Source organism: Apostichopus japonicus, chromosome 19 (genome assembly GCF_037975245.1).
Source record: "Apostichopus japonicus isolate 1M-3 chromosome 19, ASM3797524v1, whole genome shotgun sequence".
NCBI lineage: Eukaryota > Metazoa > Echinodermata > Holothuroidea > Aspidochirotida > Stichopodidae > Apostichopus > Apostichopus japonicus.
Window position 1 is genome coordinate 16,076,417 of NC_092579.1, and position 123,795 is coordinate 16,200,211.

Genomic DNA, 123,795 nt, shown 5'->3' on the forward strand with positions numbered 1-123,795 from the left:
CTTACAAGGCCTGGGAAATGCCATTTCCAGCGATCTGGGAGGCATTTTCAGCCAACATTTTCTTGTACGCGTAGCGCCAACTTATGGTGGCGCTACGCTTAGATAGTTTTCAATGCAGTTCAATGTAGTTTGCCTACAGGTTCGCCCCTCCCTTGGCAAATTCCTGGCTACACGTCAGTATACCCTTCAAACCAGTCAAGGCAAAGGCTGGAATGATTTCAACCAAATGACTGACTAAACAAAACCAAAAACTATAACGACAGTTTTGAAGAGAATAAAAATACAAGTAGGTAATGAACACTTGAAAAAAAAAAACTGTTCGTGTGGTTGGTACCCTTTAACCATAGTACCCTTGCATACCGTGTGGCCATGCTTGAATCACCTAGCTCTAGTTTAATTTGATACAATCACGACAGTGGCAGGCGAGATATTTCATGAAAAATTCTAAACTTTCAGGATCTGAATTATGTTTAAGGAAATAGTAAAGCGAAACCTGACTTGACCTTTTTTTCATCCACAAGTTATGAAAGAGCAGAAACCACAGGCTGTATAACTTTCTGTCCTATTCACTCTTTGCTTTCGCTTTCTTTTATCGCTTTCTTTTTTCGCTTTCTGTTATTTATAATAACGGTATACCTGAAGGAAAATGGATTTCCATGAACAAAAGAACGCATACATCATCATTCACAAACAAGTAGTATTTGCTATTGACATTTGTGAGCGCAGATGTTGATAATCGGGTTGGCTAGAATGGGACTCGGAACCTTGACTTTGGTATTAGCAGTCTTGTGTTGACTGACTGAGGGTGGATAGCTCAGTTTATAGAGATCATTGGACATGCAGTCATGAGACCACTGATTCAAATCCCATTTATAGCCTTTTTATTTATTTACTCGAAGGAAAATAACGTCAACAACTGCATAATCTATTTTATCTGTCATTAAACGTAATGGTCTGTCATAAAATTTATCATAATGGAAGTAAAAGAATACCCAAACATTGTCAAAAAAATGTTTTTACTGGATAAGCAAGCAATGATATTTTAAAGTGGGGAGGTGGTATCCAGTATTTTTTGGAAGAGAAGTGCCCGGGAGACATGTATTGGTAGATACCGAAACTGCTACCAAATAGCGGTGCTTAAGATAAAATCGATATAAGTGTGGTTTCCGCGAAGGGTGCTAGCATTTTCCTGCATGTGTACATTGTTTTGAGTAAAACAATTGGTTGTAGCTAACGGTTAGTGCCAAAACTTTGAGATGAGGGTCTTGCTTTTGCTGTAGTAAGTTTCCCGCAGTATGCTTAATGAATGCATGCATACCATAGCCATTGTAATCTTCACTGGCCACTCTGCAATATCAGTTCCAATAGTAGGCCTACCATGCTTTGGAGTTGTATAGTGTTACTTGACGTGATCTGTTTAGTGTCTAATTTGTGATGAATATGCATGAGTTCCTTTCTAACTTTACCCAGTTGGGACAATTATTTCTATACTGTAGTGTCATGCCCCGCTTTCAGAGCACTCGTATTGTCAGTACGAGCAGTATGAATATCATGTTTCTATGAGATCAAAGTAAGAAACTGTTTGTACTGTCAATACCAGTGTTTTGAAGCATGATATTGGAGTACATTTTAGAGCGGTTTTAGCATTAGGAAATTGTCCCAACTGGCTGCTAACATTTATGATGTAACATATTTGTGATTACAGTGAATAAATTGAAATGAATGACATTGCAAGCAGTCTTATATGGTTCATTTCGTTACTACGGAAGCGTAGAAGGGACATGGTGATGAAAGAGAAACAAACTCGTCAAAATGACAAAATTCAGAAAAATTACGTTTTGCCGAGTTTAACAACTCGTCAAAACGACAAAATTATTTAATTTGCCGAGATGCAACAAGTCGTCAAAATGACAAAATTCTGAAAATTGACGTATTGCCGAGACACAATAACTCATCAAAATGACAAAAATCTGAAAATTGACGTTTTGCCGAGATACAACAAGTCGTCAAAATGACAACAATTTTAATCTCAACGTTTTGCCGAGATACAACAAGTCGTCAAACTGACAAAAATCTGAAAATTGACGTTTTGCCGAGATACAGAAAGTCGTCAAAATGACAAAATATTGAAAATTGACGTTTTGCTGAGATAAAACAACTCGTCAAAATGACAAAATTTGGAAAATTGACGTTTTGCCGAGATACGACAAGTCGTCAAAATGAAAAAGATCTGAAAACGACAACTTTCAGATTTTTGTCATTTTGATGAGTTATTGTATCTCGGCAAAACGTTAATTTTCAGAATTTTGTCATTTTGACGACTTGTTGTATCTCGGCGAAACGTCAATTTTCAGAATTTTGTCATTTTGATGAGTTATTGTATCTCGGCAAAACGTCAATTTTCAGAATTTTGTCATTTTGACGACTTGTTGCATCTCGGCGAAACGTTAATTTTCAGAATTTTGTCATTTTGACGACTTGTTGTATCTCGGCGAAACGTCAATTTTCAGAATTTTGCCATTTTGACGACTTGTTGTAGCTCGGCGAAACGTCAATTTTCAGAATTTTGTCATTTTGATGAGTTATTGTATCTCGGCAAAACGTCAATTTTCAGAATTTTGTCATTTGACGACTTGTTGTATCTCGGCAAAAACGTCAATTTTCAGATTTTTGTCATTTTGACGACTTGTTGTATCTCGGCAAAACGTTAATTTTCAGAATTTTGTCATTTTGACGACTTGTTGTATCTCGGCGAAACGTCAATTTTCAGAATTTTGTCATTTTTGATGAGTTATTGTATCTCGGCAAAACGTCAATTTTCAGAATTTTGTCATTTTGACGACTTGTTGCATCTCGGCAAATTGAATTTTGTCGTTTTGACGAGTTGTTAAACTCGGCAAAACGTAATTTTTCTGAATTTTGTCATTTTGACGAGTTTGTTACTCTTTCATCACCATGTCCCTTCTACGCTTCGTACGTTACTGATGGATTAGAGAAGAAGAGGGTTTCGCAGAAGTCACAAATTTTCCTTCCCTTATATAACTTTCGACCTCTGAAAGTGAAAGGCATCCAGACATCGCTTACATTAAGATATTTCAGATACAGAAGGCAAAGCTATATAATTTCTCAAAGTTTTTCAAAGCGGAGTGCAGCTGAATCTGATAATATATAATTTTGTCATGAAGTAAGATCATCCTTCAGCCACGATCATGAGGCCCGATTTTGGAAGTAGCCTATAGGCTTAAACAATTTAATGCTGTGGCCTTACGTGATATTAATATCTGCCGTCTTTCTCCCCCCTCTATTTCTATGGGTACGACAGTCACCCTTGTCAGGGTATACACTGCAGCAGTATGTTTTGTTCTCTCAGTAATGTCAGAATCAAGTTCTGTGGGTGTGACGTATATACGTTCATGTCAACCCTGACTATATATGAGGGGATTTACATCCGGTCGGTCCCATGTTTTCTATCTGTGTATCTATCTTTGCAATTTATACTGTACTGTACGTGTAGAAACTGAGGTCCAAAATCCGATGAAATATTTTTTCTTGGCCGGTGCAAACCTACAACTTACGGAACGCACTAGCCTACCATTGTAGTCACATGAACTCGTTTCAAGTAACAGAATGAGTATTGTAAGCCTTATTTTGATCTCACTAAATTTTGAAGCTTAATTAACAGGCTCGGCCTATATGTTATTCTTACTTAGTCTACTCTTAGTACTCTTACTCCTAACTTGGCAAAAAAGCCCATGCTAGTCTAACTGTTATGTTAGGCCAGGCTTAACTACAGAAGGACTAGCCTAGCAAAGCCATAGGCTTCTTAATCTGTATCTAGACTTGTAACAATCTAGCCTGCCAACATTCTAGACCTAGGGCTAGATTACACTAATCTTTATTCTATAAGCCCCTCCCTTGACCAGATGATATGTTCTACTACTAATAGGCCAAGCCTAAGCATGAGCCATGTTTCACTTTCAAAGCTTGTTAGATTGAAGGCCGTGGCTATTCTTACGACTAGTCGTAACAATTATTTATTAACTACTCTTACGACACCGGCGAATTCATGCGCGGTAAAGTAAAAAAAGCAACTTCGCATGTAGTAGGGTTAATCCTAACCCCAACCCTAACCTTAAACCCTAACCCTAACCCTAACTCTTACCCTAACCGGAAATTATTGTTACTCCTAGTCGTAAAAATAGTACTCTTGGTTGTAAAAATAGCACTTGCGCATGCGTAATCGGAAAATATTGTTACGACTAGTCGTAAGAATAGCCACTTTGTAGATTGAACCCAAAAGTTTAAACACATTCAACAATGTTGATGTCTATACTGCTACAAGTCTATATCCCAAGCCTACCTGAAAATGTGCATAATCAATACGTAGCCTGGCTAGCCTATTTTATGAATGTTGATTGTAATAACATTCTTCTTGTACATTCAGTTGTTAATGCATAGGCTATGTACAGTACGTGCAGAAGCCAGTACTGTACTACAACTTACAAGCATATAAGTTTTAACAGCATAACTGTAGGATGCTTTAAATATCTAAGTTATTATTCTAAGATTGATTATCTAGTATTTCTTCAAATATGTTATTAGTTATACCATATATATATATATATACATATGCACATACACCCATACACATTGTATACATACACTGATACAGTGAGAGGAGTGATGCTGGATGGAGGACAGGCACAGATTGCTAGACTGTCTGCCATTAGGCTAAACATACTGTACCTCTGGTCACCCTATTTGGAAATATCACTGGTTGAATGTTAGAAAGTTTGTGCATATTTTCTTCTTGAATTTGTCATCTTAACGTTAAAACTATTGAGGGCTGGGCCTAGTCTGTAATGAACTTCTGTCTGCAGTTTATTGTAAACGGCTCCCATGTTATGAACCAGCTGATTGATTGCTGCTGTTACTAGTTTGAAATTTTCCAGACGCTATATATTTAATTCCAGCAGTGCAAAATACAATAACGGCAGAATTGGTGACTTTTCATTTTGTGTTATGTGGTCTACGAGTGTGTTGAATTAAAAAACTGTAGTTAACTTCACCCATTCTCTCAGATAGACCAATTGACTGAAAATTACAGCTCGTTACAGGTAAACCTTCTCATGTATTTCTTCCTTAATATTTGGTGTATTGTTTTTTTGCAGTTCATCTCATTATTGCAGCCAACCCACCTTACAGCCTGAGGCAATATTCCATGTTCTAGTAGCTACCACAGTAATTTCCCTCTGGAGCATGGATTCAGTGCGGATTGAGACCGATGATCCCGTCACAGATCTCAAATGCCAAGACAAGATAAGAGTTCTCACTCAAAATGGAGAGTGTTCCATTGAATATTACCTTGGAGACATCTGCTGCTTGAAGCCAGAAAATAAAGTAGATGTTTTGCTGGTGTCAGCATTCAGAGGTAACGTTGTTCAGGTACTGTACATATGAGGATAAACTGAAAAGTTTAAAATTTTGTTGCTGTGATTTTTTTTTTTGGTTATAAAATTATTCACTCCAGAGCTAGATGACTTTACATTTTGATTTGCTCATCCTTACTTCTTAACCAGAATTTAAACCAGATGCAAGTAACTACATAGTCAACCTTTGATATAAAATTTCATTTGTTGCCGGAATGACATTAAAAAAAGACTGGGAATTGAAAAGGACTGCCTTGCTAAGAATGGCCCTTAGTCAAATTATCCTGTCACTATACTGAAAAGTTAAAAGTTTAAGATTGTATGAAAACCATCACACACTTTCTGTGTAAATTCATTTGCATGACAAGGCGTTTAGCATGGCATAGTTCGTGCTATATCACCATTTTGCATTTTATATAAGTTTTAATCTGAAGTATTCAAAATGTCTTTTTGACAAAATAATTCAACAATATACAGTAGATTGTTGGATTAAAAAGGAAGGGAAACAGAGATGCTTATCAGTAAATGTTTATATTACTGAAATAAATGATTATTATTATGATTATTATCAATATTTTAAATTTTATAGAGAATTATGATCCAATTAAGGGAACTTTGATTGGAGCTTTGAGATATCAACTGAAATTGAACGTTGCTGAGTATGCACTCAATAAAGCTGAAGACCTGAGAGAATACTACTCCTGTTGGGTGTCTCATCCGTTGCCAGAACATCTTCCCTTCAAAAGACTCCTGTGTTTCGAACCAAAGAGGTAAGGCAGGTCCAGATCCAAAGGGGGGGGGGGGGGTTGTATGTGGTGTACACAGCCCTAACTTTCAGTTTCCACACATATCGATCTAAGGTTCTAACTGAGTTACTAGTTTGTAAATTTCTGTATTTTGTTTCTTTTAATCTTTTCATTTTGTAATTTAACTTTGTCTTTTTGTAAATTTTTTTCAAAAGATTAAGAACTGTTCACCCCAAGGAAGTGGTTGGAGATGTGTTCAGGTGTCTTGTACCTATACTCCAGGATGAGGTTGGAACTGTGATCACCCCAATACTGTCTACAGGCAAAGTGGTAAGTGTATGCTACAATTTCTCAGGTGTTGTATTGTTACCAAAATGAATTGGGCCAGCATTTAAAGGCATTGAAGACTCGCCCCAAACCGCGTGCGGCCATCTGGAAAAGTTAACTTTCTGTTGCTTGCAAGTGACGTTTTGTTTGTGTCGCTAAAAAATGCAGACAGTACAGTAATGAAACGTGATACCTTGTTATCTTTAGCTGGACCTGAGATGTCCATCGCTGTATCGTTTGTACACTGTGCTGTGGGTATTGACTGCAGCTGTATGTATACTGACTGTACAATAGTATCTAATTACCGAATGTAGCAAGCAAGCTGTATGCGTATTTTCTGGGATCGATGGTGGTGTCTAACTCTTCTGTTACACCTCATTCGAAACTAGGTCATATAACCGGCATTAGACATTTCTTTTTGCGCGAGTCTTCACACCCTTTAACAATGAAATCACAGCTCCCATGGTCATAAAAAAAATAAACTAAAACATAGAATATTTTATATCCATAATACAGCCATAGAATAGTTGCAGAGAGGAGTAAAAAGTTGAAAAGGTTTGGAAAAAGAAATGGTTTCTAACTTTCTTTTTCTCTGGATACTTGTCCAAAATCAATCCTATTTAGTATTACAAAGATGATGGAACTTCTAGTTTCCCACATGGAAGAACCACAGAAATGTTCATAACATTGTATTTTCAAGAAAGTATGGGGAACCTGTTAAATTTTGCAACCATATTGTTCATTTCCCACCAGATTCACTGGTTTCTCTGTATAGTGACAAGGGTAGTAATCTGTATGAACACCACTACACTACATAATAATCTCATCTTAGTTACTTGTTAACAATAAACACTTTCAGCCCAGAGGTTTATATGCAAATGTGGTCTACGCTTTTGTCAATAAGACAACAGCAACAAATTTGTAGAGATGTTAAAGTTCTCCAGTTATCTCAAATCTGTCTCCAAGGGTTTCAGAGAGACTGACTTAATGCAGAGCATGGTGGAAGCAGCGGTCAATTGGATGAAGGCTGGCCTTCCTCTCAAGCAGTTGAAGATCGTGCAATATGCCGTGTTCACGGAGGAGGGTGAGGTAGCCCAGTCACAGAGGAGGGACTACGAAGGCATCAGAAAACTCTTTGGTGAGCTGAAGGAGAGGTACGACATGCAGTATCTTATGCCAAAGGTAAAAACAGATGTGTTACAGTATTTGTATTTATGAAGATATTTATCGACAGATATCGTATAGTCCGCTTTCAATGTCAGGGTCATATATATCGCATCTCATTAAAATGTATAATCAAATGCAACATGCTAGGGTCACATTGATCGATGGACTATTTGACAAGGGCTAACGGGTGGTGGGTGGTGGGTTGTGGGTAAGAACTTTAGTGTGCTAACTAACATATTTGTTAACAAATAATTTCCATGTTAGCTCCTTGGGTTATGTCCCTCTTGAAATATGCAGTGGTATTGAGCAGTGTCAAAGTAGACGATAAAATGTCTTTAAATTGGTTGATAATTGAGGGTGATGGAAAATGGTTGTTGACCATCAAAGTGAGCTTTACCTTCCTGCCTATGTAGTTGGTGGCAATAATGATGAAACTTAAGGAAGAGGCTTTTATAAACACCATTGATCAAAATAGTGAAGTGCAAGAGAAAGCGGTTCTTCTAATACTAATCAGTAATAAGACACTTATCATTTATGCAAATATGACAGTAATAAATATGCATACTTTCAAGTAGTTTTTTTTTTGTATTTGAGCTGCAATTTTACCAAATTTGCCTAGTAATTGCCATTAATTCTGGAATAAGATGGCAACTTCATCAGATTAAGACACCCTCTTAGGGGATTTTCACCAATCAAAAGATAATAAAGGAACTATCCAATTCTCAACATAAATTTGGTCTTCTAGACAATTTTCATTCCAGTTTTAATCACTTGCCATAGCAAGACAGTAAACTCTTTTAATTTTTTTATTATGATGAATTTGACTTAATTATTTTGTAGTGAAACTTGACTAGCTAAGTTATGTTATGTAAGTTAGTATAATATATAGCATTGAAACATTCATCAACTCATAAAGGGTCTTTAATATCTAAGTGCATTTCAGCCTTGTGGAGAAGATCACTTCATTGTAGCATTATTTCTCATCAGTTAGTTTTGCACATTTATCCACCAAGCACACAGGAACATTGATTACCTAGGGACATCTTGCCCCTTTTAGTACAAGGAGATTTGTAGTGAGTAATATGAGTAATGAGTAGATGAGTAATGAGTATTGTACCTCCCAGGGCAGTGTGCTGATGTCTACTGCTTCCCCCAGGAAAATTGTTTGAGAGATAATCACTATTTCTAACCTACAGGAAACACCCATAGAGTATGACATATACCTATCATGTTGCAAGGAAGACAGAGATGTAAGCAAAGCACTACTGGACAGTTTGAAGCAAGCCAAACCGGATATCAGGGTAGTGGTAGGGAGTGACCAGAAGATGATGAAAGACGAATCCTGGCAAGAAGAAATGTATGAAACCATGATGAAATCTGCTAGAGTGGTCACAGGTAAAATTAAAACATTATTACTGTTTCATTCTAAAGGTGCAAGGAAAGTTTGAGATTTCAAGAAATAGAAATATATATCTATCAAGATCCGGCTTAGGAATCACAAATGATTTTGAGTTGGTTAGCATCATGTTTGATCTCTAGAGTAATTAAGGCAAGTATGTCACCAAAACAGAACTAGTACTGTTCGACACAGGTGACAAACGCCTACAGTGGAATCACGACCTTCCTTACTGGTTTCTAACCTCTGGACATACAATCAGCGTCCATAGCCTAGTGGCAGGCACGTAGTCAAAGGGGGGGGGCGAAGGGGGCAACTGCCCCCCCTTGAGCATATTTTTTTGTATGTTTTATGATATCGCTAGTAATTTCAAAGAGGAAATGCTAATATGCAACTTACAAGGCCTGGGAAGTGCCATTCCCAGCGATCTTGGAGGCATTTTCATCCAAAATTTTCTTGTACGCTTCGCGCCAACCCATCGGCGCTACGCTTAGATAGTTTGCAATGCCATTTCTACGACTCTGAAAGTTTGCCTACAGTTTCGCCCACCCTTGGCAAATTCCTCGCTACGCGCCTGCCTAGTGGTTAGGGTGTCCGCATACAAAGCGGGAGGCCCATGTTTTTTTAAGTGGCTGTAATTACCAATGAGTGAACATTATCATTCAGGTCAAGCATCTTCAAAATTTTGAAAAGATGTACAATGTAAAAAAATTTCTAACGTTGCATGGTTTAGAAAGTGTGTGCTGTATGTATTTGTGTTCCACATTTTGTTGTGTTTTTTATTTTAGTTAATAACCTTTTTTTTATTATTAAAAGGGTTAAACCATTAAACCTGTTTACTTTGATCTATTGTGATTTTTTTCTCTTTTTTTTCAGTTCTTAGTCCAAGGTATTTGCAGAGTGCAGCCTGTATAGAACAGTACAATATTGCCCTCTGCTGTAACAGGAAAGTTCACAAGGACCTCCTCGCCCCCTTTTACGTCGAAGCTGTTCCAGAGTTGCCTTCGTATATGCAACTTGTCCAATACGTTGATTGTTTGTGAGTATGGACCAGTAAGGCTTAAAGTAGTTTGTGTAAAATATTTTCTCCTATTTGAAAAGTGGCATTAAATTCACTTACTGTTAAGTTGATAATTTACGAGTAAGTTTATTAAGGGTATGTGTAAGGGTTTTACATTTTTTTAACTAAAAATATCTTAACATAGAAAGACAGCTGCCTGTTCCTGCATGGAATCACATTTGTGAACAAGTGCCGCAGCTTGTGATGTTCCTCTCTGCATGTTGTTTTGGAAAAATACCTGTTCTTTTGTGAAAAGTGGTTTTGAAATCACTTTTCAGATCAGTAGATTATGAGTAAGTTTATCAATGGTATCAAAAAAAGTATACATGTAACTTAAAGGGTGTGAAGACTCGCGCAAAAAGAAACTTCTAATGCCGGTAATTTGACCTAGTTTCGAATGAGGTGTAACAGAAGTGTTAAACACCACCATCGATCCCAGAAAATACACACACAGCTTGCTACCGTCGGTAATTAGACACTAGTGTACAGTCAGTACATACAGCTGCGGTCAATACCATCAGCACAGTATACAAACGATACAGTGATGGACATCTCAGGTCCAGCTAAAGATAACAATTAAGGTATCACGTTTCATTACTGTCTGCATTTTGTAGCAACACGAACAAAACGTCACTTGCAAGCACAGAAAGTTAACTTTTTCAGTTGGCCGCACACGGTTTGGGGCGAGTCTTCAATGCCTTTAAATTGTATGGCACAGTAAGATATTATCATATGTTAGAAGAGCGAGCAAGTATAGTTCTGAATTTGGTGAACAACATTCTTGAATAATTAATGATCTCATCAAGTCTTACGTTGCGATCTCTTCCGTAATTGAATCAGGTCTCGTGATGCGTCAAAGATCTCAGCTGGATGTCAGCAGTTGGTGCGCATGTTGTCATCGAGCTCCGCAAACATCTACTCCGATGGGTACATGGTAGAAGTCAACCCGGTGAGATACGATGTATTCCTGTCTTACTCCCATAGCGATGCCGCTAAAGCAAACCAAATTGTTGAATGCCTGCAGGAGAAAGCACCCGACCTGAGAATTTTCTTTGATGTTCAAGAAATTAAACAAGGTAATGTAGAGTTTTTGAAAATGGGAGGGATTTTTCTCTCAAGATGAAAGAACTACCTCATAATGTTATTTGGATGACTTTGAGGAGAGCTTTAGTTTTGATAAAATCTCATATATTTCACTGGCCATGGACAATGTAAATGTGTTATTTTTTTGCCAAATCTTTTCCTATTTGACTTTTGTGTTGACTCGGAGGAGCTTACCTAGTGATTTCTGAGGTGGACTTGGTGCCCCAGCCCTTAATTCTTTGCCAAAGATATGCTGCAATGCATAACATCTGTTCCCCAATGCATTGATGCTGTATGTTACCTGCATATGCGTCTGTACTTCAATGCATAGCGTCTATACTTCATTGCGTAGATGCCATGCTGACATGCATAACATCTATACATCAGTGCATAGATCCCATGCTTATACACGTAGTGTCGATACACACTAATGTATGGCATCTATGCATTGAAGCATAGTTGATATGCATGTAAGCATAGCATCTGTGCAGCAATGCATAGATCCCATGCTAACATGTATCACAGCTTCTATATATATTTCAATGCATACCAAGTGCTATTCTTTTAATGGCATCAACATTAATTCTGTTTTATTTCCTTGGACAATCAATTGTAGGTAAAGCATGGCAAAGGCTCTTATACCATTCCATTGATGGTTCAACCATTTTCATTGCAATGGTTTCAGAGAGGTACTTAAAGTCAGCAGTGTGCAATGAAGAGTACAGTCTAGCTTTGGCAAAGTTCTGTACAAAGGTGAGGAAAACTTAAATGCATTAGCACAAGAGTACCGTTTTAGCCCTCCCAAACACCCTGCAAATCCACCCCTGGTCAAGATGAATAACTTGGTGTGACTGGGAATTGACCCTGAAATGAATAACTCTTGGCTCATTGTCTTTGACCTATGATATCATTGTGTACATATCCTTTAATCTGCACTACAGCACAGTAATACAACACAGACAAAAATTGGCAAGATACATCTATTAAAAAGACTTCATTAAAAGGTATTGTGACAGAATATCTGTTGGCTGAGAAACAAATCTTCTTTAAACATGCCTATTGGGAACCCTGTACAACTACATTCAACTGTGTAATTATTGCTGTTGTTACCTTCCAATTGTTCCAAAATAAATACCAAACCGAACTTTACACTTTGCAGTTCTGAAAGATATGAGCACATGAATAGTACAGGCGTGTAGGCTTCTGAAGGCTGCTGTTTCTCATTTGTCAGAATTGTCCAATTTCAGGGGGAAAAAAATTGTTATATACTGTAAGATTAGTGTTCATGTAAATATGTTACACATTACTATGTTTGTTTGAACGTTGTGTGTTTTGTTGTTAAAAAAAGTCTTACATTCTTGGAAAACAGCACAAAAAAAATGACAATTGTCATAATTAAAACAGGTTTACCCTACAAAATCTAAATCATGAAGGGTTTTGGTTTTCAAACCAGATATGTATTTTTTGTTTCAGAACAGCAGATATATGTTCAAACTCAGACAAACTTTCCAATATGCGGAATGAACTGTGTTTTAGTGAAAGTAATTTTATAATGAGTCATACAGTTAGATTTGTGACTTTGTCTGTAACCATATTGTAGGGTGATCCTCTACAACTGTGCGTGCTGAAGACTGAAGATGCCTTGTCCCTACCCCCAGAGTACCAGGGAGTCACCACTGTCAGTGCAGGAACAGACTTTACCGATAAAATTGAGACATTTTGCAGTGACCTCGTTGATTGGTCGAAGACAAAGGAAGACTCACAAGCCAACGAATCTTTGCTGAGAAAAACACAAGCTGATGCACTCGTTTTGAAGGTAACCAGTGGTTTGAAGTAACTCAGACTAATCTTTGATCTATTTAATGCTTTTCGACACATTTTATCGGTGTTAGCATTACAGCAACACTTGACACACAGTTGGTGGTTTTGACTGGTTTTTGTCCATAGACAGGTTAGATTTTTTATTTTTTTTATTTATTTTTTACTTCAATTTTTAGGTCATGCACAATCACAGGAATATATATATTTTTTTTAAATTTAATTTAATTTTTTTTTTATGATCATTCCATCAAGTATCCAAACAATGTGCAGTTCATAATAACATATACTTTATGACCATTAGTCAATATTATCCACAACAACCAATAAATCATTAAATTAGACAGGTTAGAATGATTTGTTGAATGGTTTGAATAATTCCCATCATTCTATCAAAAATAACTGTAAATGTTTTAATTTTGGATTTGGCTCAGTTCCCTGTCATTCTTTTCTCTCTGTCTCAACAGGATTATTTTGTCAACTTCGACGAGGAATCTTCTAAACACCGAAGATTATGTTTCCATGATAGGTTTCCAAACTTTTTGCAATGGCTCAAAGAAGGTCCTAAGGTGGCAGACAAGAAAATGGGTAAAAACAAATCCAATATCGCTATAAGTTTCCACAAATCCGACCAAAAATATGCCGACTATATCTCTGCTGGGATTTCGCGTTTGGCACCTCACTTAAATGTGGAAAGCCATTGGGAAGACAACAAGGCCCGTCTGGCTACCATGGAGACCGTAGATAGGATTGTCGCCCTCTTGTCCCCGAGCTATTTGGAATCCCCAGAACAAGTGGAGGAGTTCCACATTGCCATTTGGCGACAAAGGATGGCAGACCCTTCCCTCCCTGTCCTCTACCCTGTTCAAATCCATGTTTTACCCGTGCGGCCGACCTACTTCCATATTATTCCTTACTTGGTCAGTTTAGAAGACCAGTTGTGGTTGGAATTTGAAAATACTTACAAGAATGACCTTCCGGGGAAGTTTGCCAAGTTGTCTGTGTCGAGACTGAAGATGGAGGAGCAATACGCTCTCGACTTAGTGAATGCAGATCTGATCGACTTGGTTTACAAACAAAGGTAAATAATACCAACAATTTGTCATTTCCAAGCATCTCTCTGGTGCACTCGATTATCTCCATTCAGCAGTGGGCGGTTGGGAGGAGGAGGAGGAAGAGCATGAAAGAGGGCAGGGAATTATTTCTTACTCATTGTATTGAAATTAAAGTAATAATGAATTGTACTTTTTCTGTTTTGACGAGTCTCTTCAGAATTGGTTGTTTTCATTTTTTTTATTTTATTGAATTAATCTCAGCAATTTTTGGATATTCCAAAGTAAGTAAATCCACTTGGCTTAACTGTTGTAAATGATAATTGCCATTCTTTGAGTGAAGATTATGTTAAATTCTGTTGTAGTTTGAACAACAAGGTATTGGAATAATGAGTTATTTTGTATGGCACAAGCTTGTGGCAATGTACTTTGAAAAATTGTTAGGCATTGTTTCAAAATTAAGGCTGAATCAATCATCAAACAATAGAGATTTACCAAGGCAGACCTGGAGTGCCTATTGTCTGAAACTGCACAGTACAAAGGATGACATCATATGATACCCTGGTATTCAGCCCTTAAACGTCCTACTTTTGACAGTGCCTTATCAAGCTATTGCAGAATTGCAAGAATGCATATTTAAACATACTGTAATTTTTAGTTAGCAATGCAATAAATCTTTATGATACTTTTCCCAAAAAATATTTTGGGTAATTAATTTGATACAGATTTTGAAAAGATCATATCCTTGGTCTGCATATTTAAGTTATCAATTGATCTCTTTTGTGACATCATCTTTAGGTGTCTTCTTCTTTTCATTGGTCATTTTCACAAAAACTGCTCCATTTGTCATTTTATTATCATTTTCATTTTTTTGGTTTCAGTAATACACCACTCAATAAGTCAGAGATACCCTGTTCATCTTTGGTCAACATCTTTACCCTGAGAGATCGGATTAAAGAACTGCAGAAGTAACCTCCGATATGCACGGAATGAATCTCAGTTAAAGTTTAATAACACCGTATTGACTTTTAACTGTGACTTGCCTAGGCCTTGCATTGTTCACATACCACTCAACAAATCCCAGATACCTTGCACATCCTAAGCCAACAGATCTCCCCTGAGAATTCAGATAAAGTAACAGTGCAGAAGAGCCCACTGGTTTACAAGAGAGGATCAAAAATCATTTTTATTTTGGTCGGATTGTAACTTTGTTTTACTTGCAGAAGACTTACGTATGTTTACAAGAAGTTACGCAACATTGGCCCTTTGAACAAACATGTTTTTTTCCCTCTATAATATTAAGTGGTAGTTTCATTAGTTTTAATTTAACATTTCATCAATAATTACGACGCATGAAGTTAGATAAGAGAAACAAATCAGGAGAAATCTGAACATGTTTTAAGGACCCCTGTGCTGAAGCCTTCAGCTCAAAGTGGTAATGATCTTCATAAGAGTAATATCCCAGAATTTGAACAACTATTCCTACGTTTAACCTTCCAAATTATTTTGCATGTTATTAAATTTTGCCTATATTTTCTTTCTTTTTCTATCTCAGCAAACAACCATATGACAAGTTTTTAAATGTGTGAATAAAATGATCATCTCTTTGATAGATGTTGTTTGGCCCCAGAATGTATTAGTCGGATAATGCCAATCATGCTAATGCGAATCATACCAAATAACACATTTTGTTTAACTTGATTGTAACACAACACAGTATTCACTATTCTTAAAGCTCAACTAATGGTGTTCTATGGAGGTTTTGTATTCGTTAATGTCACCTCAAGTCACAGCTGACAAAAAATTGTGATCTTTCATTGTTCCACAGACAAATCATCTTTTTTTTTGTTTTTTTTGTGTGCCCTTTTTATGAAATATCTTCTGCATGGTCTGTGTACTCCTCTTACCATCTCAAAGTATCTGAATTTATTGTGCAAAGATTCTGGAATTATCCAAAACTCAGGTTTTTTCTGTTTGTACAACTTGACTATCTTCTAGTCTGGAAGGATTTGACTCGTTTGAAAATGTCACAAAATTACTGATCTTTATTTCGCTCCATATGAAGAGCTGTTTCTTTTATACATTTTGTAGTAACTCAAGAGGTCTTCCAATGCCTCATTTGACGAGCAATTGCCCCTATTTTCAATGTCCAAAAAGAATAATAAAATGTAACAAAAGCATATGCACTCTGCAATGCTACACTTTTGAACTAAATATGTCTCAGAATGCAGCATTTAATGTGTAAAAATGTTTTTGTTGTTGTTGCGGGTGGGGGAGGGGAGGGGGAAGTCCCTTGATCAGCAGACCAGTACTTGTAGACTTGGCTTCAATGGCCCTTGGGCCAACCCACTCCTTAATGAAACCCTGGATCTGCCCTGGATTGCATTTGTAAACAAACACCTCCAGGGCCTTATGGCTCATTGGTGATCCCATTGGTGAGCTCTTCTAACCTATCGGGATCATATATTAGGGATTGCTGATTAACAGCGATGATATTGCATTTGTGAAGTATGTGCATGTTGCTATACAAATTCTGCGATGCAATCGGACTCAATTATGTAATCATTGCTTTATAATATTGGGACCAATGAAAATGAAAGGAAGGCGTATAGGATGATTTCACACTGAAATCCTAGTGTTCATTCTTGATGGGAATTATTGTTTCTTACCGTAGATGGCTTGATGTACACCGTAAATGACCAATTGTATTTATGTTAAAGATATGCTTTATTTGCCGAAAAATTTGGACGAGCAGGCAATAGAAGACTAAACATTTACCATACATATATAGATATTTTATCAATTTATCCCACAGTATACATGATATAGAGTTGTACTTCCAGCAATCTGTACAAAATATATAGGATAAAATGCAACTGATGAAATTCCAATGAGCTCTCTTACAGTAATATTATTGTTCATAAGATATTCAAATAAATATTTATATAAATTACACGACATTATCGTAAAAGTGAATTATCTTTCCTCTGACCAGCAGAGGACACCCAACATAATCTGCTATAAATATATGACTATAAATAAAAAATATTTGAAATAAAAATATTAGATCGGTGTTTCGAACAATGGAATCACTATATATATGTAAACTAAAATACCATCCATGTGCTGCTGTACAGAGACTTACACACAAGTTCATTTGTGCTTCTCTTCTGATTGCCACTTCACAATAATTTTTTCACAACAACGTAAAAGTGTTCAAAGTGCATTGCTACCAATTTTCTGAATTTAAGAAAATGAGTTACTTTTTCTTAAATGAACAAGTCAAGATGTAACAGAGATCTGCTAGTTGTTACATTAATTTCTTATTCTTAATATATGACATTTAACATACCTCAACCCCCAACCCCCCCCCCCCAATTGAAAAATGTAGGGCAGTCATCCAATAGCCTCCAGATAAGAAACCAGACTTGTCGATGTTTCGTTTCTTATTAAAAGTGAGTTTACAATTCTCCTACATTTGAAGAGATTCAAAGAAATTTTGCAGCAGCTACAACTATGCATCAATTAAACTGTTTGAATTTAACTTTACAGTAAAACAAATCTTGTGACTGCTGCTTTGATATTCTTTGAAATAAGCTTAGTCAAACAGTACAGAAAGTAATGAGGACACTTTTCCTTCAAAACCCACTTATAACCATCCTCTGAGTGTTTACAAACTTCTGAAAATGTCACAATGCACAGATGCCAAAACTTCCATGAAGTAACAAATTTTAATGGCAAGCAAAAAGTCCCCTGACTACAACTAGCATTCTCCCTCCTTTCAAACAGTTTTGTAAAATAAATATCTTCCTTTCTAAACCCCATATTGTCTCTAACCCCTTCCCACCCCTTATACTCCCAAAGAAGAGTAGGGGATAAGATTGGAAGGCAATCTACCATACGAAAATAGAGTTATGATGCTATACAGCACTTTCAAAAAAGCTTAAAAGTTACTTCAAATGCCAAATAGATACAGTACCTGCTTAGTGAATTCCAAACAATTGTACACTGTGCAGTAATAGAAGTTGATCATTTGGCTACAATGGTAGTCATAGGATCAAAAAGTGTATACATATTTGAAAAAATTTAACTTAGTGGTGGAAGTAGAAAACACACCCATTGATGCAATAGATTACCAAGAACATAGCTCAGCGATTGGGGCCCATGTCTAGTCGTAGCCCTGGGTTTTCCTGTATCTCCAAGCTGGGATATAGCTCGTGGATTGTCCTTTTGACTTGCTCGTTTAAATTAGCGCAGCATAGGACCTTGAGCTTGTGACAGTGCCGGAGGAAACGAAGTAAGCTATCGTGTCTATCAGGCGGCAGTAAAATAGCTATGTCCTCCAGTGTACCCTGGTAGGTTGATGAAAGAAATCGCAGTGACTGACTAATGTAGGAATCAGATGCGATCAGACTAACGTTTAGGTTCACCAGGGGGATCTCCTGACTGAGCACCCACGATAGAGGCATACCTTGAAGTGGAAAGATTGATATGAAGGTCACGCTGACCTTGAGGTGAGGGAGTCTGCGGGTCAAATGTTCCCATCCGCTCCCTGTCGCTCGTTTTCTCATCCCTCTGACGACGAGTGACAGGTGCTGAAGCGGGGCTCGGTCATCATCTGCTAGAGCTGTCAACAAAGCCGGGGTAACCCAATCATCCAGGATCTCCAAGGATACCAATTTACGGCACTTGTGAACCAAGTTGACCACATCCTGTCGACTGACGACCCTAGAGAGGTTGTCATTCTGAAGATTGATATGATGTATGTTTGAATGCATGTTGGCGAGCAAGTTTACTAGACTATTGCTATTTGCCACTGGTAAGCCACTGAAGTCGACCTCCCTTAGACCTCCGTCTAAACAGGGATTAGCTAGGAATCTGTGCATGAGTTCCCAGCATTTCGTGGCTCTCGCTTGGGCGAGACTATTGCCTTTGTTCCTCCCATAGAGGAAACGATAATCAGCACATATGGCAAATTTCTCTAGCTTCAACGATTCCATTTGTGATAATACTGTCAATAACTTGCATACATTTTTAACGTTTGTCGTGAGATATTCCTTCTTGTCAAAATATATCGTGATCGATTTCAAATGTTTTGCATACTGGGGGAAGCCATTGAGTTGGTCTCCTGCATGCTGTCCATGATAGAACCAAAAACTGGCATCCAACTCCCAAAGAGAAGGATTTGCAAAACATTCTGCCCAACGCTTGCAAGTCACGGCAGCTGCATGTCTGTCCCTATGGTCAAGATATGAAAGAATTCTAACGATAATATGATGTGGCAGATTATTCCAGTGGTGAGTTTGATGTTGTCCCATCGTCGTAGCATGCAAACTTGGTGATCTGTGACAAAAAAAAACACGCAATTAAATTCATCAGATTTAATGGTTACAATTACTTTGAACTTGAGATGATCTCATCAGAGTTTTCTGTGGACTACGTACCTGTAAATAGTCCAAAAAGATCATATTTCTTGAGCAAAAATATTTGGGAATCGCTAAATAGTAGTCACAAATTAGTGCAGAATCATTACACGACTGAACTGGCATGCAGTACTGTTTTATTACGTCAATGGGTGCACCATACTAGTAAAGCTGCAGGAATTATCAAATGTTGTGTAAATGGGAAAAGGCTTTGAAAGATTAGAGAGTGGTATACTATCAAGAATTTAGCCTAGCTTGTATGCTGCCTAACCTGAAAACACTACCAAATGTTAGAAGAGTATCATTTAGTGTGGCGATATATTTTATCTGCCCATTTAGCCAACTTATTGAAATTGCAACCCAGATAAATATATATTACTTTGTGATATATGGTATTTTGGATATAATTTTTTTTTTAAAGTAGCAAGACGATAGTAAGACTGGAGACAAATTGTTTTAAGCAACCATTTTACAGTTGAATGCTTCCTGTTTTTCAGAGAAATTTCATTGTACATGTTGGATATCAACCACAACAACTTTGGTCTTGTTTTTTTTCTAACAGAAAAATGATATTTCACTATGAGGAAAAGTATGTTAATTTATATATTGTTCTGGTCTGATTCTTCAATTTAATTTTTACATTCCTTTTTTAGTGTAATGAAGTGATTTTGTTGTTCTGAAATTATTATGAGAATGATAGATCACATGCCATACATATAATTAATGAAATTAATGTTTAAGAAATTCTTACACTTCTATAACAGTCAGGTCATTTGTCCTTCTCATATTGGCAAAGGCTAAATTTAGTTAGCCTATGCCTAGCTACTGTATCTATATTGAGAGAGAGCTTTCACAAGGCTACCCTTGGCCTTAGCCAAAATAAACAAAAACTAACAATGATGAATCTGGTCGGCACAAAATGGAGCTTGATCAGACTTTCCTACCAAACACTGAGGAAAATTTCATTGAGATTAAGGACATGGAAGTTTTTGGTTGTCTTTTCTTGTTTTGCTAGAACCATCCTGTTACTTATTAACTGTTGTTAGGCCAAGCCCTACTGTGTTCTTATTAGCCTAACGTGAGGCCTAGGCTAAGTTGATAAACATGGAACACAAAGAAAGATTAATTTGAAATCTTGATATTTCGCATGCACAACACATTGGGTCTTAAACAATACACATTCATTTTGTAACTTATTTTAAATAGACGATCATTTTTGCCAAAACAAGCTTGATTGTCGGTTGGATTACAGTACTCGCGGAACCAGACCCTGCTAACCGTTTAACGTGAATCCTCACGTTACCCACTCCCAAAGTGTTGGCTAGGCCTACCATTCCAAAACGCGTAGAGACAATGTTAAGCGTCAAAGGAAATGTAAGGCTAGGCGAAAACGATTTCGCAGTTATATGATATGGCAACAGAATTTTGACCAAAAGCACAAAACCAAAAATACGTTATAATAAATAATAATAAATAAATCAGGAAACACAATACCCAACAGCACTTGCCTTACTTGAATGATGAAAACCTGAACTTTAGGACGAACTATGGGTAGGACGTACACTGGAATTGCTGTTGGACGTGTAGCATGTCTATCCTGAAAACTACGGTACTTTAGAGAATAACAAGAAGAACGATTCTCGTCTAGTCTAGTAGTAGTCTAGTCATACAGAATGGCAATTCAATATCCTTTCTGATTCCAAATTGATAGAGCGCCATCTAATTTCGAAAGTAAACCCAGAACAGCCGCAATTGATCCATTGCAGCTTTCTAATTTTCATAAGAATAGGTCTGTGGCAAACATTCGCCCAACTTCGAACACAAACAAGTGACAAAATACATAAGAAGGAAAATTCGATCTAGATCTGTTTATACTAGACATTTTTTTGTAAACGAAAACTTATGTGGCGTTTTCCGTTCTTTAGTACAAATGTAACATGACGGTGGCTCATATAAGGGAAAATAACATATTTGAGCTGTGGGTGGGGGTGGCGGTGGGGGAAGGAATCCTGTTCCCCGGCCTGGCTACGGGATTATCTGGGGTATTAATTCACGATACAACTGCATATAGTACTGTTTCGAAATCAAGTGCAAACATTTGAAAAGTATCAGGCGTCAAGGGTAATTTTCAACAAGAAGATCATAAAAGAAACTTTCAAACACAATTGCCGTTATGACATCACAAACCACCTACTTAAATTTATTTATTTATTTAACATTAAAGGGTACATTCGGTTAGCGCAAAGCTGATCTCCCCTGAGGCCCTCAAATAGTAAAAGTAGAATGAAAATAAGATAATAAGAACAATAAGAATACAAACGTGAACAATAAGATGGCAATGGAAAAGGAAAAAAATACATTTAAAATTGACAACAATCAATGAAATGAAATTATGAGCATAAGAAATTAGAAAAAAAAGTCCTGGATTAAAAACTTTTAAGGTATTTCAAGAGCTGGCATTCTACTGTACAGTATATTATCTACTCCCTGGAAGAATCATGAGTTTAGCCTGTCAAAATGGATTCCAGTCAACCAACCATATCTTGAGTATATATAGGGACAAGAAATTGAAATGGTGTTTTGAACTAAATGTGTGGAATAGTTTTCTCTTCCAAATACTTTTAAAGACTTTTCTAGTGCATTCAACACAATTGTCCCACACTGACTTACAGCTAAATCAATCGCATGCGGTGTTTCTCCCCGAATTACCCTATGGATTCATGACTTCCTTAGAAATAGACCTCAGAGGGTGAAGGTATAGGCGATGTCTACTCATGGGAATTTATTTTAAGTGTAGGTGCGCCTCACGGCTGTGTCCTCTCCCCCTGGCTTTTTTCCATGTATACCAGCGACTGTCAGAGTATGACCAGTGATTGTAGCGTCATCAAATATGCGGATGATACTGTCATTACTGGTTATACCTGTCATATGACATTGACTCATACGCCACAACGATTGCAAAGCTTGTCCAGGGGTGCGATGATCATTATTTTGTTACAACTTAATGTGACCAAAACTAAGGAGCTGATTATAGATTTCCGTCGCAAGCCAGTAACTCACGCTCCCTGCATCTATGTTCATGGGGAACAAGTAGAGCAAGTAGATAAATATAGGTACTTAGGAACCACGCTGAGTAACAACATTGATTGGTCTAGTAATGCCACAATTGTACATAAGAAAGCAAATCAGACGCTGTATTTCTTGGGAAAGACTGAAGAACATCAGAGTGGTTAAAACAACCATGAAAGCTTGTTCTATAAATCCCTCATTCAAAGTGTTTTGAATTATAACATAATTTGTTACTTTGCCAATGTTACAAGAATCGATGTGAAGAGGCTCGAGCAATCTAGGAAAGTTGCTCAGTGGGTAATCGGTGTTCAAGTTACCTTCCTTTGCAGAAGATCCTGCTAGGATCGCAACGTCAGGCCAACTTACTTTTACAAATTCTCTTACACAGGCTCTCTAGTGGATAAAAGCAGTTTGCTAACAGTTTTATTTTCTTTCACTTACCTTCGTTAGAGTGCTTGTATCATGAGAGGGTCTGCAATGAAATGAAACAAATCATGCAAACCCAACACACCCTTTGTTTGAGCACTACAATTACAACCGCTCTGGACTGCGTTTATGCCCACCATGTACACTTAGAGCCCGCTACAGATACTCATTTGTGCCTAATTCTATCCATATATTTAATTCACAAGTGAGAAGATAAGTTTCTTATTTTTAGGACTTTATGTATATATGTTTGTATTACTCTATGTATATCGCAGTCTATTGATACTTATACTATTGCCTTTTCCGATTACGACCTGTGTAAGCGGAATTTCCGATTGTGGACAATAAATTCAATTCAATATGTGTCACACGCCCGTCTGTCAACGGAATTTCACTCCAAATCACGGGTGTCAATATTTCCCAGAAATATAATTTCTAAGCCTTAATGGAATCCATAAACTAACACACAATATAGTACGACTGATAATTGATACAAATACGATATTTAACTATCTAATAAAACTTAAGAAAAGTTGTATAGTAGGATAAACATGCTGTGATAAATTGTAGTCAAAGTTCTCACTATAGCTAAACCCTACCTGGCCATCATTGGATATAGCTGACATGTACGTTGGCCATTCATGAAACCTTCAGATTTTCTGTACCGCCATGATCATGCAGATTTCTTTGCTATGCCGGAGCCTGAGCCTAAAGTTTTCGTCACTTGTAATAAAACAACTCTTTACTCAGTTGTCAAATTTTTGCGTACACTGCTCCTGGGAGGCCGAAGGTGTCAAAATCTCAGAGTCATATATTGGTCTAATATTTAGACCACCAGTAGTCTTGTCTTGTTCAAGACCCCGTTGGCATTCTGCTGTCTGTTACTTCGCCTGTTAAGATTAATATGAGTGCGCCCTCACCTACTCTTTCGAAAATCGGTGGGCGTACAGTAGGCCTACTTTATGGTATAGAGATATGCGGCTCCGGATACCGTGTATGGCAAGCCATGTGGGACAAACACTGCATAATATATCCGCGTATTAATTGGAATTTATACGCGTATTAATTGGAATATATACGCGTATATATTATTAGCCAATCATATGGCTTAAATATATCCGCGTATTAATTCGAATATATACACGTATTAATCCGAATATATACACGTATTAAACAAAATACATATGGGGGTTAAATCCAATATATGCACGGATTAATTAGAATATACACGAAAAACATTTCCGCTCTTGCTGTGTACATATACCAACGATAAATGTTTTGGCGGGCTCGCGAGATCGCTTCAAAAAGCGAAACTTTACACATGTAGGCTACAACACATGTATATTCGAATTAATACGCGTATATATTGGAATTAATACGCGGATATATTATGCAGTGTTTGTCCCACATGGCTTGCCATAACCGTGTCACATTAAATAGAGGGCACACTTTCAGTGCAGGTTTTTATTTCAGATATCGATTGCAATGACAGTTACACTCCAGCGGTTGTCGTCTGCAAAAGCTATTAGTGCTGCAGGAGAGTGAACACACATTAGTGATGTACGTTGCATGGCCATCCAAACAGGGATGCATACATTTCGGATTTTACGTGAATATTGTTAACTTTAAAACTAACAGGCGATAGAAGGGAAATTTATCATTTTCAATGTTAAATCATACAAAGAGACAAGAACCGAAACCTGCCAGCCTCGCCGCATGATGGCATTTACATTTCGAGAATTGTTTTTAATGACTGTTGTGTTTACCCTCGTGTTTATTGGACTGTTGGATCTTACGGAATTAAAGGAGAACAGAGTTAAAGAGACGAAGAGAGAGCCTCAACATATACATAACTTCAATACTCGTGAATCGTGGCCATTGAAATCCATTACTGGTGAGTTGAATTTCGGCCAATATCTGACCTGTTTTTCTTTCTTACGGGTAAGACGCAAGTTTCGAAAAGTCATTAGTGAAATACTACTCACTACGAAATGACATGTTTGTTATTACAGTATGATAAGGTGACCATATTTGCCTGACTGGAATCAGGGACATTTATTGCGTGACAGATATGGGGGAGGGGTTTAAGGGGAGGGAGTGTCCCCCTCCCCTTTGGAAAATTTTCAAGTGCCTAAGTGCCTAGATGTAAAATGGTGATAATTAGAAGCACGTGTTATATCAATTTTATTTTCAAAAATGTAGCTTTTTCTTAGATGAATTTTAATTACTTTACGAAAGAGTGCTAGGCTAGATCGATCTAGCATATTCCACTTTACACTGGCCCATCTGAACTATTGGTTAGTTCCGTTCTACGACTGCACACTTGACTAATTTTTTTTTTACAATTATTTTACTAATAATGTGGGATATTTTCGAAATTCCTGAACATTTTGACGAATCGGCGACATTTTCGGGGACACTTGTTCATCGGGGACAGAACACTGTAATCGGGGACTGTCCCCGAAAATCGGGGACGTCTGGTCACCTTACATTATGACGTGTCCACTCAGTGCATGAACCATTTAGCCTTTCACAGCATTTTTTTCCAGTTCAAAAGAACAATAAAACAACCTCATAAGAGTAGTGTACGTCCGCCTGAAAGTGTAACCCTAGTACAATAGTACAAAATTGACCCTTCTGAAATGTAAGGTACCTGTAACAACAGTTCAAGTTGAAACAATGAAAGGTTCATTTGCATAAGGATGCCTATGACATTGCTGAGATTCTGTTGACGACTATAGGGTACCTAAGAAGCCAATCAAATAACCGCCTGGTCCCAAAACACAAAACAGCTTATCAGGCTCAAACGCAGTCTAAGTATGCACTGAGACCCACATGTAATCCTATATATGTTGTAACGCTACAGTTACAGTATAATATATAAGTTGTAACGCTACAGTTACAGTATAAATATAAATGTAATGTGTGTATAGTCAAGCGTGTTGGCAAAGAAAAGGAAAAGTTACTAGACATGGCGAGAAGGCAAAGATCACGTGATCATATGTGTGAACAGTACACAGTATAGATCCGACCACCGACCTTTAATATTAATATATCATTATTGGGCATTTTGCTTGACAAAGGTGTCACATCGTCGTGATCATACGGCGACAGATTCCAAAGGTGGGAATCAGAGTGGATCAGTAGTGTGGTTGTTTGGTTTTCGTGCTCTGGCTATATACCTTTTTTTTGGAAGTAACAGAGACTTAAGCTTCGCACACATATGGCTATATACGCCTTGCGGTTATCATGAACTCCTACAGACAACTACTATAATGGTTTATATCACAGTATAGGTTACATGTAATAATATGTTAACGATTATTTCGGTAAATTATAATAATAATAATCATATCGTGTTTTTTTATTATAGAAAATGAAAACGAGCCGACGCCCACTAAAACAGAACCATTTGATTGTTCTAAGAAAGTGCTTGGAGGAACGGTAAGTAGCTGTGAACTGAGTAAAGCGGGTTGTTGATTGACCACGTGTAACGTATCCGACCAAATGAAGGTGAATAACCACCATTAATTGTTCCATTAACGTACACATGTCATTCGTCATTTTCCGGCCCGCCATACGATAGCCGTGCATCAGTGTCATAACTCTTACAAATTACAACCTAACTTGTAGACTTTGAGCTGTAAGAGGTGATAATTAAAGCTTAGTACGCCTACTCATGCATGCATGTGGTCGTTAGCCCACGTTGCGGAACCTTCACTGACAAATGCACTGCTAAACTGTGCTCAAATCACCATCAGTTATCATGATTTTGAGACAATTAGTTTAATTCTTCTTGAATATTCACGCAATTACAATGATGGTGATACACGGGGATACACAAATGTACTTTGGACTTTGTGCAACTGAATTTAAGACACGTTACAACAACCTTAATAGCCTCATTCACACACCAACACAAAAAGTACGAAACTGAAATTAGCAAACATATCTGGCCGCTTAATGACAGGCAAATCAAGTTCGATATTAATTGGAAAATATTGAAACACGCCAAACCATGCAGCAACACCACAAACGTTGCAATCTATGCCTATACAGGAAAGGTATCTATTGACCCTTTGAATCAACGCTTAACAAACGCTCTGATGTCGTATTGCAGACATTCAAGAAAATACTTGCTGCATACCAAACGCACTTGACAAACACAAAATTTCAAATGACACACTTTAACACAATCGCATATTAGCACTTGACGAGTGAGAAACAATGAAACAAGCTTGTCGTGCACTATTCAAGCAATGCGATTCTATTCTAAGTACACACACACACGCTTGCACACGTATATATATATATATAAATATATATATTTATATATATATATATATATATATATATATATATATATATATATATATATATATATATATATATATATATATATATATATATATATATATATATATATATATATATATGTGTGTGTGTGTGTGTGTGTGACATATATTATCTATTGTAAGGCCAGCTGGATTTCACCGTAATTTGAGTAAACCAAACAACTTCAAACTATATTGCTATATTGGTTAGATTCATATCAAGTTACTTATGCAGTAAAGTAATAATATATATTTGGTTCCATTCATTTGCTGGGTGGGAGCAGTGTCAATATCATAACCATAACGTGATAAATTCCTGTACTGTAATACAGTCATGCAAGATAATTTACTTATGAGTGGAATATATACTTCCTGTAATGGCAGGCTATTGACGTTTATACTGTACGCTAGTATATACGTTGCTGTATAGGGCCTACTCTATAACTCCTACTATACCCACCAACCCACACACCTGTCTGTTGGGGTGGGGGGGGGGAGGGGCGGGGGCGTCATGTGGTCCATAGAAATATAATGTACTTATTTGCATTGTTTTCTGTGAATGCTTTATACGTAGCTCTAAGAGTGATGGACCTTCGGTCCTTCCTGACGGACCTTTCAATGTTTTCTGTAAATGAGAATTTTGGTCTTGGAAAGAAACAATATTTTCTCTTCTCAAAATACTGAATAGCTGCATGGGTATATGTTTTCCGGGAAATAAAGTCAGTTTTCAGTCACATCTTGCTCGTTGCAAACGTTGACGCAAAAAAGGCGGTGTTTCATTTTTCGGTTCGTCATTCGTGAAAAAATCACTTAGCTGATATTACAAAACTAGGTTAATACTTATTACTATATGTTTAATTTCGTTCAACCCTACTAAAATATAAAGGTATGTATATATGTTTATACCAGTAGTATTTTGCTCGTCCGGCATTACAAATTTAATTCACTGTGTAATTTCTTTTAGTACACAAATGTTTTTACCATGCTAGAGCAGGAAGAGTTTCCGTGGTGAATCAAATCATATTCATTAATAAAACAAAAGACATGTTAATAATAACAATCATCATCATCATCATCGTCATCGTCATCGTCTTCGTCATCGTCATCGTCATCGTCGTCGTCATCGTCATGCATGCGTTATCACTGTAAAAAGTAAGCCGTGAAATACCGAGCTGCTTGCTTTGCATGCAAGTCCTATTTATTTATCACTTATCAATTAGAATACTATATTGTTTTTTCCTGTATAGGATTATACGATAATTTACAACGTGATGCCGAAAACCGGAAGTCGTACCTTCACAACCTTGAGCAATCAGTTAACGCTGAGAAATGGTATCGGTAAACACAAGGAAGGAAGAAGTCCCGTAATACTTACACCAAAGGTGATGAGCAGCTAGCTCAGTTTTAATAAAGTATCTAAAGGAATTTTTACTTGAAATAAAATGGCTAGATGAACTAAAAAATAATATTTAAAAAAAAAATATATGAAAAGGATCAAAAGAGGTCAAAGTCTGAATAACTTGTAAATGCGATAGATCCTAAAGTCATTCTTACGGTTAAACTTGATTAATGGTATGTAGGCTTTGTCTTATAGGGAGTACGAAAATTCCCAGGTGTGTTTTTATAGGGTGAACAGGTCGAAGTATGACAACATTGAAAGTTAGAAAGTAAACCTTCTTTAATCTTCATATTTGGTCTGCAAGTCTGACATAGCCAGAGAACATGGTTAAGTAGGTCCTACTTTATAACTTTGCTTAACGGATCACTTGCAGTGGTGGGCATACTTTAGTGAAATCATCATTTCCATTTTTCAAGGGGGTCAACGGTTATTTGGGGTAAACAGGTCAAAGTATGGAAACCATGAAAATTGGAAAATTAAACCTTTAAACTTCACATGTAGCTTGCAAGGCTGGCATAGCCAGAGCAAATAACCGGATGCTTTTCAGGAGGTTCCACTTAATAACTTAACCAAACCATCAGTTATTGCAGGCCAAGTACTTTAGTAAACTCATAGTTTTAATTTTTACATTTTCGTCCTCTATTGGACGTAATGATTGAAAATTCACTGAACCGTCTATAAATGGATAAGTTTTCATTTGGTTTTAAATACGATATTTTAGCGGAATTTGTTCTTATTTGTTTCTTTGTAGAGTCAAACTTTAAGGCAAAATTCCTCTCTACTGAAGAGCTTCTACCAAGAATCTAGTAAAGATGCTGTTTTAATAAGAGGACATAATGTTTTCGTTCTACCTTGGGAAAGGTAAGAATTACAACGTAACATTAGAACAACATTCACGTGAGTCTATTGAATTTTTAGGCATTTCACATATGTTTTCTCTTTAACACTACTTTATTGGTTTCATTATTACGTATAAACACAGAGCTCCTAAAAACTTCTGACGGTGTTGATCCCTTTATAGCATCCTTGACATTTTATTGAGCCAAAATTCGTCTCGAGTTAGATCCATTATAATTAAGAAGCTTTCCTTTAAATAAGAACCTTTGTAAGGAATGCCATATATTTCAAAATGTCCAAAACAATATAGGCATGTCCAAAGTAATATGAGCATGTCCAAATTTATATAAACATGTCGAAACTAACATAAGTATGTCCAACAATAATATGAATATGTCCAAACTAACATAAGAGTGTCGAAAGATGGTATGAGCATGTCCAAAATATTTAAAAGAGAGCCGAAAAGTAATACAAGAGGGTTGAATTTTAACTGCAAACTTCAATTTTGTAGTGACCAGTTTGGCACTTTCAGTTACACCATATATGCTGCAAAATATCCAAAATAATTTGAGCATGTCCAGATTACTATGAGCATGTCCAAATTTATATAGACATGTCCAAACTATATGAGCTTGTCCAAAATAATATGAGCATGTCCACAAAAATAAAAGCATGTCCAGATTACCACCGGCGGAGTGTATAGCCTAGTGGTTAACGCCGGCGTCTCCCAGTCATGAGATCCCCGGTTCGATTCCCCGCCGACAGCAATGTGTGTCGTCTGGCAAGGGTGTTGTTCAATAACAACTTCCCAACATGGACGTTAAATGGATGTGTGCCGAGAGATTGGCTTCGGTCAGCTTGCGAGTCTACAAGCCTCCATGGCTTCTTTCGAGAGTTCCTGCTTGCGGGAAGATCACATATACATACATACACACATACACACATACATACACACATACATACATACATACATACATACACACATACATACACACATACACACATACACACATACACACATACACACATACACACATACACACATACACACATACACACATACACACATACACACATACACACATACACACATACACACATACACACATACACACATACATACATACATACATACATACATACATACATACATACATACATACATACATACATACATACATACATACATACATACATACATACATACATACGCACCCAATGAGTAAAGTCGGGACATGCTTTTTCATCCCATTTTCTCCACATAACCCGGGACCTGTAGGAAACTTGTGTGTAAGGTGGGGACATGTCTGTAAAATATACTATTTACCATTTAAGGGCAAAATAACCCTTTGAGCTAAATAAAATACTATAAAAGATGTACAGAAATGAAAGAAATGGCTAGTTTGTAAATGCACAATCCCCCAAAACACAGGACATGATTAGGCACCACATGCAATGCCAGGACATAGAGTGAATGTACCAATAAACCCAAGACATCAAAAATAACTCAGATAATGTGCATGCATTTAACCAGTTTAGGGCAAAACTAACTGTTTGACTTATTAAAATAATACAAAACATGTAAATAAATGAAGGAAATGGCTAGTATGGAAAAATGACACAATCCCCCAAAACACAGGACATGATTAGGCACCATGTGCAATGCCAGGACATAGAGTGAACGTACCAATAAACCCAAGACATCAAAAATAACTCAAATAATGTGCATGTATTTATCCAGGTTAGGGCAAAACTTGCTGTTTGACTTATTAAAATACTGCAAAACATGTAAATAAATGAAGGAAATGGCTAGTCTGAAAAAAAATGACACAATCCCCCAAAACACAGGACATGATTAGGCACCACATGCAATGTCAGGACATAGTGTGCATGTACCAATAAACCCAAGACATCAAAAATAACTCAAATAATGTGCATGCATTTATCCAGGTTAGGGCAAAACTTGCTGTTTGACTTATTAAATACTACAAAACATGTAAATAAATGAAGGAAATGGCTAGTCTGAAAAAAATGCGCTTAAATTTCAGGGGGCTTCTTTCCCTGGACCCTCCAATAACGCGGGTCACTTGACACCACACCAGGTACCTACAACATACAATTTAATCGTTGGCACTTGGGCCCATCCGGTTTGACTAAAAAACTGGCGAGAACCCTGACACATGATAAGTTCAGTCAAATAAGGTATTTCTCAGATTTTTTTTTTAATGCAAGCAAGATTTAAATAATGCAGCCAGGGCTTAGATCATTTGTTTATGCCGGGTGTGATGTTCATGCTTAACAATTATGCATTAGGATACAATAACTTCAACAGTAATGAGAATCCACTCTCAAACACAGGTCATGTAAGGCAGGAAATGATGACAACAAGGCTCGGTGGTAGATTTTCTAATTTATTTATAAAATAAAGCAAAACCCTGCAAGAGGAATAATAGTTAAGAAAATGTTAGAATGTTCTGATATATTAGCGTGTTCACAAATTTTGCTATTATAACATATCCGACTGACATAGTGTTACATTCATACAGTATGTTAACTTAATATTCCCTCATTCCTATATGTGCGAGAATTTCATCAGAGTCCACTTAAAATAAATTAAGCAACTCTTTGAACAAGAAATATGGTATTAAATCAATTGGATTATGAAGTAAATGTTATGACAATAAGTATACAATAACTTATGCTACCATTGTTTAAATAACTCCTGGTTCTGCAGTTGGCAGCGAAACGTGTGAGAACACAAAGTTACCCTGGGCTATAACACATTTTTCGGAACATCAAGTTACCCTGTGGACACATGAGGGAACACTCATTACCACTACTTTAAATACGGAAAAGTAGGCAGGAACACACTGTATACCTTTTACTAAATTCTGGCAGGAACACAGTACACCTGGTCCGTACAGAGTGCGTCATCACTCTCGCAACGACATAATAATAATAGCCACGCCACAATTGCCTCTACTGCTTTTTTATGTTAACCCTCAGACCATGTAAGAAAATAATTAGGGGCGAGTACTACATCTTGTCTGCAACATGAGCACATGAATTCATATCACTTTATTTTACTCTTTTGAGGGCTGATTTGTTTTGTTTTACCAATATGTCAGTTGACGCTAACTCTCATACATGCAGAAGAAAATGTTGTAAGATTTACTCTCAAACATATAAGGACTTACAACATCTTCTTTTGCAACATAATGGGCTAAATCCTCACATAAAAACCATTTATATTTTAAATGGAATATATACTTGAAGAATAGAGGCCATATGGTTCATTGTTCCTGTTTGCCTGAAGGTAATGCCATTACAAATACTCTAGCCCAGGGCTATTAAAAGGTATATCCCTGATAAAGTCGGAGGACATTGCTAAAAATTAAGGTAATACAGATATCCATCCTCACACACATGTCCATGCATACTTGATAAAGTTGGGTATAATATAAATATTTAATGCATGGCTGAACTATAAACTCCAGCAGGACAATTTGAATCTATACTTAAGCTCATATAACCATTTGGACTATATTTAATATAGTAGGAGACCATGGCCATTAACTAAAGATAACTTCATTAGGCATAACTTACGTATATAAACAACAAAAAGGACAATGTAACAGGCATATGGCCTATATAAATGTCTGTGATAGTACTACAGCAAACTTCACCAGGAAGATAGAAAGCAACCATACCCAAAATACTTTAATCAAAAGTGAATTCTTGTTAAACTAGGTTGTTGTAAAAAAAAGTATGGTAATCCATTCTCAAATGCAGGACAATGTAACAGGCATATAGCCAATATGGGAGTCAATGACGATTTTACAGGTAATTTCAACAGAATGATTGAATGACAACTTTAACCATAAGCCCTTGTTGAAAGGTATGCTCTTGATGAAAGCGGTAGAAGAACATTAATGGAGAAAATGTCAGGAAATATGGAAATCCATGAAACATGTTAATAGCGATAGGGCCTTTACAAATGTCAATGACTTTAACGCAAGACATTTCATCATGAAGATTGAAAGCTATCCAAAATCACAGGCCCCTATTGAAAGGTACAACTGTTTTTGATAGAATAGCTAGAACATTAAAACAGTCAGGAAATATTTAGATCCATCCTAAACACAGGACAATTGTATCTAACATAGGGCCTATATAAGAGTCCAGGATAATACTACAGTAAACTTCACCATGCAAGATGATTGAAAGCCATCCTAAACCACAGGCACTTGTTAATTGGTGATTCCATGATAAAATAGGAGAACATAAATAAAAAATCAAATGTCATACCATAACTTAATCCATCCCCAAACACAGGATAAAGTTACATGCATAAATCCTCTTTGTATGGGAGTCAACGACTATAACACAAAAAACAATCATCAGGAAGATTAAAGGCTATCCTAAATCATAGGCCTAGGTTCAAAGCTTTTTACATGATAAAATAGGAAAATAGAAATAAAAAATCAAAGGTCATAAAATTAGTTAACCATCCCCAAACACAGGACAAATTTACATGCAAATATCCCCTATGTATGGGAGTCAATGACTATAACACAAAAACTTCACCAAAATGTATGAAAGCCGCCAAAATCACAGGCCTTTGTTGAAAGGTACAAATGTTCTGATAGAACAGGAGAACATTAAAAAATAGAAGGAAATTTATCTGGCATAGGGCCTATATTAGAGCTCAGGATAATACTACAGTAAACTTCACGATACAAGATGATTGAAAGCCGTCCTAAATCACAGGCACTTGTTAATTGGTATGCTCTTGATGACATAGAAGACAAAGGCATACAAGGCGGGGGGCATACTGACCCCCAAATTTACAGAGGACAAATTCTGGCAAAAGTCCTGAAAAATTCAGACAGTCTAAGTAAATATATATATATATATATATATATATATATATATATATATGCAATAGCTTGCCCGAATCTTTTTCAAATATATGCCCGACAATGCCATGATTTTCTTTCTTTAGCATCATGATGCCAAATATTTCTGTGTAACACCCCGTAAGCGCAGCTCATCTGGGCTACTAGCTTTTTGAACGATCAATTTTTTTTCTAACTAGTCAACTGTATACCTGGACATTCCTGACATGAGTGTATATCAGACACATTTTTTTCATAGATGGGGGGGGGGGGATGCGTACAAGCCTAAAAGTACAGGTTTATCATATTCTTTGTTATATTTTATTTTTTCTGTGAGACAAATTGCAGTCTTACCCGACACAGCGACATTATCCCACCTATGTGTCGTTGAACAATATATGTTTTTCTGGAGGTAGCTGAGTACTGTGTTTGAATAATAAATATGGTAACTAAATAGGAGCTTAAGAAATATACTGTCCTATTTTTTCCCTTCAAAATGATGTTCCAATTTTTCTTCTTGTAATTTACCAATATTTTAGGGAAGTGTAAATTTCTAAACTGTGAGGTTATAAAATAAAGAATGTTTAGATGCAATTTGCAAGGCCTCAGAAGTGCCGTTTACGGCAATCTGAGAGGCACCTTTCGCCCAAAATTTTCTTGTACGCTATGCCCCAACCGATGGTGGCGCTCCGCTTAGATAGTGTCACGGGAACTTTCAAGCAAAACAATTTCTGCCCCCCAAACTTAAATGGTCCCCTATGCCTATGATAGAAGAACAATAATATCAGAAAAGGTCAGGAAATATTTAAATCTATCCTCAAAAACAGGACAATGTAACAGGCAGAGGGCCTCTATGGGAGTCAATGACTTTGACAAAACAAAATTCATCAGAAAAATTGAAAGCCATCCTAAATCAAAGGCCTAAGTTCAAAGGTATTTCCATGATAAAATAGGAAAATAGAAATAAAAAATCAAAGGTCATAAAATTAGTTAACCATCCTCAAACACAGGACGATATTACATGCATAAATCCGCTATGTATGGGAGTCAATAACTATAACACAAAAACTTCAAAAAAATGACTGAAAGCCGTCCAAAATCACAGGCCCTTGTTGAAAGGTACAAATGTTCTGTTAGAATAGGAGAACATTAAAAAGAGAAGGAGATATTTAGATCCATCCCAAGACAAGACAAGTTTATCTGGCATAGGGCCTATATTAGAGTCTAGGATAATACTACAGTTAAACTCACAATGCAAGATGACTAAAAGCCGTCCTAAGTCACAGGCACTTTTTGATTGGTATGTTCTTGATGACATAGAAGAACAGTAATAACAGAAAAGGTCAGGAAATATTTAAATCTATCCTAAAACACAGGGCAAAGTTACATGCATAAATCCTCTATGTATGGAAGTCAATGATTATAACACAAAAAAAAAATATCAGGAAGGTTGAAGGCTATCCAAAATCATAGGCCTAGGTTCAAAGGTATTTTCATGATAAAATAGGAAAATAGAAATAAAAAATCAAAGGTCATAAAATTAGTTAACCATTTTCAAACACAGGACGATATTACATGCAAAAATCCTCTACGTATGGGAGTCAATGACTATAGAATAGAAGAATATTAAAAAAGTCAGGAAATATTTGCACCCAGTCTCAAGCACAGGACAATTTTATCTGGCATAGAGCCTATATTAGAGTCCAGGATAATACTACAGTTAACTTCACCGTGCAAGATGATTGAAGCCATCCTAAATCACAGTCACTTCTTAATTGGTATGTTCTTGATGACATAGAATAACATCTATATCAGAAAAGGTCAGGAAATATTTAAATCTATCCTCAAAAACAGAACAATGTAGCAGGCAGAGGGCCTCTATGGGAGTCAATGACTTTAACAAAACAAAATTCATCAGAAAAATTGAATGCTATCCTAAATCATAGGCCTAGGTTCAAAGGTATTACCATGATAAAATAGGAAAATAGAAATAAAAAATCAAATGTCATAAAATTAGTTAACCATCCTCAAACACAGGACAAATTTACACGAATGAAAGCTTTTCAAAATCACAGGCCCTTGTTGAAAGGTACAAATGTTCTGTTAGAATAGGAGAACATTAAAAAAAGGAAATATTTAGATCCATCCCAAGACACGTAAAGTTAATCTGGCATAGGGCCTATATTAGGGTCTAGGATACTACTACAGTTAACTTCACAATGCAAGATGACTAAAAGCTGTCCTAAATCACAGGCACTTGTTAATTGGTATGTTCTTGATGACATAGAAGAACAATTATATCAGTAAAGGTCAGGAAATATTTAAATCTATCCTCAAAAACAGAACAATGTAACAGGCAGAGGGCCTCTATGGGAGTCAATGACTTTAACAAAACAAAATTCATCAGAAAAATTGAAGGCTATCCTAAATCATAGGCCTAGGTTCAAAGGTATTTCCATGATAAAATAGGAAAATAGAAATAAAAAATCAACGGTCATAAAATTAGCAAACCATCCCCAAACACAGGACAAAATTACATGCATAAATCTTCTATGTATGGGAGTCAATGACTAAAGAATAGGAGAATATTAAAAAAGTCAGGAAATATTTGTACCCAATCTCAAGCACAGGGCAATTTTATCTGGCATAGGGCCTATATTAGAGTCCAGGATAATACTACAGTTAACTTCACCGTGCAAGATGATTGAAAGCCGTCCTAAATCACAGGCACTTGTTAATTGGTATGTTCTTGATGACATAGAAGAACATCTATATCAGAAAAGGTCAGGAAATATTTAAATCTATCCTCAAAAACAGAACAATGTAACAGGCAGAGGTCCTCTATGGGAGTCAATGACTTTAACAAAACAAAATTCATCAAAAAGATTGAAGGTTATCCTAAATCATATGCCTAGGTTCAAAGGTATTTCCATGATAAAATAGGAAAATAGAAATAAAAAATCAAATGTCATACCATTACTTAATCCATCTTCAAACACAGGACAAAGTTACATGCATAAATCCTCTTTGTATGGGAGTCAATGACAATAACACAAAAAACGATCATCAGGAAGATGAAAGGCTTTCCTAAATCATTGGCCCCTTTTCAAAGTTATTTACATTATAAAATAGGGAAATAGAAATAAAAAATCAAATGTCATAAAATTAGTTAACCATCCTCAAACACAGGACAAATTTACACGAATGAAAGCTTTTCAAAATCACAGGCCCTTGTTGAAAGGTACAAATGTTCTGTTAGAATAGGAGAACATTAAAAAAAGGAAATATTTAGATCCATCCCAAGACAAGACAAGTTTATCTGGCATAGGGCCTATATTAGAGTCCAGGATAATACTACAGTTAACTTCACCGTGCAAGATGATTGAAAGTCATCCTAAATCACAGGCACTTGTAAATTGGTTTGTTCTTGATGACATAGAAGAACATCTATATCAGAAAAGGTCAGGAAATATTTAAATCTATCCTAAAAAACAGGACAAAGTTACATGCATAAATCCTCTATGTATTGAAGTCAATGATTATAACACAAAAAAAAAAATATCAGGAAGATTAAAGGCTATCCTAAATCATAGGCCTAAGTTCAAAGGTAATTCCATGATAACATAGTAAAATAGAAATAAAAAATCAAAGGTCATGAAATTAGCAAACCATCCCCAAACACAGGACAAAATTACATGCATAAATCCCCTATGTATGGGAGTCAATGACTATAACACAAAAACTTCACCAAAATGAATGAAAGAGCTGTCTAAAATGACAGGCCCTTGTTGAAAGGTACAAATGTTCTGTTAGAATAGGAGAACATTAAAAAAAGGAAATATTTAGATCCATCCCAAGACACGTAAAGTTAATCTGGCATAGGGCCTATATTAGAGTCTAGGATACTACTACAGTTAACTTCACAATGCAAGATGACTAAAAGCTGTCCTAAATCACAGGCACTTGTTGATTGGTATGTTCTTGATGACATAGAAGAACATCTATATCAGAAAAGGTCAGGAAATATTTAAATCTATCCTCAAAAACAGAACAATGTAACAGGCAGACGGCCTCTATGGGAGTCAATGACTTTAATAAAACAAACTTCATCAGAAAAATTGAATGCTATCCTAAATCATAGGCCTAGGTTCAAAGGTATCTCTATGATAAAATAGGAAAATAGAAATAAAAAATCAAAGGTCATGAAATTAGTTAACCATCCTCAAACACAGGACGATATTACATGCATAAATCCCCTATGTATGGGTGTCAATGACTATAACACGAAAAACAATCATCAGGAAGATTAAAGGCTATCCTAAATCATAGGCCTAGGTTCAAAGGTATCTCCATGATAAAATAGGAAAATAGAAATAAAAAATCAAAGGTCATGAAATTAGTTAACTATCCTCAAACACAGTACGATATTACATGCATAAGTCCCCTATGTATGGGAGTCAATGACTACAACACAAAAACTTTACCAAAATGAGTGAAAGCTGTCCAAAATCACAGGCCCTTGTTGTAAGGTACAAATGTTCTGATTGAACAGGGGAACATTAAAAAATAGAAGGAAATATTTAGATCCATCCTCAAGCACAGGACAATTTCATCTGGCATAGGGCCTATATTAGAGTCCAGGATTATACTACAGTTATCTTAACTGTGCAAGATGACTGAAAGCCATCCTAAATCACAGGCACTTGTTAATTGGTATGTTCTTGATGACATAGAAGAACAATTATATCAGTAAAGGTCAGGAAATATTTAAATCTATCCTCAAAAACCGAACAATGTAACAGGCAGACGGCCTCTATGGGAGTCAATGACTTTAACAAAACAATATTCATCAGAAAAATTGAAGGCTATCCTAAATCATAGGCCTAGGTTCAAAGGTATTTCCATGATAAAATAGGAAAATAGAAATAAAAAATCAACGGTCATAAAATTAGCAAACCATCCCCAAACACAGGACAAAATTACATGCATAAATCCTCTATGTATGGGAGTCAATGACTAAAGAATAGGAGAATATTAAAAAAGTCAGGAAATATTTGTACCCAATCTCAAGCACAGGGCAATTTTATCTGGCATAGGGCCTATATTAATGTCCAGGATAATACTACAGTTAACTTCACCGTGCAAGATGATTGAAAGCCGTCCTAAATCACAGGCACTTGTAAAGTGGTATGTTCTTGATGACATAAAAGAACAGTAATAACAGAAAAGGTCAGGAAATATTTAAATCTATCCTAAAAAACAGAACAATGTAACAGGCAGAGGTCCTCTATGGGAGTCAATGACTTTAACAAAACAAAATTCATCAAAAAGATTGAAGGTTATCCTAAATCATATGCCTAGGTACAAAGGTATTTCCATGATAAAATAGGAAAATAGAAATAAAAAATCAAATGTCATACCATTACTTAATCCATCTTCAAACACAGGACAAAGTTACATGCATAAATCCTCTTTGTAAGGGAGTCAATGACAATAACACAAAAAACAATCATCAGGAAGATGAAAGGCTTTCCTAAATCATTGGCCCCTTTTCAAAGTTATTTACATTATAAAATAAGGAAATAGAAATAAAAAATCAAATGTCATAAAATTAGTTAACCATCCTCAAACACAGGACAAATTTACACGAATGAAAGCTTTTCAAAATCACAGGCCCTTGTTGAAAGGTACAAATGTTCTGATAGAACAGGAGAACATTAAAAAAAAGGAAATATTTAGATCCATCCCAAGACAAGACAAGTTTATCTGGCATAGGGCCTATATTAGAGTCCAGGATAATACTACAGTTAACTTCACCGTGCAAGATGATTGAAAGCCATCCTAAATCACAGGCACTTGTAAAGTGGTATGTTCTTGATGACATAAAAGAACAGTAATAACAGAAAAGGTCAGGAAATATTTAAATCTATCCTAAAAAACAGGACAAAGTTACATGCATAAATTCTCTATGTATGGGAGTCAATGACTATAGAATAGGAGAATATTAAAAAAAAGTCAGGAAATATTTGTATCCAATCTCAAGCACAGGACAATTTTATTTGGCATAGGGCCTATATTAGAGTCCAGGATTATACTACAGTTAACTTCACCGTGCAAGATGATTGAAAGCCATCCAAAATCACAGTCCAATGTTAAAAGGTATATTATTGATAAAACTTAAAGGGAACTGCTGGAATAAATAAGGAAAACCCATTCTCAACACACAAAGGTATGTACTTGAGCAAATGGGAGGCAATAACTCATACTATGTACCAGGTGAGAAGGCATATATGGAGGTCAAGCCTTATATTAAAGGATTCATCATAAAAATGGAATCGTCCCTCAAAACATAGGCTCATGTAGAAATATAAACTGATGAAGTCCATTGCTATAATAAAAAAAAACTCAAAGATAGACCCTCTTTGAAAGACTTAAACTTAATATCAAACGAAATAAAGCCATATATGAAAACTTTAACTCTATGGCTACAACATGTGCTGGGTTTTCAACATTGCTTCTGAAGTTTTAATTTTTCTAATCTGTTGGTATTATGGACTTTGTTCTTCAAGTCCAGCCAAGTCTTCCCATCTAGGAGGCCTTTACTTCGTTGCTTTATTAGCAAGCAAATCGATTTTCCAGGAGCTCTTCTTGTAGCCATGAGGGTCTTTATTTCCTTCTGCCTAAAGAGGAATTTCTCTTCCACACCACTCCACCGTGTGTATTTTGGACGACATGTGGCTTTAGAATTTCTGGCTTTCTTGTCATCAGCTTCAACATCATCATCAGCACCATCATCCTCATCAGCACTATCATCATCATCCTCCTCATCATCATCATCATCATGTTTACCATCATCATCATTATCATCTTTGGTGTCCTCTTCATCACCATCATTATCGTCATCATCATCATCATCATCATCATCATCATCATCATCACTCTGAGAGGCTGTTACCAATTGCTCATCTGGATGCACAATGATTTCATCAAGCGACTTCCCTTGATATTGATGTATTTTTCCTTCTTGTGACAATGTGAGCATCTTGCTTACTTTTGCAAGGATGAGTGCCTCCATTGGCAGGCGGTAATAATCACGATGAACGTTAATATCGTGCCCCATGTGGTTAGCAAGTTGTTCTAACTCGCTATCATTCAAATTGAGAAGTTGGGACATTGTCGCTAGGTGTTTTCTCAATTTAGTGCACCTGATATTATTAGGCTGCTTCAACTTTGGTTTGGCAGCACTGGCTAATTCAGCCATTGCCACATAGCCACGGAGAGGTGTTAATGACTTGTCAGTCACACGGGAAAACAAGAACTCCCTGTCCTTGTTATGTTCTGCTAGCATATCAAGGCTCTGCTTTAGGGATGAAGTCAGTAGGATAGGAACTCCTCGTCCACGCTTTCCCCTCACCGTCAGCATCGTGAGTCTTTTCAGGCTTATCTTCTCTGAGAATGTCAAGGATTGCTGAATTTCATCATGAACGGGCATAGTACTGGAGATTTGATTGATGTAGTCCTTAACAGTGAGCTGTTCCACTTCCCGGGGACGTCGGCGATTGAAGAAGATGACCTGCGCCAAAGTAACAGAGGCAAACTGTTTGTATGCTTCAGGAGATGTAAATCCCTTTGAAGAGGCCTTCTTCAGCTCTGCTTCCTCACTCTGTAGGAATGTGTTGAAAGCAACACAGTCTTCTGTCAATGGCAGCAATTTTGGGGCTTTCCATTTGTTTTCCTGACTCTGCCTGTGTGCTGAAGCCGTTACTCGCACTCTCCACTCTGTTGCCCTCAAGTAGATAAAGTCATCAACTGCAGTAATACTTTCTCTCATCTGCAGCTTGATGTACTCATTTTTAACCACCGAAGCCAAGTCTGTCATGGCATGACCTACTCTTAAAACAGTTGAGTAACTTGTGTGGAGTTGCTTCTGTTCGTCATATCCGGACAGCTTTTTCGCGCACTTCACGACCAAATCAAACTTAAATGGATGGACAAGGTCTCTTGCTGTCTGAATTGTTCTGTCCAGATCACGGGCATGTTTAACAACTTTGGCAATACTCCGCATTTTTTCTCTTGCCTTATCTTTCTTTCTTGAGGAGTTACTCGCATCAAGAATATTCTGCCCAACTTGCAATATATCTCTGTCATTCCTGACGATCAGTGAGAGGTGGTCCATTGCCATGCTATGCAAGCACTCAGACAAATCTCCTGAAATGTTGTCCTTGAATGCAATCATCTTTCTGCCTTCTTTTACATGATTGCTATGAGCAGAACTACAACTGGGTTCTCTTACTTTGCACGTTTTCTTATGTATCCACAGAGAATCCTTGTGGTAGTAACCTAGGCAATCGCCACATGGAACATAAGAAAAAATTTTGTGGCGCTTATCTTGGTTATCTGTGGGTCTCTTTTGGACAACTAGGTCACTGGCTTCTCCTTGGAAAACAAGAGTGTTATGTTTATGGTTCCCCATGTTACGGATTTTCCGCCATTCCTCTCTTATGTCCTGCACATGATCTTTGGAAATGCTGCTGGCTTTGGCCACAAGTACCTCCTCAGCATGTAGCATTTTACAGTGCCTTGGCAGCTTTTGTTGGGATTTGTCACAGAACGGGCAGTAGCAGTATTTGCTATCAGTTTCACTAGTGACTACAAAAGGTGCAGGGTTAGTAACCTCTCTGTCAGGATTGTCCCTCACTGCAGCCTGAGCAGTTAAATGTTGTTGTTTTCCTGAAATATGAAAAAAATATTACAATGCACTGAATGTTGACTTAAGGCTAAAAATTGATACACTTTGCAGATCATTACATGAAGTTTTCCCAAAGAAGTTTTTTTCTCTGCTGGTATGATTTTGTATCGATAAAGTTTTAAACATTAACAGTCACCAATGTAATTGAGAATTGGAACAAATTACTAGTAAACAGCACTGTCATGGTCTTAAAAAACATTACAATAACATTCCATGACAAACATTATCAGATCTTGCACCTTTAAAATTAGGTGCAATACTTTGGTACACAAATACCATCAATGCATTCACTAGGGTTACAATGGCTTTATACAATAACAATTGCTTGATCTGGTGGAGCTGGTGTAATAATTGATTTGTTTCAAGGAAGCAGTAAACTGGGGATAAATGTCAAATTGGTCATGGAAATAACACCTTCCTTCATACTGCTGCAACATTTTTGAGTTAGCACACTTATTCAATATACAACTTGACAGCATTTTTATGTAACACTAAATACAGTTTGTGATGCAATCATGAGTGTGTTTTTATGAATCTTTAATGCTTTAAAAAATCTTAACAGTTCCTCAGCATTAACTTTTTTTTTCAATGCTTACCAGATGCACCAACATCACATAGTTCAGCGAGTTCATTCTGATCTACTTCAGCTTCCTCATTACTGCTAGAATCTTCACAATTAGAGTCATGTTCTGGGATGTACTCATCTGAAGATTCATCTGAGAGTTCTTGGTCGTTTTCTAGGAATCAGAAATAATAAATTGAGGATTCATCTCTTAATGCTTAACTGATAATTATTGCTATATTTCATCAAAAAGTTTGTTGTTTGAGACAAATTATCATGACATGGATGACACTTTAATATGAGCTTTGGAAATACTGTTCAATATGTTGTCTGGTAAAACTGCTGAGTTATTGATATGAAAAAGTTCATATGCTACCGGTGTACAGATTAGCCAATGTATATGCAGGCTTTTCTGTTCAGGGATCATCCTGTAACATGGTCATTGCAGGAAGGGAAGGCAATTTGACATCAGTTATTCCTAGGCTGTACAAAACTGTTCATTTTCAAAATGCTCAATGACTGAGCATTTGAGCATGAGTGCATACATGCGAACACATAGGGAAAAGATCTTGAACCCTAACTTGGGGTGAATCTAGGATTTTAGGTGCCTTCTAGTGCAATATGAGTTGTTTTGGGGACAACCTGGGGGAAATTTTAGAATTACTTGGTGGATATTGGTATGTTTTCACTTATTCAGATTGCATTTAGATTATTCAGATAGATTTAGATCTAATAAAAGCCTATCCTTCCATTTTCTACCTATGAACATTAATGCATGAAATTAGCAACCCATTGCATCAAACAGTTTACTTTAAAAATTTCAGTTATTACTAACTTTAATGAATGGATTAAACAATTGAGACAATTGGTTAAGGAAATGTACTTTTCCTTAGGCCAACAAGAGCTGCTTTTATTATTTGATACACACAAAGCGGAAATGAATGAATTAAGCACAAAGGTTGCAATGCAAAGCACTTGATCAGTTTCAAAACTCAAATCTCAAGTATATTTAGTAATCAAAACTGGGTTGAGTACAGTTTTATATTGAAATGATGGTGCATAAAGAGATGGCACACAAAAGTCTGCAGAATCACAGATTTAGTGATCTTGCAAATTGATGAAGAAAAAAAGATGATGTACTTACTGTTGCTTAGGTGTTCATAATTCCCCAGTGGCTGTATTTCATGTTTGCAGATGGTGTCCAAAAGCCATTCAACTGCAACAACTGGCCTGCCATCATACTCTTCCGACATTGTCCTTCTCCATAATTCTGTCAAAGCAAAGACACGCAGAGGTTTCTTTACCCTTTGACCATATAAGGATGCGAAATTTCACCAAGCAGTGACCAATTATTTGAAACAATAGTCATACATATTACTTGCCAATACAGAATGAGAATAAACAAATATCATAAATTATGTTTTAGTGAGGTTGTCATTAAAAATTTAAAGAAGGAACACAACAATGATCGATTGACGCATGTACTTTATTTTATGTTTGTTATTCTCTGTTAATGTTACACCCAATTTTGCAATAGCAACTTGCACCATTGGCAACATCAATGAACATCCTTGCACATTCCTTTGTAGAAATTCATCATGAATGTGAATGACTATAATTGAAGGAGAGATAAAACCTGTAACAGTATGACCATCAAATTTATCATACACTTTAGTGTTATATAACCACAAAAAAGACATGTGCCAATTAAGCTAGGCCACATGAGTTAGTATTTACACTGCTACAGGTAGAATACAGTTTCTACATTTGCAAAAATCATTTTGTGGTACTATTGTAAAATACTTCTTATTACATACCATCTAATATCTTGCTGCCTTCTTCATTAAATACTGCTATTGATATGCATGCATCTGGACCATTTGCTCCAGATAGCTTCAAAAGGTTTTCAAACTCATCTGAAAAGAAAAATGTTGGGAATTAAAAGTTTGTTGATTACAATTGTACAATAGTAACAAACATTAAACAAACATCATAACTCAAGAAATTGCAAATAAAATAAAGGCTACAATTAATAACATGCAGTGCAAGGAAAGGCACTAAAAACCATATGCAACCTACAGGTGTGGAATACCGATGTTGTGACAGTGGATTAAAACATTTTCTCAAATACATGATAGTGGCTAGACAGAGATTAACATCTGTAATTTTAGCAGATTGGACTACTTGGTAATGAAAAGTCCTTTGCCATTTGTTATGTTGAATGTGAAACATATATTTGTGTTTCTGTCAATCTCAAGTTGAAACCAATGTACACCCCATGCATAAACTTTATGCTACATGTCAACTGGATTGCGGCTTTGAAAATTAATACAAACTTGTAGAACATGTAAAAAGTATTTAAACTCTTGCAGGAACCTCTTTGAACAACAAATTAGTTTTCTGTTAACCATGGTTGCTGCCATAGATCACTGCCAGTGAAAAATAAATTTGTGTCATCTTCAACATAACCAATGAGAAATTTTCAGAAATAAGTACATCGTTAACATAACTTTTAAAAAGCAGAGACCCAAAGATAGACCAGGGGGACACCACAAATGAGGTCTAATGGATCAGAACTGCCTATTTAAAACATGTGAATTTTCTTTTTGTAATTGTCTTAAGAGTTTCTGATCCAGTGTAACCAATTTGCCATGGAAACCATATGCATATTTTTGTAAGAAATATATTATGGTCATTTGCATCAGACGCCTTTGTAGTGGTCTAAAGGCATGTGATAGAAATAAAAATGTTACTAGTATCATCACCACATGATTTCACATGCTTAGACATTTTAAACTTCACAATTGGCTCTCTTTCCCTACAATGTACTAACAAAATGATTTCCCAATGATGCCGCAAAAAGTAAAAGTAAATTGGTTTCCCCCAAAACAGAATTTGTAATGAGAAATGAACAACTCTCATGTAAATCACCTTCAGGACCACTACTTGATTCCCCAAGCAGGGAGATGGAGTATTTGGATAAGAGAGGCTTTCCTTCTCTTCTGGTCCTTGCCCTCATAGGGCCATAATGGACACCCAAAGAGTCACCTATAATTTCGAAGTCTGCTTCTGCAAGAAGCCTGCCAGCTTTGAGGGAAGATTGTACCCCTATATTACAAAGGGATGAGAATAGACAAAACATGAAGTACCATTATCTACAGTACATTACATTTGTAATGGCTGATTTTCAGAACTTCTTAAAATCTCAAGTGCTGTACTTCTTAAATATTATAGAAATTTCCAAAACTACCGTCAGCAAAGAAATAAAATTGGAAGCTTAATATCTACCATTAAGAACTGCTTTCAACATATATTCAATGAAGTAATAGCAAGAGATCATTCTCAATATATGCACATTTGCTGAGCTGAAAGACATTTGTCTATTTATGATCATTATCACTTTAAACTTTCCCTGTAAAATACAAGAAGTTCAGGAACCAAAATGGCTCAGCAAAATTTCAAAAACTCATTCAAATGAGTGGCATGCAAAGAAGCACCCCTAATGCAAACAGGTGGACAGAACAAAATTGTTTCTTAATTTGCACGCATTAACATATCATCATTAGCTGCTGCCATACCACACATGCTCCAAGCATAAAGGAGTGAAACCTACACATGTAGTCAGTATATTTCAAATTCCAATAACACACAAATGTTTTGAAACTGTATGCCCAATGCAACTTCCATTTAACTGTCTAATCACTCTCAATATGTCAAGTGACTGTGTTGTACCATATGTTACTTCCATTTACAAAATGACCTGTTTCAAACAAGGATGATTATAAGTGCTTAGCAGAGAGACATATAATTGGAAACAATTCCATATTTAAAAGTCGTAACTGCAAAAAGTTTTTTAAAGATAGTTCTATATGAGTTCTGCTATCGCTAAAGCAACTGATGGGTGTTGCTTATTTTGGTGAACATTTTGTCCAAAGGCCAAAGCCATTCTTGAACTTTAATCTGTCGTCACCCTTTGATGTTCTACAGTTTTGACTTCTTTATCCTTTTCTGCCCTGACACTGCCTTACTGAGTGACCAACATCTACATACTGAATGACTTTTGTCCTACTGTATAGGGCATAGTCCTATATCAGAAACAGAATCTTTGTACAACACTGCAGGTAAGGACTGATCAAGCATATGTGCAGGTGATAAGAACAGATTATAAACATATATAGTCACATGGACAGACAAATTCATTTAAACTTACATGAGTAGCTCACTATCCACAATCCAGCAGCAATGCCTGTAATATACTTCATAGTTCTGGGACATTTCCCCTTTTCTGCAAAAAAGATTTAAAACACAAAGTGATTTTGCTTCCTTTATTGTTTGTGAAATGACCTAATTAGTCCTTGATAAAATGTATGTACACAACCTGCACTAGTTAATAAAGTTTATGAATGACATTCAAGAAGGTCAGCCTAAGGTCAGAATTTTGACAATGTCAACAAGTGCACACTTCTCAGGGTATTAAAGAACTCCTTATCACACCCAGCAATTAAACTCAAACATGAAGATTTTGAAAGAATACTGAAATCCATGAGTTTAGATATTTTATTCACATGTGCTGTTGGTTAATGATTTCTTAAAAGATTTTGAAGTTACCAATAACATGAAGCGAGTTAACTAACTGATAAAAGAATGAGAAGACATTAAAATAGAGTTACAACAATACTCACCAGCAATGAGAATAACATGGGTTGTGGTACTCTCTATCATTGCAGTATATCTACAACCATGGAGGTCTGCCAGCTTCTGTATATGATTCTGTATAGCAAAATCAGATAGGTTAAAAAAAAATTGAAGTGAGTATATGTCACTTATAAATGTGAATATAAACCACATTTATGCTCTTAATTGAAGAGTTTATTTAGGATCTTACTTTTGATCGATTTTCAAAGTCTGAAGCACAATCATGTAAATTCTAACACTAGAAATAACAGATAGTGAACAAATTTCTTTACAAGTCAGTAATATTCATATCCATGCATGCACAAAAGAGAATGTTTCACATAAATGTCAAATAACCTCTTAAAGGAGTTTACAAGAGCACCAATGGTACAGTAACTCATACCATAATGACAAGTATGAATTAGAGCAGCTAATAAGAATCCAATTAAAAACCCTTTGTCACAGCGTGAGCTGAATTTCAACCAAAGCTATTAGTATTCTTGATAATCACAAGTCTTTGACCAAAAAGTCCTTAAGATTAAAGATAAGGGCACAATAATGGACAGCCTGCACCGAATAATACAACTCACCCTGCAATGAATGAATAGGCCTAACCTATATGCATATTGCATTAGCAAAGTTAAGTTTGGTATGGAGAGCAAAAATGTTTACAGTATGTTGTTTTCACTTGCCTTCAAGTTTTGAAAAGATCCCTAAATCTGCCTGTTGTTGTCAAAAATGGCTGTTGATAACCCAAACTCTGACAAAATATTCCCCAACACACGCATAAACAAAAAAATGTACAGCAATAGGAAGGATATATTTATCTCCCTTTTCATACACATAGCTATCGGCTGTGTGTGTCCTGACATATGCTCTTGATAACAGAAGTTTCTTAAGTTAACACACATGTCGATCGACAGAATACCACTCACCTGCTGGGACCGATGCTTTAAGCCACTTGACACAAATGAGAACGCACTTAGGACAGTCTCTGCATCCATCTGGTCTGGCAAAGGATCACTTTGATTTTTGGTGTCTGCAGATCCACTAGGGACAGTCTCTGCATCCATCTGGTCTGGCAAAGGATCACTTTGATTTTTGGTGTCTGCAGATCCACTAAAGACAGTCTCTGCATCCATCTGGTCTGGCAAAGGATCACTTTGATTTTTGGTGTCTGCAGATCCACTAGGGACAGTCTCTGCATCCATCTGGTCTGGCAAAGGATCACTTTGATTTTTGGTGTCTGCAGATCCACTAGGGACAGTCTCTGCATCCATCTGGTCTGGCAAAGGATCACTTTGATTGTTGGTGTCTGTAGATCCACTAGGGACAGTCTCTGCATCCATCTGGTCTGGAAAAGGATCACTTTGATTTTTGGTGTCTGCAGATCCACTAGGGACAGTCTCTGTATCCATTTGGTCTGGCAAAGGATCACTTTGATTTTTGGTGTCTGCAGATCCACTAAAGACAGTCTCTGCATCCAACTGGTCTGGCAAAGGATCACTTTGATTGTTGGATCCACTAGGGACAGTCTCTGCATCCATTTGGTCTGGCAAAGGATCACTTTGATTTTTGGTGTCTGCAGATCCACTAGGGACAGTCTCTGCATCCATCTGGTCTGGCAAAGGATCACTTTGATTTTTGGTGTCTGCAGATCCACTAGGGACAGTCTCTGCATCCATCTGGTCTGGCAAAGGATCACTTTGATTTTTGGTGTCTGCAGATCCACTAGGGACAGTCTCTGCATCCATCTGGTCTGGCAAAGGATCACTTTGATTTTTGGTGTCTGCAGATCCACTAGGGACAGTCTCTGCATCCATCTGGTCTGGCAAAGGATCACTTTGATTTTTGGTGTCTGCACAATATTGTATGGTGCAACTATCAGGATTGAGATGATTTTCTAAAAAAGGAAAAATAATTGAATATGATAACAACATAAAGATCAGAGTGATTTTCGACATAGCTGAAGTGGCCAATGGTTCATATAAACAGGCCATATTTTGGCAGACTTGATGCCCCAAAACAGTGAACAATTAAACAGATATATGCCTGCTTATGCAAACATTTTGTAAAATCAACTTTTAATCAAACTTGTCCTTGAATTGCAATATATATATATATATATATATATATATTTATGTATGCCTCTTGATCATTCAACTTAATTAGTATTCAACTGATGAATTCCAAAGACAGTAGAATCCTACAATCCAGCTGCATAGTCACTTGCAAAATTAATAAAGACTTTCAAATTAATTGAAGCCCCACCATTGCATTGATATATAAATGTAATAACAAGAATTTACAAATATCCCAAGCTGAGAACAATTGGGAATTGTGCATTTTAATTGTAAGGAAATGCTCCAGCATTACTGCACTGTTACTTGTCTTTGACTGTGTTCTTGGTACATATTTGTAAGTATATATGCTATATTTGTGGGTTGGTTATCCAACAATCTATTTAATGACGCAACTTTTGTGGCCTTACTATATGCTCTGTAAGAACTAAAAGCTTGTGAAACAAGAAATGTAGGTGAGCTCAAAAACAATATTTACATTCAAAACAAACAATACATGAAAACTCTGACTTACACACTCTACTCTACTTACACACTATCGTTATGTTAGGCTAGCTCAAAGTTACGAATACGTCACAGCGAACTCTGGAATAAAAAACAGTCTCACATTCGAATGCGATCACAAATACCGACTTTCATATGCGTATCCCTTAGATTTCCGCCGCTCACAAATATCACAAGCGTTAATTCCGAAACTTATATCCAGCACCAGCAGTTACGAAGATATTAACTAGCAGTTCAATCAACGTGAATGAGGAAAGGTTTTTCAACGACAGAAATGAGCTATGGCTACTTGAAGTTCGCACGTACGCAACGATGTTCACATGGCACAATGTTGTACAGTGCAATGCGACGTGTGAATGGTACTTTGGTTGATCGATGAGTAAAAATTTGAAGTTAGCTTGCTGCAACGGGCCAGGCATTTTGCCGCGTTGGGTCTTTGATATTCGTACGGAACTTTATTGGAATTCAAAAAAAAAACCGGATTTCCGTAAAAATACGGAAGACTTACTGTACATCCCTGTAACCAACCCTAAATCAAGCAGTGTTGAAGGTTTTACTCAGTCAATGCTGAGGCATAGAAGTTTTAGCCTAATAACTTACCCTCATAAAATGCTATGCAATCCTCAATAGTGGGCCTCAGTTTTTCATCCCTGTTAAGCATGTTTTCCAATAGTGGCTGAAAAGTGTCATGGGTTCCAAGATGTTTTAGGCTATATTGACCCTTTTTCATGTTTGTCACCACACCTTCTGGCTGATCAGTGTAAGGCACTGTGGTTTCGAATGGGACATGTCCATCACTCAAAATATAATACATGAGGCATGCCAACATCTGAAAGAAGGAAAAATACTTACAAAATAATTAAAATTGATCATAACTTTCAAATGTATTGTTTAAATTGTTTGTTAATTAATTTCAAAAAGTGAGATTGAAGATTTCCTTTTTTTTCAAGACCGTCTCCTTAGTAGTGGATCCATAACTAACGTACCGCTGAAAATCATTTTGAAAATTGACTGTTTAATGATTTATGGCATAAAAAAAGTAAAAATATTGTATAATAATCTTGTCAGATTGCTGCCAGTTTCCTGTACAGTAGAGATGTTTGTGGCATTTGTCTTCACAGAAATAACTAAATAGATAGTGGTGCAGTAGTTGTGTGGAGACAGGTTAGTGAGAAGTGAAGTCAATTTTGAAGATTTCCACCATCCAGTGAATAACAAATTTTGCATTGCTTATGGGGAAAAAATCACAGCAAACCAGTTGTTTAGGTATCATGCACTCAACTTTTACAAAATGTTATGGTTATGATCGCATGGATAGTTATACAATTGGTTTTGAAGGACAGAAACCTGTTAAAGTTTTAAGTGTACATTATACAGTCAGTGCAATCATGATATTTTGGAATGTTGGGCCAAATTATCTGTGTATCAGATAGTAATTAGAATGCAAGGCAAGCACATGTGGAGGTAATACAATGCAACACAATTACATTTTCAATTGAAAATTTGTTTGGGAAGTGTTTTATTATACAAATAATTTATTTTAGCATAAAAGAGTCATTTGATAACATGGTGTTTATAATCTAAGAAGAAAAGAGAGGTTGTTGCATGGATGAGTAGTTAGATCTATGTAGATTGGACAAGGTGTTTTCATAACAGTTATTAAGATTGATTATTTGTAATCTCTTTAACACTAAGTAGGAGTAAAGTGGAGAAGAGTTTTTCTCCTTACCCAATTCCATGCTTTATCACTGATCAGAAGTAGTCTTGAAAATAACATGGAGTTAACAATATTCAAGAATGAGGCATATGAATAATAGATTCCACAATCACATTACCAGAGGTGACCGTCCACCGAACAGTGACCCTTCTTAATTTGCAAGTAAGCTTACAGGGCTACATAAACCTTCCATGGCAAAAAGTATTACTGTCATGGCAAATGAAGTTATCCCATGACTTATGGAGTGCATGGCAAAACAAAGTGAAATCACCCACAGTTGTCTCATTTCCAATTTTCAATTGTGGCTTATAATCATTGTACAAATGTACTGAAAGTCCTTTAGTGTAAAACAAGAACTTGTATTGTTTTCTCTCGTCATCTTTCTTTACCAGGAAAACTGTCTGTCTCTACGGGAAAATCCTACTGTTCCAAAATCAAGAGCTTGTCCATTCTATTGATTTTTTTGTGACAAAATATATCATAGTCAACTCTTCAAACAGGGCTTCACTGTTCATATATTATTGACCTAACAGTAATTGTATGAAAGCAATAGCAGGATCATTGCAAAAGCTATCACATTTTATTTTGATATCTTGAAAATGAAATATATATACTTATAATGTACTTAACATGTCTAATCTCAAGGAAGTGGTATGTAAGTGCAACCAACATAATGACATAAAGAACAGACTGGATAAAGTGGTATATACTTCACTATTCCCTCGTTAAACAAACGCTCGCTGAAGCAGACAGTTTAAATCAATTAGTGAGTAATTTTGGGCTGCCAAGATATATTTTAGTAGCTTGACAGTGGCTCAAATACAGCAGTAATCCTGTTAATCAAAGCAAATAGTTGTTATGTCTCACCTGGATATCAGATGACTTCTTGTATCGGCAACGATTGTTGCTGGTGTTTTCAGGACTTGTCCAGCAGAGAGTTCCCATTGCTTTTGTAAGAAGGGTAGTGCCATGGGTAATTTGTCTAGAAATACCAAAATCTCCCAGAAGTATCTTTTCATTGTGATCTATGAATAAACAAAAGCAATTAATGTGCAATTAGTATAGGCAATAAATCCATAAAAGACAATTTGATTTCTGCACAGAAAGGTGACTATTGTTACTTTTACATTACTAATAAAATAAAATTATACATTTATATATGATTTTCTGTTTTAATTGAAGCTGTAAAGATATTAAATTAAAATTTTCTTCTACATGATTTTAAAACCACTACAATGTTTGTAAATGATATAGTAAAATGGACATTTACAAATTTAATGCTACCTCATTTGCTCGGTGGTACTTTTTCTCACTGAGACTTTAAATAATACATATTGCTTATTTTGGCGAATAAGAAAGAACCACTGTGAGGTATTCCTTTATATAATTCCCATTATGCATTTGATGTAAACAAACTGAAAGAATATGAATTGCCTATTTCTTTGCCTGTGTGGATCCTGCAATCACACCTTTATCTTTATCTCTGTTTACAAGGAAGCAGATTGTTTTGATATTCAATTTACTAGTTGGCTGTTGGGCAGCCCTGAATGACACTCACATAGCAAATTGTAATGTAAACAAAAGTTATCATTCTTAATGTTTAAATGAAAATTTCAAATTTTCTCGCACTATGTGTATTAACCAAAAATTTGGAGTGAAGAACATCATTCAAAAGATTTGACTGTAAAATATAAATCAATACTGAGAGTGATAACTTGAAGGCAAACTGGGACTAACAGTTTTAGCATGCTTAAAATTGAGGGCAATTCTCATTGACCTGTGACCAAAATTGCAATCATGCATGATGGCTCTTCTGCTGTTGGTTTTTGTAATGCTGTGCAAAAGTTGTGTTGAATTTGATACAAACAAGTTAATGACCAGCACCATGGAATGTAAATCTCTAATACTCAATACAACATTCTGAAATGACTCAAACTAGCACTGTGACTGCTTACCTAAGAGAACATTACTTGGTTTCAAGTCCCGGTGGAGAATGTTCAGTTGATGCAATTCTGCAATGCCGAGCATAAGTTGATAAGTTAGAGATGCTCTTTTGTTTGCTGTGAGCTGAGGTCTTAATGGGTTCCCCTTGTTTTCAATTATTTCCTCTAAGTTATATTCACAAAGGGGTGAAGCTAAATAGAGAAAGTCATCATCTTCTTCCGAAAGTGTGTTTCTTAACAAATGCTTTGATCCTTGCATGCCCTCATTAAGCACTTTATTCACATTTTGTTCCATAGAGTGGGTGCCCTGGTTCAGTCTTTTGATTGCTACAGGCCATTGCTCATCTACCAGTCCAATGAAAATTTGTGCGCCATTGCTACCATCAGCAATTTTGTACTGCCTGCTGAAAGAAAGTCGCCCAATTGACTTGACACAAACTCCAGAGTCTTTGTTTTGGAGCTGCTCTAACTGATGAGCCCATCGCTGATGGTTTTAATAAAGAACAAAAATCAATTGCATTAAATCAATTTCTAACAAAACACTGACTTGAGAGAAAGAACATCCAACAGTTATTTTAACATAACTTCTTCCAAGAGACCTGTATATGCTAATTAGGTAAACACTTTACACTCAGGTGGCCATGATTTTAAAACAAAAACTGTAACAGACAGGTTAGAATCCACCCTCAAACACAGGACCATAGTAAGGGTCATTAGGTATACACTGTACATTCAGTAGCCATGAAAAAGTAACTGTTACAGACAGGCTAGAATCCACCCTCAAACACAGGACCATAGTAAGGGTCATTAGGTATACACTGTACATTCAGTAGCCATGAAAAAGTAACTGTAACAGACAGGTTAGAATCCACCCTTAAACACAGGACCATAGTAAGGGTCATTAGGTATACACTGTACATTCAGTAGCCATATAAAAGTAACTGTGACAGACAGGTTAGAATCCACCCTCAAACACAGGACCATAGTAAGGGTCATTAGGTATACACTGTACATTCAGTAGCCATATAAAAGTAACTGTGACAGACAGGTTAGAATCCACCCTCAAACACAGGACCATAGTAAGGGTCATTAGGTATACACTGTACATTCAGTAGCCATATAAAAGTAACTGTGACAGACAGGTTAGAATCCACCCTCAAACACAGGACCATAGTAAGGGTCATTAGGTATACACTGTACATTCAGTAGCCATATAAAAGTAACTGCAACAGACAGGTTAGAATCCACCCTCAAGCACAGGACCATAGTAAGGGTCATTGGGTATACACTGTACATTCAGTAGCCATGAAAAAGTAACTGTAACAGACAGGTTAGAATCCACCCTCAAACACAGGACCATAGTAAGGGTCATTAGGTATGTACACTGTACATTCAGTAGCCATGAAAAAGTAACTGTAACAGACAGGTTAGAATCCACCCTCAAACACAGGACCATAGTAAGGGTCATTAGGTATACACTGTACATTCAGTACCCATAAAAAGTAACTGTAACAGACAGGTTAAAATCCACCCTCAAACACAGGACCATAGTCATTAGGTATACACTGTACATTCAGTAGCCATAAAAAGTAACTGTAACAGACAGGTTAGAATCCACCCTCAAGCACAGGACCATAGTAAGGGTCATTAGGTTTACACTATACATTCAGTAGCCATAAAAAGTAACTGTAACAGACAGGTTAGAATCCACCCTCAAGCACAGGACCATAGTAAGGGTCATTAGGTTTACACTATACATGCAGTAGCCATATAAAAGTAACTGTGACAGACAGGTTAGAATCCACCCTCAAACACAGGACCATAGTAAGGGACATTAGGTTTACACTATACATTCAGTAGCCATATAAAAGTAACTGTAACAGACAGGCTAGAATCCACCCTCAAACACAGGATCATAGTAAGGGTCATTAGGTATACACTGTACATTCAGTAGCCATAAAAAGTAACTGTAACAGCGAGGTTAGAATCCACCCTCAAACACAGGACCATGGTAAGGGTCATTAGGTATACACTGTACATTCAGTACCCATAAAAAGTAACTGTAACAGACAGGCTAAAATCTACCCTCAAACACAGGACCATGATTAGTGTCATTAGGTATACACTGTACATTCAGTAGCCATGAAAAAGTAACTGTAACAGACAGGTTAAAATCCACCCTTAAACACAGGACCATAGTCATTAGGTATACACTGTACATTCAGTAGCCATATAAAAGTAACTGTGACAGACAGGTTAGAATCCACCCTCAAACACAGGACCATAGTCATTAGGTATACACTGTACATTCAGTAGCCATAAAAAGTAACTGTAACAGACAGGTTAGAATCCACCCTCAAACACAGGACTACTTAAGGGTCATTAGGTATACACTGTACATTCAGTAGCCATAAAAAGTAACTGTAACAGACAGGTTAGAATCCACCCTCAAACACAGGACCATGGTAAGGGTCATTAGGTATACACTGTACATTCAGTAGCCATATAAAAGTAACTGTAACAGACAGGTTATAATCCACCCTCAAACACAGGACCATAGTAAGGGTCATTAGGTATACACTGTACATTCAGTAGCCATAAAAAGTAACTGTAACAGACAGGTTAGAATCCACCCTCAAACACAGGACCATAGTAAGGGTCATTAGGTATACACTGTACATTCAGTAGCCATGAAAAAGTAACTGTAACAGACAGGTTAAAATCCACCCTTAAACACAGGACCATAGTCATTAGGTATACACTGTACATTCAGTAGCCATAAAAAGTAACTGTAACAGACAGGTTAGAATCCACCCTCAAACACAGGACCATAGTAAGGGTCATTAGGTATACACTGTACATTCAGTAGCCATGAAAAAGTAACTGTAACAGACAGGTTAGAATCCACCATCAAACACAGGACCATAGTAAGGGTCATTGGGTATACACTGTACATTCAGTAGCCATATAAAAGTAACTGTAACAGACAGGTTAGAATCCACCCTCAAACACAGGACCATGGTAAGGGTCATTAGGTATACACTATACATTCAGTAGCCATAAAAAGTAACTGTAACAGACAGGTTAGAATCCACCCTCAAACACAGGACCATAGTAAGGGTCATTAGGTTTACACTGTACATTCAGGTGATCATGAAAAAGTAACTGTAACAGACATGTTAGAATCCACCCTCAAACACAGGACCATATGTCACCATGGTAAGGGTCATTAGGTATACACTATACATTCAGTAGCCATATAAAAGTAACTGTAACAGACAGGTTAGAATCCACCCTCAAACACAGGACCATAGTAAGGGTCATAAGGTATACACTGTACGTTCAGGTGGATATGATTTGACAAAGTCAATGTAACAGCGAGGTTAGAATCCACTCTCAAACACTAGACCATCATTAAAGGTTTTTGTTTTCTAACTACCACAGATATCCTGAATTAATCAGTCATATTTAAGTCCACAGTCTACAAACCAAGGACCATCTTGAAGGTGTATGCTTGAAAATATAGGAGGCTAATGAATAAACTTAACACATTGGAATCTATGCTCAACAATGTCTTCATTCAAATAAAGTTTGCTAGACAAACACAGGCAGAAGTATGTACACTTGTAAGATAGTCTTAACACTTCTATTTACAGATCCTTGCATGAATTGTCTCTACGAAGCTTTTACTACAATGTTATGTTAGCAGTATTTTGAAGATTGCTATTTCCAGTAGAAAAACATTTGTTACTCACCTGAAATGGTTTAATATTATCTGCATGATCTCTTTCATCCATTGTTTCATCTCCATTCCCTGATTCTTTGTCACTCTCTGTTTCTTTTCTATTCTTGGCTGCATTGATGGAAACCTTAATTAAAGTAATTAAAACCATTAAGCGACATGATTGAGACCAAGAGCCGCATGGCATCATGATTGGGACAGTCAATCAAGAAAAGGCAAGGATTTTGTGTACTAGGCTAAAAGAAAGCAATCTTTTGCAATCCCAAAATTCATACAACATGTCAGCAATTACGAATAAGAGAAGAACCCCCTTGTCATAAACATTTCATGGTTAGGGTATTGGGCCATTCAGTGCAATATTTAAGATAATCATGTCACACTTCGAGGGACTATAGATACATACTAGTTCCTTGTTTGGAAGTTTGTTAAAATACAGATGATGCACCTTTGCTGTGCACATATAATATATGTGCAACATTAAAACAACACAAACTACCTTTAAATATGTTTATTACAGCTAGATAACAACTTGAACATGTTTGTATACATCCAATTTTAACAGATAAGTGTAAATAAGAATTTTCACATCCATCCATAACTTTGCCCAAGACTGATCTCTTTTCATTTAAGAAAAACTACTCAAACTGTAGTTTTGCTTGGTACAGTATATGACATTGAAGGAGTGAGTACTACGCACCTTAGACTGTTGCTGCAGCCATGGTAGTTGTTTGACTCCATAGTTGTATAGCAGCTCTTCCCCTTCTTGAATATCACGAAGTGCAAATAAACACAATGCAGGAGTGCCTTCAATGTCAACTACAGTTAGCTTAACGTTCAATTCATCTTTTTGGCCATGGTTCACCAAGCGCCCAAATGTTGGTCCAATACTTGGTTCTTCTGAAGCATCAATACTATGAAAACGACGAAAGCATATTAAGCCAACATAAAAAAAATTCTTACCAGAAAAAATAACAGAAAAAAGGCAGCAGTATAACCTGCCACCACTTTGCTATTGAACAAGCTACAAATATATTTACAGGAATCAATAAATGTTTTACTCACCAGAATTCCTGTCCTTTGGATTTGAAGAAAAATCGGAATCCAGTAGAAATGTTTTGCTCTAGTATATCTCCTTCTTCCCCTGTGAGCAGTTTCCCACAGTACTCGAGCAGAAAGTCTCCCTTTTCAAACTTTTGACTTGCAAATACGCCTCTTCCTAAACCGCAAAGCAAAGTGCAAATATTTACAAGTTTTCATTGAAAGTGTAAATAAATAAATAAATAAATAAATAAATAAATAAATAAATAAATATATATATAAATAAATAAATAAATATATATATATATAAATATATATATATATATATATAAATATATATATATTTATATATATATATATATATATATATATATTTATACTTATATATTATATTAATATATATATTTATATTTATATATATAAATATATATATAAATATATATATATTTATATATATTTATACTTATATATATATTATATTTATATATATATATTTATATTTATATATATATATATATATATATATAGATATATATATTTATATATATTTATATGTATATATATATTTTATAAATATATATGATATTTATGATATTTATTATATTTAGAAAATATATTGGAATCATTGGCCCCTTTCGTCTACACACTTGGCAGTCGAATGAAAAGTACAAAGTGTAACACAATGAAAGTATGACACTAGGTAAGTGTAAATTGCATTGATGGGATTAGAACCAAATAACCCATGACTATACAGGAAGCGGATTAAGGAGCAAAGACTGGATTACATATGTTTGTAGAACTGATAGTTGTTAAGGGGTCCTAAGTCTTTGCTGAGGCCGGTGATGTCAGACTTTATACGAAAGATTCAAATGATTTCTTTACTATTGGTTCAGGCTTTCACAGTTTATTGGTGATATCATGGCAATAAAACTCCTTTCATTCCTCAACTGAAAACGTGTATTTTATTTTCAGACTGAAAAGTTGTCGGACTGAAAACTTGTCGGACTGAGGGTTGTACCCCACCTGTACAACAGTCCAATGACCATGGCACTGTATTGATATCTTACCACTTCCTTTTGAGAACTTGGAGAAATGGCATGGCAGAGAAAAGGGATGCAGATTGCAAAGGCTAATGAAGGCAAAGTAAAGTGGACAAGATCCATACCTAGCTATATTAGACTACAGGAATACACCAAGAGATAATATTCTCGAACCACCTGTACAACGACTGTTTGGACGAAGGACAAAGACCCTACTTCCAACAACTGAACATTTACTCGAGCCAAAAATACTGAAGCCAGAGACAGTACACAAAAGACTAGTAGAGAAGAAACAAACACAAAAAGAAAACTTATTTTGACAGACAGACAAAGATATTACCAGAACTTCAACCAGGAGATAACGTTCGCATATAGACTGACAAAGGCTGGTAACCAGCCACTATTGTATCTAAGGCTGACCAGCCCAGATCATACTATGTAGAGACAGCTGAAGGTGTACAGTATAGACGCAACCGCAAACATTTACTTAAAACTGGTGAAACATTTAGTTATGACAGACATGACGACAATGACATAGTTAATTCTGACAATGAACAAACCTCTTAAGAGGACCAAACCACGAACACTGATTTATGAAGAAGTATTAGAGCAAAGACAAAACCACCTTGGCACAGTGACTATGAAATGTGACCAAAGGAATTTAATTATTTCTGATAGTGAAGCGATAGTCATTTGGTAACCTAGAACCAGTTGTCAAATCTTTGCTAGAAATTGATTTTATAGTTATGCAGTGTTAGGTAAAAGTATATTTTTTCTCATCGGAGTCCTTAAATTTATTTTAACTGAAAAGGGGAGATGTAACATGTTGTACTCATTCTACAGTATTGTATTTTACACCAACCTTTAGCAACCACAATATGTCCTGTTGTAACCACCAACCTACCTTAAGAAGCATGGGGCTGTGGTCACTCTTAGGAATGTTTGTATATGACATATATATGATGCATGTTAGTAGAAGTAGTTAAGAACAATGAATCTGCTATAATGAGACACTCTGAATTCAGTAGTCAAAGCATTAACAATTCCTCTTTAAATCATCTCTTGTATCTCTATCATGAAGAATATTACAAAATGCTGATAGTGAAAATACAGCATTAAAGTGTATTGCAACAACTACTATGGGCCATGCTCGATCACGTCTGACCAAAAAACTGGAAATTCTCTACTAACGCTATCACTAAATAGCTACATTTAGCCTAGATAGAAAACCTTAGATAGCTGTTAGTACTAACATACACTCTTGAAGGCCCTTAGAAATAGTATAGTTGAGCTGTCATTAGAACATTAAGATGCTGACTGAGATCACACAAAGGTCAGTCACTTGTGTTACTCGAAATAAAGCTGATCATGGCATTTTGTAATAAAAACAATTGCATTATATCTGAGTAACTCACAGGATTGAAGAAACCTAATAACCTAATATGTATCTTTCAAAAAGCACATTCCATGTAAAAATTTCACCACTCCTCTTAAAATCTGCTAGTTGCATGTTGCATATAATGATATGCTGTATTGGCCCCAAATATGTCAGATTTTCAAATATGGTTACCTTTGGTAACAATTCTTAAAATATTTTTATTAACACCCTGGAGGCTGGAGGGAATTAATTACTTCAATGAGACATACAGCCATCATGTACATTCACTTAGGATGTCAGAGAACAATTTAGAGAGTAAACACCCCAGGAACGTATTTTTATTTTAAAACTCCTATATTTATATCATGCTATAATTTGGGACATATAGTCATATAGATACAGACTGCCTTTAACTTAAACCAGTCACTTGTCCAGCATTGTTTGGTCACATATGTGACATTGTATCCATGCACATACAGAGTGTTCATTGTAAATGTTGCCTTGTTTAAATCTGAATGTGTCCAGGAGCATGGGGGTGCATGGTTGGACATGTGGCATCAGCAAATCAGTGAATGCCACCATTCTCAACCAAATTAGGCAAACTTAAAATTGTTTGTGACATAACATGTGCTTCACAACACACCATTTGATCAATATTAATAATATTGGAGGAGAAAGGGAGAGGGAAGGGGTGTCGGTATTAAAATTCCCATTTTTCTCTTTCTTTAACTAAGCAGTAGCGTGCTCAAGGAGAGTTGTATAACATTAGCTGAACCTCAATACTGTACCAAGATACTGTACTGGGACATAGCATTCAGGTTATTCCATACTCAGAGTACTTTGGCCTTGACTGCAATTTAGCTAAGAATGTATGAAGGGCTGGAGTCTTCATGCTACATGGTGAAGTAGATTGTAGGCTTTTGAGTGCAGGCATATGTAGAGTAAATCACACTCTGCTACATTACATTTGAAACAATAGTAAGATGATTGAAACTTTAGTGATAAAAGATGTGTATTCTTCTTTATCTGTGAAGAATTGGCAGTAGTGAAACTATTGTGTGGTTCATTCAATTCCATTGGCTCGGGATGGTGATGGATTCCAATCTTAAGTGTATTGGGAACTGTAGTGTTTCACTGTCAAATAATAGTGGACACTTAGTATGTCATAAGCAACAAGCACATTTGGCTTCGGAGGTTGCTTGCACAGTTTAGCTGTGGCTCTGCTGTACACATGATCACCAAGCTTTAACATGTTACTTTATTTAATCCTTGTTAAAAAGTTTAGTTAATGACAGCAAATTAAAATTTAATTGAAGAATTTTCAACAACCAATGTCAATGAAATCAAGATTGCATTATATCTAAAACAGGTTTCCAATGTTTGCATTGTAATAGTACTTAGTATGTGGCAACTGCTGGTATGCAATTTATGTGAATACACGTCACCTATTAGTGACACTTAAACCAAGTAACCTAAAAAAAAATTCTTATCCACACCCTGAAATAATCAGGGGATTCAACGGAGTGTAACACGCTTTTAACCCAGACCAATTAGAATTATATTACTAGATTAAATTGCCTGAAATGGTTTGTTAACCCATACTGACAACATGATAATTGTACTGCAAGCCAAGTTGCAAACTGTGCCATTGCTATTTATGTCATCTGTGCAACAGACTAATAACCATGGCATTGGAAATTTCCAGTTTTCTTTGACAATTTGATATGCTGAATCTCAAATTCAAGTAGTTATGTTTATTGTCAAAAAGTTACTGACCAGGCTAGTGAAAGTTAAATTCAGGGATCAGTTTGGGTCATTTTATAACAAAAATGTCAATGTTTCCAAAGGTTTACCTTCCCTGAAATAGCAATGGATTTGGTTGAACATATCCATAATTCATGACGATGCAGGGAAACTTCAGATCAGGGCAGATGAGGGTGTAAGAGGGATATGGTAAATAGCTGATCATCTCAGCTTAGGATCAAGTATCCTTAGTGTGCATGAATGAAAATTGACTAATTGCATGGTGCTCCTGATTTTTTACTTTTGAATGTAACTGTATCTATTGTCTGTAAAGGCCAGTTGGAGATTATATTTAAAGGACCTTCAAATACACTCTTTGCTACTTCATGCATGTTCTTTTAGTTAATATGATTTACAGTTAAAATTAATTGTATTTAATTTCCTTAATTCTTACAAACTGATCCCTTGTTTAAAGCTATAAACATCCAATATCTGTGTTTTGAAACATCAAGGTAATTTTAGGTAACTGTATGCCTCTTAACAATTCCCTTTAAATGGGTTGGTTTATACATGGAGGTAAAACCATAGCAGGGTATGGTTACCTGAACCTACAAATAGCTTGAGGCTCCATTGCTTGTTAAGTTGTAGATAGTACAGATTACATTTTGTTGACCTGAATTCAGGTCACTCTATGGTATACCAATGGACTTAGACATAATTAAATTAAAAGGTTTTATTAATGTTTTTTTCTAAATCTTTTGTGCAATCAGTGTCAAATATAGTATGCTAGAGCTTTGTGCTTGAGGATCATGAATCAGCTAAAAATGAAATTGTGAAAAAAAGGACTGGAGCAAGCTGGTAGCACTTCTGGATATAGATAATTATCAGTCGGTAAGGTTCCAGAGAACCTGTACAAGCACTAATAATTTCACAAATTTCAAGTTAATAGTGTGACCAACCCACCCCCACCCCTGCCAAGATAATGAACCATGTAGATTATAAGCTTGACTATTTTCATAAAGATCCTCTTATTATGCCTTTGGCTTTTTCTTAGAATTATTATTAATAAAAATATTCTTAATTTTTTTTTTCAGGATGTGTCAGGGTCAGTTTTCTAGCTGCAGTAAATTGCATTAGAATTAGAACTTAATCCAATCTCAGAGATAGGCTTTTTTAAAGACTCCTTCTCTTTCCTTGTTTAACAAATTGGAGCAGGAAATGTGTCACAACAATTCATCAACCGTGTGAACTGTACCTTCCACATTAATTAACACTTAAGGCCCACATCACGATTAGGGCAGGTGGGATTAATAGCAGTGCAAAAGAGGCAAATTGCAAGTTAAGTTGAATCAGTCATGTACATAAATAGTATATCAAAAAATAATTGCAGGACATTACCTTTAAGGGGAACTTGCTGTACGAGAAAGCCATCTCTGTCTTTTTTTGTTTTTACATATGACCGTGCTACTTCCTCCGGCTTTTCTCGCTTTCTTCTCATAATTATGACTGAAAAGCAATGATAATTCATATTTAGCATAACATATCAATCATATTACAAAAAGGCTTAACCCATTTTCAAGATTCATTATGTTAAATATTCATATAACAATATACCCAATGTTATATTTCACATTACTATAGTCTTTGAATTTTAATACAACAATGAGGAAATTAATATGAGTATATATTGAGTGATTTCATGTGATATGCATTGTTATGTTAATGAGGCAAAGTCTCACTGGGAAGAGGCTGGTCTATTGCAAGAACTACATTAACTTTGAATACCTGCTGTAGATCCAATCCTATCTAATTTTACAAGCTCAAGGTAGTTATCAGCTCACAGCAGTCACAAGAAATAAAGTGTAGCCTAGCTACTTGACTATTGTTGCAATTTCAGATGAATTCATTCCAACCACTGTGCCCTGATTTGACCTATAGACTATAGTGTTCTTCAATAAGTGTGCAGCTATCTGGTTTTCTATTACAATAGTCAGTTATCTCCCTAACATGAGGTCCTCCTTCCATCTACATCATACATGTATGTAATTCACAGCCTTTTCCCTGTGACCACATTGCTAAATCAACCTTGAGACTGCAAGATTAGGCGTGTAATGCCCAAACTGTACCCACGTAGCCTTAGTTACCTTAAAGCTACATAGTAATTAGTACTAGGCCTACTACTAGTATTTAGTTAACAAGAGTCAAGACCCCCTTGGCCACGCCATGGCTAGTCATTGCCAAACTTAAGCCTTAAAAATCCACATTTAAAGCACCAAAAATGATTAAAAAAGACTTAAATGTTACTCAAATGCTTCTTAAGAAAACATGAAACAAACAATTACAATTAGTTGTCTTCTAATTATACCTTGGAAATCCGTAACAGCCGATGTGGTTAGGCCACTGGCAAATACAAACACAGTGTGTAAAGATATCTTTTCTGAAATGTTTTGGAAATTTTGATATTTAAAATTTCTTCATTTTAAACACATGTGGTGGTCGAGAACATACATTAATTTACTATAGACTTTCTAACATCAGATTGATTGGTTGCTTTAAATACAATAGGCTATGTCAGTTTTAGGATGACGATGAAGAAACGGTCGATCGTAGGTGTAAAGGTCTTTTAGTCTTAGACGTCCTAGACCTAGGTGATATATTTACCAACGCTTATAATATATATATATTTATTTCTTAAGCTAATGAGTAGCTACACATAAGGGGTAAAATAAAAAAAGGCAAATGGAACTTACCTCTTGAGCAGCAATGTAATATTAAATCGAAAAACGGTTAGATACGAATATAATTTGGCTTCAGATTGCGAACGTCCAGACTTTGCCTCATTTGGTTATCGGCCGGTCCGAAAACTTTCAGTAAAGAGGCCTTTGCGGTTGTCTCAGGGATCATACAATCAGATATGATGAAGAAATCACAGACAGTCAACGTCATAACCCAGTGAGTAGTGACTCAGTATATGGCAATAACCACTACTTTTCCCGCCTTTGAACAGATCCAGCTTTTTTCCCGCCTTTGGAAAGATCCAGCTTGAAACTATGTAATCATTGTTCGTACTGTACAAGTTAACCTGAATGTCGATCTATTAATAAATTAACACACTTTAGAGCGTCCAGGGCTTGCCCCTGATATAAACACCAGGCTGACAACAGCTCAAGGTTGTATCTGGACATTCCTCCCTTAACTTAAATTTATGTGCTGTTAATTAAGTGTCTTGCTTGATACAGTGAGATTTCTGGATTTATTAATCACTTGAAGCAGTTCCCTGATCATAGAGAACGTATATGGTTGGCCACAGTGGACAAAATTAGGAAATTTATGCCGACATATATTCGATTTAATGCTCACATAAATTTGGTTTAATACTGACATTAATTCTGAATCAAATACATTTTTATATCTACATAACTTTGATTTCATGTAGACATGAATTCGAATTAATGCTGGCATATATTCAAATAAATGCTGGCATATATTCATATAAATGCTGGCATAAAATCAATTCTAAGAGGGCATAGCCTGTAATTGATTTTATGTTGGCATATTTTCGATTTATTGTCAGCATATAGTCGATTTATAGTCAGCATATATTTAATTTAATGCAGACATATATACATATTCGATTTATTGCTGACAAATATTTGACCAATTGTATTGCGGGAATATATTTCTGCATATTTTCACTTCCGACAACAATTCAGCCACATCCGACTATGGTATAGGCCATACTGGAAATAATTGCTGATTTAATGTCCATACGAATTAAACTTATTACCGGTTCGGATTCTATTTAATAACGGCATTCATTCTCAGCCGATCACCATGCAGCTTCATGATATGATATAAATAATATAAATGAAATGAAACAATATAAATACTCCTAAAAAAATAGTCTACAGTCCCGCTCGCGTTAATTACTGGATATGTGTACGCGCACATGATCGTATAAAAGTCGTATTAAAAAGTACAACCGCGTATAAACCCGTTGACAAACAAATTGCCGCGTAGACGCCGCGTAGACACGTCGTATAATCCCTGTACGAGTTTATACCAAGGAAATGCTATTGTTCTAAATGAATATGAATTAAAGTCGCCGAAAGAATTAGTGAGATGTTTGAACCAGCCGTTTCTTAAATCGTAGTTTAAGACGTGATATTCACCAACAGCGAAGAGATCGTAGGTAAAGTGTTTGCCGGCATAACACTTAAATTTTATATACAAATATATGTATACAGTATAAACAAATAACCTACATGCAAACTGCACACATATGGTACACCGCGCCGTGTATAGGAACAAGTCACGCCCATAGGCGTACGAGGCGGGGGGGGCAGGGGGCAGACTGCCCCCCCCATTTCCAGAGGACAAGAAATTCGGGCAAAAGTCCTGACAAATTCGGGCAGCCTAAGGGGAGAAAAAAATATGTAGTAGCTTGCCCGAATCTTTTCATATTTTTGCCCGAAAATTCCGTGGAGAGCGTTCTGTGTTATTTGTTTTGTGACATTAATATTGATATAACTTTATAAGCCTAATGATTTTCTTTATTTAGCATCATGATGCCCGAATATTTTCTCGTAAGAGCAGCTCATCTGGGCTACCACGCTTTTTGCACTATCGCCCAAAATTATTAAGAAGAAACACTGCTCCCCCACAAACCGAAATGGTCCCGTATGCCTATGGTCAAACCCTGTGTATATTAAACTGAGTGCATCATGACATATGCACAGAGCACGCCGTACTACCAGGGACGTCGCTAGAGGGGGCGGTGTGGGGTCACACTCCCCCAATCTTGGTAAAACTGACGATATTTGGAAAATTTTAGTGCAAAAGTCAAAATTTTCGACTGTCGCACTCTTATTTTCCGACTGACGCACACTAATTTACATATATTCTTGTAATTTGTGAATGACCTAAAATTTTCGGTCCAGTCGTTTTCCTTGTTGTATTATCAATATTTGTTCATTTTTCTTTTCTTTTCTCCCAGGGAGTCTCCTACCTTGTTAAGTCTTTTATGACTTTTTAGGAGACTTCCTTTCCCTTTGTACACAATTGGCGATAAATAAATGAATGAATACGAACTTTTGTATGGTGGAGTATAAGGATCGCGAGAAACAATTTCTCAATGTAGAATATACGTAAGGATTAAATATACAGTAATAATATTATACAGTAATACAGTAATAAAATATTACTAGTACGAGTTAATAAATTCCTTTTTCAAATGTCTGGTGAATGTGGGTTTTGAAGTTATGAACTTCACATTTTTTGATAGATCATTCCAGATTTGTATTGCTCTGTTACGATGACCGAATTTCCCTATGTTACTATGGTAAAAATTGCAATGAGCGTTGTTGGCTTGTCTTTTGTGATGGTTATGTAAGACTCTGTTACTACAAATAAAGTCATTAAAAGTGACTGGCAGTAATCCATTCCATGCTTTGTAAGCAAAGGCAGCAACCTTGACTGTTATAATATCACCGAGTTTTAATAAATTTAGGGACTTGAATATTCCACTAGTATGTTCAAGTGGTGGGGCATTAGCAATGTGACGTATAGTCTCTTTTGGAGAATATTTAGGCGGTCAATGTTTACATTGTATGTACCAGACCAAATAGTTGTACAATAGGATAAGTGTGGCAGAACTGGTGTTTGATACAGCATTCTAAGGACATGCTGTGGGAGGAAAAATTTCAGTTTAGATAATATACCAGTATTTATTGCTACAGTGTTACATACTGACGAAATATGGTTATTCCAAGAGAGTTTACTATCAATATTAATACCAAGAAACCAAGAAACGTATGATTTTGATAAAATAATAATGCCTAATAGAACTACTGCACAACGTTTGCCAGCTTCAATTTGGATAATTTATGCATTAATTTTACTATTGGATGTGTTGGCCATGTTCGTTAGCTTCAAGTAAGTTCGGGATATACGTTAATATTTAATAGTATACAATTAAAACGCGCAATGCTAATCTACGGAATCTTAAAAGTGCCATCAAAATAAGAAAAACTTTGCCCCATAAGGTGACATTTTTCAGTAAATTGTTTAGATAACAAGATAAAATCTTATCGAAAATCATAAAAATGTTGGATTGCACAGTTGCTTTAACTGAGCAATTGAACAATTTTCTGCAAAATGTTTAATTGACAACTTATCATATCTCATCAATTGTACATTTTGCTGCAATATGTTCAATTGATACCTTCATTCTGTCTGACCAATTGAAACATTTTCTGCAAAATGTTAATCGACAATTTATCTTGTCTCGTCAACTCAACATTTTTCTTTAAAATGTTTAATTGTTCACTTCATTCCAAATGCTCAGTTGAAATGAAGTGAACGATTGATTTTTTTTTCATTTGAGTGATAAATAGCCCCAACCCCCCTCCCCCCCCCCCCCGAAAACATTTTTTGAAATATTTAAAGTACCCAATACACCTCCAATGAAGAACAGAACTTATTCTGTTTGATTTCTTGACTTAAAGACCATTAGGGGAAAACTAGAAACACTCACTAGGAGGAAACATACCTGCAAACCAAAGACAATTTTGGTAATTTCACCTACAGACACGGGACATGTACTAAAACACATTCAATAAAGGTTAAAACCCACTCTTAAATAGCGATTCGATGACCTAAACATTATTTTCGATAATCAGTATAATTTAGCTGTATTTTTTTTTTAACTCTGCACAAAATATATGCACTCGATCGGACCGCTCGGCACCCCGTGTGTCCGCAATTGGTATCTGCTTGCGTAGTTGAATGTGAAAACATTAACAGCTTGTAAATACAATATCTCAAGAGTTGAAAGTTGGCTGTACCTCCAACCTGCTGAATTTTCAGTATCAACATGAAGAAGCCTGTCTTCAAAATTAGACACTATCGAAATGTGCTACAATTCTTGTCGCAATTGGAATATACTTGTCCCAATTTGTAACAACTTGAGTTGTTGCAATTTGTAATGAAGTCTTTCACAATATGAATGATAATAAACTGCGAGCGAAACCAAAGAGAATATTTTCATTTTACAGTATTCCAGTTGAACGTCTTTGAGGCAAACCTATTAACATGTGAAATATGTTTTCAGGTTGATGACTGTTCAAGGCTCAGACTCTGAACCGTCTTACGCTTATGGTGACACGGATCGCGATCTAGTTCCAGCTTGAACTGGTCATTTTTTGAAATAATTCAATTACCCAATACCCCTCCAATGAAGAAGAGAACTTATTCTGTTTGATTTCTTGACTTTAAGACCACAAGGGGAAAACTAGAAACACTCACTAGGAGGAAACATACCTGCAAACCAAAAACAATTTTGGTATTAATTTGACCTACAGACACGGGACATGTGGAAAATTTTAGTTCAACAGTCGAAATTTTCGTCTTTCGCACTCTTATTTTCCGACTGTCGCACTCTAATTTACATATATTCTTGTAATTTGTGAATGACCTAAAATTTTCGGTCAAAATTGACCTATAATCAGTCATATTTACCACGTTTTCCTTGTCACATTGAGAAATTGTTTCTCGCGATCCTTATACTCCACCATACAAAACTTCGTATGATTTTGAAAAAATAATAATGCCTAATAGAACTACTGTACAACGTTTGCCAGCTTCAATTTGGATAATTTATGCATTAATTTTACTATTGGATGGGTTGACTATGTTCGTTAGCTTCAAGTAAGTTCAGGATATACGTTTATTATTTTTAGAGTATACAAGTAAAACGCGCAATGCTAATCTACGGAAGCATAAAAGTGCCATCAACATAAGAAAAACTTTGCCCCATAAGGTGACATTTTTCAGTAAATTGTTTAGATAACAAGATAAAATCTTATCAAATATCAGAAAAATGTTGGATTGCTCAGTTGCTTTAACTGAGCAATTGAACAATTTTCGGCAAAATGTTTAATTGACAGCTTATCATATCTCGTCAATTGTACATTTTGCTGCATTATGTTCAATTGTTACCTTCATTCTCAGACAGCAATTGAAACATTTTCTGCAAAATGTTTATCGACAATTTATCTTGTCTCGTCAACTCAACATTTTTCTGCAAAATGTTTAATTGTTCACTTCATTCCAAATGCTCAGTTGAAATGAAGTGAATGATTGATTTTTTTCATTTGAGTGATAAATAGCCCCAACCCCACCCCCCCCCCCCCCGAAAATATTTTTTGAAATATTTAAAGTACCCAATACACCTCCAGTGAAGTAGAGAACTTATTCTGTTTGATTTCTTGACTTTAAGACCATAAGGGGAAAACTAGAAACACTCACTAGGAGGAAACATACCTGCAAACCAAAGACAATTTTGGTAATTTCACCTACAGACACGGGACATGTACTAAAACACATTCAATAAAGGTTAAAATCCACTCTTCAATGGCGATACGATGACCTAAATATTATTTTCGATAATCATTGTAATTTAGCTGTATTTTTTTTAAACTCTGCACAAAATATATACGCACTCGATCGGACCGCTCGGCACCCCGTGTGTCCGCAATTGGTATCTGCTTGCGTAGTTGAATGTGAAAACATTGACAGCTTGTAAATACAATATCTCAAGAGTTGAAAGTTGGCTGTACCTCCAACCTGCTGCATTTTCAGTATCAACATGAAGAAGCCTGTCTTCAAAATTAGACACTATCGAAATGTGCTACAATTCTTGTCGCAATTGGAATATACTTGTCCCAATTTGTAACAACTTGAGTTGTTGCAATTTTTAATGAAGTCTGTCACAATATGAGTGATAATAAACTGCGAGCGAAACCAAAGAGAATATTTTCATTTTACAGTATTCCAGTTGAACGTCTTTGAGGCAAACCTATTAACATGTGATATATGTTTTCAGGTTGATGACTGTTCAAGGCTCAGACTCTGAACCGTCTTACGCTTATGGTGACACGGATCGCGATCTAGTCCCAGCTTGATCTGGTCATTTTTTATGAAATAATTAAATTACCCAATACCCCTCCAATGAAGAAGAGAACTTATTCTGTTTGATTTCTTGACTTTAAGACCATAAGGGGAAAACTAGAAACACTCACTAGGAGGAAACATACCTGCAAACCAAAGACAATTTTGGTAATTTCACCTACAGACACGGGACATGTACTAAAATACATTCAATAAAGGTTAAAACCCACTCTTCAATGGCGATTCGATGACCTAAATATTATCTTCGATAATCAGTATAATTTAGCTGTATTTTTTTTTTAACTCTGCACAAAATATATGCACTCGATCGGACCGTTCGGCACCCCGTGTGTCCGCAATTGGTATCTGCTTGCGTAGTTGAATGTGAAAACATTGACAGCTTGTAAATACAATATCTCAAGAGTTGAAAGTTGGCTGTACCTCCAACCTGCTGAATTTTCAGTATCAACATGAAGAAGCCTGTCTTCAAAAGTAGATTCTATCGAAATGTGTTACAATTCTTGTCGCAATTGGAATATACTTGTCCCAATTTGTAACAACTTTAGCTGTTGCAATTTGTAATGAAGTCTGTCACAATATGAGTGATAATGAATTGCGAAATAGACCAAAGAGAATATTTTCATTTTACAATATTCCAGTTGAACGTCTTTGAGGCAAACCTATTTACATGTGATATATGTTTTCAGTTGATGACTGTTCAAGGCTCAGACTCTGAACCGTTTTACGCTTATGGTGACACGGATCGCGATCTAGTTCCAGCTTGATCTGGTCATTTTTTATGAAATAATTAAATTACCCAATACCCCTCCAATGAAGAAGAGAACTTATTCTGTTTGATTTCTTGACTTTAAGACCATAAGGGGAAAACTAGAAACACTCACTAGGAGGAAACATACCTGCAAACCAAAGACAATTTTGGTATTAATTTGACCTACAGACACGGGACATGTGGAAAATTTTAGTTCAACAGTCGAAATTTTCGACTTTCGCACTCTTATTTTCCGACTGGTGCACTCTAATTTACATATATTCTTGTAATTTGTGATTGACCTAAAATTTTCGGTCAAAATTGACCTATAATCAGTCATATTTACCACGTTTTCCTTGTCATATTGAGAAATTGTTTATCGCGATCCTTATACTCCACCATACAAAACTTCGTATGACTTTGAAAAATAATAATGCCTAATAGAACTACTGTACAACGTTTGCCAGCTTCAATTTGGATAATTTATGCATTAATTTTACTATTGGATGGGTTGACCATGTTCGTTAGCTTCAAGTAAGTTCAGGATATACGTTTAATATTTAATAGTATACAAGTAAAACGTGCAATGCTAATCTACGGAAGCATAAAAGTGCCATCAACATAAGAAAAACTTTGCCCCATAAGGTGACATTTTTCAGTAAATTGTTTAGATAACAGGATAAAATCTTATCAAATATCAGAAAAATGTTGGATTGCTCAGTTGCTTTAACTGAGCATTTGAACAATTTTCGGCAAAATGTTTAATTGACAACTTATCATATCTCGTCAATTGTACATTTTTCTGCAATATGTTCAATTGATACCTTCATTCCGTCTGAGCAATTGAAACATTTTCTGCAAAATGTTAATCGACAATTTATCTTGTCTCGTCAACTCAACATTTATCTTTAAAATGTTTAATTGTTCACTTCATTCCAAATGCTCAGTTGAAATGAAGTGAACGATTGAATTTTTTTTTCATTTGAGTGATAAATAGCCCCAACCCCCCTCCCCCCCCCCGAAAATATTTTTTGAAATATTTAAAGTACCCAATACACCTCCAATGAAGAAGAGAACTTATTCTGTTTGATTTCTTGACTTTAAGACCATGAGGGGAAAACTAGAAACACTCACTAGGAGGAAACATACCTGCAAACCAAAGACAATTTTGGTAATTTCACCTACAGACACGGGACATGTACTGAAACACATTCAGTAAAGGTTTTAAAACCCACTCTTCAATGGCGATATGATGACCTATTATTTTTCAATAATCAGTATAATTTAGCTGTATTTTTTTTAACTCTGCACAAAATAAACGCACTCGATCGGACCGTTCGGCACCCTGTGGGTCCGCAATCGGTATCTGCTTGCGTAGTTGAATGTGAAGGCATAAACAGCTGTAAATACAATATCTCAAGAGTCTTGAGTTGAAAGTTGGCTGTACCTCCAACCTGCTGAATTTTCAGTTTCAACATGAAGTAGCCTGTCTTCAAAAGTAGATTCTATCGAAATGTGTTACAATTCTTGTCGCGATTGGAATATGCCTTGTCCCAATTTGTAACAACTTGAGCTGTTGCAATTTGTAATGAAGTCTGTCACAATATGAATGATAATAAACTGCGAGCGAGACCAAAGAGAATAATTTCATTTTACAGTATTCCAGTTGAACGTCTTTGAGGCAAACCTATTTACATGTGATATATGTTTTCAGGTTGATGACTGTTCAAGGCTCAGACTCTGAACCGTTTTACGCTTATGGTGACACGGATCGCGATCTAGTTCCAGCTTGATCTGGTCATTTTTTTATGAAATAATTAAATTACCCAATACCCCTCCAATGAAGAAGAGAACTTATTCTGTTTGATTTCTTGACTTTAAGACCACAAGGGGAAAACTAGAAACACTCACTAGGAGGAAACATACCTGCAAACCAAAGACAATTTTGGTAATTTCACCTACAGACACGGGACATGTACTGAAAGTGTTTATACACATGCAAATACAGGACATGTACCGTTGTGCTTCAGAATAATCAGCCAGTTTAATGGCATATGATAAAACTCTTAATATCATGCAGTATATGCGGTTTCTGGGTCTATAAGCGTTAAATCTGACGAATTGAAAAAGGTTTAAGTATTAGTTCAATTGGTTGGTCGTAACAAATGATTTAATAATCAACCACTTCCCGAAGAGAGCAGAGCATCACTTCATGAAAAAATCTAGGTTATATTTTTTACGCTTCAACTTGGAAGAAAGACCAAACAGCACTTAAATGTTTCTCCCGGGACTCACAGTGGTCCAGCCCATCCTGTCACTGCATTCTAGTATACCTGTCATCATGATTGAATTTTTCCTTTCACTAAGTCCAACCAGTAAAGTTTGGAAATGAAGTTATTCACAATGACATTACCAATTCGACCACCCCTATTCCTGATTCCCTTGTCAAAGAATACTTTTTACCCATCAGTTGTGATGTCATTGCTCTTAGAAATTCAATTTTTCACCATAATGAGCAAAAGTAATGGCTTATAAGCCATTAAAATGAGGGCGCTGTTAAAATGAGGGCGCTTTTAAAATGAGGGCGCTGTTATCAATTTAGTGAAATTTTGAAAGACACACATATATGGGGAAAAAGACACAGAAACACATATTTGGAAAATTACCCTCAATCCCGGGACACGGCTGAAAACGCCTTGGGAGCTACAAGGACCCCACTTTGGACATCCTCCACCGTTAAAAAAGTCGGGACGTCAAATTTTGTCCTGACTTTTCAAAATGTCCTGACCTTATAGGTGTGTTTTTTTTTTCATGTCCTGACATTCAAGGTATGGTGCATACATACATACATACATACATACATACATACATACATACATACATACATACATACATACATACATACATACATACATACATACATACATACATACATACATACATACATACATACATACATACATACATACATACATACATACATACATACATACATACATACATACATACATACATACATACATACATACATACATACATACATACATACATACATACATACATACATACATACATACATACATACATACATACATACATACATACATACATACATACATACATACATACATACATACATACATACATACATACATACATACATACATACATACATACATACATACATACATACATACATACATACATACATACATACATACATACATACATACATACATACATACATACATACATACATACATACATACATACATACATACATACATACTATGAGCATGTCCAAATTTATATAGACATGTCCAAACTAATATGAGCATGTCCAAAATAATATGAGCATGTCCAAAATAATATAAGCGTGTCCAAAAAGAATAGGGAATTTTCGAGTCAAACTACCCTCTACAAATGTGTACAGTGAACATGTAGGCGTTTGAAGTTACGCCGTGTGTTCCAAATAGTAACTTTTATATTGGTATGTCGATAAACAAATTCAGTTTATCAATACCTTATTTGGAGTTACTCTGTATCAACAGGGAGTTGTTTTCCATAACAACTCCCTGGTATCAAGCGACACCATGGTTATCACTATGACATTATAATATTGCATTATTCTTCAGTTTTTGTTAATTAAATAATATTATATTTGTGAATAAAATAAAGACCATCACCTCATTTGTTTCTTTTCAACATCCCTTCGTATTGTGAGTGGTTTCGCCCTGCCTTGAAGCGTTAAAAATATGCATATTATATGCGTAGGCAAAGAAGTTTACGTACGAAAGTACGAAAAACATGAACATGCGCTAACAACGTTTTAACTAGTACACAGTTATCACACATGCGTAAGAATTGTGACCAGTGGCGTAGCCAAGTGGGGGGGGGGGCGTGGGGGCGATAGCCCCCATGAAAGCTTGTCGCACCCCAGTCGCCCTCCCACTGGGATTTGAGTGTCGAAAAAAAAATTACATGTGCGAAAATATATATCTTTGGTCTGAATGGTCTCGAATCTCCATGATGACCACTCATGAACGACCCTTCGGACCGGCAGTAGGCTATAGTTGCTGAAAAACCTGACGTGACATAGCGCATAGGCCGAGAAAACATCTACAGAAGTCGCACTGTACTGAAAACACATGTTAACGACCGTCGAATTATATATTTCCTGCTCTAATAAATACAGGCGCGTAGCCAGGGTGGGGGGTCGAAGCGGGCGACGCCCCTCCCCCTTGAGCATACTTTTTGTACGTTTTCATGATATCGCTAGTAATTTCAAAATAGAAAAGCTTAGATGCAACTTGCAAGGCCTGGGAAGTGCCATTTCCAGCGATCTGGGAGGCATTTTCGGCCAAAATTTTCTTGTACGCTTCGCGCCAACTGATGGTGGCGCTACGCTTAGATAGTTTCTAATGCCGAATCTACGGCTCTGACAATTTGCCTACAGGTTCACCCCTCCCTTGGCAAATTCCTTGCTACGCGCCTTAATAAATATTAATACAAACAGCCAATCAGGATCATGTAACCAGTGCGCTTTAACTGATCAAACAAGCTAGTGAGCTATACTATACCCTTATAGAAAGGTGGTTTCCAGGTACTTGAATGCCAAAGAAGATGTTAAAAGGTAAAAAATGCTGACATCATACAGATTTCTCACATTATTGCTCGCGTCACTGACTCCATACTCTGTTACATTTTCAATCGGGTTTTCACTTCTGGGACGTACCCTGATGCTCTTAAAACCGCTAAAAAAAAAACAAATTTTCAAGAAAGGAGACAATACTATCGCTGAGAACTACCGGCGAATCAGTCTTTCACCCTAATAATATTTCAGACGCAATCTTTGATGTCAGTTTGACATATAGTTTGGTCATTTCAGTATGTTACTTGCCTGAAAGCCCAGTCAATCTTTCCTTATTTTCCACGCGCAATTTGCAGATTTGTGGAAAAATGTCAATGCCGGTGTCAAACTCACAAAAGATATGTCATGATATTTGAAAGTAACTTACCAGACTGGTTTTTTTCTTCTATTTCACTAAACTATTTGATGACCATATCAAGATATGGGATCTCAAAATAAAGCATGTTGAGAAAACTTTAGAGCAGCTTACAAGGCCTGGGAAGTGTCATTTCCAACGATCTAGGAGGCCCTTTTAGCTAAATTTTTTCGATACGCTGCGCGCCAACATGGCGCTCCGCTTAGATAGTAACAAGACGCCATCCCAGGAATGTTCAAGCCCCCCAGCGCCCCTTACTTAAAAAATCTTGGCTACGTCACTGCTTGTGACACTTAATTACGGTTAGCAGGCTTGCTGCTTAACAGGCCTGAGAATGAAGTATGACACTAGCCCAGGTTTATAAAGAGAAAGCATAGGTTCGGGGGTATCCCACGTTTAATCTTCACTCTCACCTTTTAACTACATTTTAAGATGGAAAAGTGGAAAGAAGTCTTCAACTACAGATCCGTGGTGCAACAGCGTGTTGTACACAATGGTTCTTGGTAACTCACTGATAGTTACAGCACCTTGGGGCCGGTCGACCACTCGCACTCGCACAAACGACTCAACTAATATTTGGCATTCCGTTCACATTTGTCTTAATTTATAATCAACTGTGATTTTACCCGGAGTAATAGTCGGTTGGTTTGTTCAAATTCAAGGGACTATGATTAATGGGGAAATTCTCTCTCATGACAGCTAAAATGACCACAAATGAAGAAAGAAATAGTTACAAAAAAAAAAACGGTTTTTAGTTTTGAATTTATATACATATTCAGTCCCTTTAAAAAAAAAAAGCAGAAAAAGAGTGAATTAAAGATACTTACCCGATGTTTTTTATTTTTTATTTTTAAATATAGTTTTCTTTAATAAAATTTCTTAAAAAAAGACCCTTTTCACAAGTGGAAATTATTATATACAGAATCCTCATTTTATGCATCACATTGTCAAAAAGAAAAGAAAATCACCCCAACAACTTGATCCACTCTCAACCCCAGTAACCATGTGATTTTGTCTTTTGTTTACGTCAAGTGAGATATCCTTTTAAAAGGGAATAGATACGGGTCTGGGAAGTGGTTTGGTGGTGGTGGGGGGGGGGGGTGGGTGCAGTAATACTTCCTTTATCAGTCAAAAGTGGAACAATGTAAGGGCCTTTTGTATCGTTAGCTTTTCATGTGCCGTTGACTGACATTTTTGATATTTTAAAGTTTCATTCCTTATCATTTTGTTATTGCAGTAACTTTATTTTCCTAAACACTATTCGTGAGCCAATACCGTGGATGATATCTTTGTACTACTTTGCAAGAAATGGAGACAGCAAAATAGCTATGGGTACTACGGTGGACGTAAGTATTTTGTCTAGACTTGCCCTACTGACGACGAACCTGGTTCCTTCCAGTAAATGACATTTACATAGGTACATGTTCATCACACCCAGACATCTGTCTATAACATAGTTCATCTGAAAGATGTATATATCTATATATTCAACTAAAGAAATTAAATACCGGAAATATCGAAGTATTGACATTCATCAATTCTGTACAGATATTTTGCAATCCTCATTATGCACAACTGAATGGCTTGATTTGCAGAGTTTAATTGATTCCTATGATCGTACTTTAACATCTGTCCTTGCTATCCACGCACCAGTTCTAACTAGAGTAATTAACGTTTGGCCAACAGTGCCTTGGTTGTCCGATAAAAAAATGGACCTCGGTTGTGGAATTCACTTCCGGTGGAATTGATGTGTATTGACTCCTTGACCCTGGATGCTTTTAAGATAAAGTTAAAAACGTATCTGTTTAAGCTTGCTTATTTTGATTGACCCGACTGGAAGGCTTTTTCTTTGTTAAGCGCTTTTGAATGTTTTGTACAAAATTAGCGCTATATAAATGCATATGTTATTATTATTATTGTTATCATTATTGTTGTTATTATTATTATTATTATTATTATATATATCTTGGACAGATAAACCTAGGAAAGGAAAAGAAAATATCTAGGAACTAAACTTAAAGAACAAGGCACCATTAGGTTTAAACATCAGAAACGATTTGCCATCCCAGATAAACGGAAACAATACCTTTGCAATTACGACGGAATCGGATTAAAATAATCCGACACAATTTCCTAAAACTTCTGCTCAATTCAGCAGAAATCAGTAAGTCGCTTTGCCTTAAAACCATGCCGACACTATTCTCTATCAAATAGTTACAATTCCTGCTACTCCTTGTCACTTTCGGTGTCATGTTTGCACTGAAGAAGAGCTAGTTTTACTCGAAAGCTCTGCAAAAACCAAACATCGGCTGTTTTAATTTCCAATCACTTACCTAATTGAATTATTGTATCTCACTCGAGATCTAGCCTTTCTCTAACTTCATACAGCATAGTTGTTTAACAGATTTTCCGTTATTCCTATATATATATAAATACATGTGTGTGTATATATATATATATATATGTAATATATATATATATGTAATATATATATATATATATTTATATATATATATATTCTTATATATATTATTATTTATTATTATATTATTATTATATTATTTATTATTATAAATATTATTTATTTTTATTTTTTTTATTTTGTGAAATGTGATGAATACATCTGGCAACTGTTTGTAAAGTAACATTGTTGTTAATACAAATGGAGCTGGAATTCTTACTGATGTAAAAATCAAATCATAGAAGAAGGTATTATATTTGGAAAGAATATATGTTTTTCTTTTTAAGTAAAGAGAAAGTTACGACAAGTTAAACCCGAGCAACTCTACAACTTTTCATATAGAAAACAGTGACCAGCTGCCTAAACTCTTTCCAAAACAACAAGTCATCGTAAAGGGTCACGCGCATTAAACACTGCAGATCATTTCCTGCGGAAAGGCTGTTAAATCCATTGAGGTGGAAAGTCGTTATTAGAGACGCCACAAACAAAAAAGTAGTAAAAAAGTGCTTTTTTTGTGTAATGTGATAATATACAGAAATTTTTACATTTTTGTGGTCCTCTCAACTCAAATGACGGAGCACCTTTTTTTGACAGAAATAGTGTTTTTTCTTGGTTATCACCTTATCGGGTAAGAAAACTTCTAACGGATTTTTGATAACTATATGCAGGCCTCTATCAAAACTTATTAGAGGTACCAATTTTATTCCCCGCTACAACCCCCAACCGCCCCCAGAGGCCATAGTGATTTACATTAATATGTGTACAGTTAAACTTCCGACCATGGAGGTTCGACATACGAATTCCTGGAAATTAAAATTCTGGCCATCACAATTTGGATTCCCAACACTTCCAATAGGTGAGTGAATGTGTTGTAGTATAATACCATCTATGAATTTGTTGTATGCATCAATACCGCATGTCATAATGACTAACTCTTTTTTTCAAACATGCAAGGTTTGTCTCTCTACATGCCATCTCCACGACACATTGAAAACTTGTGTAAATCTCTCTGTTTTTCTCTCTCCACCCACCTCTCTCTCTAACCCCCCTCTCTATATATCCTATTTTAATGTATACAGGATACAAGTTTTGATGAATGCGTAGCAAGGAATCTTTCGTACTGTGTTCCAAAATTTGATCAATATCTGAAGTATTTTTGCGGAGATAGTCCCCTTTGTAGGTAAGTATATGAACATTTAGTTTGTGCCTCGATATTAGTATTTTCTTTGTGACGAATACTCTGTTTGTTACTCCAGGAAGTGAAATATATCTGTTGGTTTATATAAGGCTGTATTATACTTTGTTATTGAACTCTTATGACCTTTGAACTTCAACGAGAACCCTAAGGGTTTATGTAGTAACTACGATACATCTGCATGCTAAAGAAGTAAGTCTGTTCAGTCCAATCAAATGTCTGGTCGATAATTTCATGTCGGAACTTTAACTTTTCAGATATCGTTTTTGCAAGGTTTTTAGACTCTCGTTTATGTTTACTTAAAATGACCTTACATCAACACTGCAAACAAACATTTGGAGATATTGTTTGTTTAACATGGTTTTAGGACTTTGACCTCTGTTAACGCGAGCACACTCCCAAATAGACACCCACACACACCTACACACGTTCTATGGTGCGCCTATTGTGCCACAAGTCCTGAAATCGACATATGTCCAATTAAATTTACAAATGTCGGTTTCTCTTGCTCTCATTGGACGACCATTTTCACATGTTTTTTTTTCTAGCGCTCTAATTGGCAGAAATCGACATATGTCCAACGAGAGCATGATAACCCCCCCCCCCCAAAAAACAAAAAAACAAAAACAAAAACAAAAAACAAAAACAAGACTAAAAGATGTTAACTTCGTTAAGCCATCTTAACGTGTACAGAATTCTATTGAATGTCTGTACATCAGTATGGTTATTTGTAGCCTGGTCTGGATTTGATGTCTAAAAGAGGGGGAGGCGTCCAAGGGGAAGTGACATTTTTCATCTTTCCGAAAAGCCGCTTAACTGGCTTGATTAACCCAATCATAACAATTTCTTTGTGTGATAAGTGTTTATTTCTATGCAAAGTTCTCGATCAAGCTTCTTTTTTTCTATCATTTCTTAGTTACATTAAAGTAATGTAAGTGTATGATTGTTCCGTGAAATGGGTCATCATATTTGACTTACTGACTTAGGTGCGTAGGACGCTGTGTCACTTTGCCCTCTGGCGAGTAATCCTCCTCCAATCTGGTCTATCTGCTGCGCAGCTTTCAGCAGCTTGGGTTGTCATACCTAGGTCTTTCTGGATTAGGTCCTTCCATCTTGAAGGTGGTCGTCCTGGAGGTCTTGGCTTGCTGAAGTCATTCTTGAATGCTTGGTATGGAAGCCGATGCGCCGGCATCCTAAAGACATGGCCGGCCCATTTCAGGCGTCTCTTGCAGATTGCAGTCTTAATGGTAGTTGTGACATTCAGCCTTTGTCTGATGGTGTCGTTCCTCACTTTATCTAGGATGGAGACACCCAGTATTGCTCTGAGACATCTCATTTCAAAGACATCAAGTCGATGACGATCTTTTTCACGGAGTGCCCAGGATTCAGAGCTGTAAGTTGCTATTGGTAGAATGAGGGCCTGGTAAATCCTTACTTTCAGGGTCCTGGTGATGTCATGATTTGACCAGATGGTATTTTTAAGTCTCCCAAAAGCCCAGGAAGCCAACCTTATGAGGCGTTTGACGTCTTCTTCCATTGAGGGGACATTGCTGCCAAGGAAGACAAAGTTGTCAACTTTCTCAACAGGTTCTTGGTTAAGGAGAACACCTTAGGTGTCTTCAGACATTATTTTACACTTTGTTTTTAAATATCATATTTGCTTTTAACTATTTTGTAACTTTCATTTTGTTTTTCTTTTCCCCCCCTAGAACTCACGAAGCTTTATCGATATCCAAATCAAATTTCGAGTCATATTTAGTAGTCGGTTTAACTGAAGAGTTCAGATCTTTCATTCAATTAATCGAGATACTTTTACCAGACATATATGAAGGAATTCTTGCAGATTATGACCAGAATGTTGAACGTAAGCTTCTGTCAAGATTTTGTCGCTGTTTTAATAATGTGTCAGGCCTTGTATTTCTACATCACTTTTAATTTTTAATTGTTTTGCCAACGGCCCTTTAAACAACTGATACTACACCATACTACACTCAGAAGATTATATGTCAGTTCCTCAGAGAAAATGCAATAGGAAACTATAGTTTGCCTTTAGTGGTCTCAAATAATATGTTTTATATTTTCATATTAGATTTGATCAAATATTTAACCTTGCATGTGAAGAACCTTTATAAATCCGTGATATCTACCAAATAGAATCAGATTTTTTTCTTATCAGTTTAGGGAAGTTGTTCATGGCAATTATCCAACTCTCTCATTTTGACTTCCTTCTTCTATATACGTCTTCATCAGTTACTGTTGTCAGTGGCGGAGCGTCCATACAGTCAGTGGGGGAGGGGCGGACGCCCCCCTGACGGACTCAAATGGACTGCTGGCGCCCTTTTCAGCTTTTTACCAATTTTTACTTATTCGCGATTATTGCCTTTTTTATTGTGCTCTCATCTACCTATTGACATTTGTCACATTTTGTTGGCGATGACACCTATTTATTCTTCGTTTATCTGCAAATTAGCAAGGCCCGGAAAGGGTCATTTCCGGCGATCTAGGGAGTATCTTTACTCAAAAAATTTCTGTACGCTCCGCGCCAACCCGTGGTGGCGCTCCCCTTGGATAGTGTCGAAAGCGCCTCTACAGACCATTCTCGCCCCCTCTGACCAATACCCCTAGCTCCGCCACTGACTGTTGTCATTAAATCATCTCTATCTTTATTGTCTCTCCTGTAACAGAACTACATGACAAAACTCGAACCAAAGCGAAACAGGGTCCACTCGATGAAACGGTTAGGAACTTAAAGGAAAGACGGGATGTACAAATTATGTATGAATTCTACAATTTCGTTAAGAGAAAGTTTCATCGCCTTCATAGATGCGTTGTGGGAGAAGAATGAGTGCCGAGTAAGTCGTCGGTCGGATCATTCACAAATAACGGGTCAAACGTCGTGTTTAATGGGGACATCAAACCCAAAACCACGGAGAAAGCTCCGTCAAAAATCGGATCCTAATTTTTATTAGAACGACACATTAGCTGACGGAAAGCAATACAAGCTGGTTATTTAAAGTATGCTTTGGTATTTGGTGTTAAGTTTTTATTTCCGGGTATCTATCACCGGCAAGTGCAATCCATACAATATTGAACTTATACATTTGGTTGTGGCTAATAACCGGTACGTTTGTCGTTCCATAGTTACCTTTACATACCATTAATATTTATGAGGCGTATTTCATTTAGATGAGCTTTTGACACGTACCTCAGTCGCGTGTAAGAAGTCAAAAAGCAGGTTTTAGGTTTTTTAAACATAATAATTTGAATGAGCAAGTGTTCTTTCCTCTGTATAGAATACATGAAAGTGCCGATTTTGTTTACCATAAATAAGAAGTGCCTCCATTTTAAGTTGTTGAAATGTACCCTTTATCCATTTTAGTAATGTTAAAGATATTATTACTCATTATTATTAATGAATATTAGACTACAAACTGTCGAAAACTTACAATTTCTCGTTTGTTGAAAAACATTCCAATATTCGACAATATCGGGAAATGTTCCGGGGACTAACAAGGGGTGGTTCGTATACACCCTACAGTAATAAGGGCTAACTGCAGTTGAAATTAGTCCATTTCGGGGAATAGTTCCTAAAGCTTTTGATGATATCTTACGAGGATAACATTGGCTCATACGCTGTTAACGATGAAGTCATCCATCAAACCTCAATACAGTTTTGTATTCTGGTTTAAATATACGTACAAAGGCAGCTCTGTATTTTAAGTATTCAAGAACATAAGTTAACGGTAATTATAGCCTTTGGACTTTTCAAAATTGTCAAACTTTTATCATTGATTATTTATTTCAATAAAACAAAAAATAACCAACAATGTATCTTTGTCTTTCTTTATTAAACACTTTTTTAATATTGTAACAAACTATGTCTGCTAAGAATGAGCATAATTCAATGGAAACAAAGAGATGGGAGGAAAGATAATGACCCTGTTATCCCGCTAATGTCTGATATTATTCGCAAAAACAATGGATAAAACTACTCAGACATATTTGCGAAGCAAATATTATTTCTCAAATAGAAGCTTAGCTTAGCTTCTGCAGCGTATAGCTGCTCTTATTTTCCTTAAAGTGCTCCTGTTTATCTTAAACTTTTTTAGCTTTTTAATTTTCATCTTACAATGAAACTAGGCATATTGAATTATATACATACATAGGCCTACATACATGAATGTATGCATACACACTGCATACACACATCATTCACACGCACATACATACATACATCTCTTTGGCAAATATCATCCTTATAATGTGGATGATCAGCCAGGGATGATCAATTACTATGGAAACTTTTCAATTTTGCAATTTATGAAAGGTTTTGGGAACCGGGATCTGTTTAGTCAACTTAGTGACGCCGCACTATACGACGTGTACGTATGTATACATATATTATGCCAGAGAACAAGCTCCACATAGAGGGATGGCTGTCAGGGTTGTAGAAGCCGAGGGCCGGTAAATGAGCCCAATGGAGTGAGCAGTAGCTAACTGAGATATTTCTACCAACTGAATAGATATAGGCCACTTGAGGAAAGGTTCGCCCACCTCTCAACTTTCTTCCTGTTCGCCCACCCCGCCCTGCAGCCTACTGATGGAAACCTCTGTTTACCGCATACTTTTTCTATTTTAAACAGAAGACATTTCAGCCACTAAACCTATCATCTCTCGATATATCGTAGTGTGTCGGTTTCTGTTATTATGTCTATCCATCTGTTTATAGCTCCATGGTCTAACCACCATGCAAGTTTGATACCCTAACATGCAATCATGCGTTACGTGGTCTTTGTGTGTTCTAGACCCGGTCGCGTCACGCAGTCCTACAACTGTATAACGTAGAAAATGGTTATACTATAGAACAATATCGTGCAGCACACTAACACTGATAATCCCTCCACTGATTAATTTATGCAGTGTATATACAAAGCATATAGTTCTATTCAAACAAGCACCATTCCGCACCAGTCTTTTCTGACATTTTCTAATTCATGGCGGAATCCAGTTTGTCATTCTTTCGTAGAAGACCTGGCGTATGTAGGTCTATACTTTCTGTTGCTTGGTACTAGTGTATACTTCGCCTCCTGTGTGTCATATACATATACAGCTGTGTTATACGATACAATTTGAGTAGGACTATTACTAAAAATTCATCGTTTTCATTTTGCCGAATAATTACCTTGAACGACGACAAGCTGATTGTAGAACGGAAAGGCCAATTATAAATACATCCTTCGGACACGTTCATGCTTACTTATTTTTATGGAGTCATTTGTGTGTGTTTTAAACGTAATAAGTGTTTGCTTGCATATCAAATATTTCTCTTGTATTTGAGTTTTAAACAAAGCCGTTAAGACTTAAATTTCTGTCTGGCGACTGCCGAAGTGGATCTAATGACATGCTATACCTTGTTCTCTGTATTTCTCACGTTCAAACTCCAATACCAGCAACTCTCTCAGAATCGAAATTGATCGCTCAATATTTCCCAAGACCACGCACGAACCGTCATCTCTGCAGTAACAAGCCTAAGGATATGATATCATCATATTGATGGTGAATGGTAGAAAAATATAGTTTCTGTTGCGGACCTTGCAGCACTATTTGTTCGTGATGCATTCCAAATCAAGAAAATCTTAATGAGGCATATATATACTATACAGACTTAAATGCCACCGATATCATGATAGGCCTATACGGAAACCAGCCTAAGTTATACCATCGGTAAAGGTTGGTATGCAAAGAAACATAAAGCATTGCAATGCTATTTTATGCATCATTCAGAACACGTTACAGAAATTGAAGGGGAAAACGAGAATACTGAAACAACCAAATCGACTTCAAATATGGTAATGATATTCGTGACGTAGATAATTGACATAATCTGCATATCAAAGACATTATTTCTTTCTGGAGCAGCAGCAGCATTTCCAAAAGCATGTTTTTCAGTCACTCGTCGTCGACTTTTTGTTTACGAATTCTTCTTACCTGCCTTGTAGCGTGTTCAATAATCTCCATGGTAAACATATTTACGATACTGCAAAAGAAACAGTTCAACAGATCGATGGCGACAATGAATATTGATGAATCCGAGCCAATTGATGACGACATTAAAACAAAGCAGGGTAATTTTAATATTGTCTTATATCATATGATAATATGTGCGATATATGTGTCAGAGTGAGTGAGAGAGAGAAAAAAGTAGAGAATCATTTTTATGGTGCTCGTCAGAGCCAGGGCCGTAGCTACGGCGGGGGGGGGGGTGGTAGTGGAAGTACAGGGGAACGTGCGTAGCCCACCCCCACAAATAATATGAATCAGACTTCTTTGCAATTGGTTTATATATGTGGTAGCACACGCAGGCAGACTTATACACTGGAAACCTTTAACTTGTACTATTTAGTAAGTTCTCTTCTCGGCGATCATGGGTAGTATATGTTCCCTTTCGAGGGGAATGGTGATACACACCCGACGATGATCACACAGTTACAGTCTCGATGCAAGGGGACTGGGGTTGAGAGCGGATCAGTCGTTCGGTAGTTTGGTTTTCGTGCCCAGGTTCTCTCCTCGGTGACTTTTCTTAAAATGTTTTTAGTAAGTTCAAATGATGGAAATAGTAGCGTCGTTTACATTCAAACCCCCTTAACCACATAAAAGTTTCTCATATCTACAGACACTCGGCTTAACAACCCTAATTTACGATATTCTCAGCTTTCTATTACTTCTCAACTCTCAGGCCCGTTGTCAACAATTCAAAGTTAGAAGGGCCCCTTGCAACAAGTTAAGGAGGTGCACCAACAATTTAAAGACGGCACATTGCTTGTTTTCTGTAACTTGTGATGATTTTGTATACTACAAGCCTGTTAATCTCCTTCCCGTCCCCCTTATTCTCTTAATATCCGGCGTTAATTAACCGGTTCTCGTGTCAATATCACTGATAATGTACCTAAGTGTGATTATTCGAGGACAACATACCGTAATGCTTGTACCATTGCTACTGGAAGTCATCAAAAGGGGCGGAACTACCAAGTTTGTACTTGGATAGGGTGTTGGATTATGTTCTAATGTCATATAGGGGAGGTGTCTAGGTGGGGGCGGGGGGGGGGAAGACCTTCGAGAAATTTGGTTAAAATGGAGAGTTCTTAAATGCAAAGAAAGGTGCTGTATTTCGCATCATTGTTAAAGAATTTAAAACTGCTTAGATTGTACGGCACATAATAAATGTTTTTGTTTTGTTTTTGATATTTATATATTTAAAAAAAGGATCGTTGTCATATCCTGTCTGCTGGTGGCGGGGCCCTTTGTATTAACCTGGTTTGGACACTGGTCGTCAACATGTTTATGTTAACGTGCTTACTATGCATACTTGCAGGTAGGAATTGTGCGGGCTCGCAATTCGTCTCTTAGGTGAATATGAAGGAATGAAAAGGAGTAGAATGAAATTCAATGTGTTCATCGACACATAGGCATATATATATGCAGCGTTGGGTCGGATTGAACAACATGAAATGGTTGAAATCAATATTAAAGTGGGGGAATTTAACACTTTTCAGCTACGATTTCTCTTAAATTGCTAGGCCACCAAAAATGCCCCCTCTTCCTCTCTCCAGGAAAAAGTATAAACATGTCAAAGAAAACAAAAGTACCAGTGGCGTAGGAAGGTACTTTTGAGTGGGGGGGGGGGGCTGAAGACTGATGGCCGGCCTGGGGGAGGGGTCTAAGGGGAGGGGGTGTCCCCCTCCCCTTTGGAATTTTTTTGCATTTCCAGGTGGCCTCAGATGCAATTTGGTGCAATATAGCACACTTCAACACCCACTCCATTTTGTAAAGAATTTTGCATTTTCACCTGGCCTTAGATGCAATTTGGTGCTTCAAATGAGATTTTTTTTCTCATTTGGAAATGAAAAAGGGGTTTTCTGACTTGCGGAGCGGGGGGGCGGAACGATACTTCCGCCCCCCATATTTTTCACTGGGGGGGGGGGGCTGGCGCCCCCCCAGCCCCCCGGTTCCTACGCCCTTGAAAAGTACTGTTTGGTCGGGCCTTTCAATTTCCACCGGGGCATTGGAATTTGAAGAACGCCAAATTTGTAATCAAGCACAGACTAGCAGCTCTGGTTTGAAACACGCTAATGAGCAGGATCTTCTTCGAATATATAGAGACAGGGGAATCCCAGTGAACTGTAACGAAGGATGTTATAGTTCACGTGGCAACCAGCTATAAGGAAGTTATAAAATAAACGTTCACGTTAGTCACTTCTGGTATGATATGCATTGTTCACTTTTATTATCAAGGGTTCTATATATATATATATATATATATGTGTGTGTGTGTGTGTTTAATGTGGATATTTGTTATATGAGGGATGAATGAGTTTACTTTAGAGGGTGAAAGCCTGCTTAAAGTTCAATTTTTTTGCACCGTAAAGTCAGGTAATTTGATCCTGAACAAACCAAATAAGCCTACTATTCCGTATGTAAATTCTATCGCCATTAAAAGGTTGAAACAATCCAACCATTATCACTAATATAATACCGATTTTAATGAGCAGCCATAACTCCAAAGAGAGTTTTAGTCTGTTTGTTACATATAAAGCACGCATGAATAATTATATATGACGTCAAAAATACCACATCCCTAAGATTCGATAAAAAATAGTTTCTTGCCTTTATTTTCGATGTTTCACATCATCATTATCCAGTTTTTGTAATTGGGTTATACAACGTATGACGTCATTCTAACTAAGCTTTTGTCATATTCACAACTTATAGTATGCCCGACCCCCCCCCCACCCACCCTTCCTAATATAACTATCCTTGAACGGTCATAACGAATGTAGAACACCTCATTAATGTCGGTCAACTAAAGAGTTTGGGATTTGTTGTCTTTCTATGAAAGATAACTAAGATATACTATATTTTTAACTAATACTACCTCTTCTGTAATAATTCAGATTTCGTCAAGAATTCGTCTGCCCACCGTCTCGTCATTCCACCAGTCACCATGGCAACAGTCGCTCCTAATCATGGTAACAATCGTTCATGGTGCAAAGAAAAGATACTTCGTGGATTGGTAAGGGGACTGTGGGAAAGTTTTGGTTTCACATATACATGCATGTGAAAATTAAATACTCGAGGATAATGGTGAACCATGATCATTAAATAAATTGTTCAAAAAGGTTGGAAATGGGAACACAACTTTCCACAAATTTAGTACCATTGATAAATGAATTGGATTGTTAGCAAAAAATAAATAATAATTGAACAACTAATAAACGACTGTGAAAAATGCTTGGTTATGTCCAATGATTCCCAATATAAGATATGTGCAAGCGATGGATGGGTGCGGGGGGGGGGGCAGGGTTCTGAATTTTGCCGGCTAGGGGTGATTTGTGAGGTAGGTTTAGATGGTATCAACCCTTTTCTGGAATCTTGTTGTTCGTACACTATTGAAGTATTGCCAGTGTACAACCAGAGATTACTGTAGAGATAACCTTGCTTTCTCACAGGATCACGTAATAGTATACAACGCTGTACCAAAGACAGGCAGTCGGACCATATCATCCTTGGCGAGGGAACTATTTGGTCATCGTAATAGACGGGGAAAGTCCATTTTCATTCCGGTAATTCAATTTAAGCTGCTAGAAACTGGCACTATAAGTAGAAGGAAATTGGGATATGTCAATTTAAATCGGTATAAGTTGATTCCCCACTTTTTGAGACAGATGGCCCGCCATAGAAAGCAGTTGCGGCGATACCCGGGGATGTGGCATAAGGGGGAAAATGTCCCCCAGATTTTCACTTGCCCCAGTTGCCCACTAATCAGATCTGCAACTTATCCAGAAGATATCGAAGTAGGCTTATTGTTTGTGTTAGAAACAGCTTCCCATGCAATGCATTAATATGAAAATTTGTCAAATGAAAGCACCATTTGAGTCTAAGTCACTTTTTGCGTAAAATTCACAAAGGGGAGGAAATGCCCCCACCCCTTAGTCCCCGCCCCCATATCAGTGTTATAGTCTTTGCCCCCCCAAAAAACTATGCCTTGCCTTCTAGCAGCCCCCCCCCCCATTGTCTTGGCTGGTGCCGCCACTGGTCGGAAGGCAATTGGCAAACTACGTATGGGCAATTGGAACTGAAGCATTGAAAAGACCAACAAGCGGGCTGCTATAGCTACACGCTTGTATATGATCGAGAAAGAGGTCACAGTATACAGTATTATACTAACGCATTCGCCCTGAACATAATACTTATTTCTTTACTAAGTCAAGGTTAGTCCATCAATTGCAACGTGTCCTAAACACCCCACTGGTTTCAAGCTAGTAATGAGATGAGATCCCTTGTGGAAATCAACATAACATTCATTTAAAAGTCACGTGAGAATACCAGTTGTTACGTAAAACAACAATAATAGCAGGGTCTCTCATTCATGACGATTTCCAGTTGCTATTTTCTGGTCAGTCTGCAGCTAATTTTCAACGTATACTAAATTTATACTTACTTGATCAACGAAACACTACACGACGCTCATATGCAATGCCTTTCTGTAGCGTAAACCAGATATACTTTGATAAATTTGTTAACGGTACACAGGTGTATACAATTAAATGATGATTTATGATACTTTCTTTCGGGGAAGAAATTGAATAAGCTTTACGAAGGTTACCTTAAATTTAAAAAAATTAAACTGCCTGCAAAATGTATCAGCAACAAGAGTCTCAATTTTTATAGCCGGGAAGAAAGAAAGATTTCTGAACTATATATCTTCTACAAACTTGTACTAAATGAGGGTAATTTTCCTTTATGCTTTAGTAAATTTAATGATTTCCTAACAATGAGGAAGGATATGGGTGAAGCAACAGCACATGATAGAAGTAAATGTTTGGTAAGCAACTAGAGACTCGAGTCGTTTTATCCAACTGTGGGGAAAGTTTAAATGGTTCAGCCAGTTACCATAGTTACAATAGTGACCATAGTTACCATATTTACCATAGTTACCAAAGTTACCATAGTTACAATAGTGACCATAGCTAATGATACTCATACCACCGAAATGGGAAAACGTTGCTTGAAATACTACAATCGTTGACTTCTTCTTGTATGTTTGCATCATTCTTTGATGTTCAACATTGTAAATATAGCCTGCTTTACCGACAGTGTAAAAATCAAGAAAGTTGAAAGTGATTTTAAGACATTTGAGAAATTTGTCTATTTAATAAAGTTTGGAAATTGCTCTGCCAGAGCTGTTGTTAACACGGGAAAGTAGTAAGGTACCGTGTCTCTCTCGATTGCATGTTAGGTATAAGACCAGCCTTGAGTTGAATACATGTATATAGGCTAGGCCTTTGCACTAGTGACCTTTGTAAGTGACGAGTTAATTGTGTAAACTAAAAAGTGACAAATTGCAAATAATTACTTTCGGCTCTAAACATAATCTCTTATATCATGCTAAACTTATTATATGTTTACAATCACGTATCCAGAAACGTGTGTGGACGATTGTACTGTGTGGTGACCTTCAGTACCATGAAAGTTTATGGGTATTGACTAATTCCCTACTTGATATGATGATTGCTGATAGATCATTTGTTTATCCTCAGTACGAGTTATATCGAGATGAGGTGAATCTGCGTGCGTTCTACAAAAAACACAAGACCGGTCCACGCTTAATGAGAGGACATAGCTTTTACACACCAATGTCAGGAAAGTAAGTATAGGCCACGTGAAGTTGTCCTTGAACTTTGCCCATATACAAACAACACAGTGTGTTATAGTATAGGCCTAGTATAGTTAGTCTGGTTGTAATGTTCCTATTATGCCCTGATTCAGGAATTGGAGGGCGACAATAATTTAAAGAGGGTCACCATACTCGTGTTCTGCAGCTTGTGAGATTCGTACCCATGATGGTGGCACAGAAGACTGCATGGGAGGGGTGGAAGGGCAAGGCTCCTTGTGCCCAAGCCTGGCTAAGGTTACCTGCCTGCCCTCCCTACCCAAAGCATGAAAAAAGGACAACCATTTCGAATGGTTGCAAGCTATAAAATTAAATGCAAGCTATGCAAAGTGCAAAATGCAAGCTATGCAAGCTATGCAAAATATGCAAGCTATAAAATTAAATAAAGGAGTCTGTTCATAATGTTGACCCCAACCCTTTGAGAATTTTCTGTTAAAATGATGGAGGCTGCTCAGATGCACAATGGTGCTCTTTTCTGCAAAGTTTGAAATAAGAATGACATTTTTTTTCCCGACTGTCTATAGGTTGTACCGCATATACATGTTCTATATATATATGTATTGCATAAAACGATTTTTGTGAATTCGGTCTTTCTTTCTCATGGTGTGGGGGGCATGAAGCTGATCCACAGAATGATACGTCGTTCCACCCATTATTATCAAACCCTCACATGTGTGAAATGATCTACTGAGAAACCACAGAAACATGAGACTAAGACTATGTTAGTATAATTGACGATAATTTAGTTATGTTTTCTTTTATTCTTTGTTTCCTTCAATTTTAGACAATATACGTACATCAATATCATACGAGATCCAGTTGAAAGGTACATATCACATCTCTATTACAGCTGGTACGGAGACTCAAATAATATGGAAAAGAAAGCAGGAATAGAGGTACGTTAAAAAGGAATAGGAATAGGGAAGGGAATTTAATATATTTCGTTGTCGACAGTGCAAATTTCGTTCTACACCCTTCATCTCCTCCACATGAGTTGTATATCGGCAATGTACACCACTATGCATTATCTAGCACTCATGTAAAATCAGTTTTGAATCAGTATAAATATTTCGTCGCCATTTTGAATTGTATTTTGTCGTACTACACTTGCTCTGGTTCGACCATATATTTTGTATAATCATGGTAGTATTTTTTTTTATATATATTTTGACTGACATTGCAATCACAAAGTTAGAAAGGGCAACATGGTTGGTGTTGAATGTCATCTTTGGATGCTCCGATGCCTGTGTGAAGTAATAAGCTGAATTCATCTTAATTCAATGGTTTAACGTACCTTAAAGAACTTGTATAACATATATCAAGCATATGATTAGAAAGGTTAATTGTCTGAAAACTGTTTGTTAGACTACGAATTATCACTCCAGCATGTTAAATTATGACAAGAATCATCCCTTAAGAATTATTAAATGTCACGGAACTTGAATGGCCACTCGAAATCGTATTTCCTATGTGTTCTGCTGGTTGATTAAATACTACGAAAGAATATTAGGCACTCTCAATAATTAAGTAAACTGTACAATTAGTGACACTTATAAAAAAACATGTTTGGTCTATTTTTTGGATATATTAAGGACAGTACAGATGATTTTTAATATGACAACAACATAAGGGGTTCATCCATCCGTCCGTCCGTCCGTCCGTCCGTCCGTCCGTCCGTCCGTCCGTCCGTCCGTCCGTCCGTCCGTCCGTCCGTCCGTCCGTCCGTCCGTCCGTCCGTCCGTCCGTCCGTCCGTCCGTCCATCAATCCATCCATCTAACTTCTTTTTTGTTTGTTGGTTTCACAGACAAACAATATTGATGAATGCGTTCTAACTGGTCAGTGTCACCCAACCGGATATTTACCGTTTTTCTGTGGATTTCATCCAAATTGCAGGTAGTAATATATACGTCACATCATTATGACGTAATAATCATTGACTCAACATATATAGGTTTACCCTCTTTAAGAAAATAATCCTATCCTTATCCTGTTAATATGAAGTAAGTGTACCCCCACCCCACCCCCACCCACACACACCCCCTTTTTTCTCTCCTCTCCGATATGACTAGTAACTAGCATGTCACAAGGAATGTGCTCCTTTCCATAAGGTTGCTAAGCATGCTATCACTGTGCGTTTTCATTAAACACACCATGTAGCACAAAAATTATATACCTTTTATAACCATAGGCGTAGGAGCCCAATTTGGTTGGGGGGGGGGGCGGGCTGTAACGACTTGTCCGAAAATAGAACCAAAATTATGTGCATACCATATAGGCATGCTTCGGTTTTGACATCGCATGCCAATTACATACAATCATATGCTGTGTTATTACCCTTCCATATTTGTTATGACTTTTGGGGAAGTCGTTACAATAATAATGATAATATTAATATAAGTTTAACTATTGAAAAACACATTGCAATTGATTTTTCTTTCAGTAGGTGCCCGAATTTTCAAAAAGATATTTGGTTAGGGGCTGCAGCCCCCAGCACCCCCCCCCCGCCTCCTACGCCTTTGTTCATAACACGACTGTATATGCAAAACGAGTAATGTCAATACGTGTACGTTTGGCCTGTATCTGGCCTGTTCTTTAATAGCGCTACCTTTTTGGTGTCCCGTATATAATCCGCTATGGATCAGCAAAGTTTCTCAACAAGAATGGTCAGTACATGCACAGATGTTCAGCTCTACGAATAAATGAACTGTGTGGGAACTTTTTAAGACTTATTCACTCTCATGTGAATGAGAAAAGTTTCAATCTCCTAATTGCAATAAGAACAACAAAAGCAAAAACAGAAAAGAAAAAAACAGAAACAAACAAACATATATACAAACAGACTGAAATATCAGAGAGCTTGAATATTAATGATGATGATGATGATAATGATGATGATGATGATGATGATGATGATGATGATGATGATGATGATGATGATGATGATGATGATGATGATGATGATGATGATGATGATGATGATGATGATGATGATGATGATGATAAAGTAAACATATCTGGTACAATTCAAATTTCCCTCAAGATGGCAACATTTCTAAGCAAGTCTTTGTTAAAAAACATAAATTTCTACACCAATGCAAATATCTCATATTAAGACATTCTAAATTACTCATATGTCTAGTCATGTAAAAATTCTAACTTGTAAAATTAATATTTCAACTGTAGTACATGAGTTTCTTAACTTTACACACCCGTATCATGTAATAAGCCTTAGGTCACGCTGTTACCGTCACTCTGATACCTTACTGTTAATTGTTTAAATTTGCACGGCAATGTTATTGCCGAGAGACTATAAAATACATTCAAAGTGACTTTGAACTCGTACTTGGGGCTTTGTACTCGGAAACTGTACTAGATGCAGCACTAAAGCATTGCATATTATGCTTTATGCTTACTCTGTTTATAGATTGAGACTTTAGTGAGGTTTTCTCCAAAGGAATGGCATTGTTCCGTCACAGGTGACCAGAAATGTATTAAACTACACTAGCAAAACTGGCTACAATCTGCTTTTATTATCCTAACTTGAATACAGGGCTGTATTGAACAAAGTCGACATACATCCAGATCGAGATGGTTCAATCGCCTAGGGGAAGGTGCGGGGGTGGGTGGCAGAGGCTGGCGGGGAACAGATTTGATGAGCAGGGGGATGTGTGTCTTTGATATGAGGAAGCAATGATGAAACCATACATTTCATTATCCCATTTCAGTGATTCATCGAACAGATGGTCTCTTGACCAAGCGGTGTCCAATCTCGACAATTTTCTTGTAGTTGGCCTGACAGAAGAAATGGACGATACCATAAGGGTCTTACAGAAACTTTTACCCGATGTATTTAAAGGAATCTCCAGTGCGTACAAGCGAAACGCTAAAAGTAAGTTAACCTATATTCACACCGTATGTTATTTGATAGTATAATAAAGATGTTCCTTAGTAAAAGAAAAGGAAAAGGAAAAACTTATTGTGTTTGGTTGGCAATTTCTGAAAAGTTGAAACAAATTGATTATAACTTAAGATAAGATTACTATCCCACATCGTTTCAAACGAGACATTGGAACATTAAAGCTGGTTAAGATATTGTGATCTAGGCGGCCTATTTGTAGTTAATTGATGCAAGATAGCACATAAGTAACTTGCGGCATTAATTTTAATAGCACGGAAGGCCAAAATAAGGGTGTCATAAACTACATGAGTATATTGATCGGTAACCAAAGCAGGTTTTGCAGTATTGGAGTAATGGCAGTATACGCTTATTCGCTTTGTGAACGTTATTCGAGCAGCCGTGTTCTGGATCTTTTGACAATTCTTTAGTTCAGCTACGTATAAACTGTACTTTTGTCATCGATTTTTAGTTTCAAATTATTAATGCCGTTAAAATTAATAAAAATTACACTTTAGATTAAACATTAGATTACAAAAAAATTGCAAAAACACCTTTTATTAAACAACCAGGAAATCTGATTTAATTTGTAATCGATGTTAATTTAAAATATTCAAATTCCAGTGTCACTGACTAGTTTCTCATCATGGCTTGGAACCAATTGACAAATCTTAAGGCTTAAAACAAAGACAAAAATGAACGCATCACTTGTTTCCCTGGCAGTTTTCAGTCTATGATAAACTAACGGCTTTTATTTCTTTACACTTTCATCTTGATTGAATGAGTGTCTTTTTACATTGTTTTATTTATATTTGGCTCACTTTAAACAATGACCTTACTTATTGATTACTCGCTACCCCGTTTACTTAAATAATTCCTTTTATTTTCCCACCAGAAATGAAGAAATCATATACTACAGTGGTCAAAAAGCCTCCGTTAAACCAGACAGTGCAGAAACTTCGCGAAGTTATGTCACAAACCTACGAATTTTACGATATCGTTAAGAGACGATTCCATGATTTAAAGAAATGCTTAGAAGTAGAGTGAGCAACGTTTAGTAACACAGCGACGTCAACTCTTGCTATAACCATTGCAGAAATAAACTGTAACATGAAGACTTGTAGTAGGCTAGGATGTAGGCCTATATATACATACATACATATATATATATATACATATATATATATATATACATATATATATATATATATATATATATATATATATATATATATATATATATATATATATATATATATATATATGAATATGTGTGTATACACCCATTAGAAGTGAAACAAGCTGTCGCCCTTAAAATGTACACGTTTCGTAATTTATATTTGTATGAATTCATGATGCTCCGTCACAAATACTTCGTATGACGATAAATTCACACCTGGTAAAGAATGACTGTTTTGAATTATTACAACAACATGAGCAGACTCCCCGACCTAGACACAAATCACACCTGTCACTCCCTAATAGAGAATGACTGTTTTACAGAAAATCGAATTATTTCAACAAAAGGAGCAGACCCCGCCCTGGATACAAATCATTTGTTATGAAACTGAGGTAGTGTGAAATTTATCTATGCTAGGCACACGAAAATCTGTCGTCGAATGACGTACATTTCATGTTATATTTCTATACAATTGGTAGGACATTTCATTCTAAGTTGGATAGGTTTGACTAAGCACTACTACTGTCAATGTAATTGTTACATTTTTGATATCTATTTATATTTTACTCAAGTATGTGAAAAAAGACACTTTCAATCGTTGTTTAACGTTAAAAGCAATTCGCGAAGCCATATAAGACGGGTTGGCAACAATTCCTTCAAGTTCTAAATTTGTTCTTTTTTATTCTTTTGGCGTTTTTAATGGAATTTTGATCCAGATGCTCAGTCAGTAAAAAATCGGAGTATACACTGAGTCAATTGTGTAAGAACAAACTTTACTCATCAACGACATGGAATTTAAATGGAAAACTGTGCTTCTGTTTCTTGCCATTTTCGTTGCGAGGGTGAACGCACAAGGTTAGTATTCTCAGAAAAAAGTTATAAAGGCTTTTGGTCCGCGTTCCACATAGCATGATTTTCCAGGTAATTTTTTTAAGAAAAGAAAAGAAGCAAAAAAGAAGAAGAAGAGAGAAATGCGCCGAGAACCACGACAACGGAAATGTAGAATATTGCGAATCTTATATCGTGAAGGACGTACAAATAAAATGATTTGGGCTATTAATGAGTTATCGTTTAAGTATTAACATTATCACAAGGAATGGAGCTTACTATGTTAAATATATAAATGTATATATATAATATATGTTTTTTATGTAAATATATAAATAAATAAATAAATATATATCTATATATATATATATATATATATACATAAATAAATACGTTAACATCCCAGCAACCAAAATATAATAAGTATATATAAGAAGTGAAACGAGATATCGGCTTTAAAACGTACACGTTTCGTAATTTATATTTGTATGAATTCATCATGCTCTGCCAGAAATTTGTCGTATGACGATACAAATCACACCTGTCACTCCCTGGTAGAGAATGACTGTTACAGAAAATCGAATAATTTCAACAAAAGGAACAGACCCCGCCCTGGATATAAATCATTTGTCAGAAACTATATATATATATATATTATAGAAATTGAAATATGAAGAATGACGTCATGCGACATATAATGAAGCCACTCATCCAACTGTCGGTGCTCTGCTTGTACGGTAAGAAAGTACCGGCACGTAATACGAACACTATGTCTTTGACATAACTAAAGTGATAAAGTTAACATAAATCACTTGAAAAGGTAATATCGTGTGCCGCATTTGGGTGTCAAAATCGTCAAAAATGTGGCAATGGACTGCAATTTCACAGGTAATACTTAGGAAACGATAGTAGAAGCAATGACATAGAAATCCATTTACTAATGTCGTATGCTCAGCTGCTGTATTGTTATTAACTAGACCCTGGATATAGCAGATATAGTAGATAACACTCAACTTTGTATCAGTAAGTACTAACAGGCCTAATCCTTTATACATCAAGCATATCCTCAGTCAATGGCTCATGATAGATTGACTTGTGTGATTGCAGAATTCGTTACAGCATTTGGTGGGTACATGTGGAAAATATGTGATAATTTAGCAGTAGGGATTGTATGACTGTAAACTTGGTGGACCAAGAGGTCTATAACTAGAAACTTACAGCACATTTATGGCATTGCACTTACATGCTTGCAAAAGTACTGCTTACCCCTTTTCTATATGTATCGATCATAAGAGATTGGGGAGAAAATCTGCACAGAGAGTTCAATCCCAATAGGACCAATGACATGTTGCTTTGTGCTGAACTGTTCTATGGAAATCAATTTTCTAACCGAATCACAGGCACTCCCAAATTATGGCAAATTATGTAAATTGAGTTGGCCATAACTATTATTAAACTTGTCTGTGCATGCTGTAGTGTTTCAGTTGTGTTACATATGCGCTCTTTTACTAAACAAAGCTAACACCTACATCCCAGCATTATTTCATAGTGTTCATAGTATACGACAATAAAAGAAGAGACAAAAAACACGAGACCTAAAAGAGATACTGAACACCGACAACTTTACAATATGGAATGTCATTGAAAAAATATATTTTTAGATGCACATATTTCATGTTCTCAAACCTTTGTGTGGGACTTAATTTTTAATTTCCGGTTTTATCAACATAGTAGATCGATACTACTACGCCATAGCCAAGTAACCAGATTGACAAAGCATTGACTGCTACATCTGCTCAGCTAGACAAAACGTACAATATCATTCATCGGTTATTACTTAGTCAAGATAATAAATAAATAATGGTCACGTTTTTACTGTAAATACCTTTTATTCATTAAAATCTTGGCAGGCACATTCAGGGTTTGAAGAGGGATTTTGAACAAACACAATGCATGATTGCACACAAGTGGAAGAATTTTTGTTTTTGACAAGGACTGTAAAGAGACATTGATGATGATTGGATTTTGAATACTCAGTAAAAAGAGAGAAACCATCTTTGCGTAGATGAAAACTACATTTTTGTACTCTCATCATTTTGCACAGCTCCTCCACAGGATGTCTACGTACAGTAAGTATTGGCTGGACCAATCCCTGAAGCTGGTTATCCGACCTACCTTCTGCTCAGTTTTAGTCCGAGCACGGATGTTGTTGATGACTACCTCTATGAATTCAGTATAGCAGGAGGTCCGACTACATCGGAGGTCATATCTGCCAATGGACCTTTCACCTGGGAATTCACACCATTGAACATTCCAGCCAACCAACCTCAGCTGACGATCGACCATAGACTAGTATCTAGGAGGAATGGCGTGGAGGGTCCTGCTGCAACTATACAAATTGTGACTCAAGACTCTGTCCCACGTGTGTAGTTTATAGTTTCTAACATTTAGGTACATTTCAATGGTTAGAAAGACAACATAGGCCTATTGAAATCCTATCCATATGATTAAATCATGGATGAACACGGGCTAACGTCTTGCCTACTCATTTCGATGAGTATTCAGAGAATAAGTAGACAGGCATGTAATTGTCAGACCCTAGTACTGCTCCAGGGTAGTAGCTTCGCAATTTTTCAAAACAAGCATTTCTGTCACATATTTCATGATTGGGTTTGTGTCTCCTTGAAATCTCTATCAGTGTGTTTGTGTGGCCCAATTTGAAAGGAGCTGATTTATTAACAGGCCTTATTAGGCAGTGGAAGATTGTGAAAACATTCACGATATGTGATCTATTAGAACCAAAGTTATGCAATGGGAAGTCCTGCTTTAGCGTGCAAGTAACTACATTAAAAATATGCTATAAAATGCATTTCCCTTCTTTCTCTGACAGCCTCTCCTCCGCCAGTTGAGGGACGTTTCCAGGCTGTCGGTACAAGAACAGCTATACGATGGGGTGTGGACGCCACTGCAGATTATACCAGTTTTGTAGTGTTCGTTTACTCCCCGGGGGATACCACAGCCATGAGGATGGACCTTGATATTGGCAAAACCAGTTACTTTTTCAACTTCCCCAAAGAGCAGCTGCTCCTCGATTTTTACACAAGGAATGACCGCGGATTGTGGAGTACTGCTGCGACATTTACACAAGCAGATGCAACGCCTGTCTCAGTTGGTAAGGATTGTAAACATTTATTATTTTCTTGAGGCAATATATTGACTTGGAAGCTGAAGAAGAAACAAAGTCAAGTGCATGTTTCAAAAGTAAACAAAATTAGCAAAAAGGAATTGTAAGTAATGTTAAGCTTCAGTCGTGTGAAAGTGTCTTGTGATGTTTGTCAAAAGGGTCTGTTCTCCTGTGCCCTGAGTATGTAAGTGTGTGCATAGTGGGGGCTCTGTCTGCTTTGGATTTTCAGTATTAAATTGAGTGTATGTTAGGTGACATTTGTATTTTCGTGAAGGTCTATATAGGTTGGTTTACACTGCTGTCGCTTTATGCATGCGATTTACTGAAAATGTTTTGGATCTGTAGGTAAAAACCACATCCTTATAGCATTTTGTGACGTAAAATTATGGAGTTTTTAAATTTGTGAAACTTAATTAGTGCAAAGGCAATAGCAGATTGTATGATGTCAAATATATCAATAAATTTTCAATCATTTATCCACAGAAGATAAATAACATTTCTCCAAAAAGTTGCATTTTGATGAAATCTTAAGAACAGAGAATATTGACAGCTGAGAAAACATCCCGCATCTTTTAAGTACCAAGAACATTTAAGATTAAGTAAAGCTTTCGGAGAACATTTGCCCTGATGACATTGCGGATCATCGCCGCGATCCACTTCCTGAAGTAACTGAAAGTTTAGTCAGTGAAATAAATTGCATGTTGATTACAGTAGATCGTATCTTGAGTTTTAAGTACAAGCTATTGAGATCGGGTTTTCAGGGTTCGGAGAGGGAGTTTGATCAAACACAATGCATGATATAAATGATAATCACACATAAGTGGAACTTGTCATGGAGTCACATGTAGTGTCGTAATAAAATAGATTACACACTTGGCGTTCGACAGAGAGTCAGAGTAAAGATGGCGTCGAAGTCTGCTACCAGAAGTTATCAATAAAAACGAGTACACCGTACTGGATTCAACTGTAAACCAATGCCTTGAACTGTGTCCTTATTTGAAACAAGAAGTACTCTACATCACAGAAGTTTTATTTTTGATATGGACTGTAAAAAGACATTAATGATGATTGGATTTTAAATACTCAGTAAAAAGAAAGAATCCATCTTTGCGTAGATGAAAACTACACTTTTGTACTCTCATCATTTTGCACAGCTCCTCCACAGGATGTCTACGTACAGTTAGTATTGGCTGGACCAATCCCTGAAGCTGGTTATCCGACCTACCTTCTGCTCAGTTTTAGTCCGAGCACGGATGTTGTTGATGACTACCTCTATGAATTCAGTATAGCAGGAGGTCCGACTACATCGGAGGTCATATCTGCCAATGGACCTTTCACCTGGGAATTCACACCATTGAACATTCCAGCCAACCAACCTCAGCTGACGATCGACCATAGACTAGTATCTAGGAGGAATGGCGTGGAGGGTCCTGCTGCAACTATACAAATTGTGACTCAAGACTCTGTCCCACGTGTGTAGTTTATAGTTTCTAACATTTAGGTACATTTCAATGGTAAGAAAGACAACATAGGCCTATTGAAATCCTATCCATATGATTATATCATGGATGAACACGGGCTAACGTCTTGCCTACTCATTTCGATGAGTATTCAGAGAATAAGTAGACAGGCATGTAATTGTCAGACCCTAGTACTGCTCCAGTGTAGTAGCTTCGTAGTTTTACAAAACAAGCATTTCTGTCACATATTTCATGACTGGGTTTGTGTCTCCTTGAAATCTCTATCAGTGTGTTTGTGTGGCCTTATTTGAAAGGAGCTGGTTTATTAACAGGCCTTATTAGGCAGTGGAAGATTGTAGAAACATTCTTGATATATGATCTATTAGAACCAAAATTATGCAATGGGAAGTCCTGCTTTAGCGTGCAAGTAACATTAAAAATATGCTATAAAATGCATTTCCCTTCTTTCTCTGACAGCCTCTCCTCCGCCAGTTGAGGGAAGTTTCCAGGCTGTCGGTACAAGAACAGCTATACGATGGGGTGTGGACGCCACTGCAGATTATACCAGTTTTGTAGTGTTCGTTTACTCCCCAGGGGACACCACAGCCATGAGGATCGACCTTGAACTTAGCAGAACCAGTTACTTTTTCAACTTTCCTGTAGAGTCGCTGCTCCTCGATTTTTACACAAGGAATGACCTCGGATTGTGGAGTACTACTGCGACATTTACACAAGCAGATGCAACGCCTGTCGCAGTGGGTAAGGATTGTAAACATTCATTACGTTCTTGAGGCAATCTATGGACTTGAAGCTGAAGAAGAGAAGAAGAAACAAAGTCAAAGTGCATGTTTCCAATGTAAACAAAATGAAAAGAATGTATTATAATAAATGTCAAGCTTCAGTCGTCTGAAAGTGTCTTGTGATGTTGCTGAGTTTGTCAAAGGGTCTGTTCTCCTGTGCCCTGAGAATGTTACTTTGTGCATAGTCGGGGAGGGGGGGGGGGTGGTGTTTGTTGCAATGCAGTTGTCCTAACTGCTTGGGAATTGCAGTATTAAATTGAGTGGATGTTAGGTGACAATTTTTATTCTCTTGAAGACCTGTCTCTGTAGTTTGGATTACAATGCAGTTATCTTGATTTATCCAGGGAATGGATCACAGCACTAGGCGGTCTCTGATGTCAAAACGTTACTTGTTCAATAGCTTCAATTAATTTGGTATTACGATCTTCTGTTTGGTTTATCCTTGAAATGTGATACAATAATTACATCTATGATGTGTAAACCATTTATCCATACATGCAGAAAATATTCTTTCTCAATCTTGCACCTCGAGTAAGCTGTTTCCTCGTCAGAGAATATTAAGCTCTGTTAAAGCGAGCATAATTCCAACTGTTTTCACATTCCAAAGGGATAAATTAACAATAAGAATTAATTAGGAAGTTAATGCTTTGAAGACAGTGTGCAGTGAACATGTACAAAGACTACATACTTATTGAGGTCCATTTCCTGAAGTACAGATGGGGTTTATCAGATGGTAAATCTAAGTCGATAAGCCATGGATTCTATCTAGATGAATAAAGATGTGGAGGACGATTTTCAACTAGCGGTGGGAAAGAATTTGTGTATCTTTTAAAAAAAAGTGTTGCAGCATGTGTATGTCTAATGGTAATCTCTGTAACGGTTTTAAATATTAAGGAGAAGGAGCATAGGGTTTGGTAAAAGTTGCTGCTTGCGCTACTGTAGGGTGCCCACACGGATTCACAGTTTCTTTGAAAGGATTTTCTAGTGACTGGAGTGGGTTTGATCGCTTTATAGAAGCGATTTGCAGTACATGTTCTGGATCTGTAGGTAAAAACCAAGTCCTCATAGCATTTTGTGATGTAAAATTATGGATTTTTTTAAGTTGTGACATTTGGTTAGTGCATCAGGTAACAGCAGAGTAAATGATGTCAAATATAATATTTCAATCATTTATCTACAGAAGAAAATAATATTTCTGCAAAAAGTCGCATTCATTTTGATAAAATCCTAACCACAGTGAAATATTTACAGCTGAAAAAGCGTTCCGCATCTATCAGGTTTCAAGAAGATTCAAGATTACGAAAAACTTTTCGGGGAACATTTCCCCTCCTAAGGACATTGCGGATCACCTGCTGCGATCCACCTTCTGGAGTTACTGAAAGTTTAAGTCAGTCAAACATAGATTACATGTTGATAACAATAGATCTATCTTGAGTTTTAGGTACGAGCTATTGAGATTTGGTTTCTCTTAAATATGAATTTGATATTTGTGCCACTGGAATATTCCTTTAAATTCTTTTCAAATTCCCTTTAAATTCCTTTAAATTCTGTATCCAATCAAGCACCATCTTTGACATCATTCATTGCGCTTTTAGTTATTTTGAACTCACTCAAGTTTGTTGTTGTTTGATTTAGCTGACACCTTGTTCCAGATTAGCCAGCTAACAGAGACTACAATGACATTGGAATGGCAGCACAAACCTGATACGAACATCATACAATACATCATTACCATCACAGACCCTGCAGATCCGGCGCAACTGATTACGAAGACGATTGACGCTTGCGCCACAGCGGAGATGTTCTCAGAGCTATTCCAAAACTTAACCCCAGCAACTGGGTACTCCCTGCAGATTGATGCTATTCAAGACGGAAATATCATTCCTCAACCATACGTCGGTCCGGAAGTAGTTTACACACGTTAGTTCATATTCGCAGTTTTGTGGCCTTAATCAGGGTGGGGTGGAGGAGACGGAGGGTGAACTTTGAGAGGAAGAATTTATCGAACGAGTTTGAGTCGTTGGAGCACGTTCCCAAAGATTAGATAACGGTCTTTATATTGAGAATTTTTGAAAATTAAAACAAGCTGAGTAATATCACCTGCATTTTGGTTTGTGAATTTTTACAAACATAGGGGGATGTCTTACAAAGGAAGCCTACATTTGAGCAAACTATGACACTCTGTTAGATGTAGCCACTAATTAAAACATTTATAATAAGAGTAATGAAGGTTTCCATTCAGTTCTGAAAATTGCTGTTGCCCTGACACCTTTGTCTCGAAATGTGACATGCAAAGAGCTAATCAGATATCTTAAAAAAAACCAATGGACTTGTACAATAAAACTAATGAACTGCATTTCTAAGGGAAGTTTGTATCAAAATATAAAAAGAAACTTGATTCCAATTAATGTAAGAAGTTGATTTTATTTCATTCCATATCATTTACTTTATTTTTCAATACCAATAAACACATTTCGGTTAATTAAGATAAGAATACAGGATGCAAATTTGTGAAAGGAAGTCTTCTAAGAAGTCCTGTGGCTTAAGAAAGAAGAACACTCCTATGCAAGAAAGCAAGAAAGAAAAAATAAGGAAGCAAAGAATAGAACACAAAACAATAAAAATCCAAATCAAGTCAAAGAAATTAAAGAAATTCATCAATATCAGTACTAGCAGTTTTGAGTAGTGTGTAGCTAATCCACTTTCCTTTAGTGAGCCTTGGGAAAGGAGGAGGATTACAAACGTACCTTCGTCTGGATGCTTATCAGGTTTTTATTCTTTGGTGCAATAGGTTTATTTCCTTTGTTTTTTTATTCCCATGTGCAATAAGTATATTCTTTGTTGGCTTTTGTCCTCTCCTCCCTTTTTTCTCATCTCTTCCATGTTTTATGCTTTATCTACTCCTATTCAATGTAATAATTATTGTTTGTACCACTTTTCGGTGCTGAATACAATGTATTTGAATGGGTGCGTCGGGTAAGGAGAGGTGGTACTCTCCATACTCATGGTTTGTTGGATTGCGACCAATGTCAAAGTATTGAATTTAAATGCAGGGAGTAAGTTCATACAGTTCTCACGTCGATTTGCTCATCTACAGCTTCCATCCTGTATCTCATGGTTTTCACCAGCCAATATACAATTGTGCAAAGGAATGGGAAGATTAATAGAGTAAGAGTTACGATAACTTCATTGATCCTCAGAAGGACACTAAAAAAGTAACGAGTAAAACTAAAAAGGAAAGAAAACATGAAAAAGCAGCAAGCTGTGCAGAAAGGGCAAGAAATTCCAAGGAGGAGTATTGACAAGTTAACTATTTCCCTTTTCAGGTCCCTTCCCCCCAGAATTGGCTGTCATAACTCAGACAGGGTTAGACTCAATCAGGTTTGAATGGACACCACCTACCACAGGGAACTTTGATGGCTATGTGGTTGTCCTGAATAGTGACAACAAAAATCAAACATATCTGGATAGCAACACGATGTTCTTCGATGTTAGTGGATTGCAAGCTGACGTTGCGCACGATTTTGGGGTCTACACGTACGTTGGTCCCACCGACCAACAGATATGGAGTGATCTGGGACCTACAGATTTTGTTCCAATAGGTAAGGAAAACCAGATGCTGGAACTATTTGGTAGACACTAAGTCATTATCGTAGAATTGTCTTCATAGAGTAAAGAAAACTTGCTCTGTTTATCACTGTGCAGTTTTAAATGTGAAGCGAGATAGATTAGATAATTATCAACTGTAATCCTCTGTAATTATTATTTTTTTTTTGTGGCAACAGCAGAGTGAATGATGTCATAACTACCATTGAGCTGAAAATATTTTTCGTCTTGCCTTATAATATACCTCTCCTTTCTTTCATGTCGGAAACTTCAGATTTCTAAGAAGCAAAATGTTTGCATTTTGACGAGAATGTAACTGCAGGGAAACCTTGACAGCTAAGCTAAGCAAACATTCCAAATGTATCAATATGGAGAGTATGATAGAAAAGTATAGCATTTGCTGTTTATGACATCACAAACCACCTCCAGTGATACTCTGTGGGAGGAAGAATCAAGGATTTAGCCAGTCGAAATAGGTTTCATTCAATGAACCATATATTGAGTTTAAGGACGAGATATTGAGATGGGAATTTTAACTAACAGTGTGGAGTTTCTGTCTTTGTCATGTATAAGTGTTATACTGTATCGTCCTGCCATCTGAATATCCATTTAAGAAGAAAGATTCTAGTATAAAAATGTATAAATATTTAAGTTAAAAGTTAATAAAGTATACAAAATAACATATAAAAAAAACAAGACGGCGGTTTGATGAACTGTTTTTTCCGTCCCTATATTGACACAAGGCAATCAAGACTAGTCAAAGTTTTCGTTTATAAAGGTATAGATGTTGGCCAATCCTTCAAGTAAAGTGATAAGCATTTATTCGGCTTCATTTCCCACATTTAATTTCTCCTTTTATTAGACTTTCATTACAATATTGCAGACAGTTAAAATGGATTGAGCCACGATGTTTCCAAAACCTTATATAAAAAGGAATTCTCTCTAAATGATTGCAAATTTTGCAATTTTGTATACATGTATTGGGCATTTAGGAGATCTCGCATGGAGTTCACTATTCATGTATCACTTTCTTCTTTATATGAATTAAAGCTCATCGCATGGAACAGTTCTTTGCATTTTACCTTCTCTCGCTTGCTTCATAGCGGACGTTGACGGAAACGTTCAGATAGACAGTATCACTTCTTCAAGTCTGAATGTGCTATGGGACGCCTACCAGAATGCAATGGCTAACCTTATCACGCTGGTGGACGAGAACAACCAGGTGGTGGGTCTGCAACAACTGGACGGCACAGCCACACAGTTTAGCTTCACAGGACTCGATCCTAGCACCTTCTACGAAGCCAGGGTGAAGGTCTTCATTGACAATCAGGCTTTCTATGCAGGCGAAAGCAATGCAAGTACATGTAAGTTGTTTTGTTTTGTTCAAATAAAGAAGAAAAAGAAAACCATGCCATATAGAATGTTGACTGTTAGATCTTAACTTTGAAGATCATTCAGACTCCCGCTTTTTTTGCTCTCCACATTAGTTGCCAGTTCAACAGATAATTCTTTTTTTTTAAATTTTCGAGTCTCGTGTTAAGAATGCCATTTTGAAACAAGGTTTTCGTCGATTTACCCGTTAGTTTTGTTCACTGCGATTGAGTGCATTAATATTACAAGTGATTTATATTATTTAAATTGTCGATCAAACAGTACCTGTAGGAACGCCATCTGGTGTAGTGAATGTCCAGTCTACCACCACTGATGCAATCACGGTCGATTTCACCGAAATCCCAGGAGCAACCTCCTATCAGATCATTTACACAGACAACTTGGGAGTTACCAGAACGCTGACTAGCTTTGCGGGGTCTCCATTTACCATTCCCAACTTGAGTGCCAGTACAGACTATAACATTCAGGTGAACAGCATTGTGCAAGGTGCCACAGAATTGGTCGGCAACGCCCAAGGCCGAACAGGTGAGTGTTATACACTCGTTCCGTGAAATTCGGGATCTCCAGTAAAGCCCCGAGATCCCACATAACCCATTTTGGAGAATAAAATCCTTACAACATCCCCTCTCATTGCACAATGACAAGTTTTGTACACTGAGGAAAAACAAATAAATGATGAAATGCAAATAACTATCAATGTGCTATATATAGCATGATCATGGGCTGTTGTAAGTGGTTATACTTACATTGATATTAAGTATGCAATTACACATGTCTTCTCACATGTTTCGTAATAACATGCACTTTTTGAGTGAATCATATACATGTGTGTATAATTTAATACATGTTAATGCATGTTCTTCTAATATTGCATTTACATGTCACATGTTTATGCCATGGTATTGCATGTTATGTCATTACACATAATATTATGTTTTTGTTTGTATAATTACATATTCATGTGTATAAGTAGTGTACATATAGTTACATGTTATTTCTTGTTATGTCATTACACATAATTAAATATTGTGTGTATAAATTCAATATAATTTATACATATATACCAATTGCGGTTATCATTTTTAAGGGTATTGCATTCTGAGGGCATGTCTTTTGTGTAGATGCCAAAAACCCTCCATAGTGGGATGAGGAATATTGTCAAATTTGTAAATAACCTTGATCAAACCATGGTTAAAACATGGTCAAACTATAGAGATTTGTAGCATGTAATTTACTTATATAAATTTTGAAGAATATTGAAAGAGCGGACATTTTAATGGAAAATTACGAAGGGGGTGTGTATGGGGGGGGGGTGGGGTCTGCTGAGCAGCCCATCTTTGTATGTACAAAATTAGTCTGTCTTTAACATTGCTATGGATGTCGTTTGGCTCAAAAAATATGTTATGTTTTGTATTTTCTATTTTGTGTAAATTTTTTTTAGAAAAAGAGGAGAGGAAAAAAGGGAGAAGAAGAAAGGGAAAAAAGAGGGGGAAAAAAAAGAGGAGGAAGGAGAGGAAGAAAGGGAAAAGAAAATAAGGGAAGGTAGAGCGAAAAAGGATAAAAGGAGGGAGTAGAAGAAAAACGCCAAGACACCGGGAAGAGAAAGAGGAACATTGACATAATTACAGCGCTGATCCCTATTATATACACATGATCCTCACCCTACTCCTTACACCGACAACTTCATTTTTGACGTTACCATTTTTCCTCTCTCACTAATATATAAGTTTGTTCCCTTTTCTGGATTTTCCTTCTCATTACGTTTTAAATTATAATACGTTTACATATACGTTCATATATATGTATATATATATATATATATATATATATATATATATATATATATATATATATATATATATATATATATATATATGTATATGTATATGTATATGAATATGTATATGTATATGTATATGTATATATATATATATGTATATATATATATATATATATATATATATATATATATATATATATATATATATATATATATATATATATATATATATATATATATCACAAGGCAATCAAGACTGGTCAAAGTTTTTTCATAAAGGTAAATGGTGTCCATACCTACAAATAAAATGATAAGCATTTATTCTGCTTCATTTTCCACATTTATTTTCTCCTTTAATTAGACTTTCATTAAACAATTTCAGACAGTTAATAAAGGTTAAGCGATGCTTTAAAACCTTATGCATGTAATCTCTCTAAATTATTACAAATTTGCAATTTTTTATGCAGGTATTGGGTATTTAGGAGATCCTGGAGTACAATATTCATGTATCCATTTTTTCTTTATTCATTAATGCTTATCGCATGGTCACCAATTAACTGGCGCGTAGCCAGGAATTTGCCAAGGGAGGGGCGAACCTGTAGGCAAACTATCAGAGCCGTAAATTCTGCATTGAAAACTATTTAAGTGTAGAGCCACCATAAACTGGCGCTACGCGTACAAGAATGTTTTGGCTGAAAATGCCTCCCAGATCGCTGGAAATGTCACTTCCCAGGCCTTGTAAGTTGCATCTACCCTTACATTACTAGCGATATCATACTATGTTCTGTATTGCGGCATTATTTCCCCCTTGGCTACGCGCCTGCCGATTAAAAGACTTGTGCATAGCATCTTTGCAGCTTTCTAATTTTCCTAATCGGCTTGTGGCAAACCTTCACCCAGCTACGAAAAAGACAAAATAAATAAGGAGAAAAATTAGATCTAGATTTATCCATACCAGACATTTTGGTTAAACGAAAATTAATGTGGAGTTTCTCCGTTACACCGCTCCTTCTTTCTCAAACTCCCACCAAATTCGATCTCATAATGGAAGTCTTGATCCGATTGAAAAACTCGTGAAGCTTTGCACACATGATGGTGGATAAAATGGGGAACAACAGTCTGCATATCGGGGCGGGGATGGGGAAGGAGCCATGTGCCCTGGCTTGGATACGGCTCTGCATGGAATCGTTTCGAAATCAAGTACGGTAATCGCTGTATGCATCAAACACATACCATTAGCTTGTGTGCCATTCTTGCATGGTGGTTGTCTTGGGTAATTTTAATGCCAAAATAGCACTCTGCGGAGATGTCAACTATAAAACTATTCACTCAAATCATATTGCAAACAGCCGTTTACAACCAACGACACTTTTAGAAAAGACAACCACCAACTCAGGCAAATCATTCCATTCGTTCACAACCCTATTAAAAACGAATTAGTTTTTTTTTACGAAAGACAAGTTAAGTTAAGACAATGACCTGGAGTGTTACTACTCTGGGGAAAACTGTAGTCACTAAATGCTTAATTATCAAATCCATGGATAATCTTGTACAACCTATATCGAATCCAAATTATTTGCTCCATTGACTGATCATATGCACACAATTCTGCTTACTTCTGTTCGACCGAAAAAAAAACCCGCTTAGAAGTGATGTTCACTTAGCAGCTGCAGGCTATATGCCTTGCAGTTATATATGCTGTAACGGTTTATGGCACAGTCAAGTTTACATGTAATGATATGTGAAATTATCGTTTATTTCTGTAATTTATAATCATAAATTTCATATCATTTTTATAGAAAATGAAATAGAGTCGATGCCTACTAAAACAGAACAATTTGATTGTTCGAAGAAAGTGCTTGGAGGAACGGTAAGTGGCTGTGAAAATAGGGGGTTGTTGATTAACCACGTGTAACACATGAACCAAATGAAGGTGTATCACCACCAGTAATTGCTACACTAACGTTCACATGTCTTTCGTCATTTTACGACCCACCATACGGTAGGTGATAGCTTGGACTAGATTTTGAGCTATAAGAGGTGATAATTTAGCAGAGTGGGAGTACTTCTCAACCCATGTGATAGCCATCGTTACGGAACATTCACAAATGAATTGCTAAAGTGACTTATATCACCTTCAGTTCTCATGATTTTGAGCCTCTTGGTAGTTTACTTCATCTTCTTGAGCACCTACGCATAAACAACAATGGGTCACAAAAGTAGGTTAATCTATGGAAATTTTCGCGACAGTGCTCGGTTAACATGTCATGCGGATTATATAGCACAAATTGTGGTTTGGATGGTACCTAACCTGATGAAATGCGATGATTTTTGATAGTAACTTTCTACACATTCATTTCATTAATAAGGCTTGGCTATATATATATATATATATATATATATATATATATATATATATAAATATATATATATATATATATATATTTATATATATATATATATATATATATATATATATATATATATTTATATATATATATATATATATATATATATATATATATATATATATATATATATATATATATATATATATATATATATATATATATATATGAGTCGATAATTTTGAATGAGTTGTTGTCACATAGCCGCTTACAGTTGGGAAATTTAGCTAAGTGTTTGTAAATATGTGAATTCTTATCGGTTTTTTGATGCTCAGAAATCCGTGTCGAAAGGTGCCTATGGGTTTCCCCTATATAACAAGCATTACAGCTTGTGCTTGTGCTTATATTAGTGCATTGGTTAATGTGGCATTTTCAAGTGGAAGAGAGTACCGTTTACTCAAAACCTTCTTTGGTCAATTTGGCATATTCATTATTATAATGATTAATATCATTATTATAATGATTATTATAATTTTTTCATTGTGGTACCAAAACCAGGGTGTCTACTGACCAACATGGTACAATATTAGGGGGTGCCATCCCTCCCTGGGGTGAAAGAGGGGTTATTTCGAGAAAAAAACCGAAAAAATACAAAATTTAACATAAAAGGCTAGGGAGGAAACCCGCTTTTGGACCTTGCAGGCCTTACCACGCACAGGGGCCTGGCCCTTTTGAGCCCATTTTGACAGGGTATCACCACTAGGGTGTCTGCTGTCTAAAATGGTACAATAAAGGGGGTGCGATTCCTCCCTGGGGTGATACGGGGGGTTATTTATAGAAAACCCCCGAAATAAGTCAATAATTTAACGTTAGAGTATAGGGAGGACGCCCGCTTTTGGACTTTGCAGGCCTTACCACGCACAGGGGCCTGGCCCTTTTGAGCCCATTTTGAAAGGGTACCCCCACTAGGGTGTCTGCTGTCCAAAATGGTAACATATTTAGGAGTGCGATCCCCCCTAGGGTGATAGGGGGGGTTATTTTGTGAAAAACCCCGAAATAAGTCAATAATTTAACGTTATAATACGGAGGAAACCCGCTTTTGACCTTGCAGGCCTTACCACGCACATGGGCCAGGTCTTTTTGAGCCCATTTTGACAGGGTACCACAACTTGGGTGTCTGCTATCCAAAATGGTACAATAATTTTGAGAGCGGTTCTCCCTGGGGTGATATGGGGTTATTTTGAGAAAAAAATAAGTCAATAATGTACGTAAGACCGCTTTTGGACCTCTTTTGGACCATCCTCACGCCGACACATCGGATTTCAGCGACAACACTATTTCAGGGTAAGTAGCAGAGACTATCAGCTTGCGTTAGCTATCAAGACCGTGTAATTATCTTATCAGGAAAGGTAATTTGTCAATATGAATTCTATTTATGGGAAAATAGGGGTTTTTGTTTTGAAAACTGTGAAAAATACGTCTTCTTGAACCCCCTCTCCTGTTGACTGGGGGCACTTTTAAAGGTGAAACTTTCAACGTTGTGGTAGATGGGAGGTCCAGCTATTAGAATTTATTACAAACAGGTGAATTGCTGCACCAGAAAGGGGTATAGTCGGTACGTTCTAGAGGCCCACCCAAAAATAGGTGTTTTTGTGCTTTAAGTGTTAACATTTTGTTGGAAAATGCCGACTTTTGACATTTAAAACGATACCATGGTTACTAAGGTAGTTCAATTCTCCCCCCTTCGCAGTGGACCACCACTAGTGTGTCTGCTGTCTGAAATGATATAATTAATGGGGGTGCGATTCCTCCCTGGGGTGATAGCGTTATTTTGAGAAAAACCCCGAAAAAATACAAAATTTGACATGGAGTTTATAGAGAGGAAACCCGCTTATGGACCTTGCAGGCCTTACCACGCACAGAGGCTTGGCCCTTTTGGGCCCATTTTAATAGGGTACCACCACTAGGGTATCTGCTGTTCAAAATGGTACAGTAATTGGGAGTGTGATCCCCCCTGGGGTGACAGGGGGTTATTTTGTGGAAAACACCGAAATTAGTCAATAATTTTACGTTAGAGTATAGGGAGGAAACCCGCTTATGGACCTTGCAGGCCTTACCACGCACAAAGGCCTTGCCCTTTTGGACCCATTTTGACAGGGTATCACCACTAGGGTGTCTGTTGTCCAAAAGAGTAACATAATGAGGGGTGTGATCCCCCCTGGGGTGACAGGGGGGTTATTTTGTGAAAAACACCGAAATTAGTCAATAATTTAACGTTAGAGTATAGGGAGGAAACCCGCTTTTGGACCTTGCAGGCCTTACCACGCACAGGGGCCTGGCCCTTTTGATCCCATTTTGACAGGGTATCACCACTGGGGTGTCTGCTGTCCAAAATGGTACAGTAATTGGGCGTGTGATCCCCCTGGGGTGATACGGGGGGTTATTTTGTGAAAAACAACGAATTTAGTCAATAATTTAACGTTAGAGTATAGGGAGTAAACCCGCTTATGGACCTTGCAGGCCTTACCACGCACAGAGGCCTGGCCCTTTTGGGCCCATTTTGACAGGGTACCACCACTAGGGTGTCTGTTGTCCAAAAGAGTAACATAATGAGGGGTGTGATCCCCCCTAGGGTGACAGGGGGGTTATTTTGTGAAAAACACCGAAATTAGTCAATAATTTAACGTTAGAGTATAGGGAGGAAACCCGCTTTTGGACCTTGCAGGCCTTACCACGCACAGGGGCCTGGCCCTTTTGATCCCATTTTGACAGGGTATCACCACTGGGATGTCTGCTGTCCAAAATGGTACAGTAATTGGGAGTGCGATCCCCCCTGGGTGACCGGGGGTCTTATTTTGTGAAAAACAACGAAATTAGTCAATAATTTAAAGTTAGAGTATAGGGAGGAAACCCGCTTATGGACCTTGCAGGCCTTACCACGCACAGAGGCCTGGCCCTTTGGGCCACAGGATACCACCACTAGGGTGTCTGTTGTCCAAAAGAGTAACATAATGAGGGGTGCGATCCCCCCTAGGGTGACAGGGGGGTTATTTTGTGAAAAACACCGAAATTAGTCAATAATTTAACGTTAGAGTATAGGGAGGAAACCCGCTTTTGGACCATGCAGGCCTTACCACGCACATGGGCTTGGCCCTTTTGAGCCCATTTTAACAGGGTATCACCACTAGGGTGTCTGCTGTCCAAAAGTGTCACATAATTGTGAGTGCGGTTCCCCCTGCGTGATATGGGGTTATTTTGAGAAAAAACCCGAAATAAGTCAATAATGTACGTAAGAGTATACGGAGAAAACTCGCTTTTGGACCTCTTTTGGACCATCCTCACGCCCACACATCGGATTTCAGCGACAACACTATTTCAGGGTAAGTAGCAGAGACTATCAGCTTGCGTTAGCTATCAAGACCGTGTAATTATCTTATCAGGAAAGGTAATTTGTCAATATGAATTCTATCTATGGGAAAATAGTGGTTTTTGTGTTGAAAACTGAAAAAAAAAATACGTCTTCTTGAACCCCCTTCCTTGTTGACTGGGGGCACTTTTAAAGGTGAAATTTAAAAAAGTTGTTGTAGATGGGAGTTCCAGCTATTAGAATTTTTTACAAACAGGTGAATTGCTGCACCAGAAAGGGGTATAGTCGGTACGTTCTAGAGGCCCACCCAAAAATAGGTGTTTTTGTGCTTTAAGTGTTAACATTTTGTTGGAAAATGCCGACTTTTGACATTTAAAACGATACCATGGTTACTAAGGTAGTTCAATTACTCCCCCCCCCCCCCTTCGCAGTGAACCACCACTAGTGTGCCTGCTGTCTGAAATGGTACAGTAATTGGGGTTGCGATTCCTCCCTGGGGTGATAGGGTTGTTTTTTTGAGAAAAACCCCGAAAAAGTACAAAATTTGACATGGAGTATAGGGAGGAAACCCGCTTATGGACCTTGCAGGCCTTACCACGCACAGAGGCTTGGCCCTTTTGGGCCCATTTTAACAGGGTACCACCACTAGGGTGTCTGCTGTCCAAAATGGTACAGTAATTGGGAGTGTGATCCCCCCTGGGGTGACAGGGGGTTATTTTGTGAAAAACACCGAAATTAGTCAATAATTTTACGTTAGAGTATAGGGAGGAAACCTGCTTATGGACCTTGCAGGCCTTACCACGCACAAAGGCCTGGCCCTTTTGGGCCCATTTTGACAGGGTATCACCACTGGGATGTCTGCTGTCCAAAATGGTACAGTAATTGGGCGTGTGATCCCCCTGAGGTGATACGGGGGTTATTTTGTGAAAAACAACGAAATTAGTCAATAATTTAAAGTTAGAGTATAGGGAGTAAACCCGCTTATGGACCTTGCAGGCCTTACCACGCACAGAGGCCTGGCCCTTTTGGGCCCATTTTGACAGGGTACCACCACTAGGGTGTCTGTTGTCCAAAAGAGTAACATAATGAGGGGTGCGATCCCCCCTAGGGTGACAGGGGGTTATTTTGTGAAAAACACCGAAATTAGTCAATAATTTAACGTTAGAGTATAGGGAGGAAACCCACTTATGGACCTTACAGGCCGTACCACGCACATCGGCTTGGCCCTTTTGAGCCCATTTTAACAGGGTATCACCACTGGGGTGTCTGCTGTCCACAAGTAACATAATTAGTGGTGCGATTCCTCCCTAGTGTGACAGGGTTTTTTTTTTGTGAAAAACACCGAAATTAGTCAATAATTTAACGTTAGAGTATAGAGAGGAAACCCGCTTTTGGACCTTGCAGGCCTTACCACGCACAGGGGCCTGACCCTTTTGATCCCATTTTGACAGGGTATCACCACTGGGGTGTCTGCTGTCCAAGATGGTAACATAATTGGGAGTGCGATCCCCCCTAGGGTGATCGGTGGATTATTTTGAGAGAAAAAAATAAGTCAATAATGTACGTAAGAGTATACGGAGAAAACTCGCCTTTGGACCTCTTTTGGACCATCCTCACGCCCACACATCGGATTTTAGCGACAACACTATTTCAGGGTAGGTAGCAGAGACTATCAGCTTGCATTAGCCATCAAGACCGTGTAATTATCTTATCGGGAAAGGTAATTTGTCAATATGAATTCTATTTATGGGAAAGTAGGTGTTTTTGGTTTGAAAACTGTGAAAAAATACGTCTTCTTGAACCCCCCTCCTGTTGACTGGGGGCACTTTTAAAGGTGAAACTTAAAACGTTGTGGTAGATGGGAGGTCCAGCTATTAGAATTTATTACAAACAGGTGAATTGCTGCACCAGAAAGGGGTATAGTCGGTACGTTCTAGAGGCCCACCCAAAAATAGGTGTTTTTGTGCTTTATGTGTTAACAATTTCAGGAAAATGCCGACTTTTGACATTTAAAACGATACAATGGTTACTAAGGTAGTTCAATTACTCCCCCCTTCGCAGTGAACCACCACTAGTGTGTCTGCTGTCTGAAATGATATAATTAATGGGGGTGCGATTCCTCCCTGGGGTGATACGGGGGTTAGTTTGAGAAAAACCCCGAAAAATACAAAATTTAACGTTAGAGTATATAGGGAGTAAACCCGCTTTTGGACCTTGCAGGCCTTACCACGCACAGGGGTCTTGCCCTTTTGAGCCCGTTTTAAGAGGGTACCACCACTAGGGTGTCTGCTGTCCAAAATGGTTACATAATTGGGAATGTGATCCCCCTAGGGTGATACGGGGGTTATTTTGTGAAAAACACCGAAATTAGTCAATAATTTAACGTTAGAGTATAGGGAGTAAACCCGCTTTTGGACCTTGCAGGCCTTACCACGAACAGGGGCCTGGCCCTTTTGAGCCCATTTTAACAGGGTACCACCACTGGGGTGTCTGCTGTCCAAAATGGTAACATAATTGGGAATGTGATCCCCCTACGGTGATAGGGGGGTTATTTTGAGGAAAAAAAAACAAGTCAATAATGTACATAAGAGTATACGGAGAAAACTCGCTTTTGGACCTTGCATGCCTTACCACGCACAGGGGCCTGGCCCTTTTTGACAGGGTACCACCACTAATGTGTTTGCTGTCTAAAATGGTACAATAATTCTGGGTGCGATCCCGCCTTTGGGTGATAGGGGGGTTATTTCGAGGAAAAAATATGCAATTGCTTTCCCAATACGCCACATTGACCAGCACGTCGAGCACTAGATTGGTCAATTTGGCAAAACTTAAAAGAAAACGTGTTTAATTGGAAATTTTATAGAGAATTCTTGGAAAGAAAATCCAATTACCAATTCTTTAAGATTCGCTGAAAAAAACTTCCATAAATCGTTTCACACCTTGGATATTTTTACCAAAACAAATCCAAATGAAGTGTAATACTGCAGCATCATTTACGCTCACCACTCACGTCAAAAAATAATCAAGGTTATACTAAAATGTTAACAGTTGCATTTTTACGGAACTATTAGATTTTGTTATAATTTTTGTATTGATAGATGAAGCAACATTTAAGACATAATATATATCAATTTCAAGCTCATATGTCGTCCGGTTATTTTTTATGAAGAATTTCTGGGTGTATTTTTGTTGTCATTTGGTACACTTTTGATTGGTCAATTTGGCGACGGCACTGGATTTTTGTCAAATTTGGCATGAAAACATACTATTTCGGTGGAAATAATACCTTTATGGTTATTCCACGTGAAACACAATATATTCGCCCATCTATATCAAGAAAAAATTTGCATATACACCCATATTTCGTTAAGTTATCAAATAATATACCTCAAAATCGTCGCGATTTGATACTTATTGCAAATATACAATTAAGGTCGCAAATTGCTTTTACCCCCAGCTTTGGGGTTACTACTACAACGAAAATACTCTCTAAGGCAAAATTAAGAAAATTGTAGCCATAAAGCTAAATACTTCTTGAAAACACTATGATATTTATCAAAATTCGCCATCTAGTGCGCAACACCCAAACTCAGCGGATAGAGGGCGGCCTTCATGGTCTATTTGGCATTATGAGTAAAAGCAGCGAATTAGGCTCGTCCTATAACATGTGACCTGTGATTTCAGAATAGCAATTAACAATCTTTTATTATACTTGCGTATATTTATCAAAACGTTTATACTTTTCTAAAGTCGTGCTATATTTTTAAGTTTCAGTTTACCATATCAGTCCCTTCGAAATATGACTAAATACGTTATTTTTCAATTTAAAATGGAATTTGGTCATATCGGCATTAAATTCTATCTCAAAACTCAATAAGGGTGAATAAATATTAGAAAATTATCAAATACTGTATAAAAATGATGGATTTGTTTGGAGGGGTGGAGGGAGGGGGGGGCAGGAAATGTCGAATGGTAGCTATTATAGGGGTCTATTATGTGATTTGAAAGGCAAAAAAAAAAAAAAAGCTTTTAAAATTGTGAGACTACCAGCTCAGACAAGATGAAATGAGCCACACGGACACTTTTTTAAGTCAGTCACATGGATGTTATTGGCGACTTTACAAACTTTAGTAAAACAAACGTTAAAGTCATTGACATGAAGAAAACATAAATGTTGTTCTAAAAATGACATTAATCAAATGATGTTGTTGTGTGCATTATTAATTTGTTTAATGTAAAAAAAATACCATCAACAGAATAAGGATGTTGTGTTTACATAAGATCACTGTCATACAATGAAAGTGCTGCCACACAATGAAAGTGCTGCCACAAATCTCTGTCCGCACCTTCCTAATTCTACGACAATGTAGTAATTCATGAAAATTGATATCTCATAGTACATAAACTAGGTAGAACATTGTAAATGAACATTATATGAAATTTATGCATTAAAATTCACATTTATTTACATGCTATTTCAATTAATAGAAAAACGGCAGATCTCATACCAACAACCACGTATGTCATTGACACTATGTAAAAAATTGGCTATCGCCTAAACAGATATGAGATGTAGGCCTATATAATTATCCTTCTAATTGAACATTTATTCACAAATGTGATTGCATAGAAATTCCCAAATTTAATCCACCATTGACAATTCATACTACCTTTTAACTTTTGAAATGTTTACAGAAGAGCTTTTTCACATTCTCCTAAAATGTATATACAATAAATTGGCTAATTTGATTGCAGCACAATTTCAAAATTTAAAATTAATATCCACAGTATAAATGCAACTTTTACACATATTTCAAAAGTGTATAAGCATTCATTTTTCTATATAATGCGTTCAAATAAGTTCTGTGGTATCTCTGGCTGCTAACTTTCGATATAACCATGTCCAAACAGAGACATTAAATCACAATAATTACACGAAATCAATACAGACAGGAAGTAAACCTTATTTCGTGTGTAGCAGTTTGATTACTTTCAAATATTCCACAAAGCATAAACAAATGCCGATTACATACATAGAAAACATATGATAATGCTTTCCAATGTAACAGACGACACCCTGCATATCACATATCAAAGGAGTCTGAAAGAATTGACTTTCTTTGTTGAAAAAAGGTTAGACCATGCAAGCATACATGTTTAGTAACGTCAAGAAAACTGGAACATTTAATGGAATATCTTTTTAAGACATATTGGGGATTTTCATTTTGAAACTACTTTTTTACTGTTTTTGAAACTACTTTTCTGGCTTGAGGTTCATAGGGAAAACGACGTTGCATACGAAGTCGAAGCATAATACGGAATTTTGAGCATGACGTATGTATGCATGATATCAACAAAAACAATATGTATCATAATACTGATCAATGCATATACCAAGTAGGACAACAGTCACATATAACCATCTTGAGATATAGTGTTGAGTGTATAAGCATCATCTAGACGATTTCAATATGGCTCCTCCCTTTCGTGAATATTAATGATTCTACAAATACATGACAGGAGCATGTTTGGTATGCATATTGACACCATCCCACCAAAATGTCAAATTTAATCGGTATAAGTCAATTGTATCCGACATACAACAATTTAATTCGAGATAGACCAGTGTTAATTGACATATATTCATATAGCTCATTAACATATTCCAAATCCAGATTTCGCGGATGATTGACAGCTCTGCAGTTAATACTCTCGCATGAAAGACAGACAAACATCATCGACGAAGGTACATCATTTACGCGCAGTCACATGACAGCACCGACAAATAATGAAATGGTTTTTTTTCCAAATAGCACAGCGTAAACTACTTCGAAAATGGAGAAGATTACCAAACTAGCAGGAGTACTAATCGTGGTTAGGACCATGGTAAATAAGTACGTCTACTTTCAAATGATATCAAGATAGGCCTATATATAAATAGGGCTTAACAAGTAATAAGTTAGATTCTGTTCTTCACTTGGTTTCGAAACAACTTCGTTTGTCGTGGCCTCACTGCAGTGATGTCGAAAGGGGGCCTTTGCCTATCACAGTATCTGAGAGAGTTGCCAGATGCTGGAAAAGAGGCCGTATATACACTCTTGAAATAAGCCGGGTTTTATCAATGGTCTAACACTATTGGTCTTCGGAGCTGTCGATCATCCTCGAAATTCAGTTGTGGAATAGATTATTGAGCTAAATCGATGATATG

At 36.8% G+C, this 123,795-nt stretch overlaps 7 protein-coding genes across 11 annotated transcripts; 4 read left to right on the forward strand and 3 right to left on the reverse strand.

The window, feature by feature from the left end:
- Nucleotides 1-3,451: 3,451 nt before the first annotated feature.
- LOC139960707 (uncharacterized) lies at nt 3,452-17,031 on the forward strand. Its single transcript, XM_071959286.1, has 12 exons — nt 3,452-3,636; nt 5,172-5,431; nt 6,019-6,199; nt 6,391-6,505; nt 7,469-7,684; nt 8,866-9,064; nt 9,942-10,104; nt 10,966-11,201; nt 11,825-11,961; nt 12,809-13,024; nt 13,494-14,107; nt 14,960-17,031. Exons 2-12 carry the CDS (start codon nt 5,260-5,262, stop codon nt 15,048-15,050), a joined length of 2,340 nt encoding a protein of 779 aa, XP_071815387.1. The 5' UTR covers nt 3,452-3,636; nt 5,172-5,259; the 3' UTR covers nt 15,051-17,031.
- Nucleotides 16,861-21,172, reverse strand: LOC139960708 (F-box/LRR-repeat protein 21-like). 2 transcript variants are annotated; one of them, XM_071959288.1, is made up of 2 exons: nt 21,015-21,172; nt 16,861-19,421 (listed from the first exon to the last, which is right to left on the reverse strand). In XM_071959288.1, the coding sequence occupies exon 2, from the start codon at nt 19,394-19,396 to the stop codon at nt 18,227-18,229; it is 1,170 nt and encodes a 389-aa protein (XP_071815389.1). In that variant the 5' UTR covers nt 19,397-19,421; nt 21,015-21,172; the 3' UTR covers nt 16,861-18,226. The 2 variants fall into 2 exon arrangements, with proteins under 2 accessions (XP_071815389.1, XP_071815388.1); XM_071959287.1 differs by lacking the exon at nt 21,015-21,172 and adding an exon at nt 20,253-20,966.
- Nucleotides 21,173-24,477: 3,305 nt separating this feature from the next.
- On the forward strand, nt 24,478-85,085 carry LOC139959985 (heparan sulfate 2-O-sulfotransferase hst-2-like). 2 transcript variants are annotated; one of them, XM_071957953.1, is made up of 8 exons: nt 24,483-24,890; nt 26,370-26,440; nt 28,578-28,712; nt 29,481-29,590; nt 79,597-79,705; nt 81,900-82,000; nt 83,725-83,879; nt 84,700-85,085. In XM_071957953.1, exons 1-8 carry the CDS (start codon nt 24,713-24,715, stop codon nt 84,858-84,860), a joined length of 1,020 nt encoding a protein of 339 aa, XP_071814054.1. In that variant the 5' UTR covers nt 24,483-24,712; the 3' UTR covers nt 84,861-85,085. The 2 variants fall into 2 exon arrangements, with proteins under 2 accessions (XP_071814055.1, XP_071814054.1); XM_071957954.1 differs by lacking the exon at nt 83,725-83,879 and having other exon boundaries at nt 24,478-24,890; nt 84,700-84,843.
- On the reverse strand, nt 34,754-55,321 carry LOC139959975 (uncharacterized). Of its 2 annotated transcripts, XM_071957938.1 has the most exons (11): nt 54,707-55,321; nt 53,619-53,776; nt 51,635-51,863; nt 49,385-50,352; nt 48,458-48,545; nt 47,986-48,060; nt 46,707-46,883; nt 45,593-45,691; nt 44,920-45,045; nt 43,810-43,950; nt 34,754-43,194 (listed from the first exon to the last, which is right to left on the reverse strand). In XM_071957938.1, exons 1-11 carry the CDS (start codon nt 54,987-54,989, stop codon nt 40,970-40,972), a joined length of 4,569 nt encoding a protein of 1,522 aa, XP_071814039.1. In that variant the 5' UTR covers nt 54,990-55,321; the 3' UTR covers nt 34,754-40,969. The 2 variants fall into 2 exon arrangements, with proteins under 2 accessions (XP_071814039.1, XP_071814040.1); XM_071957939.1 differs by lacking the exons at nt 51,635-51,863; nt 53,619-53,776.
- LOC139960328 (N-lysine methyltransferase KMT5A-A-like) lies at nt 57,879-69,991 on the reverse strand. 2 transcript variants are annotated; one of them, XM_071958628.1, is made up of 5 exons: nt 66,386-69,991; nt 65,034-65,141; nt 59,499-59,652; nt 59,134-59,347; nt 57,879-58,563 (listed from the first exon to the last, which is right to left on the reverse strand). In XM_071958628.1, exons 2-5 carry the CDS (start codon nt 65,131-65,133, stop codon nt 58,384-58,386), a joined length of 648 nt encoding a protein of 215 aa, XP_071814729.1. In that variant the 5' UTR covers nt 65,134-65,141; nt 66,386-69,991; the 3' UTR covers nt 57,879-58,383. The 2 variants fall into 2 exon arrangements, with proteins under 2 accessions (XP_071814729.1, XP_071814728.1); XM_071958627.1 differs by having other exon boundaries at nt 65,034-69,991.
- A 149-nt stretch (nt 85,086-85,234) lies between the features above and the next one.
- Nucleotides 85,235-98,819, forward strand: LOC139959984 (uronyl 2-sulfotransferase-like). The gene is made up of 8 exons (XM_071957952.1): nt 85,235-88,140; nt 90,967-91,085; nt 91,522-91,635; nt 93,613-93,719; nt 94,531-94,642; nt 95,552-95,640; nt 97,473-97,636; nt 98,538-98,819. The coding sequence occupies exons 1-8, from the start codon at nt 87,954-87,956 to the stop codon at nt 98,687-98,689; spliced, it is 1,044 nt and encodes a 347-aa protein (XP_071814053.1). The 5' UTR covers nt 85,235-87,953; the 3' UTR covers nt 98,690-98,819.
- Nucleotides 98,820-98,911: 92 nt separating this feature from the next.
- On the forward strand, nt 98,912-111,878 carry LOC139959977 (uncharacterized). Its single transcript, XM_071957941.1, has 10 exons — nt 98,912-99,677; nt 101,755-102,072; nt 102,541-102,822; nt 103,989-104,306; nt 104,772-105,053; nt 106,730-107,014; nt 108,421-108,696; nt 109,804-110,064; nt 110,354-110,617; nt 111,534-111,878. Exons 3-10 carry the CDS (start codon nt 102,672-102,674, stop codon nt 111,626-111,628), a joined length of 1,932 nt encoding a protein of 643 aa, XP_071814042.1. The 5' UTR covers nt 98,912-99,677; nt 101,755-102,072; nt 102,541-102,671; the 3' UTR covers nt 111,629-111,878.
- The last annotated feature ends 11,917 nt before the right edge of the window (nt 111,879-123,795 follow it).

Excerpts from the sequence above, each read along its gene's own strand:
- LOC139960707 (XM_071959286.1), top strand. The coding sequence starts at position 5,260 with ATGGATTCAGTGCGGATTGAGACCGATGATCCCGTCACAGATCTCAAA. Across the intron at positions 9,065-9,941 it reads ATCTGCTAGAGTGGTCACAG|TTCTTAGTCCAAGGTATTTG; the intron begins GTAAAATTAAAA and ends CTTTTTTTTCAG. Across the intron at positions 14,108-14,959 it reads GACTTGGTTTACAAACAAAG|TAATACACCACTCAATAAGT; the intron begins GTAAATAATACC and ends TTTTGGTTTCAG.
- LOC139960708 (XM_071959287.1), bottom strand. The coding sequence starts at position 20,287 with ATGAGAAGGACAAATGACCTGACTGTTATAGAAGT. Across the intron at positions 19,422-20,252 it reads GACCTGACTGTTATAGAAGT|ATCACCAAGTTTGCATGCTA; the intron begins GTAAGAATTTCT and ends TTTTTGTCACAG.
- LOC139959985 (XM_071957953.1), top strand. The coding sequence starts at position 24,713 with ATGATGGCATTTACATTTCGAGAATTGTTTTTAATGACTGTTGTGTTT. Across the intron at positions 24,891-26,369 it reads GCCATTGAAATCCATTACTG|AAAATGAAAACGAGCCGACG; the intron begins GTGAGTTGAATT and ends TTTTTATTATAG. Across the intron at positions 28,713-29,480 it reads CCGTAATACTTACACCAAAG|AGTCAAACTTTAAGGCAAAA; the intron begins GTGATGAGCAGC and ends GTTTCTTTGTAG.
- LOC139959975 (XM_071957938.1), bottom strand. The coding sequence starts at position 54,989 with ATGGAACAAAATGTGAATAAAGTGCTTAATGAGGGCATGCAAGGATCA. Across the intron at positions 48,546-49,384 it reads TAAAGCATCGGTCCCAGCAG|AATCATATACAGAAGCTGGC; the intron begins GTGAGTGGTATT and ends TTTGCTATACAG. Across the intron at positions 43,951-44,919 it reads TTATGAACACCTAAGCAACA|AAAACGACCAAGAACTCTCA; the intron begins GTAAGTACATCA and ends TCTGATTCCTAG.
- LOC139960328 (XM_071958627.1), bottom strand. The coding sequence starts at position 65,172 with ATGCTAAATATGAATTATCATTGCTTTTCAGTCATAATTATGAGAAGA. Across the intron at positions 59,653-65,033 it reads ACAGCAAGTTCCCCTTAAAG|GAAGAGGCGTATTTGCAAGT; the intron begins GTAATGTCCTGC and ends TTTGCGGTTTAG. Across the intron at positions 59,348-59,498 it reads TCCAAAGGACAGGAATTCTG|TATTGATGCTTCAGAAGAAC; the intron begins GTGAGTAAAACA and ends TCGTTTTCATAG.
- LOC139959984 (XM_071957952.1), top strand. The coding sequence starts at position 87,954 with ATGTTTTTCAGTCACTCGTCGTCGACTTTTTGTTTACGAATTCTTCTT. Across the intron at positions 94,643-95,551 it reads AAAAGAAAGCAGGAATAGAG|ACAAACAATATTGATGAATG; the intron begins GTACGTTAAAAA and ends TTGGTTTCACAG. Across the intron at positions 97,637-98,537 it reads GTACAAGCGAAACGCTAAAA|AAATGAAGAAATCATATACT; the intron begins GTAAGTTAACCT and ends TTTTCCCACCAG.
- LOC139959977 (XM_071957941.1), top strand. The coding sequence starts at position 102,672 with ATGAGGATGGACCTTGATATTGGCAAAACCAGTTACTTTTTCAACTTC. Across the intron at positions 108,697-109,803 it reads TACAGATTTTGTTCCAATAG|CGGACGTTGACGGAAACGTT; the intron begins GTAAGGAAAACC and ends CTTGCTTCATAG. Across the intron at positions 110,065-110,353 it reads CGAAAGCAATGCAAGTACAT|TACCTGTAGGAACGCCATCT; the intron begins GTAAGTTGTTTT and ends TCGATCAAACAG.